At 42.8% G+C, this 119,204-nt stretch overlaps 2 long non-coding RNA genes across 2 annotated transcripts; one reads left to right on the forward strand and one right to left on the reverse strand.

The window, feature by feature from the left end:
* Nucleotides 1-6,022: 6,022 nt before the first annotated feature.
* LOC310922257 lies at nucleotides 6,023-62,069 on the reverse strand. Its single transcript, XR_014592358.1, has 3 exons — nucleotides 61,816-62,069; nucleotides 7,966-8,036; nucleotides 6,023-6,293 (listed from the first exon to the last, which is right to left on the reverse strand). It is a non-coding gene; the product is annotated as an uncharacterized lncRNA (long non-coding RNA).
* LOC310922256 lies at nucleotides 59,767-68,991 on the forward strand. The gene is made up of 3 exons (XR_014592357.1): nucleotides 59,767-59,924; nucleotides 61,398-61,508; nucleotides 67,071-68,991. It is a non-coding gene; the product is annotated as an uncharacterized lncRNA (long non-coding RNA).
* The last annotated feature ends 50,213 nt before the right edge of the window (nucleotides 68,992-119,204 follow it).

Here is a 119,204-nt window from a genome sequence, read left to right on the forward strand (position 1 = left end):
GATTTCTGTTCACAGATAGGTTCCTGTTTACCTAACAACTAACAAATATTTTCTAAAGGTCTGAGAATTTTCCATAGCATCTTGATACAATTGAAGACCCATTTAGCCAAATGAGCATTAAGATTAAATCATTTACTCACAGATCAAAGGGGATTTTATTTATGTAAATGAGTTGTTCAGAAACACAGTGTTCCATTAAGCTTTACAATTAATACATACAATATTTATGAGTTCAGACTTTTTTACTTGTTAAAAATTGATTGTTGCATAAAAAAAAAGTTTCCCTAGATGCACTGATTGGAGGAAAAAATATTTTAAGCCATAGAAGTAGCAGGCATGCAAAAGATTTTACTGCCTTTTGCTTTTCCTTCTCCTCTTTGTTTTTCTCTTCTCTTTTTGTTGTTGTTGTTGCTCTGAGAACCTTGTCACCAGATGTTCATTATGTGTAAAAAATATTGAGTTCCCCTAAGTCAGGACTCACAGCAGAGCCCTGCCAAACTTGCAGGGCTGTCACTGGGGTCCAAAAACAAACCACTCCAAAAACACTCCCACTGAAGGTCTCCACACTTCCTACTTCTTAGAATATGGGATAACAATAACCAATAGCACGGTACAAAAAGGAGCTGAGGTTTGGTTCACTGGTATGTATCACAAATTATTTTTCATTTTCTTTTTTTAAGGGAACAACCTCAGGTAAAATGAAGCATAAAAGGGTCACGTCTTGCTGCTGACAGATATTACAGCAGTGCTGCACAGGGTAGATTCTTGAATCACTATATTATTTCTAACAGGCAAGATTAAAATAAATGCAATGAAAACAAATGATGGAAAGAATGCTGATAAAATATGCAAGCTGGATTACTTATAGAGTAATTTATTTCTACTAGAAGTTTTACTTAGGAAAGCAAATCAAAAGAATGGAAATTTGCTGACATTAAGTAATACTGGAAAGCACAGAGACTGGTTGTAGGAAAACTGATGACTGCTTAAGAGGGATGAAAAATCCATTCCAATTCTCAAGGCCAGAGGTTTGCATTAGAAAAACTTTTGATGAGATTAGTTTCTAAAAAATTAAAAAAGAAAAAAAGGTGGCAGAATACTTTTTACTTGAGGTGCTGGGGCAAAATTCTACCCCTAGCTGCAGATTAAGCTCCAAGACATTAAACCAGATCACTGCTGCAGATGCATCTGAGACTACAGACTGCTTTTAGTCAGTTAGCAGCTCAGCTAAGGAGGCAACTCAGGCTCTGACAAATGTGTACATTTGACCAGAATAGTCACTGATGATTCTATGTTAGATTTACCTGGAAGAATCATAAAATATTTAAATATGTTATGAAATCTGTACCATTGTGTCAGTGAAAAATTCCAACACCTTCAACACTGTCTTAACAGAGCAGCTGAATTTTGTGGGGTCTTTTTTTATATATTAGGAACTCATCATACTTTAGCTCTTTCACTCAATATCATGATCTTGTGATTGATCTTATTTATTTTTGGTTTGTGTGCAACTTGAAGCTGATGCCAGAGTTATTCTAATTATAACACAGTCAACAGAATGACAGAAATCTTATGTCCTGAAACTCCATAAATAATTCAATGGAATTCAATAGTTTATGTTAATTGCAATCCTAATATGTCCACAAACTTATGGTCAGCTTTCAGGTATTTTCCATACATTTACCTTTCTATTGAAATATAATTGCATCCCAAAGCAGAATAATTTGCCATGCTCCTAATGCTCCTGGTTTTGGATACAGATGATGGAGAGAAAAAGTTTAATTCACTACTTATCTATTCCCTGCCTATCAAAATAAGTGTGAATGTAAATTATCCCAATCACTTTCATGGGTGGCACATGAAAACTGAGAAATCCAAGGGTTTATATTTCCTTTTGGTAGAGGAAAAAGTCAACTGAAAATACTTTCAGTATCTTCTCATTACATATTTTTCTCACCCACAGTGCTCTCATTTTCCATGAAGCCTGGACACAGCCTGGGTACAAATAACTCACACCAGACAAAGCAGGAAAGCACTGCAGCACATTCTCCCTCCACAGCAGGGCCAGACAAGCTCCGAGGTAAGGGAGGAAATGTTCAGTGTGTTTCACCCATTCCATGGAGCAGCTCTGGAGCTGTGGGCTCATGCCTGCTCCTCTCAAACCTTTGCAGAGCAAGGAAAGTGCCCAGGAGGAGCTGTGCCATTAGGGCAAACCATGCTCTGGGCTGGGTCCAATCCTGCTGATTAAGATTTTCCCAGGGGATTTCAGCTGAGAGTCTCTCAGCCATGATCCCTGTCTGCTCTTGGCAGAGCTGAGTGTGATGCCTTAGGGCTTTAGATTTTATATTTTTCATATATTTGTAATCCTGCAGTTCTTTAGTGTATAACTCTAAACTCCATACACAGTGTTAGCTCCTGCTTTCCCATTTTGGTCAGACACAACAATTCCTCTCCAGGCCTGGGAATCAAGGACACCTCACTGCCTCAGGCCCTGAGAAATGCAAACAAAAGTGAGTTGGGGGGGAGCAAACTTGGGGTAAATGACTTCGTTACCTGAAGCTATAATTGGAACATTAACCCCCCATATGCAAATGGACCAAACTTATAAAAGTGTGAAAACCTGTGACCTGTGGTCCATTTTTGAGTGTGGCCCCTAGGGGGGCTTCATCTGCCCTAAATGTACCTGAAGGCCCTTCAATAAATATAACTGCTTTTTATTCCCTTAATTCTGTCTGGCCTCTGTTTTTAGGTAGCCCCAAAAAGGCATCAAGTGCACCCTCAGTACCTCAGCGCTCTCGTTTGGGTGGGCAGTGTTACTCAGACACAAAATAGACATCTCCATATAGCTCCTGCCATATCACAGAATCACGGAATCACCAGGTTGGAAGAGACCCCCAAGATCATCGAGTCTAACCCATGCCCTAGCACCTCAACTAAACCATGGCACCAAGTGCCACATCCAGTCTTTTTTTAAACACATCCAGGGATGGTGACTCCACCACCTCCCCGGGCAGACTATTCCAGTACTTTATTATTCTTTCTGTGAAAAACTTTTTCCTGATATCCAACCTATATTTCCCTTGACGCAGCCTGAGACTGTCCTCTCATTCTGTCAGTTGCTTCCTGGAGAAAGAGACCAACCCCCATCTGACTACAACCACCTTTCATGAACTTGTAGAGAGTGATAAGGTCACCCCTGAGTCTCCTTTTCTCCAGGCTAAACATTCCCAGCTCCCTCAGCTGTTCCTTACAGGGCTTGTGTTCCAAGCCCCTTACCAGCCTCGTTGCCCTCCTCTGGACATGGGGACCCAGAACTGAACAACATATCTCAACAGCTTTAAAGACATTGACTCCAGTCAAAGGAGTTAAGCATATCAGCCTGGAAGAGAAGGATAGATCAGAGGGAGGCTTTGAGTTCCATTGGAAACGCTTAAATGATCTGAATTTCCTGTGTGTGTGACAGACAGGAGACAGGAGCTGAAACAGGAAGGTCAGGTGGATGAGATCCTAACAAGCTTCTCGTTTGCCTCAGGGCTGCCTAATGTACCAAAGAACCAGGACAAAATGTGCCATCAGTGCTGCCTCATGGACTGGAACGTCACCTTTGAAGTGCTGATATTCAAAACATGCATTCCACAGTGTTTTTCCAGGTCACAAAGAATTAAGAGCAAGCAGCTTCCAAAGCTGTTGTAAGGTCTTTTCTCCTTCTCATATATTTGATAAAAAACAACCAAAAATCTATTTTTCAAAAATACAATTTCCTGTTTTTCTTGGAAGATGGTGAGTTTTCCAAGGTACTTTTTAACACTCAGCAATATCCACTGCAAAAGTAAATGCATGAAGAGCAGTGGTTATACACTCATGTCATTGTTATTTTTACAAAGTTATTTCTTTCCCCAACCAAGAAATCACCTGAAAACTTGAGCCGCAAATCTGTTTCAGAAATTTCCTATTTTTAATATCTGTTATTTACATATTCCAGTTAAGTGGCAGAAGGAAGCAGAGATCAGAGAAGAAATATTGTTGGGGCTTTAACAGTTAACAATGCTTACAGAAAGATATAAAGGACACAGTAACCTTGAAACTGCTAAGTTAAGCAGGAGCTGAGAAAAGACACATGGAGGTAGCATCTAAGCCCAGTTAATAATGCTTACAGAAAGATATAAAGGACACAGTAACCTTGAAACTGCTAGCTAGATAACAGTTATGCAAAGTTAAGCAGGAGTTGAGAAAAGACATATGGAGGTAGCATCTAAGCAGCATCAAAAAAAACCCGCAAACAGGAAACTTTGCTAGGCGAATGCCAACCAATCAATAGTAGAGCTTTATGCATGCTTGCCTCGTGCAAAATGTTTATAGCAAATAGGAAAATGTGTGATCGCGTGGACGGAAGCAAAAAACTGTATGAGTCCGCACGGACGCAACAATAAACGGAGCATTAGCCTACTCATCATATTGATGTGTCTCGCTTCCTCACCTTCGGCCGCGGCAAAATATGGCAATGGAGCCTCCCTTGCTGTCACTGCAAGGTTTTTTGCTCTATATTGTTTAGAGCTTTTCCCTGTCCACTCTTAAAGGACTCCAAAAGGGAGCATTCATCACTTTTATTGCAAAATGATTCCCTAGTTTAGCAGCTGACAGCCACAAAAAAATAAAAGTTTAATTTTTTTCTTAAGTTTTAGTCCATTAGTTTAGAAGAAACTCAATGCCATCCCAGATGCTTGCTCTTTTAATTTGTGTATATACACTTTCCTTATATTATCGAGTGTGTTTAGTCTAACCAGACCAAAAATGATGAATGTGATATGTTTATTTTTAGTACATTCTTTAATGAATCTTTATTTCTTCTTTTTCAGAGTGCGAAGATAAGTAGGAGGATAAGAAATTAAATAACATTAAAAAATTTTAAATATTCAGAATATGTATATGCCTTAATTCAAAGTGCTTTTATAACAAAGATACAATTAAAAAAAAAACACATAGTAAAAGGGAAACACAACTGAGCTTACATCTGAGGCAAATTGAAGCATGCAGGCCCTTCCTTAGCACTTCTACAGCAGTTTGAAGATGAAAGAAAACCCATTTTATTCACCAAAAGACAAGTTATACAGGGGGACTTAAAATGAACTGAGCTAAAAGGAGAAAAAGAGATAAAGCTGCTACGTAGTTTTCAAAAATTACAGCTGTTCAAACAAGAATTGAAAGTGAGTGCATTTGTAACCTGCCAGATTATTGAATTAAAAAGTCGTAATCCCATTTTTTCCACTGTTTCTTTCTGTGGGATTAGAGCAGTAATGATATTTTTATGTCATTTGCTGCTCCCTAGTGGAGATAAAATATAATTTCAAGGTTAAAAAAGAACAAGAAGAGAGAAAAAAGATCAATTGTTTGTAAATGTTGAGCTGTAAGGAAATCTGAGTTACTGAGAAGAGTCTGTGCTGCAGGGTCATGGGTCCTCATTTCTGAGGTGCAATAACACCAAGGTTGAGGGTTTGATCCCTGTATGGATCATTCACTTAAGAGTTGGACTCGATCCTTGTGGACCCCTTCCAAGTCAGACTATTCTGTGATTCTATGATATCTCATACAACACAGCACTGCAGAGTCAGATAGTGCTTTTTTGAATATAAATGTAAAGTTCATAATGAAATTAGTGAGAGTGATGCTTGCGTATTAAAACACCAAATTTGGCTCCTGTTCTGCTTCAGTTGATGAAATACACTTTAAAATCTAGACATTTAATAACCCTAAAAGCCTGTAGTGCAAAATGAAAAATCACTGTACAAAAAGAAGAAACTTTTTTTGCTTAACCTGCACAACTTTGTAAATGTGAATATTCCTGTGCTAACCCAGAGCTTTCTGTTTGTTTGTTATTGCCTCTTCCATGGAATTGATTCCCTAATTTCCTTGAGTGCAGAGAAGGACTCATCTGCTTTCTCTAATCATAGAGGAAAAAGCAATAAATTATATACAAGCAGAATGCATTTACAGTATCTTCTTGCAATTGGCACAGCATGTGCATTTCCAGATGATTCTCCCATTACAATCACATCAGTGTGGCCAAGTCACCTTATTCTCAAATCTTATCATTTGCACAGGTTTTGCTTCTGGAGGGGCAACCAAAATGTCTCACAGTACAATGTGAATTCTTCAACCTCAGCTGGACTGAGACACCTCCCAGAGAGTCCCCAACTACACAGGATTTGCTTTTGAGCTTTCAAGGATGACTCCCACACTTCCAGGAATTCTTCCACTTTAAATAGCACTTGGACCACTTGATTTTCAGCTGACTGCTAAATCAAATAAAATAAAATCAAAATTTCAGTGGAAAATTGACTTGAAAGTTTTGGAGTTGACTGGAAAGGCTGCTCTGAACATTTGTTTTAGGAGTCAGGAACTTAAATAGGTGTTTGGCAGCTGAGCTGCAGAGAGACTTGGAGCTGAGTCACCTTTTAGTCCTACTCACAGACACCTAAAACATATTCACCATTTCCACCTCCAAAACTTGCTGTACTGATGAAGAAATTCATTAGAAACCTCTGACAGGCAAAGAGTGAAGTGTTAACTGTGAAATTTGGTTAAGAATTTCCAACTTTGAACAGGAAGGGCATGGACAAGAACAACCCCATTTTGGATTCTCCATGATTTTCCCCTGGTATTGCTCTTAGAACAAGTAATTATATATTTAAGTACTTGCAAGTTTAAAACTTCATCTCATTTCCCATTAGTACAAAGAAATTTCTGGGGGTTTCTCTGCAGGTTTGTACAGACACAACATCTTCAAGATCTACCTTGTTTATTGGACTCTTTAGCAATTTTAAGAAATTGTTGCCCTATGCAGTCAAATAGAATTCAATACATTATTTATAGCACACATTTTATTCGTTGCTTTGTAGTTGTTTCTTCATTGGCAGTTTCAGTAATTACTGAAGTGCTGTGCACAGATAAGAACTCAGTGAAATGAAACAAAAATAGTTGCCAAAAACAGGGAAAAGGTTAAAAAAAATCAACCTATAAACTGGAAGAAGAGTGTTGTGTAAAACTTACTAAAAAAGCCAAGAAAATATTAAATTGACCACTATTAAAATTTAAGTATCCTCCACACAAAAGTTTGACTTGGAAGAGTAGAAATTGGCTGATTTGCAATATTTGATACTCATTTCCCTTCCAGTAATGAACTTGCTAAATATATGACAGAGGGCACCAAAGCCACCTGCAGAAACCAGCGCTATTGCCACACTCCTGTCTCCCAGAGCAAAGCTTATCTGCACTGAAGCCCTATTGATAATGTTTACATCTCCTCTATTATTACCTGCTAATGTCATATTTTTATCAGATTATTAATTCTCATTTGCTATATAGACCTAATGCTTTAATTTGGCTTTTCAATTTATCAACGCTTCTTCTAAAACAAACAACATTGACACTGATTTTACTCTTCCCTGTCAAACTGACTTTTATTTGCAATATCACCCCATCCAACTTTACCCCCAAAGAGTCACTATTATTACAAGTGGCAGGTGTTTACCCATGTGAGTCCTCCGGATAGCACAGAAACACTCATAAAATAGTATTTTGTGGCCACAAAAGCAATATCAATATTAAGCAGAGAATGAGAAAAAACAGTTCATCCTTGCTGAAAGAACTGTCCAACATGACTCTGTAGTATTCCCTTTGATAATGTTATCTGTTCTACTCAAGGCTCAAAGAGGAACAAAGCAGAAGGGTTTTTTTTCTGCTCTCATCCCCTTTTTGGAGGGCAGAAGGGGTGAATTTCATGTGCCTTTTTTGTGTGTCAAAGGTTTTCATGTAGAATTGCCACTTCCCTGTATTTTAAAGGTTTCCTGACTCAGTGGGGATTTCACAGTATTTAAACAGGCAAAAATTCATCTCAAGATTAATAATCACACCTTGGGAAGGCCACAAGATAACAAACAATCAGTGTTTTTACAGGAGGAAACTCACCTTGGGCTTTGGGTGCAGACCTCAACCTCTCAAGCATTTCTGCAAATCTGAATGCTTGAAAATAGCCAAACCTATCAGGAAAAACAAAAAACTCTGGAAAAAAACTCTTGTTTTTGGAAATAAAGTTTACTGACTCTGTATGTATGATCTCTCTATCTAGATCTCATCTTTGCTGCTTGAATTGCAAGATGAAAATGATATGAAATATGAATATGATAATCCCTGGTCTAATCACAAAATGGCACAAAGATGCACTCATCTACCACGAGCAGCACTCAGCACCACCCCCTAATGAAAAATGAAACTCAAATTTTGGGTTGGGGACATAATTTTTTCCCAATTTTCTGTTTCTGATCTCTCAGCTGCTATGCAAGTACAATATCTGTCAGTATTAGTGTTACTTGCACCACAACATACTAGAAAATTCAAGATCAGCCAATGCACCCTGCCTGCACTGAAGAGCATGGAATGAGATGTGCAGGAAAGTAAGCAGTAAACATAGGTTTTTCATTGATTTCTTCTACAGTTTTTAATAGTTTTTCTCAAGCGTAAATGTTAATTTAAAATGCAAATTTGTAGCCATATAACTGACTAAAATATAGTGGAATTAGTCCTGTTAGCAGTGATTTATTTCACCAAGAGAAAAATCATAAAAACTAACATGACACAGCAGAAAAATTCCTGTTAGTTAAAAGCTTTGTAGCATAGCAAATAATTCCCTCTGATGAGCAAAAAAGGAGTTGTTATGTATACTGAATATAACTTAAATGATAAGCAATTAAAAATTGAAAAGACTGCTCTAATGGAATGATAATGGCTATCAAGGGTAATAGCCAACCAGAGAATAAGCAACTGAGCTAATAGATCAATTAAAGCTACAAGAAAATTTGTGCCCACTTTGTCAGAGTGGCTGTTCCAAGAGCAGATGTTCTACACAGAAGTCTTCCACAGCCAAGGGACAAAAGAGATTTTTAGCAACTCTTGTCTCAGAAATTCAAAGATAAGGAAAAAATGGAGAAAATGAGTGTTCAGCTAGGCAAAGATAATATTTTGTAGGAAGTATAAAACTTTGAGCCACTGGGATTCAAAATTCCTACTGAAAAAAATTGGTTCTTTTCATTTCCTTCCCTTGTTTTTCCTCTTCATGAATCGGAATATCCTCAGAAAGCCCAAGATATGTTTGAACTAAAGAGAACATTGAAATCCTTAGTCCCCCCACTCGAGAAGCCTCCATCTACGTGGCAGCCCTTGCTGCTAAGTAGCTGGAGCAAATAGATCCACCAGTTTTACTTAGTGCATTGCCAGTGTGGAGGCTGCAGTTTATCATGATGACAGCTGAATCCATCATCCTCTACCTGCAGCTATATTAGGAGTGCTCTCAAATCAACAAGTCTTTCCTTCAGAGCAACTGAACTGTAAATAGTCCTTGACCAGTCACACAAACAAAAACAACCTTCCCTGATAATCTGCTGAAGACAAACAGCTGGGTGTCGCCCCTCCTGCGATGAAGGATGTCGGTGGCAGCGGTGATTTATGTGTCACATCCCTCATGCGGGGCCATTCTGCCCCAAGCTTCACAAGCTCAGTGAGGGATGGAGAAAAAGATGCAATCCAACCTCTTATAATGTAAATAAGCATTTTGTTTCTAGGATCACGGGGCTGTTTTTAACGGAAATGAGGTTTCCCAGATCATTAGGATATATTAGAGATTTCTGTTGGATAGAGAAAACTTCCAATATCAACAGCATGACATCTTGATAATCTTATGTCAAACACAGGCAAGATTTTACTCTTGTGCATGATCAGGAAATCAATTTCATAAAATACAGTTAGAGAATTAACTAATGATGACTAGGTGTCTTGGTTTGAAAGACAGGTGTCTGCCAAGGAAAGCTGGAGCATCCCTTGGAATGGAGGATATAAAGCCTCTCCCTCCAAATTATTATAATTTTGCAATTAGAGGCTTTCAGGCAAAGATATGGGAATAGGAATAACAGTTCTTTACTAGTATGTATAACAAAGTAAAACAAACAACAACTACAGCATTGATAACAAAACAGTACCAAGAACCTTGAGGGCTTTGCTTCACAGAACCCAGGGCAGTTTGGTCTTGGTGCCCCTGCAGGACCCTCAGAGCACCAAGCTGGAATGGTGGAAAGTCCCAGGCTGGTAGCTGGAACGGCAGGGTGTCCTGGCAGGGCAGAGGGGTGCAGGGTCACACTGTAGCAAAAAGAGCAGTGCTGAAGAAGCTGCGATGGCAGGGCAAGGCTGGCCCAGCTCCAGCAGGGCAGGTGGAAGAGCTCAGAATTCCTGGGCATGCGAGCAGATGGTGGTAGATTTCCCAGGACTGGACTTTCTGGTGACAGTGAGCTCCTTCCGCAGCAAGCAACAGCCTGGCCGTCCTCTCTTTGATGCCAAGAGCAAGCGAGGAGTAGCTGCCTCTTGCCCTGTCCTTTACCTGCCCCAAAACTTGCCCCTCCCCCTCTCGTCTTTTGGCCACCTCTTTGTTTTGGTCAAGCACCCACAAGTACCCAGTACTTAGTCTCCTAGCAACTTCTAGGGGGAAATTCAATAAGTAAAAAAGGAACAAATCTAACCCCCAACACTAGGCTTCACTATTCTGAATTTCTAGTTCATACATACATATGTATAAATTACTGGAAATATTTTTTTATCTAGATTATTTTTTGTGCTTCTTGTGGTGGCAACTGAGTGCAAATATTTTCACTCTCCTCATCACTCTTTGTAACTGACTTCTTAAGGTGTTTTACCAAAAAAAAACATTCCTGAAAGGCTGCATTAAAGAAATGCTGACACATTATAGTACAGTATGTTACAGTATCTTGGGTTCTATCAGTCACATTTCATTACTTTTACATAACATGGTTCTATTGATGCAACCTGATGTGACATGTCACACTGCAGTGTCAGCGACAAACTTGGGCTAAAAAGTTTTCCTCCTCAAAACCCTTGTCTTGACAAAACACAGGAGTAATGACTATGCATATTCCTTTATTTATCACCACAAATAAATAATTTAAATTAACGTGATGCCTGTGTGTTAGTGTATAATTCCCTGGCACATTTGCGCACACCATGTGCAAAGTGGGTAATTGTTGGAGTGACATGGTACTGGAGAATCCCAGCTAACTTTCACTACCTGGACTGCACCGAGAGTGGCTGCCTCTGGGCCAGGCCAGGCTCGGGTGGCAGTAGACCAAGCTGCTGAATGCCGCAGCAGCAAGGCTGCTCTCAACGGCAGCCGGTGGTACAGCGTCTAGGATCGGAGCGAAGAACAGGGAGGAACCTTTCGTGTGCATCTCAAAAGACTTTATTCCCCGAGGGGGACAGCAACAAAAAGCCAAAGAACAAAGCGATGCACAAATTTTTAAACAGGGGAGGTACCAGCTGAGGGTACAATTCTTCAACCAATCAGAGATATAACTGGGAGGAGATTAAGGAGGGGCTCACAATATGACAACCTATAGAAAAGACAATGGGAGCAGAAAGGATCGCATGGACCAATGGGGTGTCATGGAATAGGGGAATTCTTGGGATGGGTTTAGGCAGCAGGTTGGGACAGCCAGGACTGACAAGGAACTTTCTAGAAACAAGGGCAAGGATTAGGGAGGATTGATAACTGGGTGAGGAAGGAGATATCGGGGGGAAACAGGGATGATCCATTGGGAAAATAACTTCACAACAACTTAACAAAAACACACCACCACACTGGAGTCTTTTACTACTGACACATCTTTATTCAGAACATCCAGAGGTGTCTGGGTCAACAGCTTCCTATTTATTCAAATTCATATTGACTAGCTTCAGAAGACAAAGCTGACAAAATGATTAATTAGACTTATAACTCATTGGCAGCCTGCAGTTTAATAGAATTAGCAGAGCTTAGGTTCATCTTTAAATACCATGATGGTTTTAATTTTAAAAACGTCAAATTACATTTTCAGTCAGCGCCAAATACAAGATGACTTATTCGAAACTTATGGGAAACCCAAAAAGGTTTAACAGGCACCATGCTTAGTACTTGATTTTTATGACAATTTAAATCTTTTAGGAACGGATTCATTTTTTTCTTTTTCTCCACATTAAGAGTTCGAGACATAGATTAACTGCTAGAGTTTGCCAGGAAAGTGTTTTGAGATAGAAGTTCAATTGAAAAGGTTAAAACCTATTGTGGCGTCCAGGGCGAGCTTTACCAGCTAGTTCTCTCACCGGTCACAATATGGAGGGTACAGCCTTGTACCTTTGATGTTCGGTGGGTCTCAACCTCAGACAGAAACGTGGTTACGGCGTGGAAGAAGGAGGACTCTCACGTGGGAAGCAGATAGGTTTATTCAACCCCAAAGCCTAAGTGAAAAGTGAGAGCTCTGGGGCTCAGGTTGCCCAATAAATACCAGGGGCATCTCCCGGGCAAAGCGATACTTAGAACCAATCCTGGGAATGGGGGGGAGGGACCAAGAACAGGGGACAACTGACAGGACCATCTATGGACAGAAAGGGGAGTGGGGAACTTGATGCCTGGCTGAGTCACCCTGAAGCTCCACCAGAACTCTCAGGCTTTAGGGTATGGTGGCAGTGTCTATTATCAGGGAAAGGCTACAGGGAATTGGGAATGGGGGTGTAGGGATAAACCATTAGAAAGCTAATAACAAAACATACAGAACTTTAGAAAACCCAAAATGCACACCGCGACAAAACCCCATCCTAGTAAGAAAGCAACTCAAGAGAAGTCATCCAAGAAAACTTCCCCTACAGAGAAAGACCAGTGTGCATACTGCAAGAAGTGGGGACATTGGAAAAAAGACTGTCCAGCATTGAAAGAAAAATCCTGAGTTCTCCAACTTCCAGTGGTACAAAACTCAAGTGACTTGAGTTCTGAGTGACGGAGACTGAAAGTTTCTTCCTCAGCAGAACCTTTGGTTGTAGCTAAGCTGGGGAAACAGGACATAAAATTTCTGGTAGATACTGGAGCTGTTTAATCTGTGTTAAATGCCTTAGAAGGGAAACTGAGTCATGATACTGTACAGGTTGTTGGAGCTACTGGGGTAACCGAAACAGGGCCTTTCTTCCAACCTTTAAAATTTAAGCAGAGGAAGCACTGAGTAACCCATCAATTCCTTTACATGCCTAACTCCGCTCAACCGTTGCTGGGAAGGGACTTTCTAGAGAAATTGGAAGCAGAAATTAAATTAAAAAGAGGGAGAGGTGTTCAAGTTGTAATACCTGAATCTAAATTTGCCCAAGTTGCTGCACTTTTTATACAGGAAAAATTTGATGAAATCCCTGCTGAAGTTGGAAATGTAGTAAATCTGATAGTATAAGCCAGTGATATCCCAGAAAGATCCAAATGAGCAGAACCAGTGAGTATTGCACTCAAACCGGAAGCCACGCCGGTAAGGCAAAAACAGTACCCTTTGAAATTAGAAAACCACAAGGGATTGGCATCTCTAATTGAAAAATTCCTGCAACATGGTCTATTAGTGCTGAGGTGTCTTTCTCTGCCTCGGCTAGCCCTGACACCTCGACAGTAAGAGGGTACGGCTCGGTAGCAGGATGAACCTCACCGACCCCTGTGAGTTCTTGTCTTGCTTGAAGGAGTGAAGCAACAACGGCAGGAAAAAAGAGGAGGCTGTTCTGGGTTAACTGCTGGCTTTATTCATCAGGGTGTCTGCCCCAGCAGACACCCCTCAGCAGAAGCAGCGGGGGGAAAAGCGAGGGAAAAAAAATCTTCTTTTTTTAACCCTGGAATGCAACACCTTTTATTGGGGGGAGGAACTCAGGGATGGGTCTAACTGGGGACAAATCAGGGGCAAAAGGGGCATGGATCTCTGGATAAATGACATACATTGTAACAAATTAATAACTCAGGTGGGGAGACAGCTGAAGTCTTGTCCAATCACTTGGGGTTTTTCCTGGAACTTTCCAGACCTTTGGGAGAGACCCCAAAATGACAGACAAGGCCCCGGGGCTGGATAACTTCTGACTGACATATAACTGGGGTTGGGATGAAACTAATGAGGGTGGAACATGGGTGGCATGGGGCAAACCATTATAACTTATAAAAATGAACTTAATACAAGGAACAAATACATACATAAAACTGATAAAACTAAAACCACACCACTACATATTAGTGCAATGTGAGTCCAAATTCAATACCCCAATTTTAGGAGTTAAGAAAGCAGATGGCAAGAGTTATTGATTAGTACAAGATTTAAGAGCAATTAACAAAATTACCGAAGACATACACCCAGTGGTAGCCAACCCGTACACCCTTTTGACCACACTGACAGACGAATTAAAATAGTTTACTGTTGTAGACCTGAAGGATGCCTTTTTCTGCATTCCTGTGCATAAAGGCAGCCAAGAGGTCTTTGCTTTTGAGTGGAAAAATCCGAAGACAGAGAGAAGAACTCAGCTCACTTAGACGGCTTTACCCCAAAATTTCCACAATAGTCCAACAATATTTAGAAACCAACTAGCAAAGGAATTAGAAGACTGGAGAAAACAAGAGCCAGAAAGAATTTTTCTTCAATATGTAAACAACATCCTAGTCACAACCAAAACTAGAAATGATTGCATACGACTTACTGTAAGTTTATTAAACTTCTTAGAACTGAGTGAGTACAAAGTTTCTAAAGACAAAGCACAGATTGCCAAGGAAGCAGTAGTTTACTTGAAGCTTGAGATCTTCCATAGACACCAACAGCTGAGCAAAGAAAGAAAGAAGCCATCTGTCGACTCCCAGAGCCCCATACTGTGAAAAAGATGCAAGCTTTCCTGGGAATGGTGAGTTGGTGTCGTTTGTGAATAGCTAATTATAGACTGCTAATAAAACCACTGTATGGAGCACTAAAAGCAACTAAAGAAAGAATTATCATATGGACTAAAAACACTAGAGCAACATTTAAACAACTGAAACACTCTCTAATGCCAGCCTCAGCACTGGGACTACCAGACTTAACTAAGCCTTTTGAACTTTTTACGTATAAAAGTCTGAATATGGCTTTGGGGGTACTAGCACAGCACCTTGAGAATCAACAGAGGGCTGTGGCCTACTTTTCCAAACAGCTAGACAATGTTGCCCAAAGCTGGCCAGGATGCCTGAAGGCTGTGATAGCCACAGTCCTCCTAATCCAAGAAGCCCGAAAACTTACTCTTGGGCAACACATTGTTGTATATGTACCCCATGCCGTGGCATCTATATTAGAACAAAAAAGAGAGCATTGGCTATCCAGTAACCAAGTGCTTAGATATCAAGCACTGTAATTAAAACAAGATGATGTTACCCTGAAAACAACCTCTGTTGTTAATCCTGCCATGTTTTTGTCCTCCACCTTAATTGACAATGAGCCTGAGCATGACTGTTTACAGACAATTGAAGAGGTATATTCCAGTCAACCTAACCTAAAAGACGTACCCCTGGAAAATCCCGATTAAGAGCTTTTTACAGATGGGACCAGCTTTATGAAAAATGGCATAAAGATAATGAGTTATGCAGTAACCATGCAGGTTAAGGTGATCAAGACAAAGGACCTACCAGCAGATGTGTCATCACAGAAAGCTGAACTGATTGCACTAATGAGAGCCCTAGACCTAAGCAAAAGGAAAAAAGGTAAATATATGGACTGACTCTAAATATGCATTTAGTGTTGTCCATGCCCATAGAGCCATCTGGAAAGAGAAAGGACTTCTGAACACTCAAAGTAATCAAATCAAACATGCTGAACAAATACATTAAAAAAACTGTACAAGTAGCTATCATGCATTGCAGAAGTCACCAAAAAGAGAAAACCACTCCAAAATTAAAAAACCGCCTTGCTGATAAAGCAGCAAAAGAGATTGCAAAAAGAAGTATTCTTGCAGTAATTCCACAAAAAAAATGGATTTGTCAAAGTTCACCCCAAAATATAACCAAACAGACCACAAACTAATCAAGTTTCTTAAAGCTGAAATCAGAAAAAGTAAATAGGCTATTACACCAGCAAATCAGGTTGTAGTGCCTCCCCTGATCCTGCAAGAACTAGCCCAAAAAGAACACAAAAACACACACTTTGGGGTGAAAAACCTCCTGAAACATCTAAAGAAGGTAGTAATAAGAAAAAGAATGATTGACATTATACAATCAGTAGTAAGCAAATGTGAAATGTATAAAAACAACCCTGACACAAAAAAAAAAAAAAAAATTGAATTGCAAGTAACTAAAGCAGAGGATCTTCCTAGAGATTACTGGCAAATAATTTTTTCAAAGTTACCATATAAGGAAGGATAGCGGTACATACTGGTGTTAGTTGACACCTTCAGCAGATGGCCAGAGGCTTACCCCTGTCGCACTAATACAGCCAAGGAAGTAGTAAAAGTCCTGCTCAATCATATAATTCCAAGATTCAATATTCCCTTGAGGATGTCATCAGATAGGAGACCACACTTTGTTGCAACAGTAGTTAGAGAAGTTAGCCAGATCTTGAGAATTACCTGGGATTTGCATACACCTTATAGACCCCAAGCAAGTGGGAATGTTAAACGAATAAATGGGACTCTCAAAACACAAATTAGCAAAATTTGTCAGGAAACTTCTGACATGAGTTCAGACCTTGTCTAAAGCTTTACTGAAAATCCGCATACAACCAAGGCAGAAGAATAACATTAGTCCCTATGAAATACTATATGGCAGACCATATCAGGTCCCACATATTCCAAGGAAAATTCACATAAAGAAAAAACTTGATTTACAAAGATATCTAATGGCTTTAAGTTCTACTTTGCAGAAGTTCCAGACTTACATGGTGCTATCCAGACCCATAGGACTCGACACACCAGCGCATTCCTTCCAACCTGGAAACTGGGTCTATGTTAAGTGGTGGGACAACAATCCTCTACAAGCCAAGTGGAGAGGACCATTCCAAGTTCTGCTGAACACTCTCACCGCAGTCAAAATTACTGGCAAAAACCCCTGGATTCACTACTCCAGAGTTAAGAGAGCTTCTGCTCCTGAAACAACTGTGAAAGCAGAGACTAATGTAGACGAAGACATACTTTAAATGATTTCTCCTCTTCACTTAAAGAACTGTACACAATAATCATTATTTTTCTTTGCATAATACCTAACCATACAAGACAATACTACTGTTAAATGTTTATTACTGTTGTTTAATGTTCATTATAGTTAACTGTTCACTATTGTTAGATACTTATTTGTAGATATTTAGAATAGAGACTCAACAAGGAAAAGGCCTTGTTGAACCTCTAAAGAGGGGAAATGATGCCTTAAGATTTAGCTTTCATATTTGCAGATTCTATGTTTCCTAGGGAGGTAGTTCTGAGCTGTTGCAGTGTGCATTTTGGGTTTTCTTAAGTTCTGTATGATTTTTGTTATTAAGTTCCTGTAATGGTTCACCTACCCCCACACCCCTTTCCTTAATCCCTGTCGATATCCACATAATAGGCCTCTCCCTCTCCATTGTATGTCTCTTGAATAGCCCTGTCCCAGTCTATTGTGCCTTCTATTGTATCTTATCTGTAGACATACCTCGGTACTTAAGTACCCTGGCTAAGCCAGATGCTCAGCCAAGGTTTCAGGTATCTCCACACTCCTTTTGCCCCAAAATGGCAATGTCCATCCCTCCTGTACCTAAATTACTCCCCCTCATTTCCATCAGTAACGCCCTTGTACTTAAGGGGAGGTAAGAGCCAAAATAGGCACTCACACTCTCACGCTCTGACACCCTGGGCCTTCGCCCTGAATAAACACCTTCTTTACCACCCAGTGTGAATCCGCTCCTTGTTCCAAGCAAGGTCACGTCTCTGTCTGAAGTCTGGACCCAAAATAATAACTCGTTTATATGGTATCTGAAGAGCAGAGCTAGCTGGAGAGACAAGCTCGGAAGGACCATACTGAGCCTCATATTAAGTGCCAGTAAGCTCTCTTCACAGGGTAGGTAGACAAAACAAATCCTTTTTCTGCTGAGAACCAAGGACAAATTTCAGGCCCAAAAGCATAAACAACGGTGGACTGAAAGGAGGAACAAGAAGGATGAGACCTCACAACCTGAAGCTGTAATTGGACAATTAAACCCCAATATCCAAATGGACCAAAACTGATAAAAATGTAAGATCTCATGACTGGTCAGCAGTTTGGTGTGTGGCAATTTGTAGTGGACTCTGAGTGCAGCCTTGGTCAGGCTCCTGTCCTGCCCAAGGTGGATTCTGGAGGCCTTTCAATAAATACCTACTTTATTCTCTAGCTCTGTCCAGTCTCTGTTTCAGGTCAGCCTTCCAGGCATCAGTATCATCACACGTGATTGTTTCATTGCCAACTCTGACTGTAAACTATTAAAATTCAAATATTCATATTTAAGTAATATTATTACATTATAATATTTATATTATGTATGTGATATTATACAATAATATTTATGATGATTCATATTTAAATACATACAAATTAAATAAAATTTATACTGAATAATAAGAATTTTGTCTTTTTTCCTCTTTATTCATCATAATTTCCATCCCCAGGTGCCATTATGTGACCTGACCTACAGAAAGACCCTAAGACTTATTGTTCACATTTGCTTTGTTTTTATTTTAAAACATTTTCTAATACAGAAAAACAAGTTTTATATTATCTTTCCATTTCCATCTGGAATGCTTTTTGCAAAAGGATATATCAGACATACTCGGGATATTCATGCTAATAAGCATTTCTAACTGATAATTTTAGTCTAAACTGCATTAAATATCAATTTTTATAAGGGATGAAATTTAGGAAAGGTGGACATCTCTAATAAGAAATGGTTTTAGAAAGAAAATGCCCATAATTCCTGTAACATATTGTTATATATTAGTTTTTCAATCCTTATTTAGACCATTAATGTTGAAATTATAGAAATGGGGGAAATAGAAAATTTGAATTATGCTTTGACCCAGCCATGGAAAACGTAGTTTTAATCAATCACTGAATTTTATGAAATCCCCTCACCCAAATGGAAAACCCCACTGATTTCCAAAGATTTGCATGGAGTTGTGGCCCCTCTTCCCAGAGCTGAAAAGTGAGTGTGAATCTCATCCACTTTTATCTCCCCCATTTGTCCAAGCTGTTCGGTGTAATTGAAATACTCAGCTGGGGACACACATGTTCATCCTCCCCGTGAGCCTCTCCAGCACCACACTGAAAAAAATGAAATTTGGAAAACTGAAACCTTTAATTGTCATATAATAAGTGTATTAATATCTTAAATGTTTATTTTGTAAAAAGCCACCTCCGTGCCCCCCCTAGAGAGGGAAGGGGGGGGGCAGTGAAGGGGGAGTTGCCTGGTCGCTTGGAAACCGCCCGCAGGCCCCTCCCCCAGACCCCAAAAGTGGGCTGCCTGCCGCCCTGAAAGAGGGGGAGTCTGCACCCCCCAGACCTCAGACCACCTTAAAAACAAACCTCAAGAACTCCATTCAAAAAAGCCCAGCACTGCGAGCTCCCCCCCCCCCCCCCCCACCCCCACGCCGGAGCGGCCGGCGCTGCCGCCGCCAGAGTGAAAGAGAAAGAGGAGCCGGCCGTTCCCCCGTGCCACTGCGGAGCTAGCTCCCAGTGTCCCCAAGACTGCCGGGCCCAGCGCTGCCCACCGCAGAGACCCCGGCCGCCCACAGCCGCTGCCGCCGAGACCGAGAAAGAGGGGCCGGCCGCTCCCCCCCAAGCCCGGCACAGGGAATTCCAGCCCCCGCAGAGCCGCCTTCTCCCGGCGTGGCTCCAGCCGCCAAGCATCCGCCCGCCCGGCTCGAGCCCAGTCGCAGAGAAGCCCCAAAGCCTGCACGTGGCTCGGCCCACCCGCGGCCAGCCACCGCTGCTGGATGGCGCGTCCACAGGCCCGCAGGGCCGCATCCCCGAGCGCGCCCGGGCCGCCGCCCCGCTCCAAGAGGGGAGAACCCACGCCAACCATATCTAGCAGCCCTGGTGCTGCCCAGCCCCGAGGCCTCCGGAACGCCATATTGAATGCCATGAGAGCCCGCAGCCCCTGCTGCCCAGACCGACCCCCGCATGTAAATCAAAGACCCCGAAGTGCATCTTGGGACCCCTTTTAACACCAGAAAACCCTTATAAAAATAAAACTAAGTAAAATTAAACCACACAAGAACCAATGCTAAGCCGTGTAGACCCTAAAGTATCGAAAGAACTGATTTCTCCAGTTTTTCTTACTAGCTGTAAGTTAAAAGTGCCAAACCAGAAATGAGACCCCCAAAGAAAACAAAAAAAACTCAGAACCCTGAGTTTACTCCCAGCGAGGGGCGGGTTCTCCAGCTCTGCTCAACTCCCTGCAGCACAGCTGAAAAGACCCTCCTCCTCCACGGCGCGCACGGGCAGCCAAAAACCCCTCGAGCAACCATCATAAGAGCTGATTAATAAAGGCATTTTAAAGAGATTAATATTATCTCTGCCCATTTTATTCATAACAACACCAGCTCTAATTCCTCTTCAGGGAAACCTCTCTCTTCCACATCCTGACCTTTACATACTCCTTCAGGAGGGAGCACTTCCAGGGATAATGATGTGGAATTCATGCAAATGTTAAAGTTGTTGCAGGTACTCTGTTCCTTATGTTTGTGCATTTCCTGCAGAGCTACAATAATGTCAGAAAAGGCACCTGCAGACTTTTATACACCTTTATAGTTCCAAGAACTACTGATCATTCAATTCGTGCTGGTTCTGAACCTGAGATATGAATTTGTTCTAAATTTGCTTTTCTTGTCTGTTTTCTCTTTTCTGTTTATTTTTGGATTATGAACTCAGCTTGGCTGAGGAACAAGTTGTTTGTGCTCACTCACATCCAGCCAGACATCAAAGTGTTCAAAGCTGAGTACTCCTGCTTTTGTGTGAGGCTTAAAAACCCTGAATCCATTTGAAATTCAGGATTTCAAGCACTGTTGAATGTTGCAGTGTGCATTTTGGGTTTTCTTAAGTTCTGAATTATTTTTGTTATTGAATTTCTGTAATGGTTCATTCCTACCCCCACCCCTTTCCTTAATCCCTGTTGTTATCCACATAATAGGCCTCTCCCTATCCCAGTGTATTGTACCTTCTATTGTATCTTATCTATGGACCCTCCCTGGTACTTGATTGCTGTGCCAAAGCCAGATGGTTCAGCCAAGGCTTCAGGTATCCCCACACCCCTTTTGCCCCAAAATGGCAATGTCAATGCCCCCTGTATCTAAGTCACTCCCCCTCATTTCCATCAGTAATGCCCCTGTTCATAAGGGCAAGTAAGAGCCCAAATCGGGACTCACACTCATGAATAAACACCTTCCTTACCACCCAGTGTGAGCCGTTCCTTCTTCCAAGCAAAGTTACGTCTCTGTCTGAAATCTGGACCCAAAGGAATAACTCGTTTATATGGTATCTGAAGAGCAAGCTAGCTGAGAAACAAGCTTGGAAGGACCATAGTTGAACACTTGTTCTGAGGACAGGCAAAGCAGGGGACTCTGCTGGCTTGCCCCTATACCTTGGTGTTTGGAAAATATCTCCCTGGTTCATCTGCATTCCCAGAATACATGTGAATTACACTTGCATGTATGACCAGCTTGTGAGAAGCAGCTTTAATTTGAAAATAATATATTAATTCAATATTAATCATGATTTGGCATCAATTCTAAACTTATTCTGTAGTGTTTTACTTTGGAGTCACCCTGGTTTACTTTACAAAGGGTGTTTAAAAAAATGGTGATTTACACAACATTTAGACCAGGTAGATTGACATCACATATGAAGGCCATTTAAACAATACTTGATGAAGAAATGATGTATTAAGGGAGATAATAGTAGATGAATTGTAAAAAAACCAAAACAAGCAACAAACAACCAAACAAACAAAACTTTTTTTTTTTTCTGCAAATCCAAGAGAAATTTAACACCATGACACCAGAAGCCCACCTCGGATAGCAAAGGGACACTGTAAGGAGAGATTTCCAAAGCTCAGAATGCCCATACTGCTGCTTTGCATATGATTAACATAAGCACAGGCACTATAAGTCACCAAGCCAACCAGAAACTAAATGAGAGGAGGAGGTGGCAAACAGCAATAGCAGACAGGTCATTATCATGTGTCAAAACACTGCAAGACCACAGGGAAAAAATGAGTAAGAAGCAGGATAAATAAAAAAGGATCCTGGAGTTAATGATATTCAGAACCCCCCAACTAGATAGGTGTCGCTATTCACGACACACAAGGAACAAGGCAGGCAGCAGAAAGTCAAGCAAGGAAAGCTCTGTCTTTATTTTCTGACTCCATCTTATATACATTTTGGTCAGAGGGCCAAGGATTGGCTATACAGGTTTCCACCCCTCTGACCTCATTGGTGAACATCACCATCAATCATATTTTCTCCTCCCAGAGAAGAAATATGTAAACACACAGATAAATTCTAAAAATATACATTATTTTTATGAAGCTGCGTGAGAATCTTCACTGCAAAAATTCAAAGACTCAAAACCAAAAAAATTCAAAGCAACAGACAGGCTTTTCTAAAGAGGGTAATTTATTCACAGAATTACAAAAGTTACTTAGAACTAAGAAATTCACTTATGATACAACACTGATTTTTGTTTGCTTGCTTGTTTTCACAACCCGATTCTCAATATTTTAAACACATTACAGTTTTGGGCCATACTGACAAGTTCTCATTTTTTTTTCAACAAAGTAGTTTATCTCCAGGAGCACAAGCTGCTGGAATTCTAGATAGCCTTGCTGATGTGCCAAAATTAAAAGCATAGAAAAGCACTTTTAGCACCTGCCTGTACTGCATCAATCTGAAAGCAAAGTGTGACACTATTTTTAAGCAGTTTTTCACTTTTTCAAGGCAAAATTAGAAGCTCTCAATTAATACACATAGAGCACACCTCCTTTTTAGCCTTATAAAAAGTATTTTAAATGGTGTGGTTTCTGCCTGATTTGGTGCTAAATTAAGTGTAAAAAAAGTGCAGTTTTTGGACTAAGCAGATACTCCCCAAAATCTGCATCTCAGTACAAATGAAATTCTTGTCGGTTTTTGCAACAGTGAACAAATGCCCACAAAGTTCAGAACACTCCAAAGCACATAACACAATCTCAGTTTTATAACAGAAAAGTGTCATTTTTATGGACTGCAGCACAAACCTCACTGTATTTCAGATACTTTGAATTAGAAAAGAAAATAAAATGCACACAGAACATCTTTTATGAAGCCAGAAATGTATCTACAACATGTAAATAGGCTTCCAAGAAACTGTAAGGCATTAGAGAAGCATAAAAATATAAAGCTAGTATATAAATATGCTGGAAATTCAGGGAAGGGGTGCATATATATTCACATCACATCTAACTAAAAGCTATCCCAACTTCTCTGGATATAGCTGCGTGTGTCACAAGACAGGAATTATGGTGATTCCATGAATTGGCAGGGAAATTATTTCCAATGGAAAATTATGCACTAACTTTTAAACAGTGTGACATTCCATTTTTGTTTCTACTCCCACCTCGGTTATGAGAATCAAGGTTCCCTCTGAACCTGCAGAATATGGGGAAACAGACCTGGTTTGATGTGCTGACTAAGAGAAAACTGAAAACCCACAGAGCTGCAGTTTCAGGGGGTTGTTTCAGACAATGCATTTTTCTGCAATGTTAATGGGATTCCCTCTTCATTCCAGGAACTGGACAGAATTTTCTTCACAGACAGAGTGGAAGTAGCAGACTGTGATGGCAGGGAAACAGAAAATGGCCAGGGTGTCTATGTCTACCTATGGGTTCTCATAAGAAATGATGACTTGTGGATAAGGAAAACAGATCCTTGGAACTGAAATTAAATGAAATGTAGCAGAAATTCGCAGGCTGGGTTTTGATCACGGGCATGCTAAGTCAAGAGGCAACAGAGAAATGAAGCACTGCCTGTTAGCACTGCAATACCTGAGTATGTATTTTACAGAAAATGCCACCAGACAGGGCTGATGGTCCTTCAGGAAGAGGTAATTTTCCACTTAAATGCATGTGAATATTAATGTGTGTAGTGCTGTGCAAATGAAGAAGGCAATCTATAATGGACTTAGAGCAGGCACACTGAATGAAGTTCAAAAGAGTCAATTCAGCATATAGGGGGTATGTGGCTGATCATAGAGCCATAATGAATAACAATACACCTTTGATATTAATTAGTTGCACTTGATAAGGCAATGCTAGAGAGACTTTACAGCACTGCAGTAAGGAAAATCAGAACCTGAATAAAGCTTTCAGCATGCTAAAAGCAATAAGGATTTTTTAAAAGGCAAACCAAAACAAGTACACTGCCAAGGAGCCCCTAATTCCCTGGATCATCTAACCTCCAGAGAAAGAGGAAAGGCTTCATAAACAGCAGAAACAGAAATATCAAAGCTACAGTTTTGTCAGAAAGGTCTCAATTTCTTTTTCTTTTCCATACTACTGTAATACTACTCCTTGCATCTTTTATAATCCACTTTTTACTTCCCCAAAGCCCAACAGGGCACGAATAGCTTTGCCCAGTCTGGCAAATTGCCACAATTCAAGTACTGAACTTGCTCCCTGCTCCTGGATCTTCTTCCTTTGCTGTTTGTGCTCACTCACATCCAGCCAGACATCAAGGTATTCAAAGTGGAGTATTCCTGCTTTTGTGTGAAGCTTAAAAAGCCTGAATGCATTCGAAATTCAGGATTTCAAGCAGTTGAACACTTGTCCTGAGGACAGGCAAAGCAGGGGCTCATCTGACTTGTCCTTACACCTTGGTGTTCTTGGAAAACATCTCCCTACTGCTGCTTCCCTGCCTTGGCAATCCCATGGGAGAGCCCAGCTCAGGGTTACAAGGACAGGGAAGGAAAAGCAATGGAAGAACAAAGTAATAAACCATCCCATAAATAATCAAAAAATCAGATCAGCAAAATATTTCACTGAATGAGCTCTATAAAATGCCCAAAACTCTACTAAACTACACTTTCAACCCTTATATTATAGAAAAAGTCTTCAGTTTGGCTAATTTTGTGAGTGTATCAGGTTACAAAACAACCCAAAATGACCCTAAATATCAAGTACAAATTAAAATTATGGTAGAAAAAGCTCATGTTCTTACTGTTAAATGTTAAACTCATGTTAAACTTCTGATATCTCAACAAATTTGAAGTGACTGTGTTTGCAGCATTAGGTTGATCAAAAAAATAAGAAAGCAATCTCATGCATTTCTTATTAAAAACCCCAACATCCTCCAAAAAGCAGATCATACTTTGATTTAGGTTCTTATCATCTGATAGCCTTAACTTCATGGCTATGTAAGGAGATGGAGGGAATGATTTATTGTTGATTGTCATTCTTTCTGGAGATGAATAATCTTCTTCCTCAGTATTAAAGTGGCTTTCAGGCAAATCAATCAACCATAGATCATGTCATAAGACTGTCTGCTGATGTTAATAAAACATTTGGTAATAAGGAGCTTTATGTGTTGTATTTATAGACACAGAAATGCTATAATGTGATCTTTAAAGGGGACAACTTGCCTGTGGCATTGTTTAAAAATTAAGTTCATCACACAAATTTCCTAATTCTCCAGCGTATTTTACATGCAAGACAGCAACAGTTTGCCAGGAATGCTGTCTCAAATAAGGGGATCAAGTGAGAGAGACAAAAGTCAACTGCAGGTGCAGCCTTAGTAATGCACATCATGTAAATAATAGTGGTATTTCACTTTTATTCATAATTAGCATCCCTGTATTTCCTAGTCTTCCTACATAACCCAAAGATTGCCTTTTAGGTTATAAGGCAGAGAGGGATTAATGTGGAACAGCATATATGTGAAGGCTTACTTTAAACCTGCCTCTTCTCCATTGTATATATCATAAAATGACAAGATAATGGATTGCCAGGACTGCAGAACACACGTTGCCCCATGGAACTCCAGCACAAGCACAGAGTAATTACCAGGTCAGATATGCTCAGGAGTGGGTAATTTAAATTATCCATGAATTCTTTCAAGCTACTGAAAATTCATTACCTCCATATCTCCAATAATAAGGGAAAGTGACATTTATTGCAGAATTTAAATATTTAGAGGAATGACTGAGTAATGACTTATGGTCATCAAATACAGTTTTGTAATTGAACAATGAAGGAATAAATAATTGGAAGTACATCAAGAGGTTTCTGGGAAATAGGGAAGTGAATTCTTTCTAAATCCTAAAATTTTTGCTTAAATTGTTTGGATGTGTCAAATGTTGAGCTCTGCAAGCTGATATTCATGATTTGGACATGCCTTTCCATTATCACTTTTTGAGCAGAGGTTGGCTACTAAGGAATAGCTTGAATAAGGAGCATTAAATAAATGGTCAAGTAGGATTCCTCAGATTTAAAGGATTCCTCAGGTTTAAAGGATTCCTCAGAATTTCTGAGTGTCATGATCATGTCTGTATAATATTTGCAGACATTTTCCTTATTGAGCAGAGACTTTTCCAGTGGGAGTGAAAAAGCCAAAGCCAGGAACACTGACACCACAAGGAGAGATGGATAAAGCGCAGCTAAAGCAGCAACCATGCTGGGAAGCTCCTTGTAGTGCAAAAAATTCAGTTTTGAACCACAGATGGTGAAAAATCAGATGCTTGAAGGGATCAGTTTGATTAGATTTGGAACAATTATGGAGAAAGCAGTTGTAGAATCATGGAATCGTTAAGGTTGGAAAAGACTTTTAAGATCAGCAAGTCTAGCCATCAACCCAGCCCCACCCCTGTGCTTACCACATCACATTTACCCTGGGGTGCTGCAAGTAGTGTGGGGGAAGAGTCAGACCCTTGACATTTCCTTGTCTAAGACTAAAAATTTCATTGCAGTAATTTAATTCTAATTCATGTGGATTTTTTTTTTCTCTCCCCCCACCCCTTTTCTATTTTGTTTCCCATTTTCCTTCAAGAGTTTGTAGTGGGCTAGGGTTTAGCAGCCTCCTGTGTGGATTTAGTTGAAGAAGTCAGTTAGATTGGTTACCTGGTTATACCGTGGAGTTATTTCCCACCCTGATGGCACTGAATTAGATTGCTGGAGTACAACCTTTACAATCTGACACTTCTCTAGATCTTTTAAGTGCCATTGATATCATCCTAGAAATTTCAATCACTAGAGTAGGAATAGCTCTGGAAATTATTCATGTCTATAATAAGGTAATATGTCATGGCAACAATGTCATTTTTGTATGGACTCCAGCTGGTGTAGCTATTAAAAGAAAATGAAATGGGAGATAAAGCAGTGAAAAAAGCTTTGCAAAATAATTCAGAAGTCATTGAGAAAGAGAATTTGGTCAGTCAACAAACAAAAAAGCAAAGCCAAACAATAATTCTGGCAGCTGAAGGTTTAAAAAGGGTAAGGCAATTTACACCAGTAGAATATTCTACTTCTACTACCAAAACTGTTTGCCCAGCTACCAAACCCCACAGAAATGGCAATAAAACAGTGCCCAAGAACCAAATCTGTGAGCAGACTAATTACATCAAGGTACTGCAATGCCTTTTCTTAGGTGCAGGTCCCTACCAGAACATCCTCACCCAAAAATGCTCCAATGGAAACTCATTCCAACAGACAGAACATTGTTCAGCAGTGCACAGAATTTTACACACCATTTAAGAAACCTAATATTTGTCCAAGTGGATGTGTTCTCTTGTTTGAATAACTTGCATTAAATCTGAATAAAAACGATCCAAGAGGAATGAAAAATCAAGTTTTACCTTATACCTTGCAATTACTGCAGCTAAAACTATCTATTAAGTCATCCTTCCATATTTTTTCAGCTGAAGTATAAGTAAAATATTAATACCATGTAGTTTACAATATATGCTTTCTTCAATGATATTATTTGCCTTTCAAAAATGGGTAAAAGTGGGATATTAGCTCATCTAAAGGCATGCTGGATACCTTTTCAGTAATAGCCAGAAAAATTGAACACCCTTATATAAAGACACACTCCCAAATCAATCCTCTGACAATGAAACTCAGGATGTACAGACACACATAGGAACCTAAATATAGGTAGAATGTAGATTTTTGGGAAAGACGGTTTGGAAGGGTCATGGTCAGAGCACACTCCTCTTCACTGTTGAAGAAAGAGCATATTTAACATAGAGAGACAGTGTTTGGGGATATCAGCAACAGAAGCACGGTATGGAAAAAAGTTTGCTTTTATTTTTACAATCAGGTCATGGCAGCTTACACCCACCCATGTCAATGCATCCCTTTCAATGCCCTGATGCCAACACCAAAGACTTTCCATCATGGAAATCTTAATAAACGTTTGATCATCAGTTCTGGCCTCTTTTCTGGCCTCTAAATGACCACAATTTCCTATACTCTAGGGCAGGAAAGAGAAATCTAAGAAAAAAAGTGGAAAAATCCTTATGACTTATAAAATCTGGAGGTGGTGAGCTGGGTACAGTGAAAATCACCTTTAAAAAAAAAAAAACAACATGTTTTAACAGCAGTTCAAACATTAAAAGGAAAACTAAAAAATGAAAGTAAAAGGGAAAAAGTTGAAAATATTTTACCGTCCTCCAGTGGTGAAATGCAAGATGGACAAGAACTGACAGAGTTTTCAGGGAGTAAATGTTTTATTTCGTCATCTCTCCTCGAATCTCCCCAAAATACTGCAGATAATAGAAATCTAAATGCTCAAGAGAAGATAATACTTATATGTTTCAAAACCAGAACAAGTATATAAACGTATGAACCTCACTGAACTTCTGCAAATCTTTCTGTCCCTCCCCCAGTTCAGGCAATGAATTCCTAGAATGGAGATATTTATATCCTTAGAATTATATTCATAGGATATTAAATTTTAGCACTATCTTGAGAGATTTAACCAGTCTTAGTGTGGGGTTTTAATTTTTTTTTAATAAGTGAATAGAGGGGAACCTCAAAAACATCTTTTGATTTAACATGAAAGGCTGAAAATGATGAACTGTATTGATGTCAATTAACTGAATCAGTACACCCAACATCAAAGCATCTCCATCATCAAGCACACCAACGTATTCTCATGCCAATGCTCACCCAGAAGAGTCCAGTGAACAGTTTTTCTAAATGATTGGTAATCAAAATATAGCCTGAACTTAGGAAATACTTTCCATTAATCACTTTTGACACAATATATTTTTGACAACCTTTAACATTTTTTAATATTTCTTCCCCTCCAACAATTAAAATTCATCCATAGTAATTCTTCATTAGATCTAGGTCACTGCAAGATAGCCATTCTCTTAATGAATTTGCATCAAATTGTTTTGGGTCTTGTCTGAAAATTAGAGATACCTTTCAATACCTCCCCAAGGAGAAGTAAAATCAAACAATATGTATTGTGCCTCTCCCAGAGTCCCTAAATCCAGCAATTTTTCACTGCAGTAGTGGATGCTGTGATGCTGTGGGACATGAGGGTAACACCCAGCAGTGCAGATCTCAAAGATCCCAGTGTGGTGTCCTGCACAAACACCATCTCTGCTGGAAACTACCCTGATCCCAAAATGTTAATTCCTGCAGAGCCATTCCAGACATCTGAAGCATCATCAGATGAACCCAGTGAGGGTTTCCAGAGTGCTCAACAGACCAGCACAGACTGAATGCTCTCTGTGGTGCTGCTGCAGCTTAGCCCAGGGCCTGATACGCAAAGTCTGCCTGGACCTGCCCTCCCCTGAGCTGCTTGTGCACAGAAACACAGAAAACACACATATCTGAGATTGTCTTGCATAAAACATGTTTGCCCTGCTATTTATTAATTTCTCATTCAGCTGTGTGAAAACATCTATAATATCACTTTCAACCCTGGCTGTGAATGGGTAAGAAAACAAGTGTTCACTTCTCTGCGGACGACCACACTTCCTTCCCTCAGAATGTTTTGATGCCCCTGCTCCAGGGGAAATTCCACTAACACTCTCCTGTTGACACATGACTGCAAACATACTCTTCTCACAAGCAGATAAATGTTTCTTCTCAATCACAGCAAACTATGTCAGTCAGCTGCTCATTTCCTCACAGTATTTCATTGTATGTTTTGTACTGAATTGTATTTTTTGCAATGAAATTTTCTTGCCTTATTTGAAAGGGAAAAAAACCCACCGAAACAAAACCCAAACACTGAAAAACCCAAGGAAAAGCACTGAGCTGTTTGATTACTATGGTATATGATTTCTGTGAGGAGCTGCATTTTACAAATTGCTGAATATCTGTGCTGAGGAGCTCAGCAGCTCTCAGGACATACTTGTGAATAATTGATAAAATCAGCTCTGAGCCTGAACTTCTCTTCTGAGGCTCTCTGAACTTGAGCAGTCTGGGAAAAAAAAGGAAAATTTCTCATTTTTCTTCTTTGTTATGCTCTGCTGTTCCTCCAACAGCTCCTGCACTTTTGTGGCAATAAAACATTAACTATGGAGCAGCAATTGCAAAAGTTCCTTCATCAAATCCCATCCATAACTGCAATCCAGTAATAGCACACACAATATCCTTGTGCAAGCAAAACACTCATGATTTCAGATAATTCATTCACAACTTCAGCTCCCTGTACAATGCAGCTACTAAATGAGAGACTACATTAGACTTTGGACCTCAGAAGTAGCTGATCCTTGGTGATTTTATTCCTATTATAATTTATATAAAAATACAGCTTTGCATCGGTACAAAAAACTTTTCTGCCACATTTTTATCTGCTCAGTCATTTTGTCCTTGTGGAAATGACAGCTATCAATTCCACCTGGGTAATATAAATGTGCTTGAAGAAAACAAAATGTCACTACTTTCAATTACAAGGGCAGTAGATAAATGCCAACTCATTACAGAGTACTTAAAGCTCAAGTCTAAACTTACTATGAATTACTTTCTAAATCTAAATGCTAATATTATACTTAGGTGTACTGATTCAGACATATAAACCTATTTAACTCTCTGGGTTAGAGTTTGTTTATCTTTTGTCAGGAACAGATTTCCAAGGCAAGGAGAACAGTAGTGGGTCTGGATAATGGAAAGAGTTTGCCTTGAGTGCCCAGCTTCATTAGGAGGTGACAAAAGCCTGGGATTGCAATGCATGTGGCATTTCAATGCATGCACCAGGCTATTTTTATATTTTACATAATGCTCAAGTCTGAAATTAGATGCTGAAACTCTGAAAGCAGCACTGTGACATACACAAACAGTGGAGGGACTTGAGAACATGCTTGAAGCTTAAGTTCTTCATTGTATTGAGGCTTCAGAGAAGCCCCTCAAAATTCAGTTAATTGGGCAAGAATCGTTGCATCAAAGACCAACCCACACAATGGAGTTTGTTAGTCACTCTTTGCCATTCCTTATGGAATTACCTGCCTTGCATATTCTAATGAGAATCATGAGTCTTTAAAAACAGTTTTTGTATCCCCATCCCCTCAGATGCCTCTGCTACATGACCTTGGCTACAGAAGTGACAATATTAAAGGGTCTAACAATTCCCTGGAAGATTTCAGAACTTTTCTCAGGACTCTGGGAAAACTAAATTACCCTCCTGAAGGCCCACAGACAAAACTCACTACTAAACCCCAAATTTTAACTCAAAACAACACCTTAGCAGCAGGCAGAGGGATAAGAGAATAAACTTGAGGAACTTTCTTTCCCTTATTAGTTCAGGGATGGTGGAAATGTCTGTGCTCCTCTCTGTGGGCTCTTTCAGGAGAACCTCACAGGCAGTGTGGCCATACCAGAGCCTGAACACCCTGAGGTGGAGGAACCAGAACTCAAAATGCTCTGAGCTGATCCTATTTCTGCTCTCTGACATGAATGTACTCGCTGGGACCATTCCCATCAGTGCAGGAGGATGTAATTGTGGGTATCTGACACCCTGCCCAGACTCTACATCAAACCTGCAGAGGAAAGAGTGATGGCTGGTCAGAGATGACTTTCTGGGAGAGTGGCAGTGATGCTGACAGGGAAATGCACAAATTCACAGCTGCAGGTGCCAGGGAGGAGCCAGGATTCAGGTGTGAAAGGCACACCTGGGTGCTCCAGCAGGGGTGGCAGGTTTCTAACTCCATGGCTGCCAGGCACGAGGCAAGGGGATTAAAAGACCTGGCTGCAGCAAGAGAATCACAGAATCACAGAATGTGTAGGTTGAAAGAGACCTTCAAGATCATCTAGTCTAACCCAGCCCAAACATCTCAACTAGATCATGGCATCGAGTGTCACATCTAGTCTCTTTTTAAACACATCCAGGGATGGTGACTCCACCATCTCCCCGGGCAGACTATTCCAGTACTTAATTGTGGCAGTGGGTTGATGAGTGCTAATGGTTATCCTTTGTTGATATATGTTAATGTTGCATAGTTCATGATCTGTTGCCCCTTTTTCTCCCTATTCTCAGTACCATAACGCAGATACCTGTCAATCTTCTTGTTTACATGGCACCTGGCCCTGCCAGTCAACCTGAGACCTCTCCCAGTGTCTAGAAGCTTCTGGGAAGAGTCCCGGGTGATTGGTTAGAGTCAGGGTTTCCCCCTCCTACAAGTTATATTATTGGTTATTATATTGATTGATGCTCCCTGAGTCACACCCTGAGTCCCTGTCATTGGTCCCCATGCTCTGCCGTCCCATGTGTTCCTTCCCCCCTTTAAAAACTGCAACCTTCAGGTGCTCGAGGTCTCTCCGTCTCTCCGTCTCCCTGTTTCTCGGAGCCTCGGCCCTGAGGTAGAATAAATCTCAGTTGCTGTCTCAACGGAGGGTCCCGTCTCTCATTGCATCCGCGCCTTAGTAGTGACTCTGCTTTTGCTTTACTGGCTCAAAGACCCCTGTGTTGTGGTGGTGCCAGGGCTGGCCGGAGCCAGCAACACCTGGGAGAAACCACTGTAGGGTGGCGCCCAGCAGCGGGACAGCCTGAAGCAGACACCAGTCGCTGCAGTGAGGCACCCGACGCCGAGCTCTTTCGAGGAGCTCAGCGAAGAAGTCCTTCCTCCTGTGGAATTTGTGGACTATTCGTGTGTCTCGTGCCCCTCGTGGAAGCAGCCTTCGGGAGCGCTCCCAGGGAACGAAGAGGGCAGCTTCATCATACCCACGAGGTCCTCTTCGGCGTGGATCCCCCAGTGCCACCGTCTTTTTGCTACGCAGGAGCCTGGTGAGGGTAAGTGGATGTGTCCCATGGGGGATACACCCTTCTCCCATTCGGGTTTGGGCTGTTCGATGACCGGCTTGAGGAGTGCCGCCTTAAGAAGCAGCGCCAAGCGAGCGGGGGGGGGCTCTTTTTTATAGCTCCCTTTTGCGTTGTTTCGAAAGGCTCCCTGCATTTTAAGTTGAATTTATCCTTTAAGTTTTTGTGTTACCCTGTCTGCCGCTTCCCCATGGAGTGGGATTCTGGTGTTTAGTGACGGGATTTTGGTTGTGCCAAGGCGCGTCGGGCGAGGAGGCTGGTAAGCCCGACCCGGGTTTTAAAAGCGCTGGTTTTCGCAGTTTCAGTTCGGGATTTTTAAAGTGGTTTCTGAAGGAGTGACTGATTTTAACATCAAAAATGGGTGCTCGCTTATCAGTTGCTCAGAGAGACATTTATTTAAGTTTTGTTGGAGTTTTAACAGTTAATAGGATTCGGTTCTCAAAGGGACAGTTGAAGCGGTTGTAAGAAAACTCTTCCTCAATTTCCCAGACACCACTCCGGAGACAGTCACTGAAGTCCGATATTGGGATTCAGTAATTTCTAAATTTACAGAATTGGCCACCTCCGGAGACGGGAAAGCAGCAAAATATTTATTTTGGTCTCAGAAAATTACGTCTGCAGTTGGAAAAATAAACAGAGTGGAGAAAGAGTCATCCCGGCGAGAAAGTTTTCGTTTCCCCCATTCCCCTAAAGGCACCCTCAAGAGTGCTGCGGGCACATCCTGGCCCGCCAGCCCTGGCCCCTTCAGGGTGTCGAGATCCCCCTGCCCGGATCAGACAAGGCAGTCTGTCTGGGATTCCTGATGCAGCCTTGGCCAGGCTGCTAGAGATCTCTCCCTTCCCCGCACTTTTCCCGGTTCATGCTCAAGAGTTCGTTTCAGTTTTGCGGGGGGGGACTGCTATCGGAATGGCGTCCCCAGCCCTCAGTTAGGAAATGGCGGCCGCCGCGTGGCCCGCTCATCTTCCCGCCGTTTCTAGTTCTTCATCCCATAATCCTCCCCACTCCCGTGAAAACCCTTTCCCGTCCCCGCCTCTCTCCCAAACCCCGGCCCGCCGCTCCGCCTCTAGCCGCGCCCCCAGAGTTACATCACCCAATCAGACCCCTCCCATGGAATGCCCCAGACCCCGCCCGCACGCAGCCGGTTCCCACGCTCTCCCACCCGTTTCCCATGCTCCCCCACCCGGTTCCCATGCTCCCCCACCCGGTTCCCATGATTGGGATTCAGAGGAGGAACAGCAGGGCTCCGGGAGTGAGAGTCCCATCCGTTGCTCCGATAACCTACCGGAGGGCAAGGGGTGGACAAGCCACAAACATAACCTGGCAGGCAATGCCTCAGCAAGTTATCAAGGATTTAATGAAGGCACTCAAGGAGTATGGGCGGGATAGTCCATACTTCCAGGGCCTTTTAAATGCCCAGCTAGCCAGAACGGTTGTTGTCCCATTTGATCTTAGGCATCTATTCAGATGCCTCCACTCGCGAGCAGAGTACCAACTCTGGGAGGCTACCTGGAGAGATCTTTTGAGGGACGCCCTTCCAGGAATGTTAGCAAATCCTGACACTGCTGAGGACATCCACAAAAATAAAATTACCATGCTACACCTGATGGGCGAGGGTGACTGGGAAACCCCTGCAAAGCAAGCCTCTGACATCCCGAGGCCAGTGTTAGAAAAGGTAACAAGCCTGGCAGAAAAGGCCTTCCTTGATATGTGGCCGTCTGGGGCCTTACAATATTACTTAGACATCTTCCAGGGTACCAGTGAGCACTACCTCCAGTTTGTCGAAAGGTTAACTGCAGCAGTGGAGCAACAGGTGGACGAAGACATCGCCAGAAAGTCAGTGGTGAGGTCGCTGGCTTTCACTCATGCAAATGAGGTCTGCAAGAGAGCCATGCTGACCTTGCCCAAAAAGTCAAAGCCCACCCTGCAGGACTACATCCAGGTCGTGACTGAAGTAGTGCCCATGATGACACCGGGATGCCCTGGAAAAAAGGATCCTCATCACCGGACGGTCACTACAGCCACTGAGACCATTGAGGCGTTACCTGCAACACAAACCCCTCGCATGCCAGGGCCAACGATGCAACCCTCTAGGGGGTCCGCTGACAAGCCTTGTGCATTGTGCTGGCAAAAAGGGCATTGGTGGCAATCATGCCCTCTCAGGGAGGAGTTCCAGCGCTTTAGGGAGGGCAAGGAGGGTGCAAATAAGGGAGCGCAAAGAGGGCAAGACCCTCACAAACAGCAAAAAAACTAGAGAGTGAGCACGAGGCCACCCAGCGTGAAGATGAAAATTGGGTGGCCCGAGCCGGGGGGGGGAGAATGGGGAATGAGGGACAAAGCATAACCGGACGTGACTTAACAAATCAGATTTTTCCTCTTCCAGCAGGAGCTCTAGATCCAGCACCAGATCTCGAGCTGGAAGAAAAATTCCCAGAAAAGACGCAGGATCCCCCATTGCAGGATCCACCACCTGACAAGACTGATAAACAATTTTTGCCTCCTCCAGGTACATCCCTGACAACAACTAGTCAACACATGCCCTTTTGCCTGGCCCTCATCTCCCCGTTGTGGATTCGAGATTCCGAGTGGCACACTGCAAAGGTCGCAAGGAACAGAGGTACCTGGCACCTAATTGGCACTGAATCTGTCGTCGTGGGGGATTGTAAATACACCCCACCAGAGATAGAAATCGCTCCTGGAAAAATGTCCTCTGACCCGGAGTGGTTTGTTCTCTGGCTGCGCTGCACGTGCCCACCGGTTTTCCTCGCTAAGGGGCAAATCGTGGCACAATTAATTCCTGACCCACAGCCTTGGCAAACAAGGAAACACAACTCAGGCCCACAGGTTAACCCAGTCATCGTTATCGATGAAAACCGGCCTGAGGAAGAATGCCAACTAAAAGTGGGCGGGGAGACCAAGACCATCACAGGTCTCCTAGACACAGGGGCGGACATCACGACTGTCCCTGAGCACATGTGACCGTCACATTGGCCTCTGCAAACCGTAGTAGAGCAAGTCGAAGGTGTAGGGGGTTTACAATTGGCAAAAAGGTCTAAAAGCATGGTCCAAATTGAGGGACCCAGGGGACAATTGGCTAATATCTGTCCCTTTCTTTTAAATTACAGCGCACCCCTCTGGGGAAGAGACGTCATGGCCCAGTGGGGGGTCACAATCGGCTTTCCAGACCCTCTGTGAAATTTTCGGGCGGCGGCCACTGAGAGGCGCCCCACCCAGAAACTGAATTGGAAAACAGATGAACCAGTATGGGTGGAACAGTGGCCGCTTTTGAAACAAAAATTAATGGCACTTGAGGAGCTCGTAGAGGAGCAGCTGCGCAAAGGCCACATTGAGGAGACCACGTCCCCGTGGAACTCCCCAATGTTTGTTATACAAAAGGCAGATAAGACCAAGTGGCGGCTCCTCCAGGACCTCCGACAAATTAATGATGTTATTGAAGATATGGGTTCTCTCCAGCCAGGGATGCCTTCCCCGACCATGCTGCCCCAAAATTGGAATTTGGCTGTAATTGACATAAAAGATTGGTTTTTTTCACATTCCTTTACACCCTGACGATGCTCCTCGGTTTGCTTTTTCGATTCCAAACAGCAACCGAGAGGCCCCGAGGAAGAGATACCACTAGAAAGTACTACAGCAAGGCATGAAAAATAGCCCTGTGATTTGTCAGTGGTACGTCTCTTCCCTGCTGTCCCCTGTACATGCAGCCGCACACCAGGCCATTATTCATCATTATACGGACAATGTACTCGTGTGTGCTCCCAACGACGACCTGCTGGCCCATGCGCTTGACCTTACGGTGACTGCACTGATTGCCGCAGAGTTAGAGCTGCAAGAATCAAAAATTCAAAAGATGCCACCCTGGAAATATCTAGGACTCGAAATCGGGAAGCAGACCATTGTTCTGCAAAAATTGGCTATTAAAACCAAAATTGAGACATTAGCAGATGTCCATCAACTGTGTGGGGCATTGAACTGGGTGAGACCTTGGTTAGGTTTGTCAACTGAAGACCTAGCGCCCCTTTTCAATCTATTGAAAGGGGGAGAGGGGCTGAGTTCCCCCCGGTCACTCACCCCAGAGGTGCAGAAAGCCCTAGGAAGGGTCCAAAACATCATGTCCACGAGGCAGGCAAATCGATGCAACCCGGATTTGCCTTTCCGGTTTATCATCCTCGGGAATCTGCCACATCTTCACAGTGTCATCTTTCAATGGGACGAAGGGATCACCGCCATCCCCAAAAAAGACCGAGGCGGGAGAGATCCTCTTCTTATCATAGAATGGGTCTTTCTCAGCCACCACAGGTCCAAAAGAATGACAAAGCCACAAGAATTGATGGCGGACCTAATCTGGAAGGCCAGAGTCCGGATTAGAGAACTGGCTGGTTGCGACTTTGAATACATTCACGTACCAATTTGGCTGAAATCGGGCCAAATTACAAAAGCTATGCTGGAACACCTGCTTCAAGAGAATGAAGCTCTTCAATTCGCCCTCGACAGCTACTCAGGCCAAATTTCGATTCATCGGCCTGCCCACAAATTTTTAATCAGGATGCTCAATTCAAATTGGCATTAGAAAGCGTTCAGAGCAAAAAACCCCTTGAAGCTCTGACAGTTTTTACTGACGCGTCCGGAGGATCCCACAAGTCTGTGATGACTTGGAAGGACCCTCAGACTCAGCAGTGGGAGACAGATGTTGCTGAGGTGGAAGGATCCCCTCAGGTTGCTGAGTTGGCTGCTGTCGTCAGAGCCTTTGAGAGGTTCTCTGAACCGTTCAATCTTGTAACAGATTCGGCATATGTCGCCGGAGTAGTCTCCAGGGCAGAAAATTCGATCTTACAAGAGGTGTCCAACACAGCGCTCTTCGAGCTGCTCTCGAAGCTGGTAAAGCTCATCTCCCACCGAGAGCAGCCATTCTACGTGATGCATACAAGGTCGCACACAGATCTGCCGGGGTTCATCGTGGAGGGTAACAGGAGGGCAGATGCTCTTGCTGCCCCTGCCGCAGTGGCTCCGTTGCCGGATGTTTACCAGCAGGCCAAGATCAGTCATCAATTGTTCCACCAAATTGTGCCAGGACTGGTCAGATGGTTTCACCTGACCCGAGACCAGGCCAAGGCCATTGTGGTGACTTGTTCCAGCTGCCAGCGGCATGCTGTACCAACCCTGCATGCTGGAGTTAATCCCCGTGGGCTGTGCAGCAACGAAGTGTGGCAGATGGACGTGACCCACATCTCCCAATTCGGGAGACTTAAGTACGTTCACGTCTCAGTGGACACCTTCTCAGGTGCAATTTACGCTTCTGTCCACACAGGGGAAAAGACTGGAGACGTTATCAAACACCTGCTCCAGGCTTTCTCTTTCATGGGCATCCCCAAAACAATTAAAACCGATAACGGTCCAGGGTACACATCCAGGGAGTTCTGCAGCTTCCTGCAGCAATGGGGAGTGGAACATAAAACTGGCATCCCCCACTCCCCAACGGGTCAAGCGATCATAGAGAGAACTCATCAAAACAGTCCTCAACCAGCAGACCCAAATTTTATAATTGGAAATTCCCCAAATTCGCCTCGCCAGGGCCTTGTTCACCCTAAATTTTCTTAACTGTTCATTTGAATCGATGAATCCTCCCATTATCCGCCACTTCAGCGGGAACAAGGATTTGAAAGAACGTGAACGGCCACCAGTTCTTGTCAAGGACCCAGAGACCATGAGGACAGAGGGTCCTCATGATTTAATCACTTGGGGACGTGGCTATGCCTGCATCTCGACATCCGAAGGACTTAAATGGGTGCCGGCCAAGTGGGTGAAACTCTATGTTCCCAAGGTCTCAGGAGGCAAAAACTGTCAGGTGGCTGAAGCCTCCTGGAGGAGGAAAAAGAAAGTCCCAGGTCCGGACAGCAAAAGGTTTCTTCCCTCCTTCCAGATCCCTCTGTGGTTCTTTTCTAATTAATTTATTTTGCTCTTTAGTTGCAGATCTTGTCCGACCAAAATGTTCCACCTGAGAGCCCCGTCGATGTCCCGCGTCTTTCAAATCGCGGTCGTCCTTGGTCTCTTTGGATGCACCATCCCGTAGATCGTTCCTCAGCCGAAGGCGAATGTGTGGAGGACCCTCACAAAGGCCATGGGGCAGGATCACATTTGCCTGTCCCAAGGCCTGGCCGAGGACCCGATTTCGTCCTGTCTGGTGGGGATCCTGTTTAAAGAGGCCGAGTACTCCCCCACTCTCCTCAATTTTAAAGATAAGTATAATAAAAAAAACGCCTGGTCGCCAATCCCAAGCTCTGGAGGAGTTCCGCCTCCGAAGGAAAATCAAACTTCCTGTTACCAACCCCCTGGTCCTGTGGAGAGAGTGGATTTCCATCTCCCTTCCCCGTGCCAAAAGTGAGCCTCAGGAGCTGGAACTCCTCGGCTCATCCCCTGCCCCCTTCTGCATGTTTATCCCACCACAGGGCCAGGAAAAAACCTTCTCCCAAGTTCTACAAACCAAAGATGAGTATCTCGCCAACACGTGGTGTGATACAATTACACACGTGAAAATGGCCTCAACCCCAAGTTCAGTTCCCCTTTTCCTCCCCAAAGGCACCTTCTTAATTTGCGGCGACCGTGCATTTGCCGGCATCCCCTCTCGCCTCACCAGAGGTCCATGTACATTAGGCAAACTAGGCCTGCTCTCCCCAAATAAAACGCAAATTATGGATTAGTTCGTTAAAAATTCATCCATGCATACACCAGTCCAAAAAAGGGATTTGGCAGATCCCGACCCGGACTGTGAATCGGAAATTATCCACTGGTCCAAGGCCAAGGCTACCGCCATAACAGTGTTTTTGCCTTGGGTCTCAGTGGCAAAATCAATGGGAGAATTAGGCCAATTAGAGTGTTGGGTAGCTAAGCAGGCAAACCTCACTTCGAATGCCTTATCGGACCTCCTTCGAGACGAGGAGGTAACCAGACAGGCGACCATTCAAAATCGGGCGGCCATTGACTATCTCCTCCTTCTCCACCATCACACCTGCGAGGAGTTCGAGGGCCTCTGTTGCTTCAATCTATCATCTCAGGCTGAGGATGTTCGCCAGTCCATCAAAAAGATCTGAAACATGGTGCATGACATGAAAGAAGAGACCAAGGACTGGTTTGATAACATCTTTGACAATTGGGGACTCACAGGTTGGATAGGGTCTGCTGTTAAGACTGGTTTGTTAATTTTATTTTTGCTTTTAATTGTTGGGATAGCCTTTGGACTTATCAAAAAATCCACAAACAGACTTATTACCAGCGCCACCTCCAAGTTAAGAGTGAACCATGTTTGGATGACTTCTCCTTCTCCTGAGAAGATTGAAATGCAGGACTTGCCCCCGGAAGAAGAGGATGAAGAAGAACTAAGCTTTGAGGACTTTGTGTCCAAGGCTGAAGGGCAATGGCCCATTCCCTTTGAAGAATGGCCTACCGATCAGCAGTGGTTCGGGGACCTCTACCCCGAACCAGAATGTGACACCCCTCAAGCCCAGTTCCACTCATTCTAAAATCCGTTCTTCAAATAAAATTCAAAGGGGAAATTGTGGCAGTGGGTTGATGAGTGCTAATGGTTATCCTTTGTTGATATATGTTAATGTTGCATAGTTCATGACCTGTTATCCCTTATTCTCCCTATTCTTAGTACCATAAAGCAGTTACCTGTCAATCTTGTTGTTTACATGGCACCTGGCCCTGCCAGTCAACCTGAGACCTCTCCCAGTGTCTAGAAGCTTCTGGGAAGAGTCCCGGGTGTTTAGTTAGAGTCAGGGTTTCCCCCTCCTACAAGTTATATTATTGGTTATTATATTGATTGATGCTCCCTGAGTCACACCCTGAGTCCCTGTCATTGGTCCCCATGCTCTGCCGTCCCATGTGTTCCTTCCCCCCTTTAAAAACTGCAACCTTCAGGTGCTCGAGGTCTCTCCGTCTCTCCGTCTCCCTGTTTCTCGGAGCCTCGGCCCTGAGGTAGAATAAATCTCAGTTGCTGTCTCAACGGAGGGTCCCGTCTCTCATTGCATCCGCGCCTTAGTAGTGACTCTGCTTTTGCTTTACTGGCTCAAAGACCCCTGTGTTGCAGTGGTGCCAGGGCTGACCGGAGCCAGCAACACCTGGGAGAAACCACTGTACTTAATCACTCTTTTCGTGAAAAACTTCTTCCTAATATCCAACCTATATTTCCCTTGACGCAGCTTAAGACTGTTGAGGTGGTCCGGTGTGTCTTGGGACCCCGTCTGCGTTGCCTAGCCAGCCCTGGCACCGGAGCCACAGTGAAAGGTATGGTTCTGTATGCTAAGATACGTCCCCAATCCTGTGGGTTCTTGCCTTTGGCAGAAGCATGAACAATGGCAAGAAAAAGGGAGGATTCTTGTGAGAAATTCAACTGGGGTTTATTAAGCCCTTGCGGGACTTGTACACACCCAAAGAGAGAACCCACAAAAGCAGGTTTTCTCTCTGAACAGCACCTTAAGTATGGGGGTGGGGAAAGGGGAAGGGGACAGCTTGGAACCAATCCAATGGGTGAGGGGAGTGGCTCAGAACATAAATGACAGTCAATAGTACAAATCAATAAATCCAGGGGAGGGGAGAACAGGGACCCTGCCAATCACTCGACATCCTCACTAGAATCTTCTAGACATCAGGGCAAGGCTGTAAAGTGATGGAAAGAACCCATAATTGTGATTAATACCTAACAATCACTCGGAGGAAACCAAGAAGGGTTTAACATGGGAGTATGGGACAAACCATTGTAAAACAAAGAATAGATGCATACAGAAACTGGTAAAACCCAAAACCACACTACAACAGACTGTGTCTTCTCGTTCTGTCAGTTGCTGCCTGGAGAAAGAGACCAAAGCCCACCTGACTACAACCATCCTTCAGGAAGGTGTAGAGAGTGATAAGGTCACCTCTGAGTCTCCTTTTCTCCATGCTAAACAACCTCAGCTCCCTCAGTCGTTCTTCATATGGCTTGTTTTCCAAGCCCTTCACCAGCTGTGTTGCCCTCCTCTGGACATGTTCAAGTATCTCAACGTCCTTCCTAAACTGAGGGGCCCAGAACTGGACACAATACTCAAGGTGTGGCCTCACCAGTGCCAAGTACAGGGGAAGAATGACCTCCCTGCTCCTGCTGGCCACACCATTCCTGATACAGGCCAGGATACCATTGGCCCTCTTGGCCACCTGGGCACACTGCTGGCTCATGTTCAGCTGGCTGCTGACCAAAATCCCCAGGTCCCTTTCAACCTGGACACTGTCCAGCCACACCGTCCCCAGCCTATAACATTGCAGGGGGTTATTGTGGCCAAAGTGCAGGACTCGGCACTTGGACTCATTAAACTTCATCTTGTTAGACTCTGCCCATCAATAAAACTGTTCCAGATCTCTCTGCAGAGACCTCCTATCTTCCAACAGGTCGACACACGCTCCCAGCTTAGTGTCATCCGCAAATTTACTAATGGAAGATTCAATACCCTCATCCATGTCATCAATAAAAATATTGAACAGAGCTGGCCCCAGCAAAGACCCCTGAGGGACACCACTGTTGACTGGCCACCAGCTGGATACAGCACCATTCACCACCACTCTCTGGGCCTGGCCATCCAGTCAGTTCTTAACCCAGCAAAGAGTGCTCCTGTCCAAGTCCCGGGTTGCCAGCTTATCCAGGAGTATGCTGTGGGAGACAGTGTCAAATGCCTTGCTGAAGTCCAAATACACAACATCCACAGCCCTTCCTGCATCCACCAGGTGGGTCACCTGGTCATAAAAGAGATCAGGTTGGTCAAATATGACCTACCTTGTTGCCCTGATTTTTCTTGCTTTCAAGTGTTTGAATCTTAGCAGCATGATTCTCATGGAGCTTGATGTAAACTACATGTATTTTTAGAAATTATCTATGTGTTTGCGTAGTTTTTCTGCGGGAGGAGAACTTGATTGATGGTAAGAGAGACCAATGAGGTCCATGAGGTCACAACCTTCTTGAGCCAATCCTGGCTTGCTGTATAAAGTGTATATAAGTTGATGGAGTCAGAAAAATAAATAAGCTTTCCATGTCCGATCTGCTGCTGCCTGCTGTCCTCTGTGTGGGTCTGCACCCATGCCACAATTGTTGACCTCTCCGTGTCTGGACCACACTACCTCTCCTAAACCCATGCTGGCTGGGCCTGAGACCCTGGCCATCCTGTAAGTGCTGCGTGATGACACTCAGTATAAACTGTTCCATTATCTTGCCAGGTACTGAGGTCAGACTGACTGGTCTGTAATTACTGGGATCCTCCTTCCCACCCTTTTTGTGAATGGGTGTCACATTGGCCAGTTTCCAATCATCCGGAATCTCACCAGTGAGCCAGGACTGGTTGTAAATGATGGAGAGTGGCTTTGCAAGCTCATCTGCCAGCTCCCTCATTACCCTGGGATGGATCCCATCTGGACCCATAGATTTATGAGTGTCCAAGCATCTCAGCAGTTCTCTGACTGCCTCCTCTTGGATAATGGGGGGACCATTCTGTTCCCTGACACCATCAACAAACCCAGGAGGACAGTTGTCCTGAAGGCAAGTTGTCTTCCCACTAAAAACTGAGGCAAAGAAGGCGTTAGGCACTTCTGCCTTCTCCTCATCTGCAGTTACTAAGTTCCCTCCCTTAGAGAGCAAAGGTTGGCCTTACCTTTCCTTTTACCATTAATATATTTGTAGAAACATTTTTTATTATCCTTTACAGAAGTTGCCATTTTAAATTCAAACTGAGCTTTGGCCTCCCTAATTTTTTTTTCCTACATGCTCTAGCAGCCCCCTTAAATACTTCCTGAGAGACCTGACCCTCCTTCCAAAAATGATACATCCTCTTTTTATTCCTGAGTTCATCCAAAACCTCCTTGCCCATCCAGGCTGAGCATTTGCCTTGTCGACTCCTCTTTCGGCACAGTCTTTACAGAAGGACAGTGTGCGATTGTCCCAATGAATTCAGTGGATGGAGCTAAAATATATTTTTGTAAAACCGCAGCACTTTCATTCCTGGATGAATTTATGAGTACAGCAATTGGGGCTCAGTTTGCTAAGCTAAATAGAAAAAAATAATTTTTTGCCTTGATTTTATTTCAGACTTAGTATGACCTTACAACATGATTCATTCAAAATTCCACAATCTTATTTTTCAATAAAAGGCATTCTTCAAAGGTAACAGTTTCCACTATAAGCAGTTGCACTCAAATGAAGAGGTGTCTTGTCTCTGCCTAGGCTAGCCCTGACACCTTGACAGTAAAGGGTATGGCTTGGTAGCAGGATGAACCTCAGCGATCCCTGTGAGTTCTTGTTTGCCTGAAGGAGTGAAGCAACGACGACAGGAAAGAAAGAGGGAGGCTGTTCAGGGTTAACTGCTGGCTTTATTCATCAGGGTATCTGCCCCAGCAGACACCCCTCAGCAGAAGCAGCGGGGAAGAAAGGCAAGGGAAAAAAAGCGGGGAAACCCCCCAATGTAACACCTTTTATTGGGGGGAGGAACTCAGGGATGGGTCTAACTGGGGACAAATCAGGGGCCAAGGGGGTATGGCTCTCTAGGTAAATGACACACATTGTAACAAATTAATAACTCGGGTAGGGAGACAGCTGAAGTCTTGTCCAATCACTTGGGGTCCTTACTGGAACTTTCTAGACTTTTGGGAGAGACCCCAAAGTGACAGACAAGACCCAGGGGCTGTATAATTTCTGATTGACATATAACTAGGATTGGGGTAAAACCAAAAATGGTGGAACATGGGTGGCCTGAGGCAAACCATTACAACTTTTAAAATGAACTTAGTACAAGGAACAAATACATACATAAAACTGATAAAACCAAAACCACACCACTACACCCTTCAGTTAAAAATTAAAATTCATTCAAAACCCAACCCTTGAATCAAAACTCAACAGGGTTTTATTTAGGCACAGGCCCAGATAGTGTCTAAAGTAGCAAGAGCACAAAAAAGTTGCAAATTTCTGATACAAGACTGTGAGGTTTCAAACAAAAGAATAAATTCTCTTTTTGTGTTTGTACATTTTCAGTAAAAACTGTGTTATTTTAAGATTACCATTCAATTACATAATAATGAGGATGACTGGAACTCATTTGCTAAATACCACAGGGTCAGGATTAGAGCTAAGAAAACGATTGGGTTGCATTTTATGTTGTTCTCTGAGAGTAAATAGGAAACGGCTGTGGCAGGAGCAGAAACTTCTCTCCCAAATTGCCCCTTCCTTCTTTAAACCACTGCCTTCCTCAGGATTAAACAGGATGTCCATGGGAATGTGAGCAGACGAAAACAATCCCAGGCTGCAGACAATGTCTGATTGCAGAAATCATCCTACAATGCTGCAGCTGGAGCCTGTTGTTGACTGGTGCTGCAATACATCTATTTAGAAAGTGTGGTTCTGCAGCAAACACATCTAAATTGCATCTTTAATTGGAGGGGAAATTTGATCAGGGAGTGTCTTTTGCAATTGTTGCCATGGCAGCTTAGACATGCAGCTTTAATTAATTTTTCACATTGCAGGAACTCAGTATTTTATAACTTTCTGCTTTTTATTCTTTGATTCTGTGAACTCCCAGAATATTATTTCTAGTCAAAAGTGGTAGCAACTTTATAACCAATGCTTGTTCACACTGCAATGTGACAGCCCCCATGCTTCTAGAACATTTATTGAAAAAAAAAAAAATGTAAACTATGAAATTCTGGAAATGCAAACTCAGAAAAGAGCTCATTGTGCTGCTTCACAGTGGTTTACAATGTTCTAAAACACTGATTACATGTAAAAGGCAACATGGGCCATCACACAGCTCTGCTTTACACTGAGAATGAAAAGCAAATCAGGTTCAAACCACTACAGATTTAACCTGGTTTTGTCTCTCGAATGTGTAACTCAGTAAGGTTTGGAAACACAAGAGAGCTTTGAGGAAAAATATCTTGTTTTCTAATTCCTATTAATGTTTCATAAATGATCTTATTTACAGGGAAAAAGGTAACCTGGAATCTGTAAACCCCTCACCTTTACAATTGTGCCTCTCACAGACAGAGAAAACTTACAATCCCTAAGTTACTCTGATTACACAGAAAACTGATGCCAGGTTTACCTTTGAATCTATTTATTAATTATGATACAAAAAGATTAATCTGTCAATATAAGAGTGATATCATAACAATAACAAGACACAAGGAAGCCATTTCCTGCACACAACATAATACTTTCACTGTACCCTTTGTCTAAAAATTCATCTCCTTCCTCTTCAGGCTGTTTTGAAACTTCCTTTATTCCCTCCCTGCAATTCTCTCCCATTCCCTTATGTCATCATAATAACTCAAGTCCTCCTTCAAACGTTCTTACACTTGCATGGCCTTGCAGAATAAAGTGATTGTCAGCGGAAAGGGATTTTTTTTTTTCAAATTTTCATCATTTTTGATGGACATGTAAAAATTTACCTAGAGTTAAAAAAAACACTTGGGGAAATAAGTTTCTGATTATCTATGACAAGGTGATGGAGAAATTTATAAATGTATCAGAATAGCAACATGGGAAATAACAGGAAACAATTTGCAGAGAATTATTTTATGACAGTATATTTCTGATAATTTGCCAAGATAAAATTTTCATTTAGTGTTTCAACAAAACAGACAACCTAAACATTAAAAATGCATCCTCTTCTCTATTCACTGATTATCTTGGGCTCTCTTTTCCACATTCCTGATATGTTTTGGGTTCTGCTGTTCCCAAAAACTGCTAAAAAGAAATTAAATCCTATTGTATTTCCCAAAGCGCACACATGAATTCTTTCCCCCATGTGCTGATAAGGATCCCACTGAAGACAGATGGCAGATGCTAATTCCTACCCACCTGACACACTGAGGGTTTTTAATCACCATGTAGGCAAGGAATACAATAACTTGTAAGTTAGTTTGAAAAACTCAGTAATGACCAGAATTTGCTGGGCAGAAAGCATATGGTCAGCAAAGCTTGAAAGAAATGAACAGGTTTGGGATTATGTTATCTGACTTCTCAAATCTGCCTATTTGAGAGTCTGTTGGGGAATTTCTACAAAGGTTTCTTACTTCATACATTTATAAAAATATGCAAGAAACTGAGAATTTGAGGATCTCTGTCGTGATATGTTTTTATGTTAAATGGGTTGTTTTGTTGTCCCCTATGCTCATAATTTAGTCCTAGGTTGTACCCCTCCTTTCCCTGTACTGTTAGTACTGCCTAGATTGCATTCACTTATTTAGCTGTCAATCCTTCCCTAACCCTGCCTTTTCTTCCAGACTGTTCCCTATCAATGTCACAATCTTCGATGCCTTATTAGTTAAGTTGCTCCCCTCCTGCTGTGTCCCCTTATTGGTTTCAGTATTGTAATCCCCGCCTGGTAACCCTCTCCTAATGGATCGCTACCCTGAACTCCCCCCCCCTCCAAGTGGTCCCTTAAAACCCACTGCCCTGCCCTGAGAGAGGAACTTTTTCTTTCACTTTTCTTTTAGAGATTCTTAGGTCTTAGCCTCTGCTCTGTCTTCGAGTTAAGTTATAATAAACAATTCTTGGAGATGCAAGCTAGGCCCATCTCGCATTCTTTACACTGATCCGCCAGTGACTGCCTAGGACACATGGGGTCCTGGGGGAATGTGTTGCACCCCCATAAAGAGCAGTAATATCAAAGAGAGACACAAAATTCTATACAGTACCTATATATATCACTATCTATGGAAACTATATATAATGATATATTTTAGAATCTCCACCTGCATTTCCAATTCTTGAAGTTTTACAGCACTTTCATAGTAAAAGCAGCTAAATTCTTGGCATTTTGGGATTACAGAAACTCCTCCCTAGTCATTTAAATGTGTGTGACATTTCTGGAGAGCACAGTTAAACAGAAAGGGAGGAAAATATAAATTCAGAACTAAAGGTCCCTAAAATTCATTCATGTTTTTTAAAGGTTAAGGTCTGAGTGCAGTTCAGTGCATGGTTGTGCTTGGAGAGCACATCAAACCCTGTTGTTCCTATAGCACAGGTGTAACAAATTCAATTCCAAATGCATTTAAATATGGAATTTCTCCCTGTACATTATCTCTAATGAAAGGCTGCCCCTGCCATACAGCCTTTCCAGCAAAACTCTATTTTCTATCTTTCAGCAGCAGGTGGCTTCCTTCCTCCTGTGTTAAAATTCAACAGCTTAGTCCTACAAGACACCACAGATTTAAAAAAATGGCCTTTCTGAATGAATAAAATTTACTTTAATGAGCAAATAAAATATTTGAATAAGTTATTAATAATAGGGAAAAATGGAGTAGAGAAAATATGAAATCTCTTTTTTTTTCTTAAAGAAGTCAGTTCTAATGCATTGGGTCATCACCATAAAAACTCCAAATGTAGGAAATCACCAAAATAAAGAACTGTACTGTTCTTTTTTTCATATTGTCAATACTTACTTATTTAAAGTTTGTGCAGTATTATCTAAACTACACTACTCTGAATCCAACGGAAAAACAATTTTTGAAAGCTCAGCTGGGGAGATGAACTTGCCATGAATTATTTTCAAAGGCATTGTCTCTTTTTTAAAAATTATTTTAATGCCATTTATTTTTTTCCCCAAAGCAATGTCAACTGTTGCCTTACATAACTTTATTTTAAAAATCATTAAAACGATACTCATATAACCTTGGCATTCAAAAATTACATTTCTCCTTTGTTTTTATAGCACACACAGCAAACAAAAATCAATATTTTATCTCTCCACACTTGGATAAAAAGGATAATAAAGCAGCAGGCTCACAGTGCTGTATGATATTGATCATGGAGTCTCTCAAGATAAATTACTAAGATTTAAAAATTATTCTTGGTAAGCCAGCACTACATATTTTTTTATCAGTTTTCACAAGACTTTGAGGGAATATGGGCATCAGTACATGAGCTAAAATACATTACACTGGAGGTTATTCTTTGTAAAACTCTTCAATGAAAAATGCATTCAAGGAGCACATTTAAAAGAGAATATTTTTCATATTTTTTCTGAAAGGAAAAAATGGTGCAAGTTTTATAATCAAATTCATTGAGACACTCTAATACTTGTGCAATATATGGAGAAATACATTGAACAGATTTGCATTTACTTGCAATTTTTAGCAAAAGAGAAATTTAGGACAAGAAAAAAGTTACTCTGTAGGCATTACTTCAATTTTAGAGAAAAAAAAACTTTTTAAAATAGGCCTTTTGGGTGAATGTTATAGTACAGGCCAGACCTACCTTTGGATTATTTATAAAGTAAGTTTTGAAGAGAAATTAAATGTGCCAGCTTAAAGGGTAACCTTTTATATGCCATCTTGAAAGGATCGCTTTAAGACATTTTTAAACTTAAAATTAATTGCAACATGAATGTAGCTCACTGTAGTGGTGTGGTTCTAGTTTTATCAGTTTTATGTATGTATTTGTTCCTTGTATTAAGTTCATTTTTATAAGTTATAATGGTTTGCCCCATGCCACCCATGTTCCACCCTCATTAGTTTCATCCCAACCCCAGTTATATGTCAGTCAGAAGTCATCCAGCCCCGGGGCCTTGTCTGTCATTTTGGGGTCTCTCCCAAAGGTCTGGAAAGTTCCAGGAAAAACCCCAAGTGATTGGACAAGACTTCAGCTGTCTCCTCACCTGAGTTATTAATTTGTTACAATGTATGTCATTTATCCAGAGAGCCATGCCCCTTTTGCCCCTGATTTGTCCCCAGTTAGACCCATCCCTGAGTTCCTCCCCCCAATAAAAGGTGTTGCATTCGGGGGTTCAAAAAAGATTTTTTTCCCTCGCTTTTCCCCCCGCTGCTTCTGCTGAGGGGTGTCTGCTGGGGCAGATACCCTGATGAATAAAGCCAGCAGTTAACCCAGAACAGCCTCCTCTTTTTTCCTGCCGTTGTTGCTTCACTCCTTCAAGCAAGACAAGAACTCACAGGGTTGGTGAGGTTCACCCTGCTACCGAGCCGTACCCTCTTACTGTCGAGGTGTCAGGGCTGGCCGAGGCAGAGAAAGACACCTCAACAGCTCACTTAGCAACTTTATTTTCACAGTAAAACTCTGATGAATCATTAGCTGGCACTTAAACATGTACAAAAATACCTGAATCTTAACTGTAGTTAATAACTGAAAAGTTATTAAAATCGTTGACTCAGAGGAAAATGGGCTTAAACAGAAGAAGGTTTTAGCAGGCTGGAAGGGGTATATTGCTGAATATTATTCTGTAAAATAAATGAAAGCTGCTATCAAAGAGTCTCACTATAATTAATCTTGGTGTGTTCTCTGGTCTCCTATGGTTCTAATCACCTACCAACACCAGGGCATAAAATACATCATGTTGTACCTTTATCTTGCTCCTCAAAGGACATCCTTAGCTCACAAAACCCCCTCCAAGTCTAGCTCTAACTCTCCAGAATTGTTACTTCTTATCTCTGCAGTTATCCTGCAGGAAATATTGCCATAATTTCAAGGACAGTTTCGATTTCTGAGATAATGATATTTAGAGGCTGGGAAACGTCCTGCAATCCTGAGTTCCGCGCCCCGGCAGTGGGCAGGCACGATGTGGATGTTGTCCAGCAGCAGAAAGTGGACGCCTCAGGAAATGGTCCCTGGCAAAGGCATTGTTTAATGTGGATGCTGAAGGAAGTCCAAGGGAAAACATTTATCAGAAGCTTCCATTCACAGAGGAGATACGTTGTAGGGAAAAATGCAAATATTACTCAGTACGCCAAGGGCAAAGGAAATAGGAAATGGGCTAGAGAGTTCTCTGAAATAATCTGTCACTGAAATGTGAGAAAACAGCCCTGTGTGCTGCCTATCCTATTATTTAAAGCCTTCCGCAAGTCAAAATCCTTTTGCAGCATTGTGCCATTATCTGAAAAGTTGGCTACTTCCAATTCGAGCTTCTTCAAGGTAGGATAAAAAAGCTTAATTTGGGTCTTATCTCGACACATCATTTTCATGTTTATTATTTGAGCCTTTGGAGTAACTCATAGGAAAGTCATGAGCTTATCACGGAAACAATACATCTCAGAGATGCTGTAACCATTGGCTTTGGGGCTTTTTACAGCCTGCACAGAAATGCCAAAGCTTCAGCCAAAATCTTTTAGGAATCTCAGAGCACAACTCTGGGAGGGGTGCCACCTCTGAGTCTGCCAGGGCTGGGACAAGGGGTGGAACAGTGCTTTTGGGAGTTGACACAGGAGGAAACCTCCTCAAATGCAGCTGTGAAGGGATAGAAAAGGAGATGATGTTCTGAACTCTGCATTTTTTACCTTGAAATATTCGACTATACAGGCACTAAATCTCAAGAATGCCTTCATTACAGGTAAAAAAGGTGTTTGTATGAGTGAAGAAAAAAAATAGATACTTAATTAAGTTTGATTTTTGGTGGTTTTATAATACTAATATTGCTCAAATGAACAGAACAGTAAGTCCTTACACAGGGGGATATACTAACAATCCTTCCTTCAGCCATAGCTTATGTTCTCCACATTGACTAAAAAAACCCCAAACAACTTTCTGAAAGGCAAAGAAAATAATATTAGAAATCATAACTGCTGCAATTAGTGTTGCATTATCTTTTGAATTTCAGTATCCTTGAGTTCCTAGTCAATAAAATATTACTGAAGCTGTAGTAATTCCCTAGGTTTGGCAGATGCTTTCGATGCTTATTTGAAGACACACCAGGAAAGGAAGAGAAGTGCATTATATGGAATATTCACACTAATTCCAGATACCAATAATATGAAACAATGCTCTCTAGGTGCTTCAGCAGAAAAGAGATGCCCATCCAGAGGGTGATTTAAGACAAGCAAATTAGACACTCTGTTGTGAATGGCACTTGGAAGGCTCGTGAAGCCAGGCAAAGTGAATATGTTCTACAATGGATGGTATCAAAAGCATATAAAAAAATTCAAGCGAGGAAGAAGAACAGGAGGAAAATAATCAGCATGATTGCAGTCTTGCACTCATCTTGGTGCTTCTCTTTGTCTGTTCACTCTCCATATCTTTTTCCTCACACTACTTTCTGTTTTAAACTACAGTACCATGTGTTCCTCACCACTTCCTTGATTTATAATGCAGATAAATAAATTACTTCATCCAAAAGGATTTCACTAGATAGTGTACTCACATGCCTCAGTGCTTACCACATTTCTGAAGCAGGCTTTAATTTATTGTAAATGAGCAGAGGAAGTGGATTTTACAAAGCATCTTCTCAGTGAGGAAAAAACAGGTTAAAAGTATCTCATTCATAAAGCTTGATAACAACAAGAATGATGAAATGACCGTGGCTGATGCAGAGAAATTTGACAGTAAAATAGTGAGAATGCAACAGAATTGAAGAGTGGGGCACTAGTGCAGGAGGAATTTCAACTTAGATTGGCTGAAAAAGGACAAAGAAATGACACAGATTAGTTGGGAGATGCCATCAGAAAGCATCAAAGACATTCTCAGATATTCTCAGCAATAAAGACATTCTTGGCTTTGTTTTTATTTCTGCAATTGATTGTGCTTCCCTTTGCAACACCGGGAGGACTGGGAGGAGTTCCAGCGGTGTGTGGCTGGAGCTCTGGGCACACAGATCCTGCCAGGAGCAAATGCTCTGTGCTGGGCTGGGCACTCCTGGCTCTGGGAACACATCCTGAGGCAGCTCAGGAGCAGATCTGGGAGCCCCCAGCCCTGACCCTGCCCACTGCACACACTGGGGCTGTCCAGAGTACTGCCCTGGCTGCTTTTCCAGCTCCTTTTCCTTGGGAAGGAAAGCTGAGGGCACAGCGGAGCAGGGCAGTTCACAGTTGCCTCTGGGGTGGAAGCAGGATGCAGACACAAGAGTGGAGAGCAGACACTGCCTCAAGGGCTGTTCTGAAGCTCAGATTCAGCAAGTGATGCAAACACGTGCCATAGCTCTGTTGTGAATAAAAAGGACGAATGAAAAGGGTGCTGAAGCAATTTTTATACTGCACTTTTTATTTTTATTAGATAAGTCAAGTGGCTTGGCAGCGAAGAAGGAGTTAATATAGGAAGAAGCTGAATACATGAGGAAAATAATCCAATTACTACCGAGATTCATAACTTTTCTGTATAATTAGATAGTTCTACCCTTTTTTTAAGCACTGGGTACATTAAAGCTGTGTAGGTAGTGATGACAGCTGACTGTACATACGCCTGCATGAAGTAAGAGATCAGATTCAGAGAGATTTCCTTAGGAGACTTCATTCCAAAAGCCTCCACCACCTTGCAGACATCATCAATAAAAAGCACTGCTCTTGCCTAATTTGCTTATGCAGTAGAGCTGATCCACATCAGAGCACGTTTGGAGAATAAGTGCGGGAATATCACAGGGAGGAGGAAGTTTGCAATCCTCTTGCTCTTCCTGTAAATATTGCATGGATATCTATAAGATTTATATTGAATTGTAGAAGAATCTGTCTGGTTATTTTAATTTTTTTAAGCAGTTCATGATTTCTGCTGTTAAGTGTTGGGAGACATATTGTGCCATCTATTGAAAAACAGCCAATATATTTATTACTTTTTAATCCTAGAATCAAGAGATTTAACATTTTTTGTAAAAATCTGAACAATTTAAGACTGCACCAAGAACACATTGCCTTCACTCACACTGTCAAAAACTTACCAAAGAAAAAACACCCCTCAGAAAACTCTGCATAGAGCAAGATAATGCATCATTTTAAGTAGGATTTTGTAGTGGTTTGAAAGCAAAACCAGTGAGACATTCCAAGTATGAAATACAATTTAATAGAAAGAAGGTAAAATAAAATAAAATAAAATAAAAAGCAATAATACAAAAGACCCCTGACAGAGTCAGAATATAACCTGACACCCTGTTAGTTAGGGTGGTGGTAGCAGTCCAGATGAGGTGGTCTTCTTGAAGCAGTAATCTCATAGAAAGGTCTGGTAGCTCTTGTCCTTTGGGAATCCAGTGAGTAAGAGCCCCATGTGCTGTCCCAAATCCCAGATTATATCCAGGTGGGAATGCTTAGCTCCTCCCCCTGGGCAGAGCATCTCACAATGGGCTGATATCATTCTATGAGTCATGCAGTGGGTCCTAGATTGCCCATTAAACAGAGATAGCTCCCGGAGGGAGTTACCTATGAGTCATGTAGCAAGGCATTGATGGGGCCATTAATAGAAGACAGCCCAGAGGGAGGGGGCCTGGGAAGAACACTGCCCCACCTGGTTTCAACAGCTCATGAAGATGGTGATAGAATACATACTTTGGGCACATCCTACACTGCAACCCAGGACAGATTTTTACAAAACTAATAACTGTTGTGTACTCACAGGAGCATACTCTGGGGCAGGAAAACAAGAACTAATAACTTCTGAGGATGTGACCATTTTCCATTTGGAAACTGCTTGTTATGACAGCTACAGCCATGCAAAGCAAGATTCCTTAACTCTGTTTCTTCTGATGAGACATATATGATTTCAGGCTATATGGGGTCAAATATATCCTCTGCAAATACAGAAGATAAAAATAGGCAGTAATGCCAGGATATGTGAAATAGCTGTGAATCCACAGATGCCCATTTTGGAGAACAAAAGCCACCTTACTGTGGGGCCCAGAAAAGGTGAGTCATCTGTATCTAATACATACATATGTCAGAATATATAGCTGTTAGGAAATTATTATAAATTCATAAATTATTTCTAAAAGTTTGCATTACCCACTCGGCCACAGAACATACCTGGACAAAATAATCCTTATGGCCATTGCGTGTTCAGCAGCAGTACTTAAAAGGCTGATGCAATGAGTCTTCAAGTCCACCAGATAAGGCAGGATTTAATTACTTGACTACAACATCAAAAATAAAACTGCATAAAGTGAAGTGTGCAATACTTGAATGTTTTGCTCAGAAAAGGAACAGGGCTGTCTGCTTCTGTTTCATTTAAGAAAATGTGAAGTCTTTACATAAAACCTTGTTTACTACGTGTGGGATAATTGGCTTGTCAAATATTAAGACAATGTCAGTTCTGTTCCATTAGCTAGCTGAAGATACTATAAATTACATGGAAAAAGTCCAAGGAATAATAATACCAAGGAACACCATCCGCTGGAGGAGTTTTGGTGCCGGTTTATTTCTTCTCCCTCACTGAATATCCACTGCAGAGAATTTTTAGACAGAAAGCAGGAATGTCTCCAAATTTAGCCCACAGACTGCAGTGTAAATAACCAGAAGGGGAGATCAGCTCCATCAAAGTCTGCATGTCATATTCTATTTACAAGCAGAGCCAAGTGTGTGATGGTTGGGATAACATGATGCAGATGAGGCTGGCTGAGCAAGGTCAGTGGGATGGAAGAGCTGGAATCCCTCTGCCTTCCCCTCCCACAGCACATGGACACACATCTGCCATAGCAGCAGAGCCTGGCCAGAGCTGTCGCTGTTCCCTGAATGCAAATGCAGCTTAGCACCTTCTCCCAAACACTCTGGAGTGCTCACCACAAATAACTGCACTAAAAATAACCTGCAAAAATATGCACCAGGAAAAAAAGGCAGCATCTCAAGGCAGCCGTCTGCTTGGTTCTGATGGAACTCTAGGAAATCTCAGAAAGCTGGCTTACTCTCTGAACTGAGCAGTGGGATGGTTTTACTCTGTAACTCCATTTAAAGATGGCTGAATCAGTACAAATAAAACCAGTAAATAAAGCATGATTAAAGGGTACAGCATTTTAAGGCTCTTTGTAAATTTTACTGTTAAGCAATACCAATATTCATAAATAGGTGGATTCAAAAGTCACTGAGAAAGGGATAAACCCCATTAACTACAGCAATTCTGTGCAGCCTTTCTCTTGGGGTAAACCTGGATTGTCACAGTCTATTTCATGGATCTTTGCAATTACACGTGTAAAAATTTAGAATCACAGAATAATTCAGGCTGAGGACATCCTCTGAAGGTCCCAGCCCATCTAGCCCAACCTTCCTGTCAGAGGCAGGGTCAACCATGAAATAATAGTTAAAATTAAATTTTAATAAAATGAGATATACAAAGACTTATAAAATAGGAGCAGAAATATGATACTCTGATAAATACTTCCATATCAGATTTTCAATTAGTAACATTTAATAATCATTGGCATACATTTACCAATACTAGGGAAAAGAATGTTTTCTATAAAAAGGTTGAAGCATTTTTTTTTCTATTTATTCATACTTTCCCATGCATAAGAATTTGGAACCAATAGTCTACCTGGTTTTCAGTCTTCTAGAGGAAGCAATGTGGGATCATATGAGGAGTGGAGAATTGTGTCTGTTTGTGACTGATCCAGAAATATCCACAGAGTCTGGTCTAGCAATAATGGAGAAAACAGCTTGAAAATATCACATTTTGGATGTGGGCTGAAAAGACCAATAGAAGTTTCTAGCATAAGGAAATGTTCTCCCTGTTCTTTGAACTACTTCAGGCCATGTATTTTGGGGAGCAAAACAGTTTGTGGCTCCCACAGACAACCTGGCCCATGAGGATTTGGTGTGGCTTTGCTGTCTGACAGTGAGGTACAAAGGAATGCCAGTGTCTCCCAAACCCAGCAAAATTCAAAGAGAAAAGCAAACTGCAGTGCAGATAATATTTCAGCATTTAGTTTAAGGCATTTAAGGATCTTAACTTTATAAAAATGGTTTTTAAAAAATCAAATACTAAAAACTGTAATTACAATTCCAATACTCTCAGTTCCAGTTTTTGCTTTTTTTTTTTTTTCCCTGTGCCTACTGTTCATGATGTCAACACGTCTGGTTCATTTTGGGGTCTGAAAACTTAAAAACACAAAATAAATGTACTGTATCAAAAAGCTTGAGACATGAAGACTTGTATAACAGCTTGTATTACACTACATCAAAATGGGAAAGAATTTGTGACACCATTATCGGCTTCTGAGAGCTGATATCATGCACAGGGAGTCTCTGGAGATACCAGGAGAGGATTACTCCTGTAATCCAGCAAGCAAACTGTGTGCTGAGGTCAGAAAGCAAGGAGCACAGATAGGCAGAAGTAATGGTGCAGAGCAGACCAGATAGCCCCCAGCAAATAAAAAATCTGTGGTGGCTGTCAGAACTTTTGCACCTGTGAGGAGAAACTCTGCAAGTAATGTGTAATATGATTAGATCCTGTCCTGATTTCCATTCTTGTGTTGGAAGGCATGATGAAAAAGTATCTTTTAAAAAAATTAGAAGTTTTTCCATATGCCGCTTTTGAATGTTGACTTGATCCATCTTTCAATAAGGCACCAAAGTGGTTTTTAATTTTCTGTACATGACTGTTCAGTGGGGCTTGGGGTAAAAAACATTCTATTACCTTGTGGGGTGAAAATCATAAGGATGCATCTATTTATTTCTTTTTCCCTAACTGCTTAAACTATTTCCTTTTTTCTCAAGTCTCACTAGCTGCTCTTCATTCAGACTTTACACAAACTTTCCCCTCCACTGGCTCAGAACCTTGTCATCCCAAATCCCTCAGGACACCCCTTCCCCAAGCACACCTGGCTGTGGTGCTGTCACACCTTTGAGTTTACTGCCTTTCTCTGCTCTCCTGCCTCATTCTCTCTATCAGCCCTGCAAAACCCTTCCTCCTTTCTAGGTGCTCCTCAGTGGGGACAAGCAGTGTGCAGAAGAGTAGAGCCAGGACAGAAACACCACATTTTCTGCACCTTTGACAGTTTTACAAATCCCCGACCACAGTAAAGCATTTGGTGTGGCTGAAGTGAATGTGGAGTGATTGGCAATGAGGTGTGAACTGGGACAGTCTTGAGAGGAAGAACCACTCTAAAGCTGAAGAGAGGTAGAAAAGACATTAAGAAGTAATTTTTACATAACCCTAGAATATGTCTGGAGGCTTTTTTTGAAACATGGTTTCAGTACTTTTTCAGAAGTTCTGTTTCTTTGCTGACAGCAATATTTTTATCAATTGCAGTACAACTTTTATTTTTCATCTTTTACTCAGTTATTCTGAGTTAATTATTACTATTATGAGTTATTCTAAGTTATTCATATTTGTATGTTTATTCATCTTGTATGGATTAGAGTCTTTCACTAAGTGTTAATTAAGAATTTGAATATATCCCTTAGTTTCCTAAGCAGATATCCAGTACAAAACTTCTACTAAAGAAAGGTAAATCTGCCTGGTTTTAAAGAATAGCAGATCAAAGTTGTCTGAGAAAAAGAATGGTGTCTTGTAAGGAACTAGGATTGTTTTCCAAAGGCTAGTCTTAATCCTTTCATATAATATTCATACCTGGAAGTAAACTCAGATCATGCTTCAAATAACTTATTTCAGAAATTAAGTTCTGAGGCCTAACTTGAATATTTGTCTAAAAATAGTAAACACGTGACCACAAAAAGCTTAAAGCTGAATTCCTTTAAATCCTAATGCATTTTGGAGTATTATTTGAGGTCAGAAAAAAGGGCCATGGAAATGAATTCAGTGTGGCTGATATAGTTTGATGACAGGTATTTTTTTAATACACCGACTTAGAATAATTTTTTAACGTGGTTTAATGCACCAGAAAAGCTGTGCACAAGTTGAAATCGCTAACTATACAAAGGACAGGAGCTCATTTATTTGGTGACAAACGTCTTCAAGACTTGCACATAAGGACAGAACAGGAACTAGACAGAGCTGGTGAAACTGGAAAACATAGGAACTAAAACTACTATGTCTCCATTTCCATTCCTAGTAACATAAAATCTCCTCCTAGACAAGGGATAGAATACACAAGACATGCCATGATGTAACCTACTAGTCACTAAATGCTTTAACAGCAAGTTAGAAACAATTATCCCTGGGTCCTGGATACTTATTCTCATCCTAAAACTGTTTTGTTAAGCCATTAGTTCTATGCATTCAAAGTCAGACAAAAGTTACAGCAATTGAAAAATGATAAAAAATATAACTGAATTTTCTTATTCCCCAAAGCACAGAAGTAGAAGGAATAGATTTTGTATGAAATTAACTTCCTTGTTATAGTTTAGAAACATCTTCATAAAGAAGATTTAAGTCCTGTATTGCTTAAATTGACACTGAAAATTATTTTGCTTGTATCCCTTACTCAATTGCTGAAAGACAATTAGCTTCCAAGAGGAATCAAACACTTGGAGGCCTTATTTGAAAATTTAAGAAATAAGAAGTCAGTCAAGCAACCATTTTCTCTCCGTGTAAACATCTCAGTGATGCTTCTTTCAAATCTATTTTGTTTAAAGAAGTATTTCCTAGATAAGGAATAATAACTTGCGTTTCATCTGCTTAGTTCATCTGCTCCTTCACTTAATTTCTCCTTCACCATTTTGACTGCCAGCCCTGTTCCTGCTGTGTTGCAGTGTGCATTTTGGGTTTTCTAAAGTTCTGTATGTTTTTGTTATTAAATTTCTGTAGTGGTTCATCCCTACCACCCCCCTTTCCCAAATCCCTATAGTTTCCCCTTACAATAGCCTCTCCCAGTTCATTGTAATCTTTCCCTGATAAAACCCATTGCCACACCCTAAGGCATGAGTGCTCTGGCAAAAGCTGGTGACTCAGCCAGGTTTCAGGTATCCCCACTCCCCTTTTACCCCTAAATGGCCATGCCAATGCACCCTGTTCCTAAGTCACTCCCCTTCATTCCTAAAGGTAACGCCCCCTGTACTTAAGGGCAGGTAAGCCCTAGAAATCTACACTTGCACCTGGGCTTTGGGCCTGAATAAACCTATACTCCCCAAGTGTGAGTCTGCTCCTTCTTCCAGCCGGGAACACGTCTCTGTCTGAGGTTTGGACCCACAAATAACTTGTTTATATGGTTATCGGAAGAGCAGGCTAGCTGGAAGAACAGCTCGGAAGTAACCATACTGCTGAGGGAAGCATTAAGTCACAATAGATTTATAAATGTTATAACTATATTTTAAGAGGTACCAGCAGGTTTGTTATTAGTATTGTGCTGTAACAGGAAAAGGGCTAGCTTACGTTTAAAGGGTTTGGCAAACTGATTATTTAGAAACAAAAGATTTGATGTCTTTGTGACACACAAGGCAGACCTAGGACATGGCAACATATTTGTGAAACCATTACTGGGTGTCCCATGGTTCCCCTTGTTCCATCCCATCCCTGCCCTGCTCAGAGAGTTCATTGCCGTCCCACAGAATTCATGCCTCGGTTCTGCTGAGCTCACACACGAGACTCTGTGAGCAGCTCCTGGCTGGGATCACAAATCCAGCCCTTCAGCTGCTCTGCTGTTTGTGCTGCAAACACAACTCAGCTGTGCCCTTATCTTGGCAAAGGATGTGAAGCATCAATACAACAACAGCCTAAATCTCATCCCGTCCCTTGGGGACCCGTTTCCCCAAAACAAGCTCCTGCATGTATGGAGCTGACAGGTTTCTGTACCTCCCCCAACCTGGGCTGTTTTGGAAGACAAAGAGATGCATGTTCCTGTGCAGCAGCTCATGTTTCTTTGTGCTTCTTGCAGTCATTGTTGCCCAAGCCCCTTCTCCCTAAAGGCTCCACACCATCTTCCTGACAACTTGCTTGGGAGAATTTTCTCCTTCCTCTGTTACGGATTTCCTCAGGAAAGGAGGGCATGATGTGTATTTAGACCTTCTTGAACTACCCTAACTGAGGCCTAACTGAGGCCTGGTTGAGGCCTAGCTGAGGCCTAGTTGGGGCCCAAGGCCTGTGACACAGCAAAAAATTTCTCAGTTAGTTGTGGTGCAGTTAGAACTATATATTAAGGTGTTTGGGAAAGATAATAGGGTGTTGAAGGTCATTGAATAGAATTGTTAGTATGCACGTGTTAGCCACTTTAAGAGTAAACCAAACAATGTGTGTTTTACATTCTTTCCTCTGCTGTGTGCCAATGAAAAAGTTGTTATATATATAAACAATGTAGAATAGTATATAAGTTGCTTCACTGCACGTAATAAACGGACTTCGTAGAATTACCCATACTGGTCGTATCTGTGTTTGTCTAGTCTAACCCTCTCTTATCGGTATCCCTGGCTCTAATGGCGCCCAAAGGCAGGGACCATTCGCTTTAATGCGTTTGTTCGCTTAGATGCGTTTGTTTGCTTTGATGCGTTTGTTTGCTTAGATGCAGAAAATCGTCTAGACGTGTTATGAGAGCTCTCTTTAATTGTGGTGAGAGTTCTTGGGCGGATTCTACCTAGTATGCAGGAAAGAATCCGCACGAGTCCTAGCTTAGATGCATTAAGGACTCATTAAGCCTCCTTGCTTGGACCTGAAGCAGAACTGGTTCAAAAGCAGAGCGAGCTGAGACCGGAGCACCGAGTGGAAGGAGCAGAGGGTTGGAGCCACGGGACCGGACTTGAAAAGCGTCAGTGCCATCTCGTGGCCGAAGGTAAGCTGCAGTGGGGAAACAGCTCAGAAACAGCACAAAGACAAAAGATGGATGCCGATTTTAGTGCAGCTGTGCGGCTTCTTTGCAGTATCCTCTCTAAGAGAGGAGAGAAATTAAAATAAAGTGAAATAGAGCAGTTGACCCTATGGGCTCGGAAAAAAGGGAAGTTAAATAAGCTGTCTTTGCTGTTCAGTGCCGCGGAATGGAAAGAGGTTGGAAATTCGCTCTGGGAAGCGACCATTTCCAGAGGGAGAGACAGAAAAATCACCCGCGACCTTGGGGTTGTGTGGCAAAAAGTAACTCATACCTTGCAAGTTGTAACAGCTGAGAAAAAGGTGGCCTTGGCAGCGATCAAGGCTTTAGAAGGGGCAGAACAGGCAAATCCGGAAAATCCATCCCTTTCATCCCAAAAACCCGCCCGAGTTGCGAGATTTTTCGGCATTGGCAATCGCCCAATTCACGTCTTGAGTGCACCCATCAGCCCCACCCCGCAAGACGTTTTAGATCAAGTGACCCAGGTGGAGGACTTGTCTTCTCGGCCGCCAAGACAAACTGAGAACAAACCGGAAATAGCTTGGCCACCCAAGTCTGTGGGCGTGGAGACAGGCGGGGACTCAGGCGGGGCTGAGGGCGGAGATGGGCAGTCCCAAGTGACGCAGCACAGGGGCGGAATGCGAGGCAGAGCGCAAGGTGGGGACCAGGGTGATGTGGCGGTGCAGGTGGAGCAGATCCAGTGTCAGCGTGCACGGGCGCAGACTGACTCAGAACAAAAGGAGCGCAGCGATGCTGGCCCCTTGCCCCTCCCCGCAGGAGAGACGCAGGCTCCACAGCGCCTGGCAACCACAGCGTCCATGGCAACGACAGCAGCAATGGCTGCGCCCGCAGAGACACCAGCGTGTTTGTGCAGCCCCGATCCAGCAAAATATCCTCTCCCTCCTGATTCTAATTCGGACTCAGAAACTGCAATCAAGTTGCTGCTTTTGCAGTTCGTGACAAACAGCGTGTCACTCCCGCCCAACCCGAACAGCATTCATCTGAATTGCATCAAACCATTTCTAAATTCACTCAATTGTCACCTTATCAAAACCAACAAGAACAATAAACAGTTGCAAACTCTCAAATTAAAGCCCAGAAAGGCCTTCCATCTCCACCAGCACCTGTTTCTTCAGTGTCAATGCCAGCTTTGACAACGAATCCTATTGATGAACACCGAGCTGCTCTTGCAAAGGCAGCACTCAAGGATGGAGACTGGGAGGCTGCAAATGCCCTATCCTGTCCTGTTTTATTGCAAATGGACAGGCCAGATGGGAGCCTTGTGAGTGGAAAATTTTACAAAAAGCTAAAGAGACTGTCACAACATATGGACTTAGATCAGAAGCAGCAAAACCCATCATTCAGTACGTTTACACTGCTGACCTTCTTTGCCCAGCTGACTGTTCTGGCATTGCATCATTGCTTCTCACACCATCGCAGCTTCTCATTTTTGAGCGAGAATGGAAGCGCCTGGCTGCAGAAGAAGCCAGCAAACATCGACAAGTAGGTGATCCACTTTATGCAGTCCAGCCCGACATGTTAACTGGGCATGGACCATACGCTTCATCTGCTGTGCAGCTCACCTACCCTATTGAAATGCATCAATTGGCTCAGTCACTGGCTCTCAAAGCCATATTGCTTGTTCCAGATAAAAAGAAATCACCACTTTACTGTAAAACAGGGAGCCACTGAACCCTATGGACAATTTATAGATAGATTGGCAACTGCTTCGAAAGATGCAACAGAGCTAACGACAAGTTTGCAAGACCAGCTGTTTCGTACCTTAGCTTTTGAAAATGCCAATTCACACACCAGAACCATTTTAGCTACACTTCCTCAAGGAAGTCCTGTTGATGAAATGTTAGTAAGAGCAACTCGAGCAGAACAAAATAATCAAAATGCAGCATTCATGGCAACCATGAGCGATGCAATCAAACATCAGGGAAACGTTATTGCTGCTGCTCTGACAAATAATAAATCCAAGAACAAAGCTTCAAGTCATGGCAAATCAAATAATGTAACTTGTTACCGATGCGGCGGAACCGGTCATGTTAGACAGTCATGCAAAAGGTCTGTGTGGTGCCATCAGTGTCACCGTGACAACCATGCCACTGAGGTTTGTCAGAAGTCGGGAAACTTCAAGCGCAGTGCGTCATGGCACCACGCGAAGACACAAGTCAATGCCCTGACCCAGAGGACCCCGCCAATGGATTTTTAGTTAAAAACAAACCTGCCACATGGGGAAGTCTTGATGTGGATGTAGAAACAACTGCAGAAGTCACTTTACAAGATAAAGAAGTTGCAATGATTCCCACCAATATTTGTGGCCCAATGTACCGTCTCATATCTCTCATTGAAGGTTTGCTCCTTGGCAGATCTTCCACGAGCAAACAAGGTGTGATTGTAATCCCAGGAATCATCGATGCAGATTTTACTGGACAAGTTCAAATTTTAGCTTATGCTTTGCAACCACCTGTGAGAATTCCAAAAGGCAGCAAAATTGCTCAAATCATAGCTTTTGAAAATGTTCTGCCACATCTCCAACATCCAAAAAAACCACATGAAAATTACAGAATGAACAGAAGCCTTGGCTCTACTGACCATGATGTTTTCTTCACTTTGGACTTAAAAGATCGTCCAATCAGAATTGTGTGTTTGCAGCGTGGATCTCATCAATTCAAGCTAAAGCTACTCCTAGACACAGGATCCGATGTTTTGATTCTGAACCAGTGGTTTTGGCCTTCAGATTGGCCTTTGCAGGCTCCGACCAGCCACGTCGTCGGAGTTGGTGGAATGAGAATTTCTGCGATCAGCACAGATCCAATTTGCATTAGTCTCAAAAACAGTCCACTTGTTACAGCACGACTCTACGTCATGCCTTTGCCTGTCAAGCTTGCAGGACTGTTGGGCAGAGATGTGTTGTCCCAGCTTGGCTTCGTTTTAACCACAGACCAGCATTTTTACTAATGGCCACTGCAGAGCAGCCACCCATTTTAAAAATCACTTGGTTAACCGATAACCCTGTATGGGTCAAGCAGTGGCATATGACTGAGAGAAGGCTACAAATTGCAAATCAGCTGATTCAAGAACAACTTGATGCTGGACACATTCAACCATCTGTCAGCCCATGGAACACTCCAATATTTGTCGTTCCGAAAAATCAGGCAAATGGAGACTGTTGCATGACCTGCGAAAAGTCAATGAGCAGATGCAGGCCATGGGTGCCTTGCAACCTGGCCTGCCAGCACCCACCATGATACCGCAAGGGTGGAGCATTGTTGTCATTGATTTAAAAGACTGTTTCTTTACCATTCCACTCCACCCACAGGACACTCAACACTTTGCTTTTACAGTGCCATCAATTAATAGAGCTGCTCCAACAAAAATATATGAGTGGGTTTTTTTACCACAAGGCATGAGAAATTCACCACATATATGTCAGTTGTTTGTTGACTGGGCCTTGCAACCAATTCGTCAATGCTTTTCTGATGCTTTGATCTATCATTACATGGATGACGTTCTCATTGCCACAAGGAGGCTACTTCCAAAGACAAAAATTGACTGGCTGATTCCACAACTAGAGCATCAAGGGTTGACAGTTGCACCAAAAAAGATACAGCAATCAGCCCCTTGGAAATACTTAGGTTGGCTGATCATGGATGCGCAGATCCGTCCCCAGAAAGTTACCTTGCATGACAACATCACCACTTGCATGATGCTCAGAAACTTTTTGGAGACCTGCAATGGGTTTGAACCATTGTAGGCATTACCAATGATGACCTGCTACCATTCCTGCCATGGCTTCGTGGCAGTGATGCCAACAGTTCACGGGTTTGTACCCCCGAAAAACAACAAGCTTTAATGCATGTGAGTGAAAAACTTCAGAATGGATGGAGTGCCTGTTGTGTAGAACATCTTCCATTGTCACTCTTCCTTTCCACCGCTGAAGCTTGCCCACTTGCCATGTTTTTTCAATGGCAAAAGAAAAAGGGGGAAAACCAATCTGATCAAAAATTTGATTCTACAGCAGTTGTCATTGAGTGGGTGTTTCTGCCTGTGCAGCCAAAATGCCGTGTCATGAGCAGAACGGACCCTTTTGCGACACTGATAATAAAAGGCAGAGACAGAATTGCAGAAATAGATGGAAAAGAACCAGCAGACATCAGCATTCCTGTGAAAGATGAGGACTTGGAATGGCTGTTGAGACACTCAGTTGCACTGCAAGAAGCGTTGTTGGGTTTTGCAGGTGTGGTTCACAACAAGCAGCCAAAAGGTCTGATGTGGCATCTGAGCATCTGATCACACGTCATCGATGGTTGGAGAGGTCTTTGTGTTCACTGAAACCAGTGGAAGGCAGAACAGTGTTTACAGATGCTGGTCGAAAAACAAAAAAGGCTGCATGTGTCTGGCAGCAACAAGGAGAATGGCTGCAACATGTAATTAAAGGGGAAGTAGGAGATACACTTCAAACCCTTGAGCTGAAAGCCGTGTATTGGGCTTTGCAGACTTGGAACAAGGAACCACTCAATGTTGTGTCCGATTCTTTGTACGTAGTTGGAGTTGTGCAGAGAATTGAAGATGCACTCCTCAGGCAAAACCAAAATCAGTGTCTTGGAGAACTGTTTTTACAGCTGAGAAGTGTGTTGAACCAACACCATCATGTCTTCTGTGTTATGCACATCCAAAGCCATCAGTGCAACAGAGGTTTGGGAGAAGGCAACGCAGGAGCTGATGCTGCAGTCAGCTGTGTTGTCCATGTTCCCCCTCAAAACAAGTTTGAAAAGGCTCACAACAGCCATGAAACATTCCATCAAAATGCACGAGCCTTGCACCGACAATTTCAGATTCCTTTGAGTGATGCACAAGGTATTTTGCATGCCTGCCCTCAATGTAGTCATCACGGGCCCGGACTAGGGCTAGGTACAAACCCAAAGGGACTGAAAGCTTTAGAACTGTGGCAAATGAATGTAAATCATTTTCCAGAGTTTGGCAGATTGAAATATGTCCATGTCACAATTGATACTTATTCTAAATTCATTTGGGCAACAGCACAGCCAGGAGAAAAAGCTTTACATGTAGAAAGGCATCTGTCTGTTTGTTTTGCAGTCACAGGTGTGCCTGTGGAAATCAAAACTGACAACGGTCCAGCCTATGTAGGTCAGCGAGTCGCAAAATTTATGCAAAAATGGGGAGTGAAACATACTACAGGGATTCCTCACTCTCCCACAGGTCAAGCTATTGTAGAAAGAGCAAACCGCACCCTGAAAGACTATCTTGCAAAACAAAACCAGACCAATGGCATTGATGTAGTTAGTAGACTATCAAAAGTATTGTTCACTTTAAATTACTTATGTTTGGCAGAAGGTCAAGAAGAACCTGCGGTCCTGATACATCATCACGCAGTAAAAGAGGGAAGGCCGCAGGCAATTACAGGACTTTATGTTTATCATAAAAACATGCGTACGGGTGAGTGGCAAGGACCAAGTCAAGTGTTGTTTAATGGTTGAGAATACATGTGTGTGTCCACAGACGCTGGTCCTGTCTGGGTGCTGAGTCGATTTATCCGCACGTGTCCTCCGGAAAGAATACCATCAGACAGTGAAGACAACCCAGATGACAACAATCTGCCTGGAACACCTTCTGATGATACTGAACTTAACTGAAATTAACTTTAAGTGTGTGAAATTAGTAGTTTGTATAGTTATAGTTACAGAAGTTAGAAGTTATAAGTGTTTTTAATAGAACATTGAAGGTAAGGGCCAAAAGTACCAGCAAAATGTTGTGGATTGAACTGTTTGTTTTCCAAATTGTTTTAACAGGAAGTGTGGTTGGAGTGCTTGACATTGACAAATGAGAAAACGTGTGGGTCACATGGGCCAATCGAACTGGACAAGATTCATTCTGTTTGTCTTTAGCAACACCGTCCAGTCCTTTTCGCACCTGTTTAATTGGAGTTCCATTGCTTTCGATGACAGAGTTCAAAAGCTGGACTCAAGCTAAAATATATTCTAATTTAACGGAAGCTTGGAATGCATGGTGTCGCCAACCTTTTAAGTCCACTTGCACATATTCTGAAACTTGGTGTGAAATTCATGAAATCCCGAGAAATGATTTAGGAGCACAAGCTGTTGCAATCGCGCAAGATCTCAAGGTAGTAAGTACTGAGCCACAAGAATTCGATCTCCTTGGTTCTGTACCAAGCAATTATTGCTTGACATTTGGTCATGTACAACAATCCAAAGTTGGCAACACTTGGTTGTTTCTTAAATCCCCATTGTATTAGAACAATACAGAGGACTGCAACAATTGGACACAACTTGTAACGCCATCACAAAATGTTGCAAGAAAATTGCCACCTGGAGTTTTTCTCATTTGTGGAGATCGAGCCTGGTTGGTCTGCAGTACCCCAAGGAGCTACAGGAGGCCCATGTTATTTTGGAAAATTAACCCTGTTTGCTCCTTCCATTCATCAAATTACAAAATTTTCACAAACACCACAACGATCAAAACGCAATGCCCTTAGACTGGATTCCAACTGTAAATCATCAGTATTGTTGTGGGGACCCCCAACTGTAATAGTAGCATCAATTTTTGCCCCAGGTGTTGGAAGATCGCAAGCTCTCACCCAGTTACCAACCCTAGCTGGTTGGACATCAAAACAAATTAACATAACATCTAACATGTTGAGTGAACTTGCTGCGGATGTTGCAGCTGGCCGCCATGCAGTGCTTCAGAACAGAGCTGCCATTGACTTCCTGCTCCTTGCTCAAGGGCACGGGTGTGAGGAATTTGAAGGCATGTGCTGCATGAACCTGTCAGATCACTCTCGTTCAATTTATGAACAGCTTAAACAGCTGAGAAGTAACATGGGAAAAATTGTTGTTGCTAATACTCCGTTTGATAACTGGATCAGTTCATTTGGATTTGCTGGTTGGATCAAAGATTTGATCCATTTTGGAATTTTTGTTTTTATTGTCATTATAATCATACTAATTGTTTTACCTTGTGTGTTAAAGTGTGTGCAAAAAGCAATTAGTCGTGCCCTTGACTCAGTTTGGGTAGTTCAAAATGAAAAAGGGGGATTTGTTATGGATTTCCTCAGGAAAGGAGGGCATGATGTGTATTTAGACCTTCTTGAACTACCCTAACTGAGGCCTAACTGAGGCCTGGTTGAGGCCTAGCTGAGGCCTAGTTGGGGCCCAAGGCCTATGACACAGCAAAAAAATTCTCAGTTAGTTGTGGCACAGTTAGAATTAGATATTAAGGTGTTTGGGAAAGATAATAGGGTGTTGAAGGTCATTGAATAGAATTTTTAGTATGCACGTGTTAGCCACCTTAAGAGTAAACCAAACAATGTGTTTTACATTCTTTCCTCTGCTGTGTGCCAATGAAAAAGTTGTTATATGTATAAACAATGTAGAATAGTATATAAGTTGCTTCACTGCACGTAATAAACGGACTTCGTAGAATTACCCATACTGGTCGTATCTGTGTTTGTCTAGTCTAACCCTCTCTTATCGGTATCCCTGGCTCTATTCCTCCAATATTTTCTAAGCAGCTTCATAGAGTTATTCCCAAACTGATCACACTGATCTGTAATATAGACACTTCAAACAAAAAAGTTTCATTGGACAGACTGTGCACCAAAATCTTATACAACAAACCTCACCACTGTGTTGGAAAAAAGTGCAAACCTGGCAAACATCTTCTCTACAACCTATTGTGCACTCTTCACCTTTGATCTTGGAATAGTTCCCTCACTGTTGCAAATTTGATGGGCTAAATAAATTCCAGCCCATATGCCCACAAGATGAATGTCCACAGAGAGCCTCAGTGTTGGAATAAAGTCTATTTATCAGAGAGCAAAAAACCTGTTCCCTGGACCATGTTTTTGTCATCTCTCCATCTTGGTATGAAAAAATGTTAAAACTTTGTGTCTGGTGAATGGGAAATGGCATGACAAGAACAATAATGAGTCCTGTGAGCACAGGGCTGCTGGAAGCAAGAATGGGAATTGGTCCTGAATGGAAATTTTAAGTATTTCTTGAACAAGGTCCATACAAAAATTTTCTATTTGAAAATACCAGTCCTGCAAGTCCTGTTGCAACAGCAGCATTATTTCTACCCCCCCCTTCCTAATTTACGTAAAGAAATTAATATTCTGAAAGAAGGTTCTCTGGTGTGTTGATGGGAATATAATTAACAAAATCAAGACAGTATTTACATGAGTATTTGTGGTGGTCCCTGGACCATCCACAGAGGATGATTCATTCCCTTGGAGAGTGTGTAGCCCCTAGGCTGCTTCAGTTTGTAGTGACTCCCCTTTGGGAAGTCCCCTTGAGAGATTTCCTTGTAGCTCAGGGTGAGCAAAAATGCTCCAACCCATGAGCCTCTGCAGTTCTATATTAATGTTTTGTACCCTATTGGCTATTTCCCCTGTTCCTTTTTTTAACCCCTCCTGATTGGTTCCTTTTTGGATCCTTTCCCTGATTGGTCCCTTTCCCAATTCCTTTCCCCATTGGCTAAGTTGTGAAACCCTGCCCCTGGCTACCCTATATAGTCCCTCTCCCCTTGGGGTCTCTGGCTTTTTCCCCTTCGGACCTCATGGAATGAAGAAGTTCTGGAGACTGGAAAGACCCTGTCTTGCTGCTTTTACTCCTGCGTCGCCCGAGGTGTCAAACGCGACTCTGCTGCTTAGGCAGCCTCACAAAAGAGCTGATCACTCTGCACCTGAGAGTGCCTGTACCCCGTCAAACTGGGTGTCCTTCTAAAGATGCTTTTGACGTGGAAGGTCGCGGCACCTTAACCACTGGACCAGACTGCAACAAGTATTTGTTTTGATTAACAACAAAATGTACTGAAGACAATTTTTGGGAATAAATCAGTATTTGTTTTTTTAATGGATGGCACAAGTTGGCCTAAAAGCTTGATTTTCATTCAGGATTTTAATTACAGCCATAGCAACAAACACTTGCAAATTTTGACAATAGCTGTCATGCTTTTTTGTCTTAATCACTCTTCCCTAACTATGGGAAATATATATTTTTAAAGTATTTATTGCTTAAGCAGCAATTCACCCTAGAGTACAGGACATCCATCAGGAAGATCAATAAAATCTCAGCCCTAAGGGGTTTGACCAAGGCTGACTAGCATATAGACCACAGCTGATGCTAAGAAACTAAACTATAACTAAATTTAACTTCAAAACCTCTTAGGGTGAAAACACTGCCTCTAAAATCCTATCTGCTTTTAGCTCCATGGGGGACCAATGGGTTTCTATTCCTGAAAAGCAACAAAAAGCTCTCATTTTCTCAGACAAACCCACATAAATGTGTCACAGCCATGACTCTTTTCAAGTCCTTTAAAGGCCTTTCTTTTGTCTGCATCTATAATGATAATAATTTTCATTACTGTTTATTCTATATTCAAAACTGCTGAAGTTAAACAGTCTCTACTTAAAGTACATTCATAATTAATTTTCTACCACTTGATACATTTTAACTGTGCTTACACCACTAATCTTTGAACTCAGCTGAAAGGCATAAAAAATAACAGGAATTCTTCCATTAGTACTCCAAGCTATTCCATTTACCACCCTTCTATATAATTTGGGTTTGTTGGCAGGAACAATGTCAATATAACTAGAAAATGAGAAATAAAGGCTATTTCTGGAGTCAGGGAGGGAATGATTTTTAAAAAAGAAAGAAATCGGTACTATTTCCTATGCTGTGTTTAGTGGTATTTTTTAAGTTACATATGACTCATTTCTTGCTTTAATATATATTACTGAAGTTGTGCATAAATCCTTATGCTTGATCTATTTTTTTTTTTTTTTTGCCAGAGTGTGCATTTATAAGATGTACGTGACTTACACCCATTGTGTAGTGGTGTGCCACTGGGAGAGCACCTTTGGGGTGACACCCCAAATATTATTCTTGTCTCAGTGATCACAATCTGATATCAGGAAATCCTGCAAGAGCAAACCAAATGCATCTGAACATCCTCAGTTAGTATTTTTTTTGGGGGGGGGGGGGGAGGGGAGGAGGCATAATTTTACATTTTCATGAGGTTATAACCATAAGCCAGGATCTCTTTCTTGGGCATGACTCAGATGTAGGATCATCCGTGGACAGCTGGGAGAGGGAACTCTGCAGACCTGAGACATTCTAGAACACGTGGTTTTATTGCAAGAGTCATGGGTAAAAAGGGCCTGCCTTCAGTCACCAGCCTTGGCTGAAGGGAAGTTATGGTCCTTCTGAGCTTGTCTCTCCGACTAGCTCTGCTCTTCAGATACCATACAGACGAGTTAATCCTTTGGGTCTAGATTTCAGACAGAGACATGACCTTGCTTGGAAGAAGGAACTTGGTGTTACTTAGGAAGGTGTTTATTCAGGACGATGTCCCAGGTGGTCAAAGCATGAGTGAGTGTGAGAGTTCTTGCTTGCCCTTATCAACATGGGCGTTACAGATGGAAATGAGGGGGAGTGACTTAGGTATAGGGGGGCATTGACATTGACATATAGGAGTAAAAGGGATGTGGATGATACCTGAGGCCTTGGCTGAGCCGCCTGGCTTAGCCAGCGCCATCAAATACCCGGGAGTGTCCAAGATAAGATACAATAGGTCTACAATGGCCTAGGCCAAGGCTATTAAGAAGATACAATGGGGAAGGCCAGGCCTATTATGTGAGTTAATGACAGTGATCAAGGGAAGCAGAGGGGTGTGGGGGTAGGAATGAAACCTTACAAAAACTTATTAACAAAAATTACAGAAATTTTAGAAAACCCAAAATGCACACCGCAACAGGAAGTCCCAAAGAGAGAGGGAGAGACAGAACAAGAGGGTAAGAGGTAAGAGAGGTAAGAGAGGAGGGAGCAAGAGAGCCAGAGAGAGGTGGCAGGGGTCAGAGTGCAGGGGTAAGAGAGCTAATAGAGAAGGGAGCGAGAGTGGTGGGAGCAAGAGAGCCAGAGTGAGGTCCTTGTTACAATACATTATATCTCTTTTTGTGTTGAATATTCTAATTTACAGTGACCAACCAATACAAGACACAAAATCCTATAGAATTTATATACAGCCTATAAGAACTACTACATTACCATACTGTGTTACATTTTAAACTCTAAAAACTACTCTTTAGACTTTTCTTTTTTGCTACATTGACCTTTGGATCCCTTAGCCAGCAGAAAGGTATTGTTCAATCAAAAGGGATTCTCCTTCAGCTGGCTAGGCTATTGTTTTCAGGTTATATGGTAACTAAGACTCGGTATCCTACAACTCAAAGTAAGCTTTCATTTCTATTTCGATTATAGGTTTCATATTTTCAGAATCTTTTGCTAAGCAGTCATATTTATAAGGTTTCCCTGATTCATCTTCCCCAACACTCATAGCCCATCATTCCACCAGTGCATAATTTGACATTTCTCTGTATTGAATCTCAGGGGCCGTTTTATTGCCCAGTTATTGAACTTTGATGACTTTTTGTTCAAATCTACAATTCTTCACTGCCAGGGCCTGAGTGTGATAATCTGCTGCTCAGCTTCATCAGGAAATGTTAAAAACTTATAACTCAAATTCTTTTCCCAGATGTAATAAATATGCTGGACAGCTAAGTTCCAACCTCTAAGCCTTATGTAACTACTAATAGATTCCCTCAAGGTTAAAGATGAGCTTGCCCGCCTACCTAGTTTTGCATTTCAGCCAATTATTTTTCCTCTTATGTACCTTCCTTCTTGTCACATAACACAAGAGGATGTGCAGACCAGGAAATATCCTGTGGGACACTTGCAAACAGGCAGCAGGAGCTGTAAACACAGAGATTCTATAATTATTGGTGCTTGTGTGCACGCTTAATGTATGGATAAAATGAGTAATCAATCAGAAACTGTGATGCGTAACAGGTGAGGGCAGATAAGAAAACAAGGGAAATGAAGAGTTGTAGCTTGGGTCCTCTGGTTATAGAACAAAGATAAGACTTCCAGTGCTTCTCATCAGACACATTATAATTCTTTCCACCTCAGATGCAACATTGGATAAATGTATTTCCATAGCAAAGCCAATCTTGAATCAGATCCTGCTGGTTAAAATAATAATAATAATAATAATAATAATAATAATAATAATAATAAATCCTACCTAGGCCTTTCCTTGAAAAATATTCTGGAAAAACTGCCATATTTGAACACATGTTTTAATGACAGTTAATACTGGCATCTAGATACTTTTTAGAACTACAAAAAGAGTTGTTTTCAGTGTAATGATGCCACTTGTGGGACTAAAGGCTGTATTAATTCACTACCAAGCGATTTTGGGAGCATCTTAGAATAGCCAAACCCAACTAGAATGGGTTTTGTTCTGGGGTGTTTTAGAAAGTTGAGTTGTTCCCCTCCTGCAGGGGGAAATGGGCCACTAAATAACAGAACCAATATGATTCCAACAGAAACTGTTTATTGTTTACATTACATGGCAGATATAGATTCTAGGTCTACTGTCCACATGGGCACGCATCTTTGGGTTGCCTAAGCTGCTTCTTCATGAGGCAGGCACACATCCTTCAGGACAGCCAATTGGTCAAGCATCCATCCTCACGTTGTGCTTCCCCTATCTACCGTTTACATTTTTTGCAGACATTTTCTCAGGCTCTCTTCTCATTTTTGATCCTGTTGTTTACTCAATAACCTTGATGAATTCCTGAGAGCTCTAAAAACTGCAAAACTGCAGGTGGTTTGATAATATTACTCACAATCGATTTGGCTGGTGCATCAGAATGGCCTGTTATACAGATACATTGCTACACCCTCCTAAGGGTTAACATTCATTATTTCTTTTCCAGCTTTGTCCCTTACTCTCTACTGACATTCCCGTGAGCACTCAACAGCAAGTTTCTTTCCTTTTGGATATCTTTTCTAAACATCAATGTCAATTTCTATTTAGACATTTGATTTGAATAAATCATTACCCTTTGCATTTTTACCCCAAATGATATTTGTATTTAAAAATGTCAAAACTTCTGCAAGGAATCCTTGCTCTATGATTAGATCTTTTCTAAGGTGTCAGTACTCATTAGTGCTGCAGCAAAGACAGACTGGTACAGTTATCACAGTTCAAAGTGGTAGTGCTTTTGCTAGCATTTGATTATTTAAAAAGTGCCTTTTGTTAATATTCTCTATGTTAATATTCTCTGGATTGGAGGCATTTAAGCAAGCTTTCTTGAATCAAATATCTAAAGAACCATATTCTCAGTTTGCCTCTTGACTGTCATGTGAACAGGGTTAGGTCCTACTAGCTGCATTTTTAGAAAAAACTGATGGTTAGAGCTTTTAGCTTTAAGATGAAACTATTCCTACTGAAACCTAAAACCTGCTGTCTCTATTTACAAGCAGTATTTAATTCTTGTCCCTTTCAGTCAGTTCCCACACCGTCATGTGTGCAAATGGAATGCGGCTTACACATGTAATTGAATTAACATGAAACTCTCATCAAATAAAATTGCATTTAGTCAGACTTCAGAAGAGAGCCCTTGCTAGAACTGCAAAGATAGCAAGCCAAACACTTGCTCTGAAGTGCTCAAGTTTTCACTCAAGGTGCTATTTTCTCACATATCTAAAACTCAGATTTCTCTACATTGAAGGATGTCTGACATGGACCTACCCAAATCCTTCTCGAACACCATGAACCCCATTTACAATCTTTTCATTTTAATTTAAAACTTGTTCCTGAAGAAAAAAAGCCTGCCTTTTATCATGGCAGTTTTGCTGTGTCTGTGATGTTTCCTCCACCATTCCTTCTAGAAATTGGATAGCCTACAGGTGCATCATAATGAACAGGAGCTGTGTGCAGTCTATCTCCACGTTTTCCAACAAGGTGACACTGAAAGACTTTCTTTTTTAAGTTGTATAAAATTGGCTTCCTTACTGAGCTCCAAAGTGTGAAACAGGTCGTGTTTTGACAGCTTATTTAACAGGCTTTGCTGACTTCACAGGCAGTTTTATCTTTGGCCAGGAAGCAAAGCAACCAGGGACAACCAGTTCCAGGAAGGAGGAAAGGGCTGAAATAAGAAATAGTAATGGTTCATACACTAGAAGAAGAAAGGGAAAACAAAACTATCTTCTAATTAAAAATAAATTCAAATTTCTGCTTTGCTTTCCCTTCTGCAACAGCTCTAACATTCACTGCAATTTGCTCCAAACTCCTGTTATTCTAAGGCACATGACTGGATCACAATCCTCCTAGATAATTAAACAGAAACAGCTCTCTGAGTCATATCCAAGGAGGCACTGCAGTCCTGCTAACGCACTCCCACGTGTGTTGGAAAGGCTTTCACTCTAAACCAGCCTTTTATCTATTTGCACATGGCCAAACCACTTACACCCCTGACTGCATTTCCTTTTAGAGGATTCCCCTTTAACCCTAGAATATTTCACTTTGCCTCAAAGAGCAACCTTGAACATTTTCGTTCATGGGAAGTTTTGTGTTGAGTACATGACTTAAACAGGACATTTAAGAGTTTGAAGGGAAAACAGAACAGGACTTGAGCAGGAAAAGCAGCCTAGAACTAAATTAATTGACAAAGTCTGTTTCCACTGTACAGGAAACAGAATTAAAGAAAAAGTTATTAAAAGTCAGGGATAAACATGGAGCTATCTCCAGCAGAGAAGCAGTTCTGAGAACTCTGGTAAAGAGTTTCAGAAAGCAATAGTGTATTAAGCCACAAAATATGAGACTTAAATGTTCATCCCTGTAATTACCCTTCATGATTCAAAAGCTTTGCTCAAAACTCTTAAATTCTATTCAACCAGGCCATGTGTTTTGATTTTCTCTCTAGTAATATTTCAGAGTTTATGGGAATTTTCCATAACCAGGACTTTCAAACTGGGTATTTTTTAACCTGACCTCCAGGAAGGAAGAATCTGGTACCAATGTTGGTATCTATGGTACCCAGAAACAGTCTCATTAAACATGAGACCAGAATGGGAAAAGCAACATTTGTGTCCTGCTTTTCTTACAAAACAGAGAAGTCAGAGCATTCCCCCAGGTGTGAGGAGCTACTCTGTGCTGTTCTTACCCTGATGGAGAGCCATCTTCTCAGGGAAGGGCTGTGTGTGACCATCAGATGTTTTCATCAGCAGATCCAAACTGCTTGCAGGTAAATGTCACGAACCCTCCTGCAGCCTGGGCAGTGAGCAGTCAAGTGCATTAAATCCCAGAATATTCTGAGTTGGAAGGCTCATCAAGTCCAACTCTCAAGTGAATGGCCCATCCAAGGATCAACCCCAAAACCTTGGTGTTCCAGCACCAGCTCTGACCACCTGGGGCAATCTCAGGGCCCCAAGTAACAAAAGTGACAGCAAGGTGCACAGCAGGACCTTCTCCACATTTGCCAGGTTGGGTTTTAGGAAAAATTCCTTCACTAAAAGAGTGGTTAAATGTTGAACAGGCTGACCAAGACAGTGGTGGGGTCACCACCCCTGGAGGTGTTAAAAAATGGGTAGATGTGGCCCTTCACAACATGGTTTAGTGAGTGTTTAAAGTTTGTATTCATTCTTGGAGGCCTTTTCCAACCTTAATGATTGCTATGATTTTAAATGTTCACTAACTGTAACTGAATTAGCAAAGCATGATGGAACAATACTGTCTTGGGTTATGTAATCAAAAAAAAAATTTATTTTTCCATCTGTTGAAACCAGTTGGGGAGATGTTTTCTTTATCTCTTATCTCTTGTATAACCCATTCCTCATAACTCCAGGGGGGAGGGGGCGGGTGCCTTCTGCTAATGGGCCAGCTATTAAAACCAGGTGAGGCAGTGTTCTTTATCTCTTCCACAACCCCTCCTCCCTCCGGGGGATATCTTCTGTTAATGGGCCATTAAGGCTCACCACATGACTGAAAACATTACATCATCCCATTGTGAGATGCTCCACCCAGTGGGGGGAGCCAAACCATTCCTACCTAGATGAAATCTGAGCTTCAGGAACACCAGGTAGCCTGTTTTCCACTGAGTTCCAGAGGAAGATTGGACCCATCTCACCACCACTGCACCCTTTCTACAGGATCATCTCTACTCCAACAGAACCGATTCTCCACATCTGTTACTCCAGGAGGATTTATTTGGACTGCTTCCAACACCCTGACCAACAGGGTGTCAGGTTGTATCTCTGACTCTTTCAGGCTTTTCCAGGATTTTTGTTTGTTTGCTTGCTTGGTTTTTTTGTACTACTACGTTTGTATTTTTTAATATTCCTAATAAAAACCCCTGTTATTCCTATTCCCATATCTTTGCCCGAAAGCCCCTAATTGCAAAATTATAATAATTTGGAGGGAGGGGGGTTGCATTCTCCATTCCAAGGGGAGCTCTGGCTTTCCCTGGCAGATACCTGTCTTTCCAAAGCAAGACAGATACTTTAGAAGGTGTTTACATGATGTAATATAATGATATTTCCATTCTGTATAATTGCAGAAAATATAACTATAACAGGTTTAATAATTGATCAATTTGAAAAGCATATGTTGACCTTTCTTAGCTACTCAATTCCTTCTAAAAATAAAAATAGATTTTTTTTTAACTAAGAATAAGGATCTCATACAAAAGGTCTGAATCAAAGTTCAACAACATGGCAAGTTCATAAAAAAAAAAAGAAGCGTATCAGAAAGCTCTACTTCGATTTGCATCTTTTGTGCAATTTCCACTTAAAAAGATCAGTTCCATTGAACAGAGCCAAGACTTACTCATCAAGTACTGCCAGGTATGAGAAACTTGGGAAATAACTGAGACTTATGAAAGATTACAATGAAATAATGTGGGATCATTCACATTACTGAGCACCACTGTTCAAATCCCCCTGCTGTCATTGTCATATGCCATGCAAGGTTTATAATGAACTTTTATACAAATGTTAATTAGGAATTTCTTGGAAGTCTGAAGAACAGTAAGGGTTTAGTGAGCTGTGACAAATACTCTGCTAAGCTACGTGTCCTTTTTGTGGCATGACTTACTCTCAGGATTTATTCTGGTGCAGCTAAAGGAGGATCCCTGATGTGGATCCAACCTGAACCCTGCTCATGCACTAAAGACTAAATTCAGCTGTAACTTGAACAGCTACACACAGTTATATCAGGCTGTAAATGTGGCTGACATGCCTTAAAAACATTTTATATAGAGTTACAAAATATCCATGCAAATCTGATAAGAAACACCTTTGGCAGTGCCCAGTTCTGTATCCCATGAAAAGCTCATTTAGAGGAAGCATCATCCAAAGGACTAACAGAGTCATTTACAACAAACTGAGCTCAGTAACTTCCCTGTCACCACAGAGAAAGAGAAATATGAAATATGCTGGACATACCCCAACAGCTCCATGCTGATTCAAATAGAGACTTATTCCTATTTACCAAAGTTAAATACATTCTTCCAACTCAGATTTTCAAACATGACCTGATCAATACCTTGTCGATACTTTGCACACTTCACACATTTTTGTATCATCTGTCCATTTTAATGTTTGCCTTGGTAACATCAAATTTCTTTGCCATCCAAGAGAAAGCCATTCCCTTGAGTAGTCCCACAAGTGTTAATTACTCACCTCACTAATTTCAGTAGAGGGAAAAGTCAGATAGCTTCCAGATCCCAAGTCTTGCCTACAATTAATTAATCCTGTGGAAAAGATGTAAAATGCTGCACTACTGCCTAAAATCCTCAGCAGCCAAATCCAGGTGTGCTCACTGTTCCCACTGCTATTTGTACAAAGAGTATAGGAGGCTTTAAAAAACAAAGATCAAAACCAATTAAGAGAGTACAAGCAGTTAATTCATATATTTATGTCTTTTTCTCACTGAGCTGCAGGCTTTAAAACATAGAGGTAAGGAGTGAGGAAGCTGCTGTACCTGTGACCTCCTTACACACATCCCAGCCACAGAAAATTGCCTGCCTGCTGTGTAATGTGGCCCACAGTAATAAGAAAGTTTTGCAGTTAACAACTGCCCACATTCTGTAAAAAAAAAAAGAAATCCTCCCCAAACCCCAAAAAACCAAAAACCCCTTCTCCCCCAAAAAATCCTGTTAACTAATATTTTTGAGGCTATAAAGAAACTTAAAATTTCAATTCTAATTATAAAATCACACACATTTCTAGATCACATCTACATTTGAGTGCAAAAATATTTAGGAAGAAAACAATAAAGACAAAGAAGAATAAACTAGAAGCCCACTAAGTTTCAAAGTATTGTTTGCCATAAGTTTTAGAACATTCTCTGCTTCTAAACTCATTTTCTCATACAGAGAAGCAGCATTTTGAGCCATATCATCCAGAGAAATCTAAATTAGCAGATCAGTGGATGTGTCACTATTGCCAAACAGGTTGATAGAATTACTGGCCAAACCAAAACCAATGGGCTTCTTTAAAGTGCATGGAAAGAAAAAAAGAACCAATTTAATGTGTAAGTCTGGAAAACTTTCAAATACCACTGTATTTTTCCCTCTTTACATACTGTAGCTATACATTTACAGACACACTTAATTGACTGGAACAATTCTACTTGGCTTCAGTGACTTTATAATTTGTCATAACCACCTCACGAGCTGTTGAAGAGACAGACTCTTCCTCATACTGTCAAAACGAACCCATGAAATATGGTTTGGTTAATTAAAGTATAATTAATGCCTTGAATTTTAACTATTTCTGCTGTGATCTCGAGATGAAAATATTCCTCTGCCAGAATAACACATTTAATAGGAAATGGACATGCTTTGTATTAATTCCCACTCTATATCAACTTCAGGAATGAGTTCCTTTGATTGAACAGGCAGAAATTGGGGGAAAAAAAAGTAACCTACAAAGCTATAGCTTTTCTGCCTGTCAGAATATAGATGTACTTGTTGAAAATGGAATTCATTCATTTTATGCATAAATAAAGCTGAAATCTGTTTTCTGAATGCTAAAAGCTATCTGAGATTTTCCCTTTTATCTAGAGATGTGACTTGGAAAAAAAACATTTCATGGTTAACAGGGAAGGAATGTTGAGGGGCACATTGACATGAAAATATTTTTGCTAAATGTGCATATGCTAAAATTTAATTCTGCTCTGGAGAGACTGGAGAAGAAAAAAATCCCTGCTGAAATAAATACAGGGCACTTTCTCTTCAGAGCAGTGATTCCATGACAGGTTGCTTGGAAAATAGTGTGGAAATATTTATTATACAAATTGTAAGGTGTACTGATAATTTGTTTTTTGCCAAATGTGACATGGTTAACATTTGATTTAGTACTTCTGACCAAAATTTAACAGGTGACAAAATACTGGAGCCAGGGGAAAACGAAACCAGCTCATTCAGTACTTACAATTTCACCATTAGACACTCTCAGTTTATTCCTTTCTGAGCTTGTTAACTATTGCCCTTTGGCAAAGAAAAACCCAAATATTTCAAACACAGAAACAGAATAAATTGAATACCAAGTCATGGAAAATAAAGAAATAAATTAATAAAAATAATCTAAGATCTCTCAAAGGCACCACCAGTTTTCTGCTAGTGCAGAAAAACTTTCAGTTTAATTTGCAGATTCATGGAGTTTGAGATGTCCAGTCCTTTATAAGACCATAAAGGGGGGGGGGGGGGGGGGGTGGTGTTTGCTTGCATTAATTATTTCAGGGGTTTTTATTAGCTAGATTTCATGGCTCAAAATGTATTTTGAATATGAAAAAAATTGTATTTCTATCACTGGAAATGAATATGGAGTATATAAAGGATTTATAAGACACCTTTGTACTAAATCAATGATCTAAAAAAAGAGAAGCCATTGTTGCCACCATCTGCCTTTCTTTCTTCTCCTACCTTTGTTTCCATTTATACCTCCTTGGGATTCCTTCCCTGACTCCCAGAAGAGCTCTTAACAATCAAACTGAAAATTAATTCAAACAGTGACTCTAAACATTAATTCCCCCAGGTTCAGAATGAAATACTAATGAAAGAAATAAAGTTAAAAAGATTCCTGGTTATATGTTAAAAGTTTAAAGTGTTAAAATCCTCTTAATTGTTGTGTAATAAGTGTATTAATGTTCTAAATGGTTTGTAATTGTAAGTCCCTGTGGTGTAGCAGTGAAGATCCACCTCCGTGGTCTCCCTGCAAAGGCAGGGAGCACATTTGCTCTTTGGAAACCGACGACCCAGGCCGCCACTTCGGGGAGGGGGGGGGCGGGGGGAGGGGGCGAGAGGTCTTCTTCGCGCCCGCCCCTGCTGCCCGCCACCGTCGGGGCCGTGCACCCCCCCCCACCGCCGATACCAACCCTGCCACCGCCGCCCGGCCCGCCGGCCCGGCCCGGCCCCGTGCCCCCGCCGCCGCAGCTGTCGCGGAGCCGGCCCGCCACCCCAGCAGCCGCCTCCGGCGCAGCCCCGCGCCCCTGACAGTGCGGGTCCGCCCCAGCCGCCGTGCGCCCTGCCGCTGCGCGAGTTCTCAAGCACTGCCGGCCACCACGTGCGTCCCTCCATCGGCATTCCTGCCCGTGTGCGTCCCGTCGGCATTTCCTGCTGGCATGGAAATTAGTAGAACACCCATGAAACCCTACTCCAAGCTAGAACATAATCGGCACCAAAAATCCCCAGCCAAGACAAACCAATGCAAAATCTGGACCCACAAAAGACAGTACTGAACTGACTATGCTCTAAAGTGTTGTGAGGCATAGATTTAAGAAATCTCAACTGATCCTTTATAGTAGATTAAAGAGCATATTAGAATATATTCCAAGTAGTATTTCAGAATATATGAGATGGCATTTAGTAACACTGTGCCTATTATCCTTTTGCATATATTTAAACATTACAAGTATGAAACCTTCAGCATAGTCAGAAGATGAACTAGAAGAACTAGCCTAAACAACAGAATAACAGGGTTAAGAGCACAGATAAAGAGAACACAGACTCTAAGATGATATGTTCTCTTAAAATCGTGCCAAGAGGGCCAAAGCACACATAGAAGAGATAAAGGTCAAGAGGTGAATAAAAGAAGACCACCACCATGGCCTGGAGACCACCACCACTAAGGACTGAGCATGCCCAGAAGGGCTTAGAGTAATTACCATACCAAGTGAGGGTAGGCGGGATCTGAAAATGAATATGTAAGACCTCAAGGAATAAGAAAGGGGGCAAATCCTCTGGGGAGTATGCGTGTCTTTGGTGAAATTATTCCCCACGCATCTCGACATCGATAAATACATACCGCTCTAACAACTAATAATAGTTGTGGGGTGTTGGAGTTCAGGGCATCCCTCTGGGCGCCCTGGGAAGTCACAGACCTCGGTAGAGAGGCCTGGGACCTGAAAAAGAGGGTCTGGGGTCTGTGCAGGGGGGTTTGCCTGGCACAGAGCCCAGGAAGACACAGTCTTTGATTTTGGTCCATGAGAAAAACATCTAACAGAGAGAAGAATTGCAAGTCACAAATGTGTAACTGAGAGTAGTGTAGTTATCACCATGCAGAAGATTTTGTAGTTTTGGATTTTTAGAACATAGATGCAAAGGGACAAAATGGAGATTTTTAGGGCAGTGCCCTGGGTTCTTCTTCTCCCTTGGCATCCACCTTCTGCAGTGACGTGGGCACAAAGTAGTTTTAGTGGATTGTATTAAAGTAGAAATGACCCTGTTAGTATAGGTGATAGACATTGGCATAGAATTGTAAACAATGGGTACGTAGTTATCTGTATAAGAGGTAGCGACCTCCCATCACAAGGGGGGAGTCATCTCGTGTCCAGGCTGCTGTGAACATCTTGGCTGGACACAGAGAATTTTAAGATAAGAACTAATAAACAACGCGAGAAACCAGAAAACCAAGACCTTGAGACTCCACTTCATTCTCGCACTGAACACCGAGCACCGAGCTCAGCACAGAACAGAGACACAGAGTCAGACAGCAGACCCTAAATCCTTCAGAGGTCAAGAGGGAAAATCACTCCCTTCGTGCCCACACAAACCACCAGCCTTGGAATCTCGGGTGAGGAAACAACCAGATTAAACCCTAAGAGTGGGGTTTTTATTCCACGACGTTTCATGTTGGTAAACAGTTTTTTGTCTCTCGCTGTAACTTAAAGAGTGCCCGAGAAGGAGAGGATACCCCTGGATCAGGCCGGCCTGAGTGAGGTCTAGGAACACCTGCGAGGGTGAGCTCCCAGCTCTGCAGTGACCAAAGCTGCAAAGCTGAATGGTACCTCCTCCTCAAGGGTGAACCAGGAAAAGCAGCGAGGGCTCAGACCATCCCTTGAGCTACCCCTTAAGAGCTGATCAATAAAGGCATTTTAAGGAGAAAACATTGTCTCCTGCCCATTTTTAGCAACTAATATATGCCAAAAAATCTTACACATTCAGAAACACAGCGCTACTGAATTATTAAAAAAATATGGATATTGATCTAATACCAATATCCAACTATGACGGACAAAGGCTCTCTAACAGTTTAAAGTTAGAAAGTGTATGTTTATTACAACGCTGGGCAGCGTGCGGGATAGCTCCCAAATACGCACGTGTAATTTACAGATGATAACAGGGTCTTTTTATGTACAGGAGTATTGAATACACAAACTACAAATGCATATTCATAACTCTGGTACATCCCATTCCCCGCTTTGTATGGTAATTAGCCAAAAAGCCATTAAGCATGCGTAGTTTTTTCTTTGAAATGGGTCGGTGGTCTTTTTTATGGGGTGGGGTCCCAAAATGATGAAGAAATGTTGTCTTCCTCAACTCTGACTTTTTAACCTTTAGTGTTACATGACAGCTGAATCCTGTTTTTCCAGGACTGTTTGATTTATGATTGTATTGTATTCATGGAGTCTATTGATTATTCAGGATGTAAAAGCCTAGTTTGACAGGTTCCATGATTTATCAGTTCCTTCAATCCGGCTTCTGTTAACAAAAGGGAAGCTTAGCTACCTTACCTCAGCAATATCTATTTTAACTAAAGTCTTTAATTCTTCTAAACCAATGCTTCATTACAAACATATGCAGTAACGTATGCCTTGAAATGAGCAGTTGTCTTGGTTTGGGAAGACAGGTATCTGCCAGGGAAAGCTGGAGTTTCCCTTGGAATGGAGAATGTAAACCACTCCCCTCCCCTCCCTTTTCCAATTATAAATTTGCAGTTAGAGGCTTTCAGGCAAAGATTTGGGGATAGGAATAGCAATTCTTTACAAGTATGTATAACAAAGCAAACAGAAACAACAACTACAGCATTAATAACTGTTATAAATGTATATTATAAAGTTGGCTTTTCGCAAATATTAAAATTAATACTATAGGTATAATTGTACTGTATTATGTTTTATTAATAGAGTTTAGAAAAGTGATGAATGTATTTTCTGATTGTAACATAGTGTTAATAGTAAAAAGACTATTTTTTTTTCTCTTTGCAACATCTTAAATGACCAAACCAGAAGGTATGAGGGAGTCACTTTGTATCCCTGCAAAAAGGCTGCTAACTTTCTGTTTCCTTATCCACATGAAAATAACCAGAAGCCTCAGGAAAAAGATTTATGAGACCGATGTTACCAGACAGAGTGGAGCCACCCACAAATGAATCTACCAGATAAAATGATTGGGTGGAGATACTTGAAACAAATAAAACTAGAAGAGAATGTTTGAATCATGCATTAGGGCCTATTGAATATGTAACACAGCAATCCTTAAAAATAGAAATCTGAAAAGGTGAAGATGTGCTGCTGGCTGGCTTTATGCCAAGCACCCTGGGCCGAGAAACTTTTGCTTTTGTATCTCCCAATTGTCTATTTTTATTTTTTATTAAACTTATAAATTTTTCTTAGAGAGTGGAACTCGTTTTTCACAATAACAAAACAGTACTAAGAACCTTGAGGGCTTTGCTTCACAAAACCCAGGGCAGTTTGGTTTCGGTGCCCCTGCAGGACTCTCAGAGCACCAAGCTGGAATGGTGGAAAGTTCCGGGCTGGTGGCTGGAATGGCAGGATGCCCCCGGGCAAGGCAGGGGGATGCAGGGTCACACTGTAGGAAAAAGAGCAGTGCTGAAGAAGCCGCCATGGCGGAGCAAGTCTGGCCCAGCTCCAGCAGGGCAGGTGGAGAAACTCAGAATTCCAGGGCAGGGGAGCAGATGATGGTAGATTTCCCAGGGCCCGACTTTCTGGTGGCAGTGAACTCCTCCTGAAGCAAGCAGCAGCCTGGCCGTCCTCTCTCTCCGAATGCTGAAAAACCCAAGAAGTCAAGCTGCCTCCAGCTCTGTCCTTTACCTGCCTCAAAACTTGCATTATCTCCCCCTCTGAGAGAAACTCCCAGAGACAAAAGAAGTGTAGCCAGGTGCTACAACTCCTCTCCTTTGGCCCCTTAGTTCTGCTTGAGTACCTATAAGCACCCAGTAGTTAGTTTCCTAGCAACTTATATGGGAAAAAATTCCATAAGTAAAAGAAAAAGAAACAAATCTAACCCCCAACAGCAATACAGTTATTTTCAATATTGAAATGTTTTTATTTTTGAAGACACAAAAACAGCTTAAACAGTTGCAGCATCATTAAAAATCTGGCAGTCGAAGTTTTCAAATGTTAAAATATTAAAATGCCTTAAAAATGCATCCACTATAGACCTAACATAACCCAGCAGTAATTGACATTTACCCCCGATTACCTCCTGTCTTTAACAGGAGCTTTTCTGATAGGCCTTGAATAAATGTATGAATTGCAAAAATGATTGCAATATCCTTGGGCATTTGCTTTAAAACATTAATTTATTCAAATAATCAAATGCAAATGTTACACCAAGACACAATCCACCTGCTTTAGTGTGCAAGGGGAAGGTTTTCCTCAACCTTTTCTTCCTCTAAAAGCAGTTACTGCACCTGAAAACCTCCCTGTGTCAGATGTGGCCTGAAGAAAATGAAAATTGGAAAGCTTCTAAATATATGTTAGAGATTTGATAAGTTGAAACCCTTGATTGTTATGTAATAAGTGTATTAATATTTTAAATGTTGATAATTTTGAATTGTAATGCAACAGTGAAGAGCCACCTCCGTTGTCCCCCCTGGGGGGGCAGTGGGGGGGGGCTGCGTGGTCGCTAGAGGCCGCCCGTAGCCCTCCCCCCCTCCCCTCCCGACGCCGGAGCGGGCTGCCTGCCATCAGGGGGAGCCTGCACCCCCCAGAGACACCGAAGCGGGCCACCCCGGCCCCGACCCCCGCTCGCCGCCACCGCTCCGGCGTGGCACGGCCGACGGGGCGGCCCGCCGCTGCTCCAGGAGCCCGGGCGGCGGTCCTTGCCCCCGCCGCCCACGGGGCCGCCCCGACTCCCGGCCCAGCCTCGCTCCCACACCTCTCCCGAACCCCTGCTGCTGCCGCCGCCGCCAGAGCCATGCCGTGTGCTCCCACGGTCACCGCCGAACCCGCGCTCCTTCCACCTCCGACTCCCAGCCCGGCCAGCTACCACACCGTTCCCGGACCCCCGCGGTCGCCACCGGACCCACGCTCCCACCACGGCCCGGCTCCCAGCCCGCGCAGAGAATCCGCATGGCTCCAGTGCTGCCGCCCCTTCCCCCAAGATCCTGGCCCCGCGCTCCCGCCATGAGCTGCAGCGCCAATTGCAAAATAACCCCCCCGGGGCGACCCCGTAGTACATGTAAATTAAGAACCCTAGTGCACTCTGGGACTCTTTTTAACACCAAAAAACCCCTATAAAAACAAATCAATGTAAGATTTAGACCCACAAAAGACAGTACTAAACCGTGTATACACTAGAGTATTAATGGACAATTTTTTGTAACTCGCTGTAACCTAAAGATACCCAAGAAAAGGCAAGACCCCAAGGCAACCCAACGAAAATTAGAACTCCTTGGAGAGTCCCGACGAGGAAGAGTTCCCAGCTTTGCAGGAACTTCCGGCTGCAAAGCTGACCAAGACCCTCCTCCTCACGGGTGAACCCGGCTGCCAGTCCCTCAAGCCACCCTTGTAAGAGCTAATTAATAAAGGCATTTTAAGGAGAAAAATATTATCTCCGCCCATTTTTAACATGGCCCAGCTCAGCAGGGAAACAGCAAAATTCCATTTTGTTGCTTGTGAAAAACAAGGTTCACTTTTTGGTAAATTTTAAAAAATATGTTTAATAAAAAAATTAAGACAATTAGGAGATAAAAAAAGCCATGTATGGCTGGCCAGGTGACTTGGCATTCAGCCAAGTCCACACCTTGCTATCTCAGAGACATTCTTTAAATACCCTTTCTATCACAACAGTTTATGAATATTCATATAATTCCATAAACTAGTTTCCATATTCCAGGAACTGTTTTGCATGGTCCCTCCTTGGGTCCGCCTTTTTAGAGCATGTGTGTTTCATTGCTGTGTCTTCATTATCATCTCCAGCTTGGGCCTTGGTCCGTGCTTTCTTCAGGTGGTAGATGCTGATAGTTGGTGTATCAGTAGCAGAGTCTTCTTTACATGTTCACTGGATGTTATCCCGACCAAACAGACAGTTTAAGCATACTTACATCAACTACTACCACTATGCCTTAATCTTCTTTTACTAATAGCAGAAATAAAAAACTTATATCCTTACCACAACGTTATAGCACACATCTTGCGAAAAGCCAATTTTATAATCCACATTTATAACATTGCTCCAAAAACGAGGAGGTGCCTAGTGAGGAATGGGATCTGTCAAACTGTCCATGACCACAGGACTCAGGTCCATGTTCCTGATTCCATGGATGGAGGGTGGTTTCAAGGAGGACAGGATTTTGCTCACCCCCAGTGCAGAGAGAAATCTCTTTTCTCCTTGGAAATCACTGAGATTCCTTTCCCCTTTCCTTTCCCACCATCTGTGACTCTCCCAACCCAAGCATCCCAGCTGTGCACTGGGTATGGATCCAGAGCTACTGAAATAATTAATTTGAAAGGATAAAACAGCTGATGGGGTTTATATTCTGCTTTACCATACATGCATTAAACTTACTATGAATTTTGCAAGCATGTATTGGCTCTCATGGGACAACAACTCCATTTATTTTTCCATGGATTCTGGTGTATGATAATCCTCTCTAAGATAAAAGACCTCTCTCTTCAGAGAGGCTAAAGGAAGACTAGCTTACCAGGGATTGTCGCCCTCCCTTAGACACCCAGCTGCCCAACGGAGCATGGAGGATCCATAAATCCAGTCTCCTAACAAGCACAAACAAGAAATTCTTATGAAATAGCTTGTAGCTGGCAGGTGAGCCACTCCAGCTATGCAGCAAACATGAAAAATTATGTTTAAAAAGGGGAAAAAAATAAACCAAAAAAGGCTGATCTGAGCAGGGTGATTTATAACATGCCAGCCCTTGGCTCTTGTTTTGGCTGCTTTCTTTATTGCAAGGAATTCTCCTAGGTGAGCAGGAGCTGCCCTGGATGCTGGGAGCAGCTCTTGCTCTGCTGCCAAGCCCCTCATCCTGGGAATGCTGTGGGATGGACATGCTGTCCCTGTGAGCTCTGCCTCCCCATGCTGCTGCCTGGCCAAATCCAGAGCCCCTCACAGGAGTTTGGAACTTTCAGCAGGCTCAAAATCCTGCAGCATCAGAGGGGATTTGGCTCCTCTCCTCAGCTCTGATCAGAGCTGAGGTGTAGCTCTTTACCTTGGGGCTGTACCAAGTTCTATTTTCATGGTGTCTTCCAGAACACAATTGGAAACCCCTCCCCCCCAAAGCAACAAAACTTCCACTCCCAGTTTTTATTTTTCCTGTAGCAGGATCTAAAACTAATTTAACTACATTAAACATATCTGCTCTTCAGTTACTCAGAGGAAATATGTCAATTTTTGCAAGGAGTGGTCATCACTAAAGTTTGTAGCCTCGATGTATCAGAATTAAATTGAGAATGAATCTCAGGTGGAATTCATATTTCATTTGTTTGAAAGTGTGTAAAAGTGTGAAATCCAATGAAATTTCCTCTCTCTTGCACTACTACAATACCTGCACATCAAAAGTCAATGTTTTGTTTGAATTTCTGTTAAACAGCACCTGTAATCCAACAGGAATTCTACAGTAATTCCTGTTTGGTGTCTCCTCTGCCCCAGTCTCAGCTACAGAACACAGCATTCAGCCTTTAGATGTAATCCTGTACTAGGTTTGAAAGATAAATCCACAACACTACTCCTCCACCTACGGATCACCCACAAAGTTACTTTAAAATATGAAAATTTCTATACATAAACCTATATGAAACTATGTATCTTATGCATGATGCATTAATGCACACATTATATAATATACATTGTACATATATATATTTCAGCTTGTTAGGAGTAGAATAGAAAATGTCATGTCATGAGGGGTGTGGTATTTTGTGAAACAGCATCACATTTAATTAAATCGTGAGATAAATAACAAAGAATTTGTGTAAATACGAAGTTAACCTTGTTCATTTCATACCACCAAAAGGAAAAAAAGTAATTCAACTAAAAAAAATAACCATTTTGCTTGTTGCCCGGATGAAAATGTTACTGGAAGCTTTGATGCTTGTGGCAAATGGTATCAGTCATCATTATTTTGACTTAAACTGTCAGTTTTGCAATATTTGACAGGCACTTCTAGTTGGGGCTTATTTTCTGAGAACATTTTGACAAGTGTATCACAGTACAAGCATTTCTAAACACACAGAAACAGTTTAAGCAGCCAGAGTGATGCAGAGCAGAGAAATGTTTGGGTTAACTTCTCAGGAGTCTGGAGAGCAGAATGCCAAAATTGAGATCAATATTTCCCAAGCAATGACAAACACACAGAGAAAACTGTCCCCAAGTTTTGCATGTGAGGATATGAGCACAAGTAATGTAATTCATTCTACATTTTAAGAGGTGTTTTTTTGTTGTTGTTGTTTATCGTTATGATTCAGGACGGCTCATGTAACGACACATAGAACTCTGATTTCTTCAGAGGGCTTATAGCAAAGTTTATTGAAAGACAGATTCTTTTATCCAGTGTTTTGGTACAATGAATAGGATTGGTCCTTTAGAGCACCACCTTTTTGTAAACATCTCTACCAGTAAACAAGTTAGAAAAACACCAGGTGTCAGGAGGACGGTATCTACAAGGATTATTTTGGGTTCCTCCTTATGATTTCCCAGGCCAGACTGAGAGAGTTCTGTACTTGGCTTTCCCACAGGCTTCAAGGTACTGCCTGGAGCCTAAGAATCCATGTTCTGACCACTGTCAGTTCCCACAGTTGTTGACCAGCACTGTGCTTGTTTGTGAATAAAAAAGGAAGAATGAACGGATGATACTGAGGACTGTAGATATTAAAAATTGGCTGGACTGAGTATGCTTCACTGCAACCAGTTGGTTGGTTTTACAAACAGAACTCAGCAGAAGCAGTAAAGTGGTGGCACGTGGGACTCACAGAACATCTCCCCATCTTTTGGCACCCTGAGAGATGGGCCTGGGTGCACTTCCTTAAGGACAGCCCTTCTCAGCCCCACCAACATCAATGAAGGAGAAAGATGACAGCACCCTAAATTCCAAGGCTATTCCAGAAAAAAATGCAATCACCATCCCTCAGAGTGAAAATGCCTGTGAGCTGCCTCCTCTCACCAGAAAACCTCCAATGGCTTCACCAGGAGGAGGGAAATTCACTACCAAGATTGAGTGTATTTGTTCACCTCTAAAGGGAAAACTTTTCTCCCCACTTTTTCCCAGATAGCTGCTGGTGCTCTCAAGTCCCAGGCTATTTTTGGCAGGGCCTGCTGAACTGTTTCAGGACAGAACATTCAATAGCCTCTGAGGTTGCCTTCAGCATTCAACTGTGGATGAACTGGCAGGAGGTTCAGTAACACAGCCTTAGATAATGGGTTACCATGGCAACACTGCTGCCTGCTGCCAAATTCTGGAGCTCAAGTTTAAAAGCTGATCTCAAACCAAGGTCCTCTTCCAAAAAATCTCTAAGCTCTTATTAGAAAAAGCAAACACACTGAAGAGGTGTCTTGTCTCTGCCTCGGCTAGCCCTGACACCTCGACAGTAAAGGGTACGGCTTGGTAGCAGGATGAACCTCACCAATCCCTGTGAGTTCTTGTTTGCCCGAAGGAGTGAAGCAATGACAGCAGGAAAGAAAAAGGGAGGCTGTTCAGGGTTAACTGCTGGCTTTATTCATCAGGGTATCTGCCCCAGCAGACACCCCTCAGCAGAAGCAGCGGGAACAAAGAGAACGGAAAAAAAGCCAGGAACCCCCCCAATGTAACACCTTTTATTGGGAGGAGGAACTCAGGGATGGGTTTAACTGGGGACAAATCAGGGATCATGGGGGTATGGCTTTCCAGGTAAATGACACACATTGTAACAAATCAATAACTCGGGTGAGGAGACAGCTGAAGTCTTGTCCAATCACTTGGGGTCCTTACTGGAACTTTCCAGACTTTTGGGAGAGACCCCAAAGTGACAGACAAGACCCAGGGGCTGTATAACTTATGACTGACATATAACTGGAGTTGGGGTAAAACCAATAAGGGTTGAACATGGGTGACATGGGGCAAACCATTACAACTTATAAAAAATAATACAAAACAAGGAACAAATACATACATAAAACTGATAAAACCAAGACTACATCACTACAACACACCATTTTCCTCTCAAAAAAACCCCCCCAAAACTCAAAAAAAGCCTAATAAAAACAACAAAAAGTCAACAAAAACAAGAAAAAACAAACCAAAAAAGAAAAAAATAACAATCAAAAAACGAACCCCCCCCAAACAAAACAAAACAACCAAAACAAACAAAAACCCCTAAACAAACAAGCAAACAAAAACCCCCAAACAAACAAAAAAACCCACAACCAAAACTACAGTGGTTTCTCCCAGGTGTCGCTGCCTCCAGCCAGCCCTGGCACCACCACAACACAGGGGTCTTTGAGCCAGTGAAGCAGAGTCACTGTTATAAATGCAACGGCAAAAATTGGATTAACAAAGAAACAATTTATTAATAAAACAATCCCAATCACCGATAAAAAGAGAAAACCACAAAAGGATTCACAGCGCAGTGCCGGGTGGAAGAGAAGACCGCACTCTAAGGCATGGTTTTCCCAAATCCACACGGAGCAAGTCGCAGCTCGGGGTTTTATAGGGGTTTTCGTGTCCCGAGGTGGAACAGGTGCCCAGGAAAGTCCAAATAGTCCAAATAATTTTCGGATGGGCTTCCCGGATTTGTCGGACTCTGCAGACCGTATTCCGGGAAAATCCTTTTCACATGCGGATGGAGCTCGCCGGTCCATGTTTATTTCAATGTGTATTCCTCGGCGGAGAATTCTCTTTTTTGTTCGGAGAGGAATTTCTCTGTCTGGGTGCGATGCCGATTCTTATCTGGGTTGGCTAGTGTCTTTGTTTCTCGTAATGGTCCTCGTCCTGTTCTCTTTGTCTCAGGACTGAGGACTGTGGAAACCTGGGGGGGAATAGTTTCTACGGACCATACCTTTTTATATTAACACCAATCTAACATATCTTGCTATATTCTTTTATCACGAATTTTTACCCAATGTCACATTTATCACAGTCACTACTAAGGCACGGATGAAATGAGAGACGGGACCCTCCGAATAAACAGCAACTGAGGTTTATTCTACCTCAGGGCTGAGGCTCCAAAAAGAGATATTAAGAGACAGAGAAACGGGGAGACGGAGAGACGGAGAGACCTCAAGCACCTGAGGGTTACAGTTTTTAAAGGGGGAAAGGAACACATGGGATGGCAGAGCATGAGGACCAATGACAGGGACTCAGGGAGTGACTCAGGGACCATCAATCAATACAATAACCAATAATATAACTTGTAGGAGGGGGAAACCTTGACTCTAACCAATCACCCGTGACTCTTCCCAGAAGCTTCTAGACACTGGGAGAGGTCTCAGGTTGACTGGCAGGGCCAGGTGCCATGTAAACAACAAGATTGACAGGTATCTGCTTTATGGTACTGAGAATAGGGAGAATAAGGGGTCATGAACTATGCAACATTAACATATAACATATCAACAAAGGATAACCATTAGCACTCATCAACCCACTGCCACACAAAACCATCCCACATAAAAGGAGGCAGTCCTTGCTCTGCCATTTACTTCCAGAGCTGTTACTCCAGCTCTTCTGACCTCAATATTGGCTTCTCTTCTACTAAAATGCTACATTTCCAATGCTACACTGAATTTGCCTGGCCTAAAATCAAGTATGCAATATTGATATACTTCTAGTTGAGCATGCAGAAGATAAAAATGCCATTTCTGAGGCAAGCAGCAGAGTTCAAAAGGCAGTTTTGTTACTGTGGGTTTTCAAAAGCACCTTTGGTCGCTGCCCTGTGCTCCTGTGAACATCAGCAGAAATCAAACTAGAAGTTTCCACAAACCTAAATTTTTTTCCCTCGGAAGATCTTAGCAGGAGAAATAGTTGTCTTAATTTTATGAAATTTAGGGCAATGTGAAAAACCCCTAGACCTATCAAACAGGTTTTATTAATACAGAAGGTAATGCAGAAAGGAGTTAAATTTATAATGGAGCTTGAATGTCATTCCCAAACTGAAGCAATGGCACAATGTTATCATTATATTCCAATTCTTAGAGCTTTTGAATTTGGGTTTCCAATTCCCAGGTCTAAGTTCTCAATATATTTAAATTACATTACAATGAAAAAAACCCCAACAATTTGCATCCACTCAAACATCCCATTACACAGGGAGAGAATGACAGGAAATACAGTATATAAAGGGGTTTTTCCCAAGGAATGTTGATCTTTTTCCGCTCAGTCTTCAAAAAGCATCCACACTTAGAACCAGCTAAAAATGAGAGATGCAGCTGAACAATCACTGACACTTTAGATAAGAAATATCCTCAGCATCTTCAAGAGCCTCTCAGTGATGGACATTTCTATGGATTGTTCACAGTGTTCACTGTCAAGCAAATGCAATAATCCCTGTGTCAGCTGGCAAGGCAGCAGCAGAGCACAACTTCTCTGCACAGACTCTGCCTTGCATATCTCACTTTTCCATGCCTGCAATGAACTGTCTGTGTCTCACCTTTGCACTGCTCAGGAAATTCTCCAGCACACACCAGCACCATGGCCTTGTTGTTGTATATATTGAATTTAGACACTACATGGATGGTGAAATCCTAAGAAATAGGAGGAAGTTGCCTTTAGCAGTTTCATGTTGGGGTATATAAAGCTTTCCCCAGAAGTTTGAGATCACTGAGATCTGTTTGCTGCAACAACATAATGGGGAAAAAAAGTGAAGCACATCAGGTCTGGCTGATTCATGCAGAAGTTCAGATTGCCTGACAAAGTATTTTAAACAAGAATCTTGGCAAAACACCTCATTCTAGGTGGTTCATTATACAAATAACATCAACTAAGAGCAGAATAATTGTTTTGCCTCATCTCTTTCTGCACTAAGTGCGTGCATTATTATTATATGTAATTTCCTAATGCAAACAACCTCCTTCACTGGCTATTAAAAAGTCTTTTAAACTACTTGAATCATAAACCTCCCTTGTTCTGAGTGTGCTCTGCATTACACAGGAGTCTTGTTTGTACTTCCTATAATTCTATGTCTACACATCTACAAAAGTGCATATTGTGAGCAGATTTTAGCAACACACCGGGATCCTTGGGGGGAAGTTCAAGGATAATGTTCCTCACGAACAAGCAAAACAACAGAGGACTTTTAAAGACACATCGTTTGCAGTGATTCAAAGAAATGAGCCTGGTTTTAAAACCTCTGTAAAAGCTTTAAGGTCTCATAAATCCCAGTAACAGAGTGGTGCTCAGGTTCCAATGGTTACTGGCAGATTTTGAGCATGTAAAAATAGGAAAGAAATGTCTTTAAGACATTTGGCTCTGCCACCTGTGGCTTCTCTCCTCCATCTCCCATCTGTGGTGGCTTTTCAGGACCTTAGGGGAAGAGTTTGTGTCTGGTTTTGCCCTGGGATGCTCAGAAGCAGGGAAGTTTTAAGAGCAGATTAACAGGGCAAAATCAGTTATTCCCACCTCTCCTTTCACAGCATCTATTACGTCCTTGAGAGAGTTTTATATTGAAACACACCACATTAAAAAAATAATCCCAAGTGTGAGTGGACTCTGTCCTGGTTTAGAAGACTGGAAATATTCAGCAAAACTGGTGAAGCTATGCCAAATCTTCCAAAAATAGTGGGATTTAGGCTGGAGTGTTTTAGAAAATTGGGTAACTGTAAATATAGGGTCCTTTTTGGTCTCTGTGGAGGTTTAGGCTGGATATTAGGAAATGGTTCTTCCCCCAGAGGGTGTTGGGTACTGACCAGCTTCCCCAGGGAATGGGCACAGCACTGAGGCTGCCAGAGCTCCAGGAGAGTTTGGATAACAGGAGACAGGGGCATTGTTGGGGTGTCTGTGCAGGGCCAGGAGTAGGACTGGATGATCCTTGTGGGTCCCTTCCAACTTAGAATATTCCATTATTCTATGAAAAAGTCCTAAAAAATCATCTGGAGTTGAAGAAAAATGTGCCTGCAGTGAAAATTAAGAAATTAATTCCAGAAAAGAGATCAGTAGGAATTTTGCCAGTTTCATTCTCAGATTTAGGATCCAAAAGCTCTCCATCCTATCCCATAACAGAAGTAAAATTGTGGCAGTTTTGAAAATTTTCCCATCAGCTGCCAATGTCTCACTGATGATGTATAGCAATGATATATATATCTATTTAAAATGCACATAAGTTATACACAGCATAAGTGCTGCAGAGAGACACATTTCCATAAGGAAACAAGCATCTTCCAACTTTGGAGGTTCTGTGTTACAAGTTTAACAAGCAAGTAGATTTTGGGATTTTTTTTTTTTTGTACAAACACAAAAATATTGCTTCGCGCATCTGTCTCTCAGGCCAGTCCAGCAGTCGGCTGGACCACCCTGCTAGCTCTGATACGCCCCAACAGTACCTTTGCGTGGGTCTTTGGCTCCGCAGTACCTTTGCCTTGGCTGTCACGGCCGTGGTTCGAAAGAGGGGACACTCGAGGCTCAGGAAGAAGGTTTTATTCGGGGATCACAGGGGCAGTCCCTGGTCCCAGGCCTGTGCCTCTGGAGAGTGACCCAGGGCCTGGTTTGCAAGGGGTTTTTGTTCACCAGAAATTTCAGGGGTGGGCACAAGTTACAAGACCAATGAAACAAGGCAAGGTGGCTAATGCCAAATGCAATACACAACATTAACAAATCAGGTAAATTGGGGTGGGGTCCTCAGAGATCTACCAATCACTGTCCGACACCTCTCCGAAGGTTTCGGGCCTGGGAGATGATGGGCGGGGAGGGGAGATGCATTTAGATGAGGGAGAAAGACAATGGGATGACCAAAACTCCAGGCAGAGGATTAGGTTGTCTTGGAAACTCTTACCAACTTCTGATAAGAATATTCCAGGACAGGAGCTTTACCTGGCTAGGGTTAAAGTCCAAATCACATCAAACTTCTAACTAAAAACCTAAAAACAATTCCAGCACCCCCACACCTCCCCCTTTTTCTTTTATTTGTGTTACTGTTCTGGAGTGTAGATATCTGAATCACACTCGCTGCTGGAGTCAGAGTCTGGTGGGAATTCGATGGCAGGTGCCACGGAATGCACCGAGGGAGTAGTAGTGGGGAAAATTGCTTTCATGATCAGGCTTTTGACCAAACCAGAAGCAATGGCTACAATTAAAATGATGAACAGAACTAGCAGTCCGGTTTTGACCCACGAGCTGGCAATGTTAGAGAGTCCAACACCTTTGAAGAGGTTGTCAAACCAGTCCCCTGTTTCTTGCTTGATGGAATCGACCATTCCTCGCAGCTGTTGGATTGATTTTTTGACGTTCTCTGCCTTAGATGATAGAACTCAGAAAAAAGGTTAGTTAAACAACCACTGAAAACATTCAGCTGGAGGAAACAGCTCTTCTGCTTCCTCCTCATGCCAGAAAACCCAGGAGGGAAGAGTAATTGGGCTAGGAGGACTTGCCTCTGGGCCCGCTTCCTCTTCCTCCTTTTTCCTCCTTCTCCAGGAGGCCACAGTGACCTGGGGTACTTTTGTTTCTGAAGTCTTGGGGACATAGGGTCTCACATTCCTGGAGGGGATCCACTGCAAGCCGGTGGGAGTGGAGACGCAGGCGTACCCGCGCCCCCAGGTGACCAAATCGTGAGGACCCTGTATCCTCAAAGTTTCTGGATCTTTGACAAGGACTTTTGGCCTTTCACGGGGCTCTAACTGTGAGCTCCCACGGAAGTGCCTTGTCACCGGCGGGTTCATGGTCTCAAAGGAACAGTTAAGAAAATTCAGAGTGAACACAGCACGGGCTAGTCTTACAGATGGTGGCTCAATTTTGAGGATCGGTTGCTGCTGGCTGAGGACTCTTTTGAGGTTCTGATGAGTCCTTTCCACAATCGCCTGACCTGTCAGAGAGTGGGGGATACCAGTTTTATGTTCCACTCCCCATTGCTGCAGAAAGCTGCAGAATTCCTTGGATTTGTATGCTGGACCATTATCTGTTTTCAGGGACCTTGGGATGCCCAGGACAGAGAAAGCCTGGATGAGATGCTTGATAGCATCCCCATCCTTCTCCCCTGTATGGGCAGAAGCGAAAACAGCTACTGAGAACGTGTCCACAGAGACGTGCACATATTTCTGCCTCCCAAAGGGGGCAAAGTGCGTGACATCTGTCTGCCACACTTCACAGCTGGACAAACCACGGGGATTCATGCCTGTGGGCATGGATGGGATGGCACATTTGTGACATTGTGGACAGACGGTCACAATCGCTTTGGCCTGGTCACGGGTTAAGTTAAACTGCCTGACCAGACCTGGCGCGTTTTGATGGTGAAGCTGATGGCTGATTCTGGCTTGCTCAAAACGGTTTGGCAGCGGGGTCACCTCCACAGGGGCAGCGAGAGCATCGGCTCTCCTGTTTCCCTCTGCTATGAACCCTGGGAGCTCTGTGTGTGATCTGGTGTGCATCACATAAAAGGATTGCTTCCTGTGGGAAATCAGTTTGACCAGCTTAGAAAGCAACTGAAACAGAGTGACGTTGGAAACCTCCTGCAACACAGAATGTTCTGCTCTAGAAACTATCTCTGCAACATAACTCAAATTTGTTACCAAATTGAAAGGTCCAGGGAACGTCTCAAATGCTCTAACGACTGCGGCCAATTCAGCGACTTGAGGCGATCCTTCCACCTCAGCAACCTCTGATTCCCACCGCTGAGTGAGAGGGTCCCGCCAAGTCATAACTGATTTGTGGGACTTTCCGGACGCGTCAGTAAAGACGGTTAGAGCTGCTTTAAGAGGCTCCTTGCTTTGGACACTTTTTAACTCCAATCGAAATTGGGCATCCGAATTGAAAATTTTGTGGGCAGGCCGATGAATAGAAATTTGGCCAGGGTAGTTATCTAGGGCAAACTGCAGTGCTTCGTTCTCTTGAAGCAAGTGCTCTAACATTGCTTTTGTAATTTGACCCGATTTTAATTTGATTGGCATGTGAATGCACTCAAAGTCACAACCAGACAGTTCCCTAAGGCGAACTCTGGCTTTCCGGATCAGGTCAGCCATCAATTCTTGTGGCTTTGTCATTCTTTTGGTCCTGTGGTGGCTCAGAAAGACCCACTCTATAATAAAGAGAGGATCTTCTTTGCCTTGGACCTCCCTTGATTTTTGGAGGGTTTTGCTGTTCCATTCGAAAATCATCCCATGGAGGTGTGGCAGCTTTCCTAAGACGATGAAACGAAAAGGCAGGTCAAGTTTACATCTGTTGGCCTGTCTGGTGGACAATGCGTGTTGAATGTTATCAAGTGCAATCTTTGCCTCTGGGGTGAGGGCCCTGGGTGAACTCAGTTCAGCTCCCCCTTTTAACAAATTGAAAAGGGGGGCCAGGTCTTCGGTAGAAAGACCCAGCCAAGGTCTCACCCAATTCAAAGCTCCACACAGCTGATGGACATCTGCAAGGGTCTGAATTTGGGTCTTGATTTCCAATTTTTGAGGAACAATAGTCCTCTTCCCAATTTCCAGCCCTAGGTATTTCCAGGGTGGCATCCTTTGAATTTTGGATTCTTGCAGCTCAAAACCTGCAGAAACCAGTGCAGACACTGTGAGGTCGAGTGCATGAGCCAACAGGTCGTCTGTTGGTGCAGAAATCAACACATCGTCGATGTAATGATGGATTATTACTTGGGGCACTGCTGCACGCACAGGTGCGAGCAGGGAAGCAACAAATTTTTGACAAATCACTGGCGAAACTTTCAAACCCTGAGGAAGAACTTTCCACTGATACCTCTTTCGCGGAGCCTCTCGGTTCAAAGTGGGCACCGAGAAGGCAAAGCGTGGGGCATCATCAGGATGGAGGGGAATGTGGAAAAAACAGTCTTTTATATCAATGACAGTCAAACTCCAGTTTTCGGGGAGCATGCTTGGGGCGGGCATCCCTGGTTGCAGGGATCCCATGTCCTCAATTACCTCATTAATTTTGCGGAGGTCGTGGAGGAGCCTCCACCTGGTCTTATCTGCTTTCTGAATGACAAACACTGGAGAGTTCCACGGTGAAGTGGTCTCTTCAATGTGGCCCTTTTTCAGCTGTTCTTCCACAAGCTCATTGAGCGCCTTTAACTTTTGCTTAGAAAGTGGCCACTGCTCTATCCAGACTGGTTCATCTGACAGCCAATTCAGTTTCTGTATAGGGCGCTCCTCAGTGACCACTGCCCGAAAAACCTTTGGAGGGTCAGGAATGTTAATTGTGACCCCCCATTGGGACATCAAATCTCTTCCCCACAGAGGTTCGTCAAAATCCAAAACGAAAGGGCGTAGAGTGGCCAATTGCCCTTTTGGCCCTTCAATTGTCACTGCTTTTTTTGACTGCTTGGCCAGTTGCAAGCCTCCAATACCGTTTACATGTTTGACAATGTCCTGCAGTTCCCAATGTGATGGCCACATCCTTTCTGGGACGACCGTCACAGCAGCGGCTGTGTCCCAAGCTCCTTTAAGGAGTTTGGATTCCCCACCCACGGAAAGCTTACAGAAATCTTTTGGCCTGTCTGAGCCTATCTTTTTTACCACAGCGACAGTGGTGTCTTTGTCGCTTTCTCCTTTGCCACTTTCTGTGGCACTGTCCTCTGGACTTGCTTTTACTGCAAGCCCTTGCACTGCTGGGATGGCCTGGGCAATAATTTGCCCCTTTGGCAGAAAGGTGGGTGGGTTTTCACTGCGGAGCCACACCACAAATCGCTCTGGGTCAGTTGTGATTGTCCCAGGGGCGATCTTTATGTCTGAGGGGGTGAACTTACAGTCTCCGATGACTACAAATTTTGTCTCCACCATGTGCCACGTGCCGGGTTCCTTTGAGACCATGGCTGTTTGCCACTGACTGTCCCGCAGGTGAAGAGGCTCTGCCAACTGGAGCCTAAAGGGCTCATACCTGTCCGTTGTTGTCAAGGATCCTGTTGGCTCAGGCAATATTATGTGCCTCGGTTTCCCTTGTTTTGTCAGGTCCTGTGAAGAGAGAGACAAATCTGATTTAGGTGACCTTTTTTCTTTTTGGGTTAATTGGGCTGCCCGATTGGGGTCTTCACGCTGGGCAGTCCCGCGCTCCCTACTTAGTTTTTTGACACCCTGGTGTTCTTTTTGTTCTCCCTCCCCTCATTTTCCCTTTCCTGTTTTAAAAAATTGTCAAATCGTCCCTTCAATGGACACTGGTTGATCCAGTGACCGTTCTTTCCACACAGAAAACACGGGCAGTTAGCTCGTGCAGGAGTGTTCCTCTTGTGTGGTTCTGATGATTTAGGTGTTTCCACAGCAGCAGCGGTGATTTTCTGGCGCGATTTCCCCTCTCTCAGGGCTGGTTTTCTGCAGTGTGGGACGATGGCGCTCACAGCCTGCAGCATCTCCTTGAGAGGAGGTATCGAGCCTGGTTGTCTGGGTATGAGATTTATGGCAGCAGTGTATTCCTCGTTCGCATGGGAGTATGCTAACTGCTGTATCACTTGTTTCTGTCCCTCTTCTCCAACCAACTGCTGTTCCACAGCTGATGCAAGTCGCTCCACAAACTTGACATAGGGTTCTTGTGGTTCCTGAAAAATCTCTAAATAACATTGTGAGGGACCATATGGTTGCATTTTTAAAAGGCTTTGCAAGCTTGATTAGCTACAAACTCAAGGACGTTTGGGGGAATGTTGGTGGCCTTGTCTGAGGCTGCTTTCCAATCACCCTCACCTAACAGGTGGTTTACGGTAATAGGGTTGGCTGCATTGTCAGTTGCTGTGGTTGGATCTTCCAGCAAGCCTGGAAGGGCATCCTTCAGCAGTTTTCCCCAAGTGACCTCCCAAAGCTCAAACTCCATTTAGCTTGAGAGGCACTTGAAAATCTGCCTTAAATCAAATGGGACAACTGTGATCCCACCAAAGGAAGAAAACAACATGCCTTCAAGGTACGGGCTCTCTCGCCCATACTCCTTCAAGGCTTTCATGAGATCCTTGACCAGGGTTTGTGACAATGCTTTCCAGGTGGCAACAGTCGTTCCCTGCCCTCGACTCTGTCGGTACATCACCAGAGTAACTGTGGGCACACCACCTGGGGTCACGCTCCCCGGCTTCCGACTTCCTCCCACTGGGCCCCCCATCGCAGCATCAGCTGCTGCTTCCGGGGCAGTTGCAGCTTTGCAGCATGTCTCAGAGCCCCAGCTGTAGGCTGGGGGGAGCATCCAGTCTGCCTGTGTCACGGGCGGCTGGAAGCTCGGAAGAGCGTTCCCCAACGGGTGTGCAGTCGCGAAAACCGTGTCACCGGGTGACGGGTAGGGCGGGGGTGGGGTCGGCGGGACTCCCGCCGTGGAAGGGGGCTGCGGGCTCCATGCTCCCATCGGCAGCGGCAGCGGCAGTGGCTGGTGGGGGGGCGGTGCCGGGGTTGGAGCAGCGCCGTACGGCAGTGGGAGAGGAACAGAAGCTCCGTCCGTGCTGCGCGGGGGCTGCGGGGGGGCGGGCTGGGGCAGGGGCGGTGCCTCGCTCGCGCCGCGGGGGGCGGGGTAGGGGCTCCACGGCGCGATGGGGGGCCGCCGCGGCGGGGCGGGGAAGGGAGCTGGGATCACGCGGTCCGCTCCGTCCGGCCGCGACTCTGAGAACGCGGGAAACGTGGCGGCGGTGCCGGCGTTCGGGAGGGCGGGGGGAGCAGCAGCCGCAACGTGCAGTGGGGGAGGAGGGGCCGGGCAGGCAGGGGGGGAAGCGAGTGCCGGCGGGAACGGCGCCGGCGGCGCCGGGGAGAGAGCGGGCGGCCGCGGCTCCGGCGGGAACAGCGGCTGCGGCGCCGGGGCCGGGAGAAGCGGCGGGGGGCACTGAGGTGGGTACGGAGCCTCCCCGGAGCCACATGGCTTGGGACAGCTCGGCTCCGGGAAAGTGGGGGGAGGGAAAAGGGGTTGGGGCGGGTGTGGGGTGGCGCCCGCCTGGCACAAAGCAGGATCACCCCACTCCGGGGGCGGGGACGGCAGGGGGGAGGTTCGGGGCGAAGTCGGGGCGGCGCCCGCACTGCAGGAGGCGGGCACACCCCACCCCTAACTCTGCGGGGGTGGGGGAAGGGGCGGGGGCAAGCCTTGAGAGGAAAAGAGGGGTGGGTACGGGGGAGGAAAGGGATTCTGGGAGAAAGAAGGGGGATGGGGGAGTGAACAAAAAGACCATGGCTGCTCCTCGTGGCTGCCGCCATTACGGCGGCAATTTTCTTTGTTCTCTGAGGAGGGGGGGGCCTCTGCGTCTCCCTTTCTGAGGTTCCCACAGCCGTTTTCGCTGCCGGTCCCGACAGGGACTGTCGGGGGCTGGTTTTCGTCGGCAAACGAAAAATGGACTCAGGGTTTGTTGGCTGAGGAAATCGGGGGGGGTAGCGGGGGGGGTTTGGTCGTCCTGGCCAGCCAGGCTGCCCCGGGAACCCCTTGCAGCCCGGCCGTGGCTGCAGGGGGCAGGGGACCCCGGAATTCTTAAAGCGCGCAGACAGGGGGACCCCTGGGGGGCCGGAGCACTTTTCAGAATACCTGGGGGGGGTTTTGGGGGTTTTGGGGGGCTTGGGAGACTTGGAGGGGGGGGGGGAAAGGGGAGACTTGGGGGATTTGGGGGACTTTGGGGAGGCAGAGGGACGGGACAGGGGGGGCTTGGGAGACTCGGGAGAGGCAGGGGGAGGGGGAAGGGGGGAAGGGACTGAGGGAATGCTTTGAGAGGATGCAACTTTGTTCTCTTGCATTCCTGTGATTTCTTTTAAAGCGGCTTTTATCTGCCATGGCCAAAATGCAAATTTTGAAGCTAGGACGTCTCCTGACTTCGCTAACTGTTCTAACTTTTTAGAAGCATTTTCCCAGAACCAAATTCTTTTTACCTGGTCCGAATTAACATTCGGAAAATGCAAAAACAAATACCTAATAAATTTTTTCAGTTCTTTTTTTGAGTATTTAACTTTGGTGACAATTAAAACTCCAATTAAACTTTTAAAAACCTCTTTCTGGGTGGTGTTTAGTTTGTTTCCCATTCCGACTCGCTGTTACTTTTTTCACCATCCCTTCCCAGCAAAACCACCCCAAATCCCTGCGGGCATCCTTTCCTGGGGGTAAGGGCCTGCTCAGGGCGGACCCCCGGTACCCCCTGTCCCGTCCCTCCCAGGCGTTGCGCAACCTAGATCCCTGAGGCTTTTCCAAGCCTCTGTGGTGGGTATCCTCCCTTCCCTTCGAGGAAAAATACTCACCCAGCCCTCAGGACGCTGGAGACGTTGCTGGGGCAACCACAAGCCAAAAGGGGACTCCTCTGGGCAGGAGCTGTTCCCTTCGTCCACCAGGGGCGCTTTTTGAGCAACCCCAGTGGCGCGTGGAGTGCTGAAGACCTCGGGACACGACAAAGCGATATCCTCTCAGAAGGTCTCTGGGTCACAGGGCCCGAGTCTTCCTCGGGCCTCCGTGTCAGCCCCCACGGCACAGCCGGGTCGAAAGGCGTCTGCAGGCCCCGTGTTGGCGCGTCAATCTGTTGCTTCGCGTATCTGTCTCTCAGGCTGGTCCAGCGGTCGGCTGGACCACCCTGCTAGCTCTGATACGCCCCAACAGTACCTTTGCGTGGGTCTTGGCTCCGCAGTACCTTTGCCTTGGCTGTCACGGCCGTGGTTCGAAAGAGGGGACACTCTCAAGGCTCAGGAAGAAGGTTTTATTTGGGGATCACAGGGGCAGTCCCTGGTCCCAGGCCTGTGCCTCTGGAGAGTGACCCAGGGCCTGGTTTGCAAGGGGTTTTTGTTCACCAGAAATTTCAGGGGTGGGCACAAGTTACAAGACCAATAAAACAAAGCAAAGTGGCTAATGCCAAATGCAATACACAACATTAACAAATCAGGTAAATTGGGGTGGGGTCCTCGGAGATCCACCAATCACTGTCCGACACCTCTCCGAAGGTTTCGGGCCTGGGAGATGATGGGCGGGGAGGGGAGATGCATTTAGATGAGGGAGAAAGACAATGGGATGACCAAAACTCCAGGCAGAGGATTAGGTTGTCTTGGAAACTCTTACCAACTTCTGATAAGAACATTCCAGGACAGGAGCTTTACCTGGCTAGGGTTAAAGTCCAAATCACATCAAACTTCTAACTAAAAACCTAAAAACAATTCCAGCACCCCCACACAAAAATATGCCCATTTTATTTTGATGGTCTTCATCTTAAGGCAATAAAAATGCATCACAGAACCGCTTGTCTATCCTTAATATAGTTATTTACCTGAACCAGTTCAGCAGTTGATGAAAACACAAAACCTTTGAGTTTCTGCTCTCTCCCAGCTCAGACTGACTTTAAATCAGGGTGTTTACAGAATTGTGTTTTCCTTTGGCATCAGCCATTTCTGAAAGCACCCCCACAGCCTGACAAGCTGCACAACATTTTGTCTTTTCACTAAAAAAATTCTGAAAGCGTGTTTTTTATAAGGGGAGATATTTACCCAGATGAACTAATTTGCAACAAGATTTTCTAAAATACAAAAGTCTATGAGACAAAGAAAAGTTATGTACAATTCCTTGAGTACCTTATTTTAAGAATAAAATACAAGTAGCTGAACAGTTGCACCAAACTATTCTGGTTCATGGCATTATTTTCCAGTAAATCAAATATCCTGCCCTAAACCCTCTCCACTGAAGTCACCCTCGCCATGACCAGAGTGTGTTAATGAGACAGAAATGTTGCATTATTTTCTTTTGAGGAATTATTCTGCTCAGGGGTGTATCTTGGCTGGGAAACAGAAGGGAGGTTTTGGCCTGTGCTTCTGGGCTGGGAGCACAGACACTTCTTGGAATAGTCAATACATTTCTGTTCCAGTGTATTTCCTTCTGGGTGACTCACAGAAGGACGTGGACAATGGTCAGGCCAAATTAATTATTGAGGTAATCAGCTCTCTGGCCTCTGCTTTAAAGAGAGAAGTGTCACAGAGCATAAAGTTAATTTATATACGGCAAAGTAAAGACGGGAGTATTGCTTTTCTAAGAAATAATTTAAAGATTTCTGAAGAGGCTCTCAGAGCTTTGGATCAAAGATAATGAAAAAATATCCAGTACATATACTCATTATAACTTCTAGACCAATACTCTGGCATTTTCATAATAAAAATCCCATTTTTTCAACAGATTGCTTTTGCTTACTAGGAATTGAATTATTTCTTATCTGTAGCTGCACACCCTCACAGACCTGATTTGGTACAAGGAGACAAGTGAGACATTGAAATCTATTTCCAATACTTAAAAATATCAGGAAGTATCTCATTACCTTGACTTTTATGGATGATCAAACAGAGCAAATTGTAGTCTGTAGCTGTTAAATACAAACTTATTTATCTCCACCCAAAAATGTTTTCACAATTGTAAGTAATGAAAGCTGTGCCCAAATGTAACCAAGAAAACACTTCCAGTTCTGCAGGACAGCTTCAGTAGCACAAATAATCACTTGAAACTGGGTATTTCTGACAATTTAATTTACTATACAACATCTGCAAGCTGAAAGCCAGTGCCATGTAATTAGGAAAGATGCCTGGCAAGATTTATGTGTTCGGGAGAACCCACTGAAACGTAATGGGTTTTTTACAGAACTGAAGAATTGAACAAACTTAATGACTACTGGTGGATCATATAATTTCGTGAGTAAGGTTTTTTAAAAAAAGGTTTTAAATTATGTTCATTTGCTTTATAAACAAGCAATACAGGGAATTCCAAAATCAAAATGGCATTATTTGTATTAGATAGATTATTAATGGAAGTTAAAGGATTACATAATGCAACACAGGAATTTCCAGCTGGCTGTGTTCATATCCCACTGCTAAATTAAAAAGGTAGGAAATGTACCTTCATCCTAGAGGTAAATAATATAGGAAAATTAGCAAAACTGGCTTTGAGGAAAATCAGGAAGAGAGAGAAAATAAAGAATAAAATATTAATAATAATATTAAAGCCTCAAGCTAATGCAAAATAAAGTAAGGAAAGGCTTTAGTCATGCTATGGAATTCAGCACTGAATTCTTTATAGGAATGACAGCACAATCAAGCACAGAAAAAAATAAGAGAGTTTAGTTTGGAGTTGAAGAAAGTGGGTCTGTTCATACAAAAGCTGTCTCTCAGGGCAATGGATAATCTATTTCAAGTACTTTAAAGCCTACTAAAGAGAACATCATGTAAGGGCAATTTTGCACTGACCTGGACCATGTGCCCGAGATCTTCCCATTTCAGATTATCTCATTAAAAATTGAGGTGGCAGTGCTGATCCATTTTACATAGTTTTACACTGCTGAGAGTAATTTAAACAGGCTTTAACAACAACAAAAAAATTCTTACCTTCTTTTTAATTTCTCTTTTTCAAAGTGTGTTTCTTTAATCCTTGGGCTGAAAGGGTTCCAAACCTGTGCCTTGCAAGGAAAAGGGCCCAGGCAGCATTTCAGGCATTTCATTCCCTGTTGCGGTGTGCATTTTGGATTTTGTGAAGTTTGTATAATTTTTGAATCTAAGTTTGTTGGGGTGCGTATCTTTCTCTGGTCCGCCCAGTGTTCGGCTGGACCACCTGCTAGCTCTGATACGCCTCAACAGAACCGTTGTGTGGGTTCTTGGCTCTGCAGCACCTTTACCTTTGCTGTCACGGCCGTGGTTTGAAAGAGGGGAAACTCTCGAGGCTCGGGGAACAAAGGTTTTATTCGGGGGTCACAGTGAAGCCCCTGGCCCCAGGCCCGGTGCCTCAGGAGAGAGACCCCGAACCTGGGCTGCAGGGAGTTTTTGTCCAAAACAATTTGGGGCGTGGATACAAGTTGTAAACCAATAAAACAAAGCAAAGTGGCAAATGCCAACTGAATTACATAAACACTAACAAATCAAGGTAAATTGGGGAGGGGTCCCTGGGGGATCCACCAACCACTGGCCGAACCTTCGGACCTTGGAGATAATTGATGGGGGAGGGGGGAGGGGGGGGGGAAGATACACTGGAAAGGATGGGTAGGGATTCATCCCAGGGAGGGACCAATGGGAGACAGTCTCTGGGCAGAGACCTGGGTTGTCTTGGAAACTCTTATCAACTTCTGATAAGAACATTCCAGGATCGGGGGCTCACTTAAGGTAGCTAAAAAACTACACTAAAGTTACAATTAAAAACTATACTAAACTTATAACTAAAACCTATAAAAGAATTCCAGCATCCCCACATAAGTTTCTGTAAGGTTTCATTAGTACCCCCACACCCCGCTTCCCTTGATCACTGTCATTAACTCACATAATAGGGCTGGCCCTGCCCATTGTATCTCCTTAATAGCCCTGGCTCTGCCCATTGTATCTTCTTAATAGCCCTGGCCTAGCCTATTGTATATCTTTGTATCTTATCTGTGAACACACCCAAGGTATTTGATGGCCTTAGCCAGGCCAGATGCCTCGGCCAAAGCTTCAAGTTTCTACCTACCCCTCTTACCCCTAAATGGCAATGTCACACCCCCTCTAACTTTGTCACTCCCCTTCATTTCCATGAGTAACATCCTTGTTCATAAGAGCAGGACAGACCCAAAATCAGACTCTCTCTCTCTGGCGCTCACTCACACACACACTCAAGCCTTGAACACCTGGGCTTCCGCCCTGAATAAACACCTTCTTTACCACCAATTGTGAGTTACTCCTTTCTCTGAAGCAAGCACGCTTCTGCCTGGGATCCGGACCTGCCTAAAACTTCACTATATCACGACAGAGCTCAGCTAGCCGGTGGGCTGCTCTGGGAACCGTGATAATTCCCACCAGGCAGAGCCCATTTGCCTGGTGACACTTTCAGGTGCCACACAAACCACATCTAGTGGTTTGAAAAGTCTTCATTGTGTCTTTCAAACCCACATCCCTCCTCTGAGTGGCTCAGCTGGGATGTGCCCTGCACTGCAAACTCTTCTTGGGTGTTATGGGCTGATTCACAAAACCTGAGCTGGGCTGAGGACCAGCAGCAGTTGAGGAACAGCATCAAAATTTGTAAAGATTACTGAAGACCTTTTATTTTGCCTCATTCCCCTTCACTTTTATATAGTGCTGACATATATCAGCATCACAGGTGAAAAATGTCTCCAAACAGCTTGAAGAAGAGGGACACAAAGCAAAGCCTCTCTTTAAATCACAGCAGAACTGAGTAAAACTATTAGTTCCTACATGCTGAGAATTAAAATACTGTATTTGTTTTTAACACACACTTTTTTTTCCTCTTCAGCCACAAAGGGGCTGCACTTTGGCTTTCAGGACATCTCTGACATTAAACCTTCTAACACGTGTAGCTAAAGATGCAGCTTTTTGTGCTTTAGCCCTCAGTCCTGCAAAGCTGATTTGTGCAGCCAGATTAATGAGTCACCTATGTGCTGGCAGTGCAACAGAAAGTTTCATGCAGTGTTAATCAAAATATTGACCAAAATGAGATATTTAAGTCAAAGAATTCTCTGCTTTTGAGCTAGGTAAAAATGCAACTGGAATTTTGCAAGTTATGTCAGAAAGAATATAGTTCCTGCAGTGGTATTAAAAAAGCCAGACAGAATAATCTTCTCTTGTTTATTAAAGCTTCTTGGACTTGACCAAGTAGGTGAAAAGAAGGTTATTAAAGATCCTGATATATAAATGATGTGAATCACGCCACAGATTTTTGCAATTTCAGTATTGTTTCCTTTTGAAGGTAAAATATGTATTATTTTCCAGTGGACTGGATGTCCTGGTAGTCCAGCAATGCCTTTGCTGTGGCGTGTACTTGCTGTGTGTAAGTGAGAAGTCTTCAAAGCAGAATGATTAGACTGTCAGCCAGAAGAACAATGAGCTGTGTTCCAGCACACATAAAGCAATTTCAGAGGGAAAAAAACACCTCAATGGAGTGGCAAGAAGCAGTTATTAAGTAAGGAGAGGCAAATAGCTTTTCTTTTCCCACTGCTTTCTCCCATAACATCATTTTCATTAACATGATGCATAAAATTATGAAATAAAGCATTAATATAATCAACTGCTGGCAGTGATTAAAAAGCATTCTCATGTCCAAGGCTTTTCTGCATGTTTCCATGGTTAGCTGAATTGAGTATTTTAGAGCAGTGGAATTTGGGAGTTATATTTTCCTGTAATCACTAATTCCACATTAGCACCACCACATTTACTGACTTAGTTCTTTAAAGACAATTGAATTTTACATGAAAATGGTGGTAGCATCCAACATTCCTAAATGTTCAAGAAAGTATAAAGCCAGCAGGCATTCACTAACAAGTGTATGAGTAGTGATACAGTTTAACACATGGCCAGTGTTATTAGACACATGTAAATGTATCAATCTCTGAAGGTCCAGACCTTGCAGATTGGATTAAAATAATTTTAGCGAGACTGCTCTTCAGAGGTGTTTTGTAAAGTAAAAGGTTTAATAACTGAAAAATAACAAATGTTACAGAAAACAAAAGAAAAGCTCTGACACCCTGCTAGAAACACTCCAAAAAGCCCCTTACTTCCTTTGTGCTCCTTCCTAAATACTTAATGTTTTAGGAGGGAGAAGTTGGCTTGCTGCCAATACGGAGAGGTACAGGATTTGAAGAATGGTGACAAGGTCCAACAGACTCTTCTCTCTTGGCACTGAGCCAATCACTGTCAGAAGGGTATGGGAAGTTCTAGGTAAGCTTCCTAAAATGTATAAAGGTAAACTGAAACTCTTTATTTATACAGAGATGCATACTCGGGGGTGGAGGATGCTTTACTACAGAGCAGTAACTTAATTTAGGAAATTAATGCCATATACTGTCACTCCAACTGTGCCAAACAATATGTGTTCCAAAGTAAAGTTCTTTATAACCCCTGATGTGCAAATTGAGACCTCAAAATGATTTGATGCAAATATCCTTTTAAATTGACACCATCAGCCAAGAGCATCTCTCTCGTTTGTGACATATGCTGAACTATATTAGTTAGATATTACTAATTTTTTTCAGCAGAAGCGTAATTTCAGGAGGCTTGCTAGCCTTAATTTCTCCTGAAACAGCTTCCTGGTCCTGTACTTGCAATATCAAAGAGAAAAGGGCCACTTTCCTTTGCCAGATCTCATCAGAGCATAAGCACCCAGCAGTGATGGGTATTTGTCCTGCATCAATTTCTACAGTTCACCAGAGGATCTTGCAGAAAATGGTGCCACTTGACATTATCACCCAAGCACCAGAAATTCCTGCAGACCAGCTCAAGGCTGGAGAGTTCCCACCTTCCAGCCAAGCAGAATTGGTCACCTGAACCCCACTCAAACACCCCAAAAACTGAGCTGGGAAAATGAAAAGGGATTTAAAGTTTTTGTCGACAGCTTTTAACACTGAAACTCTGTCACACTTACTGGAGCACTGCACTCGATGGCTACAAGCTCTTCAAGAGAGACAGAATAGGGAGAAAAGGTGGAGGAGTATCTTTATATTAGGGAGGCTTTTGATGCCATAGGTATTGAAACTAATGATGATGAAGTTGAATGCCTATGGGTAAGAGTTAAGGGGAAGGCCAACAAGGCTGACATCCTACTGGGGGTCTGTTATTCTCCACCCGACCAGGAAGAAGAGGTGGACAACTTATTCTATAAGCAGCTAGATAATATTTCTGGATCATCAGCCCTTGTTCTTGTAGGCAACTTCAACTTGCCAGACATCTGCTGGGAACTTAATATAGCAGAAAAAAAGCAGTTCAGGAAATTTTTAGTGTGTGGAGGACAACTTTTTGTCACAGTTGGTGAGTGAGCCCACCGGGGAGGGACTATGTTAGATCTGCTGTTTGCAAATAAAGATGGGCTGGTAGGAGATGTGGTAGTTGGAGGTTGCTTGGGGCACAGTGATCATGAAATTATAGAAATCTTGATAATTGCTGAAATCAGGAGGAACATCAATAAACTTTTACATTGGACTTCCGGAGGGCAGACTTTAGTCTGTTCAGGATACTTATTCAGAGAGTTCCTTGGGAAGCAGCCCTTAAAAAAAAAGGAGTTCAGGAAAGGTGGGTGTGCTTCAAAACAGAGATCTTGAGGGCACAGTGTTGGGAGTTATGTTTGTTCCTTTTTTTACTTTAAATATTTTTTTCCCCATAAGTTACCAAGGAGACTAATTGTTGGATACTTAAAGAGTACTTGACCAAAACAAAGAGATGGCCAAAGCTCGGTTAGGGAAATTTTTCTTATCTGTTGTAACTCTAGAAGGGAGGGGGTAACTGCCTTTCCTGATAACAAGCCAGCTGTTAAAAACCGTGTGGGGTATAGTTTCTTATCTCTGCTCAGTCTTCCACTACCCCCATGGGAATATCTTCTGTTAATGGACCATTAAAGCTCACCAATGGCATGACACATTTCATCATCCTATTGTGAGATGCTCCACCCAGGGAGAAAGAGCCAAACCATTTCCACCAAGATAAAAAGGAGCCACAAGTATCACCAGGCACTCCAGTGTTCCCACGGGACTCCCACTTCAGGACCCTTGGTTCCACAGGATCATCTCTGCTTCCAACAGGACCACATCTGCCACTCCAGGAGGGCTTACTTTTGGACTGTTTCCAACGCCCTGACCAACAGGGTGTCAGGTTGCATTTCTGACTCTGTCAGGGTTTTCTGGGATTCCTTGTTTGCTTATTCTTTTGTACTAAAACATTTGTATTTTTAATATCCCTAGTAAAGAAATGCTATACCTATTCCCAAAATCTTTGCCTGACAGCCTTTTAATTGTAAATTTATAATAATTTGAAAAGGAGGAGAGGGAGGCTTACATTCCAAAGGAGACTCCAATCTTCCTTGACAGATACCTGTCTATCCAAACCAACACACACAGGAACAGACTGTTCCTGTGTGCCAAAAGACAAGTCGACGAGGCAAACGTCCGGCCTGGATGGGCAAGGAAGTTTTAGAGGAACTTAGGAATAAAAAGAGGATGTTTCATCTTTGGAAGGAGGGTCAGGTCTCTCAGGAAGCATTTAAGGGGGTTGCTAGAGCATGTAGAAAAAAAATTAGGAAGGCCAAAGCTCAGCTTGAACTCAAAATAGCAACTTCTGTAAAAGATAATAAAAAAATGCTTTTACAAATATATTAATGGTAAAAGGAAGGGTAAGACCAACCTTTGTTCCTTATTAGATGCAGGAGGGAACTTAGCAACTACAGATGAAGAGAAGGCAGAAGTGCTTTACACCTTCTTTGCCTCAGTTTTTAGTGGGAAGGTAGTTTGTCCTTAGGACAACTGTCCTTTTGGGTTGGTAGATGGTATTAGGGAGCAGAATGGTCCCCCCATTATCCAAGAGGAGGCAGTCAGAGAACTGCTGAGCCGCTTGGATGTTCATAAATCTATGGGCCCAGATGGGATCCATCCCAGGGTAATGAGGGAGCTGGCAGATGAGCTTGCAAAGCCACTCTCCATCATTTACAATCAGTCCTGGCTCACTGGTGAGGTTCTGGAAGATTGGAAACTGGCCAATGTGACACCCATTCACAAAAAGGGTGGGAAGGAGGATCCCAGTAATTATAGACCAGTCAGTCTGACCTCAGTACCTGGCAAGATAATGGAACAGTTTATACTGAGTGTCATCACGCAGCACTTACAGGATGGCCAGGGTCTCAGGCCCAGCCAGCATAGGTTTAGGAGAGGTAGGTTGTGTTTGACCAACCTGATCTCCTTTTATGACCAAGTGACCCGCCTGGTGGATGCAGGGAAAGCTGTGGATACTGTGTATTTGGATTGCACCAAGACCTTTGACACTGTTTCCCATAGCATACTGCTAGAAAAGCTGGCAGCCCACAGCTTGGACAGGAGCACTCTTTGCTGGGTTAAGAACTGGCTGGATGGCCGGGCCCAGACCCAGAGAGTGGTGGTGAACAGTGCTGCATCCAGCTGGTGGCCAGTCACCAATGGTGTCCCTCAGGGGTCTTTGCTGGGGCCAGCTCTGTTCAATATTTTTATTGATGACATGGATGAGGGTATTGAATCTTCCATTAGTAAATTTGCAAACAATACTAAGAAGGGAGCATGTGTCAATCTATTGGAAGGGAGAAGGGCTCTGCAGAGAGGCCTGGAATGGCTAGAAGGATGGGCAGAGTTCAATATGATGAAGTTTAATAAGTCCAAGTGCTGAGTCCTGCATTTTGGCCACAATAACCCCCTGCAGCGTTATAAGCTGGGGATAGTGTGGCTGGACAGCGCCCAGGAGGAAAGGGACCTGGGGATACTGGTTGACAGCTGTCTGAACATGAGCCAACAGTGTGCCCTGGTGGCCAAGAGGGCCAATGGCATCCTGGCCTTTATCAGGAATAGTGTGGCCAGCAGGAGCAGGGAGGCCATTCTTCCCCTATACTCAGCACTGGTGAGGCCACACCTTGAGTATTGTGTCCAGTTCTGGGCCCCTCAGTTTAGGAAGGACGTTGAGACACTTGAGCGTGTCCAGAGGAGGGCAACGAGGATGGTGAGGGGCTTGGAACACAAGCCCTATGAGGAATGGCTGAGGGAGCTGGGGTTGTTTAGCCTGGAGAAAAGGAGACTCAGAGGTGACCTTATCACTCTCTACAACTTCCTGAAGGATGGTTGTAGTCAGGTGGGCTTTGGTCTCTTTCTCCAGGCAGCAACTGACAGAACGAGAGGACACAGTCTTAAGCTGCACCAAGGGGAATATAGGTTGGATATTAGGAAAAATTTTTTTACGGAAAATGTGATAAAGTACTGGAATGGTCTGCTCAGGGGGGTGGTGGAGTCACCATCCCTGGATGTGTTTAAAAAAAAGACTGGATGTGACACTTGGTGCCATGGTTTAGTTGAGGTGCTAGGGCATGGGTTGGACTAGATCTTGAAGGTCTCTTGCAACCTAATCATTCTGTGATTCTGTGAATTCCTCTCACATCATTGGGTTTTGGGATGGCATAAATCACAGCAAAACTCAGGCTCAAGATTAAGAGATAAAGAACTGTATCAAATAAGATTGTTGGTGAATTTCTGAAAAAAATTAAAACAGCATAATCTACACTAAAAAAGAAGTTATATTCTCAACCACACCCCTGTCCTAGGCCATAACTGGATTTTTCAGCCATTTCATGCTAAATAGACAGATTTAATGTGTTGATTTCTGTACTTCTGTTTCTCTTCTGCAGGCTGTATATCTCTGGTCCTTTGAGAGTCTGTCATTAATAGGCTTTGTCTCAGAATATTGTATGTTAGATTCAGTAATCTGTGTTTTCTGGAGGTTTCATGCCATCCCTCTCTCCCTGAAATTTGTTATCACTTGCAAATATAATCACTATGTTGTTCAGTACCTTTTTGTTATTAATGAATAGATATGAAGATAAAACATTATATTTTCCTATCAATTCCCAGATTTCATCTTATGGTACAATACTTACATGTACATCTATTTCTTCCCCCAGAAAATATAAAAAAACTTACTAAAAATTCCTTACACACCAAAATAGAAATGCCGAGTCTCTCCACTCTGAAACTTGCAAACATGAAAGAACCAGTTTGGGTTTTTTTTTTTGCATGAGAAGGATAGGACTTGAGTGTTTTGAATGTAGTTTTGTATTCTTATATTCCAGGGCCAGTATCACACAGTGAAAGTGCAGCCTCAAGATGTTTTGGCAGCTGACAGCAGCTAGAGCCAGGCTGAATAACAATAATATTGTGATGTGGATCTGTATGGCTTTTTGTCAAAGTAAAAATTGAGTTATTGTGTGCTTTTACAGGTGACATGAGCAAAGGAATAATGTCGGGATGCTGGAGACAGGTTGCTGACAAGGATATTGGTTCACAGCACTTTTACAGATGAGCTTTGACTATGACACTTTTGAACATATGATTTTAAAAATTATTCTATCCCCTGCATTCTTATGGAATCACAAAGGAGAGATAAACATCTAGGAAAATTGGTAGGAAAAGTGATGACAACTGGGAGGGAAACCGAAGGCAGGGAAAAGGTTGATGGATTATTATGCTACCAAACCCCAGCAGTAAGAGCCTCAACTTGTAAAAAATGGCACTGTTCCCTTGTTGATGTAAATGCAAAGCAGCTGCTGTTCCAGAATTCCTCTTTGCACCCTTGCAGAGACAAAGCAACCAGCTGGTGGGAGCTTGGGTGTGTGTCTGTGTCCCAATCAAAGTGTGCAGTGCAAGTCAGAGAAGCCATTAAGGAGAAAGACACGAAAAAATTGTCTCCGATCTCTCCAACACCTGCCCCAGGTTGCTGATTTTCCCAGGAATAATCAAAGAGCTCTCCAACCCCTGAAGTCAGGGGTTCAGGAAAGATGCAGGACTACATATTTTAAGGGGCTTTATTGACATACAGCACTTTTCATGAGACTCAGAACACATTTGTGGGATTAAAACCTAAATACTCCTAAGAACCATTACATTCTACAATGCACAAGAATACTGCTGCCTCCAGGTTTCCCCTCTCCTGCAATTAAAGGTACCATTTATTACTTTGTAAGAGACAAGGAACAAGAATCACATTAAAGAAAACTTCCCAGAGAAGACTGACCTTGGGCATAAGTCCTTGTTCTGCCAAGGCTTTCAGATGGCAAATGATACAGAGTTGTACTGACAAGTGTCAAATCAACATACTGGGCTCTGTTGAGGGTATGCCAGATCCTTTCCATACTCCTTCATATCCAACAGTAATAATTGGGAGTTAAATAGGGGTTATTGTTACCAAAGAGTGTGCAGAAAATTCAAGTATTTTCTGCAAGAATCTACCATGATCCTTTTCCGTTTGTGGAATATAAGCCATCATATGCTTGTTTGATCCATCTGTTTCATGTAATAAAAGCAAGTTGCAGCAACAATTCTACTACTTACTGGTAGATACTAGGAATTTACTAGTGGTTACTAGGTAAGCAGCAGTCACCTTTGACTCGACACACATAAATACTGCCAGGTTTGCACAACCCTGCCCCACCAGTGTAGCTCTGGTTTCGTGCCTGAGATGTTTTGGTTTTCTGAAATTCTTTTCCCAGGGAAATTTCTGTAAACAAGAGACATGTTTTTGTAGTTGTAACTTTGTTTTTCATTCCTTTTCCTAGGAGGGACTTCTTGATGTCCCTCTGGTCTGACCAATGTGATTGAAGAGGTTTGTCTTTTTGCCACCAATCAGATGGGTCAGTGTAAAATAGTATATAAGGGAGAGACATCCCAAAAATAAAGGAGTAATTTTCAGCCTTCTGAAACTCAGAGTCTGTGTCGTTGTGGTGTACAACAGCGTCACACCAGCACAAGAAAGATGTTGACAAACCGAAGAGAGTTCGCAGAAATATAAATCAGCGCAAATAATTTTTATACATCTTTGCATCAATCCACATTTTTTTCCATTCTTTTGTATCTTGTTCTTGACCTTTGACAGATGTTTCAAGGCATGAGTTTGAGCTTTATTTTTGCTTCATTAGTGGCATCACTTTCAAGCCCTTGTTCATGGGAGACCCTTCCCGACATTTGTTATTGCTTAATTCATTCCAATATTCTGGTTTCATTTTGAGGGTGACAACATGGCCACTGTTTATCAAGATCTTAATCAGACTTATTTATACCAAGCTCATGTCTCACATTCTTTTTCCTTGGATCTTGTGGGAATACTGTGATGTTTTTCCCAATTTTGGCATAGAACTTTTGTAGGTGGGTTGCAGTCTGTAGGATAGTTCCCAGTTATTTGAGGAAGCAATTGCATTTAAATGTGTCAACACCTTCCCTTAAGTAGATCACCTCTCCTGCCTCCTTTAGTGGGGAGCATGGGAAGTCACTGATTGTCTTAAACTGATTGGTGTCTGTGACATTCAAAGTTTTCTTGGAAAAGAAAGCAGAGCTTTCCTGCAAATTTTAAATATAGCTATTTGTTTTGAGTTTTGTCCTGTTCCTTTCCCCTTAACTCTGACTCCAGTAATGCTGCTGCTGTGCAGATGTTTCCTGGCCTCTTACACAAAGGATGGGCTAATGGGAGTTCTTTTTAGCATTATTTTTCAAAACAGGATAATAAAAATATTCAACTTCTTGTTCTCTGTATCTGGCCTGATCTGCAGTGGAAGTGCACAGGCTGAGTACACAAAATGCAGACCCTATGGAACACAGTTTGAGCACAGAGGGAACAGTTTATAAATGGGGCTTGGTTTAGTTATCACAGTCTGTGCACATGTAAATCTTATTATGCTGTTCCCCTCAATGCAAACTCTGTAAACAATATTGATACAAGAAATTAACTTGACTTTCTAAATAATGTACTATCATAACAGACAAAAAATGTCTTCAAAAATATGAGAAAACGTTCTTCACTTTTTGTGCTTATCTTGCTTTTTGATTCTCATTCAGCCTATGCAGATTTTTCCCTATTTGACTCAGTTACCTGACATTAAAGAACTCTGCTACAAAGCTCTCGGGTTTAAATCGGTTGTTTCTCTTTTCCTTGACCTGGGATTCCAAGCCGGCTGGCTGGTGGTTCATGTGGGCACGAAGGGAGTGATTTTCCCTCTTGACCTCTGAAGGATTTAGGGTCTGCTGTCTGACTCTGTGTCTCTGTGTTCTGTGCTCAGCTCGGTGCTCGGTGTTCGGCGCGAGAATGATGAGGAGTCTCAAGGTCTTGGTTTTCTTGATTTCTCGTGTTGTTTATTAGTTCTTATCTTACAGTTCTCTGTGTCCAGCCAAGATGTTCACAGCAGCTTGGACACGATGTGACTCCCCTGCTGTGTCCGGCCAAGGTGTTCACAGCAGCCTGGACACGAGGTGACTCCCCTGTGTCCCCTGTCCGGCCAAGGTGTTCACAGCAGCTCAGACACGAGGCGACACCCCCTTTGATGGGAGGTCACTACCTCTTATACAGATAACTACGTACCCGTTGTTTACAATTCTATGCCAATGTCTATCACCTATACTAACAGGGTCATTTCTACTTTGATCCAATCCACTGAAACTACTTTGTGCCCACGTCCCTGCAGAAGATGGATGCCAAGGGAGAAGAAGAAGAACCCAGGGCACCGCCCTAAAATCACCATCTTGTCCCTTTGCATCTATGTTCTAAAAATCCAAAACTACAAAATCTTCTGCATGGTGATAACTACACTACTCTCAGTTACACATTTGTGACTTGCAATTCTTCTCTCTGATGGATATTTCTCTCATGGACCAAAATCAAAGATTGTGTCTTCCTGGGCTCTGTGCCAGGCAAACCCCCCTGCACAGACCTCAGACCCTCTTTTTTGGGTCCAGGCCTCTCTACCGAGGTCTGTGACTTCCCAGGGCGCCCAGAGG

Source organism: Zosterops lateralis, assembly GCF_965231275.1.
Source record: "Zosterops lateralis genome assembly, chromosome: W".
In the NCBI taxonomy this organism is placed as follows: Eukaryota; Metazoa; Chordata; class Aves; order Passeriformes; family Zosteropidae; genus Zosterops; species Zosterops lateralis.